The 144,179-nt window shown below is 39.3% G+C and overlaps 2 protein-coding genes across 4 annotated transcripts; one reads left to right on the top strand and one right to left on the bottom strand.

Annotated features, from left to right (window-relative positions):
* Positions 1-33,904: 33,904 nt before the first annotated feature.
* irf10 (interferon regulatory factor 10) lies at positions 33,905-51,393 on the top strand. Of its 3 annotated transcripts, XM_059527131.1 has the most exons (9): positions 33,905-34,022; positions 34,139-34,316; positions 34,555-34,744; positions 34,870-34,946; positions 35,092-35,137; positions 35,238-35,315; positions 35,464-35,850; positions 35,947-36,065; positions 50,600-51,391. In XM_059527131.1, exons 2-9 carry the CDS (start codon positions 34,143-34,145, stop codon positions 50,696-50,698), a joined length of 1,170 nt encoding a protein of 389 aa, XP_059383114.1. In that variant the 5' UTR covers positions 33,905-34,022; positions 34,139-34,142; the 3' UTR covers positions 50,699-51,391. The 3 variants fall into 3 exon arrangements, with proteins under 3 accessions (XP_059383114.1, XP_059383115.1, XP_059383113.1); XM_059527132.1 differs by lacking the exon at positions 33,905-34,022 and having other exon boundaries at positions 34,054-34,316; positions 35,095-35,137; positions 50,600-51,393; XM_059527130.1 differs by lacking the exon at positions 33,905-34,022 and having other exon boundaries at positions 34,054-34,316; positions 50,600-51,392.
* A 3,064-nt stretch (positions 51,394-54,457) lies between these two features.
* Positions 54,458-94,717, bottom strand: zmp:0000000926 (ataxin-1). Its single transcript, XM_059528622.1, has 5 exons — positions 94,334-94,717; positions 60,881-60,967; positions 58,788-58,852; positions 57,231-58,706; positions 54,458-54,817 (listed from the first exon to the last, which is right to left on the bottom strand). Exons 4-5 carry the CDS (start codon positions 58,560-58,562, stop codon positions 54,458-54,460), a joined length of 1,692 nt encoding a protein of 563 aa, XP_059384605.1. The 5' UTR covers positions 58,563-58,706; positions 58,788-58,852; positions 60,881-60,967; positions 94,334-94,717.
* Between the last annotated feature and the right edge of the window lie 49,462 nt (positions 94,718-144,179).

The raw sequence follows: 144,179 nt of genomic DNA, 5'->3' as shown, positions 1-144,179 counted from the left end.
AGGACGATTAAGTACAGCCCCACTACCCCTGCCTACTGGTAGCATGGCACTAGGTCTTTGTACAGGGCTAAAATTATCCTGACTGACAGTGTCCTCAAACATGACTCAGTTCGAATAGGGAAAAAAATAAATGCAATAACGGTTTCAAAAAATAAGGAAAAAAAAAAAAAAAAAAACACTGAAATCACTTAACTAATATGCAGATAAATGTAGTTTGCAGAAATACTCATTTAGACTCTCTCAAAACAGTCCAATGTTAGTTTCAGGGAGGAAAAAAAAAAATAATAAAAAATTTGTGTGACGATCACAAAAACACTGTCCTTCAGCTTGCAGCAACGCAAAGAACAGTTCAGTACAGCGTTGCACGAGGAGAAATAAAATAAAATGTGATCACAAAAATATCCCATCAGTGATGAGCGTGCAGCAGTGCAAAAGAAAAAAAAACGGATCAAAACGTCATTAACAAAAGTCAAAACAGTTTTTCATCGTACTTCATAAAAGGGCAACCGTTCAACCTTTACCGTCTGTGATATTAGCAACAGAAGATAGAACCCTGATGACGAGATCGGATGAGATGAAATGAGCTGCGGCCTCCGCGAACGGCGAAACACTCACATCCAGCGATCTTTCATGGCACACCGTAGTCTGTTGAAGCAGCAACTCCGGCGATCATCAGACGATCATGCGAATTTTGAAGAATCACGGCACCACGTGTAACCGGTGGCTCGTGACACCAGTTATAAAATCACATTTATCTGCGTTTTGAAAACAGACACGGGACAACAGGCGGCGGTTTCACTGGGTTTTACTCTGAGATCTGATGTAAAACAAATAAAAACAGCCTCCGAGTACAATCATCCTTATCTTGCTCTATAAAACAAATGTGACGTAGATTTAATTACCATGTGCTTTTCATCTCCACATATTAGGCCAAAGACACAAATATAACTTAAATTGGGCAAAATGACAAAAATAACCACACATGTAAGTAAAATAACATAATACACATAATTTGCAATGAAGATATAGAAATAAAAGCAACAATTAAAATAAAGATTAATAAGGATTAGCAGGAGCCAAAAATAACCCACCTCTTCCATGCAATTACAATGCCAAGAGGAAGAGGAGGGGACATAACAGGAAATTATGTAGGCTCATGATGACATCACAGCAATTAAAGGGGAAACGTACTCAACACACTTAGGCAATCATATCAGGTGCATGTGAAAAACAATTTTGTGAGAATTATAACAATCAATACATATGTTTTAACAAAACACTTTCTGTACCTGTTACATAGACCTGGTATGCTGAAGAGTTCTCTCCTCTTTCAGGAGGAGAGGGGAACATCCGTTAGCTGTGTTTGCTTCTTCGCCACTTCGAGACAGGCTCCAGTTCATTGCTTCTCTTTGTCAAGGCACTGTTCCAGAAGTCATCTGAAATTTTAACACACTATCAAATGAACCTTTGTAACTTCTGACCAAATTCCATCTGAGCAATCAACTCTTTATCTAATTTTCACGTTTCAACCTTCTCTTTCAGTGGTCCCTTAATAAAAACAATCTCATTTGGTTGAAAACAGCCGTTCTCTTATTCTATGTTAGTAAAGCAAGTTCTTCATTGCAGGAAAATAGCAAGCATTTTATTTTCTTTGCAAAATGCAGAAAGCAGCTTCCTTTATTATCTAAGTACACTGCAATAAAACAAAATAATCCTTCCTTTTATAACAGCATGACATGCGTATGGTAAAATAAAGACTTTAGTCATAATTTTTCTTTTAAATTTGCATACATGATTCAGAATAATCTGGTATTTGTTATGAGCCTGGCTCTTTCTATCCTTTTCCACCCTCTTCTGGCCACCGGCCTTTTAGTTCACTCAATCATTCACTCTGCTCTTCCCAGCTGTTCCCTATCTTCTCCTGCTTTACAGTAAGTACATCACACCTGTCCCCTTTTCCCTCTGATAACGTTTGCTACTTCTCCCCTCTCTTCCTCAGAGGGGTCTTTTTGTCAGATTGTTCGTTAACCACTGATTAAGAAGTCACTCGTTGAGCTCCTTTAGTCCTGTCCTGTCTTGTCGTGGTTTCATCTAGCAGCTAGTATTATTTGCTTTGCTCTAACCTATGTTCTGCTTTGTATCAGTGCTGCGCTTGATAGAACTACTGCTGTGCTTCTTCTGTATACGCCCCTGTGTTACCAGAGGCCTGCCACCATCTGTGCCCGAGCTTCCTCATTGAATTCTGCCTAAGTTTGAATCCAAGAAGAATTCTCCATTGCTGAGTACTGGACTGATTTTTTTGGCTGTTTTCATTGTGAACTGTTTCATTTTTCACAATCTTTTCAAGAAGATTTCTGTTTTTTACCCTACGAGTGGCTGCCTCATTTACCATTTATTAAAGAACCTATTGACTGTCATTTGGGTCCTCTCTCACCTTATAACAGTATTGGTGAATTAATGTTTCCCAACCAACATAAAATAATTCCTATTATTTTAAAAATAATAATTTCATTTAAATATTTAAGCAACTAGTTCCATTCTTATTGTAAAATGCCTATGGCTTTTGAATCAAAATGCCTATTAACTTGGTCAGCCCAAATCTCTGAATCTCTGTAATGGATTAACTTTCATACTATGTCCCAGGGATATCAAGATACACATTTTAGATGTCTTCACATATTAAATATAAAGTTTTAAGCACATGCAATCTTTTAAATTAATCTATTAATACAAGTTAATAAATAATAAATGCTTATATTATTTTAATTAATCTATTATTATTTCTATATTCTGCACAGCACATTTCTTGGATTTTTTTTTTATTTCTAAAACAACATTCATACAATTCACTTTATTGTTTTAGGGCTCATGCACTCATCCTTTCTTTTCCAGCGTAACACCAGCTCCGCCTGTCTCCGCAATCTAACCACACTCAAGTGATGGTCCAGGAGGGGAGAGCACCTCTTGCTCCACCAGATATAGAGTTTATTTTCTCATACAACCACAGCCAGTCACACAGACACTTACATTAAAACATATATTAAAAAAGATAACTCAGACTCGCTCTTTCACTGATGCACTTCCTCTCAGCAGATTCCACAAATACATACTCCTTCTGGCGTCACAACCAATCCTAAACAAATTAATGATCAGTTTAAACTGTTTTACTCCTCTTTATATACTTCTGAGGTTGGGCCTGATTTGTCAGCCATAGAGAGTTTTTTTTTTTACTCGCAGGAGTTGGTTAGGGTAGATGCTGATGTTGCTGAGCAGAGGTTGCTGAGGGCCCACTCACCATAGATGAACATAAAAGGGCAACATTTTCTGAGCAGTCTGGAAAATGTCCAGGCCCCTACGGTTTTCCGACCCAGTTTTACAAGACCTTTTATGACAAATTAGCACCAGTTTTGTTAGAATTGTTCAATGAATCTTTTACTCTTTCTAAATTACCTCACACTCTTAATCAGGCATCCATATCATTACTCTTAAAAAAGAATAAGGACCCTCTGTCATGCTGAAGTTACCGTCCAATTAGTCTTTTATCTGTAGATGTAAAACTTCTGTCCAAATTATTTGCTCTGCGACTGGAATCAGTTGCCTTTGATAATCGCTCCTGATCAGACAGGTTTTGACCAGAACAGACATGGGTTCTTTAGTCTCAGACGACTTCTCAATGTTGTTTATAATCCTTCTACTTCAATGGGGCCGGAAGCCGTAATCTCATTAGACACGGAAAAGGCTTTTGACAGAGTGGAGTGGAACTACCTTTTTTACACTTTGGAGAAATTTGGTTTTAGCCAGGAGTTCATTTCTTGGATTAAGTTGCTCTATTCATCCCCTGTGGCTTCTGTCAGAACTAATGACACCCATTCAGATTATTTCCCTTTGCACCGCTTCAGGTCAGGGCTGTCCTCTGAGTCCTCTTTTACTTGCTGTTGCTATTGAACCTCTGGTTATTGTGCTTCATTCAGAGCCACACATCACTGGAATAACAAGATATGGTCTTGAACAGAAGGTCTCCCTTGATGCAGATTACTTATTACTATATGTGTCCAATCTCTCTGTCTCAGTTCCAGCTGCTCTTGACATCCTTAAGTCATTTGGTCAGATTTCAGGCTATAAACTGAGTTTGGACAAGAGTAGGCTGTTTCCTTTAAATCAAGGTGCCCAAAATGCTGCTCAGGGTTTCCCATTCAAAATTGTCCCATTTGGGGACAATTAAATACCTTGGTATCCAGATTAGAGAATGATTTGAAGATTTGTTTGATTACAATTTTGCTCCTTTGTTAGATCAGATACGGATGGACTTTCAACGGTGGTCATTGTTGCCTCTTTCCCTTGTGGCCAGGGTGAATTCGGTTAAGATGAATATCCTCTCCTAATTGTCCTATCTCTTCCAGTGCATACATATCTTTCTGCCTCAGTCTTTTTTTCACAAATTAGACAAGTTAATCACTGAGTTTAGATGGAACTGGAAGGTCCCTCGTTTGCGAAAAGGAGCTGTTGCAGAGACCTAAGACCCTTGGGGGCTTGGCCCTTCCCAACTTGAGGTTTTATTACTGGACTTCCATCCTTAGAGTAATTCAGCTTTGGATTTCTCTGGAGGGGGCACCAGTTCCTCCAACATGGTTGAGTATGGAGATGTTTTCTGTTAAACCTGCTTCGTTGACTGCTCTCATTCACGCTCCTCTTAGCTTTACATCCTCCCTTTTTTGCAACAATATCTTAGTTAAATCCATTTTTAAAATCTGGAAGCAATTTCAACACTATTTTGGTCTACAGACCTTCTCTCTCCTAGCACCTTTATCAGCTAACCCTGTTTTTCATCCTTCCTTAATTGATGGGGCTTTTTCTTTGTGGTCTGACTATGTCATCAAGGCATTTAGGGATTTGTATATTGCTGGTACATTTGCATCCTTCCAGCAACTCTCAGAGAAATTCAATTTGCCTAAACAGCATTTTTTTTAAAAATATCTTTAAGTTCATGGTTTCATCGGCAATCTTAGCCCCAATTTCCCAAATCTCCCAGAGGCCTCTCTAATTGACTCCTTTTTAACCCCATTGCCTACCATTAAGGATGCAATTTCACATTTATATAATCTCATCTATTCTTTGCAGCTTACCCCGCAGCATAAACTTAAAACACAATGGGAGGAGGATCTAGGGGAGGGAATCTCGGAGGAGCTGTGGATTGCCATTTTGCGTCGGGTTCACTCCTCATCTATTTGTGCTAGACATGGTCTGATCCAGTGCAAGATTCTACATCATACCCATCTCACTCGAGTGAGGCTTTCCAAAATCTATAATGATGTTGATCCCATGTGCATTAGATGTTATCAGGCTCCAGCTATCTATGTCCATATGTTTTGGTCTTTCCCTTCACTATTTAATTTTTGGACGCAGATATTTGATTCTATTTCTGTTTGTACAGGGGTTCAGTTTGATCCAATAGCATGTACTGCTTTGTTTGGGGTTTTACCTTCTACTTTGCAGTTTCCTAAATATAAAGCTGACTTTGTAGCCTTTGTCTCCCTATTGGCTAGATGTTTGATTTTATTAAGGTGGAAGTCTCCTGCGCCGCCACCTCACTTGTCTTGGATCAGGGACATACTTCAGTTTGTGAAGTTGGAGAAAGTTAGGTGCTCGATACATGGTTCTCTTGCAAAGTTTAATAAAACTTGGGCTCCACGTGTTGAGGGATTGATTTTTACAGCTATTCCAGAGTAGTCACCCTGATTGTCTACTAATTCTGAGTTTTTTTACTGTGTGAATTTGTAGCATGCTGGGATGTTTTTTATTCATCTCTGTGTAAATGAACATATTGGGCTTTTATTTAGCAGTGGGTGACCATTTTGGTTTTTTGTTTTGTTCTGTTTATTTGTTCTTGGGGGTGTTTTTTTATTCTTTAATTTTTTTTTTTATAAAAAGAAAATTTTTCCTTCAGCCGTTTACAGCAATACGGCTCTTGTGTTTTTAATTATTCTCAATAGCTACTTAGAAAGTGTCTTAGAATTTAAGAGGTTATTCTATCTCTTACCAAAGGTTACCTCTGTCAATAGCTTCTTAAAAAAACACTCAAAAAACATCTTTTCATCCTAACATTCATTTTTTCCACCCTGACTTCAGCTGTTTACAGGAATATGGCCTGTAATAATCTCTAACATATCTGACAACAACTGTGTCATAATGTTGTTACTTCTGCTCAAATAGCGTTATTAAAATGGTGGTGCAGCTAACCACCATGGCGGCACCTCAGGTGGATGAGCTCGCAGCTAACAATAGCACCACCATGGCAGTGCCTCAGGTGGATGATCCCACAGCTAACAACAGCACTACCAAGCCAGCGCCTCAGGCGGGCGAGTCCACAGCTAACAGCACCACCACGGCAGCGCCTTAGCAGACAATCCCGCAGCTAACAGCACCACCACGGCAGCGCCTCAGCATTCCTTCTTCCACCCTTCCTTCAGCCTATTCTTCCCTCTCTTTACCTCCCAATCGCATTCCCTCCCTACCTCCCCCGTCCTATATCCTCTCATCCTCAACCTCCCACTCAAAGACATCCTTTCATCCAACATCCATTCTTCCACCATTCCTTCATTTCTTCCCACCTCCCTCTACCTCCTCCCCCTCCTATATCCTCTCATCCTCGAAATTCCTGCTCTCATAACCCTACGACACCAGCAGACTGACTTGTAAAGCACCTCCACACTCGTATCAAGAATCTGTCATAGTCGACAGGCCACTAGCAGAAGATGCTGAATTAAATCAACTTATCTTCTCTCAACAACACTCACATTCCAACCATTAACCATATCATCACAACCACATTTACTTAGCAAGCCATGGAGCTTGGCCGGCCAAAGCCGATACCACTAAATGCCAAGTCTTGCCTATCCATAGTGCGTGCCAGGGCCAGTCACATTTCCACTGTCACTTCCGGGGCTTGATCGTGCCTCGTCGGGGCTTCCTCTGGGCCAACGGCCAGGGTTTTTTGGCCCGACGAAAACCTTTGGCCAAAGCAGGCCAGCTGGGGCTAGAGGAGTGGTTATGAACAAAGGCTGGGTTTCTCCATGTCTGGAGAGCTCAGCGCTGCGGATCATTTCAGAAAGATAACAGCTTTAACACCAGCATTAAAGACTTTTTTAAATAAGTTGAGCTCAAAACTCACTCTTAGTCAGCAGCGAGTGTTTGAAATAACTCGATCCGATGTGGATTACAATCACTAAACAAGGCAGAAATATTTATAAACGATGCAAAAGACTGTGCACGCTAAACATTAACATTACCATACTAAACATGGTAAATATGACCGCTTGAAGAAATCAGATGTCAGCTTCTTATTCTCTATCACAATCGTGTAATTATTTAGTAATTTATATTATCTGTCATAAGTCTCGTCTCAAGAGTTTAGCTCCAAGTAGCCTATCATAGAAATATAATAATGTTTTATATGTTCGGGAGCTTTTATAAAAATAGAGATATTATCATTCATTCTAAATGTGACTACAAATAAACAGAAACAGACTCGACTGAATAAGCAGGCTATTTTCATAAGCGTTAAAAATAAATAAATAAAATATAAATACATTTATTTCTGTGTGATTAATTTTGAGTCCTGATAAATTAATTAATTATGATCAATGTATCAGGTATTCTATAGTAAAACATTGATACTTTTGAATTTAAGAATTTAAATATTTAAAAAAGCATGCAAACAAACGGCCACTTTTATCACGTTCGTTTTGTGATCGCGCTAGTTCCAGTGACTTAATTCTTAGTTTTCTTTTTTTTTTTTTTTTTTTTTTTTTATTATTATTTTTATTAATGGAATATACAAAAAGGTAAAGCAATATTAATAAATGTATACATTCCTTTTTTCTTTTTATCCAGCTACTAAGGGTGGACACAAACATGAACAATCCATAACCCTCAGTAAACCTTAACCCAAACCCACTCACCCACCCACTCCGAGGAGGAAAATAAAACAGAAGTATATTTCCAAATTACACACAAAAATTATAAAAAAAAAAAAAAAAAAAAAAAAAAAAAAAACATATATATAAATAAAATAATAATAATATATCTATACGAATATACATATACATACACACACATAAACATATATACACATATACACACAATAATAATAAAAACCAAAGTTTAGATAAAAATACATATTACAAATCAGCAAAGATAGAAGGTGTGTTCTTGACAAAGTTAAGTAGAGGGTCCCAGTTTTTATAAAATTTGTCAGAGGAACCTCTTAGAGCAAACTTAATTTTTTCAATATGTAGAAAAGACATCAAATCCTCTAACCATGAAAAAGTAGAGGGAGGTTTAGCAGATTTCCAGTGCAATAAAATTCGTCTGCGAGCTATCAAAGAGGCAAAGGCAAGAATATTAGCATATTTTTTTGTATACTCATCCAAAACAGCAGGGACACCAAAGATGGCAATCAGAGGGCATGGTGCAATGGAAATATTAAGGATGTTAGAGAAAGTATCAAAAAAGGAGTGCCAGAAATCTTCTAGTTTTGGACAAGTAAAAAACATGTGGGTATGATCGGCAGGAGCCAGAGAACACCTATTGCATGCAACATCCACGCCTGGAAATAGCTTGCTTAGTTTAACGTTTGTAAAATGAGTTCTATGGAAAACCTTAAATTGAACTAGACTCAGTTTGGCACAGGATGACGAAGAATTAACCCTGCCAGCAGCCACTGCCCACCATTCCTGATCCAAACTAAGACCGAGTTCCGTCTCCCATTGGCGTGTAAAACGAGCAGAAGAAGGCAAAACATAAGGAAGAATTAAATTATATAAAATGGATATAGAGCCATGTTTCTGTATTAAGCATTTCTCATATAAAGAAGATTCAGACAAGTCTGGAAAGGAAGGACAATGAGAATGAACAAAATTGCGTACTTGAAAAAAACGAAATAAATTAGACTGTGGTATATTGAATTTCTTTACAAGATCAGAAAAAGTTGTGAAAACTCCATCTATAAATAAATCAGAGAAATATGAGAGGCCTCTGTTTTTCCATAAAACATAAGCTGAATCTAAGGTTGAGGGCACAAATAAATGATTATTGCAAATAGGGCCATAAATAGAAGCAGCCGCAAGTTTAAAATGTTGTCTGAATTGACTCCAAATCCTAAGGGAAGAACAGACAACTGGACTTGTAGAGTATTTTGAGGGGCGATTAAACAAAGGAGCACACACCAGAGCAGAGAGCGAGGACGAAGAGCAAGACTGCGCTTCTAATACACACCAATCTAAATGAGGAGAATTATACCAACTGTGAATTTTGCTGATATTCGCTGCCCAGTAATAAATCAAAAAATTAGGCAGAGCAAGACCCCCATCTTTTTTATGTCTCTGAAGATATGTCTTGCTTAGCCTTGGAGGTCTACCCTGCCATATAAAATTAGAAACAGCCCCATCCAACAGTTTGAAAAAAGACTTTGGTAAAAACACTGGAAGGGTCTGAAAAAGGAACAAAAACCTAGGTAAAATATTCATTTTGATTGACTGAATTCTACCAAATAAAGTAAGAGGTAGCTTATCCCAACATTGCAAATCTAATTTGACTTGAGTAAGCAATTTGGAGAAATTATATTGATACAATAGATCAAATGAGTGCGAAATATTTACCCCCAAGTAATGAAACTTTGAGGAGGATATATGAAAAGGCAGGTCCTCTCCAGGGATTTGTTTAGCCATGCTATTTACTGGAAAACATTCAGTTTTGTCTATATTAAGCTTATAACCGGAAAAAGAGCCAAAATTGTTTAAAATATTCAAAAGATCTGGGACCGTGCCGACAGGGTTCGTAACAAAAAGCAAAAGGTCATCAGCGTAGAGCGAGACACGATGTTCTATCCCTCCTCTAACAATACCTGAAAAAAGAGGGGAATTTTTCAGGGCTATGGAAAGAGGTTCTATTGCTAAAGCGAACAATAGAGGGGAAAGAGGACAGCCTTGACGAGTACCTCTTGAGAGTGGGAAATATTTGGAGCACACAGAATTTGTTCTCACACTGGCAACAGGAGCAGTGTACAGAAGGCGTATCCATGACGTGAAAACGGGGCCAAAGCCAAATCTATCTAAAATATTGAATAAATAATTCCACTCAACCCGGTCAAAGGCCTTCTCTGCATCTATTGAAATGATTATCTCACTAGATAGAGAGGTGGATGGAGAAAAAATTATATTTAAGAGTCGTCGAATATTTGATGATAATTGTCGCCCCCTTATGAAGCCGGTCTGATCTTCAGAGATTATTTTAAGAAGACAGGGATCCAGACGGCAAGCCAGCGCCTTAGCCAATAGTTTGACATCCGAATTTAACAAACTTATGGGCCTCCAATTGCCACATTCTTCTGGGTTCTTATCCCGCTTGAGTATGAGTGAAATAGAGGCCTGAGTGAGAGTTAAGGGAAGAGAACCGTTTGCTAAAGAGTCATTATACATATCTAACAACAAAGGAGCCAGATTTTTGGCAAACATTTTGTAGAAATCAATCGGAAAGCCGTCTGGACCTGCTGCCCTACCGCTTTGCATAAGATGGAGACCTTTCAGAATCGCGTCCAACTCTAGGGGCTTGTCAAGATCATCTGCTACTGCTGCATCAATACGAGGAATATTTAAACTATCTAAGAAACTATCCATGCTGGAAACATCTTTAGGTGGCTCTGATTTATAAAGATTGGAATAGTAAGAGAAAAAAACATCATTGATATCTGATGAGTTTTTAGTTAAGGAACCAGAAGAGTCATATACCTGGGTAATTAGACGAGAGGCAGTTAATCCCTTAAGCTGGGAAGCCAGTAACCGACCAGCTTTATCTCCATGCTCATAATAAGTGGCTTTAGTTCTTCGCAGCATAAATTCCGCATTTTTTGTACTGAGCAAATCAAATTCCGTTTTTAATTCTAATTTTTTAGCACGCAACTCAGGGGTAGGATTATTAAGAAGCTGCCTATCAGTCTCGATGATGTGATTAACCAGGTCTTGTAACTTTTGTTTTCTTTGTTTGTACTTATAACCAGCGTATGAAATAATATGACCTCGAATTACCACTTTGAAAGTTTCCCACAATAATGAAGGAGAAACAGAATCTGATTTATTAGTCTCAATAAACGTATCAATATTATTACTTATGTACTTACAAAATTCTTTATCAGATAATAATCCTGAGTCAAACCTCCACTGATTTGCCCTACCTCTAATATTAGAAAAATTCAGATTTAGAGAGTGTGGTGCATGATCGGAAATGACTATAGCCGAATATTCAGAGGAACGGACTAATGGCAAAAGAGCTTTATCTAGGAAAAAATAGTCAATACGCGAGTAAGATTGGTGAACACTAGAAAAAAAAGAAAATTCCTTTTTTGACGGGTTCAGAACACGCCATGGGTCAGCACAACCAATCTGAGTCATGAATGCTGACACTGCTTTGGCCATAGCTGATTGTTCCAAGGTTTTAGGATTTGACCGATCATACCTTGGGTCCATCACACAATTGAAATCACCTCCCAAAATAAGATAATGCGAATTTAAGTTTGGAAAAGAAGAGAAAAGGGAAGAGAAAAAAGTGGGATTATCCCAATTTGGGGCATAAATATTTACAAACACAACTGACATATGAAAGAGAATGCCAACGACTATGACATAACGACCCTCACGATCTGCAATAATCTGTGATGGAGAGAAATTAACTCGTTTATGCATAACAATAGCTGTACCTCTGGCTCTGCTGTTAAAATTAGAATGAAACACCTGGCCTATCCAGGGTTTTCTTAATCTAACGTGGTCTTTGACTCGCAGGTGTGTTTCCTGAAGAAACATGATATCAGAATTCAAATTCTTAAGATGAGAAAACACTCGAGAACGTTTAATTGGCCCTCCCAAACCTCGAACATTCCAGCTAACTATGTTAACCGAGATACCTCTACTACTCAGCCCCGTGTTTAGTCCAGCCATTTCACTAAAGCATATGAGACAAAATCAGTAAAACGGACTGAAGAGAAAGAAAAAAAAAAAAAAAACCCACACACACACATTTAAGCTATAATTTCCCTCCCTATGAACGAAACCAACCCCAAAACAGATAAAACAACAAAAACAAAAGAACATACATCCTAAACTCGTCATTGAAACCCACACGAGTTGCAGGAACAAACTACTGTAGCACAACCGGAAAACCATGCAGTGATGACCGCTCCGAAACTGAATAATACTACTGATAGTGATGATGATAATAATAATAAAAATAATAATATTAATAGTAATAATAATAATAATAGTAACAGAAAAAATAAAAAGAAACTACAAACTAACAAAAATGACTTGTCAGGGAGACAATAAACATCAGTCCTTGGAAATAAGAGACAGCATGAACTTATGCAGCCTAATCCACGTAGTTCAAGCAACTGAAGAAGACATAGGCTACCGTACTCAGTTTATGAAACAGTCTAATCACTGGCGATTAATAGAAGGGCAGCACAATTGAAAATTTATCCATCTTGAATGTGTTCCTGGAAGTAGCGCTCAGCAGCCTCCGGAGTGTCAAAGACATGCTCACCGTTATGAGTGATGCGCAGGCGGGCTGGGTAAATCATGCCGAAGCGTATTCCTTTTTTGTACAAACTTGACTTGACTTTGTTGAAGGCTGCGCGCTTCCTGGCGACACCCACGCTGAAGTCCTCGTAGAACTTTATGGTGTGACCTTGATACGAGGTCTCCCTATGTTCCTTGGCCCATCGTAGCGCAGCATCTTTGTCCAAAAACCTGTGAAATTTAACTATGAACGGCCGCGGTCTATCGCCTTGACGGGGTTTAGGCGCCAGACTCCGATGAGCGCGATCAATTTCAGGGGGGGCTGACAGGACGTCTTTCATAGTTTCAAAGAAAAAGTCAGTCATGAATTTTCTTGGATTTCTGCCTTCAATCCCCTCTGGGAAGCCCACCACACGTAGATTCTGTCATTTCGATCTGGACACCAAATCCTCCACAGCAGAACCAAGCGCTGCATTTAAATCAGCCGCCGCCGTTAGATTGGCCTTGAGCGAGGTGACTTCGTTCTCCAGCTCAGTGATCCTGCCGCTGTGGTCAGTAAGAGCCGTCTCCATCTCAGAAATAGTGGCAGTGTGAGATGCCAAAGTGCTGTGGATGCTTTCCAGCGATGTTTGTAATGGAGATAAGGAAGAGTTCAGCAAAGCTGTGAATTCCTCTGTCAGACTTCGCCTCGACTTCTCAAGCTCGGACACGAGCACCGCTGCTGTTAATGGAACAGGCGCCGCCGCCATTTCGGATGCCTCGTGATCTTTGCCAGAGGATTCTTGGTCTTTAGCACTGCCAGCGCCAGGTTTAGTATTTTTGCCCATTTCTGTATTAGCTCCGCTCCCCGATCACCAAAGACACTTTATCACACGCAAATGATAAGAAAAGAAGGCTGTCGTAAACACTACTTAATAAAAAAATTCGGAGCACAGACACCGTGCGACCTCTCACTACATCGTGAAACCGGAAGTCCTAATTCTTAGTTTTCTGATAACTTCTCTTTGTTGCTGAAATGATGGGGTTTCGTGACATTGTTCTGAGAGGCGTATAAAGGGCGTTTTTTAGTGATGCAGTGTACGCAGTGTACTTCAGGCCCTGACTGTGGAAATGCTGCGCTATTCTATGAGCCCCGCCCGGCCTGTTTTAAGCACTGGCTCGTACTGGCCTGACAGAGGAAATGCGGCTATTCTTCACTTCCTCGAAGACTTCAGATAATTGCACCTTCATTTGCACCACCATAATGAGGATATCCACACAAATCTACACCAACTCTGCCTTCCATTATCAGAGTAGAAACCTCAAAGCCTCACACTTCATCTGAGCTAGACAGATGTACTAAGCATCAGCTACCAGGACATCTAGGCCACCTTAACAATGCCATCCATATAATACCTCCGGGGAAATCCTTCGTGTCAGACAATCTGTCAAAAGCACAAACCATCCCTTCCCATACGACAGAGTCGGATTAGATAAACACGCAATGGAAATGTGCCTCCGGCAGTAAATGGAACAAGATTTTGTTACATAATATCTACATCTCTCATCCCGGCAGCATCCAACTGTATACTGATGCAACACCCTAAATGGGCTTCAGCAGTTAATATGGTGGCTGCTGGGTTGATTCTGAACAGCCTCCAGAATTCAGTTTCGACAATCCACAGTCAAGAGCAGTCTCCACAGCATAATGAAACATATACCATAGTCATAACACCCATACTGGGGGGGGGGGATGGTCCGAATCTACTCATCCGTTCAGACTATGCAGCAGAAGTTGAAACCATAAACAAGGGATGATTATGTTTGGCAGTTATGCAATTCATGAATAGGCTCACTTAATCTACTCAACAACAATTCCTCCTCCGAGAAACTCCTATACCAAGACTCCTCAATCTCATAACCGACTCTTCGTCTCATTTCCCATTCCAGAAGTTAGACTTGGCTCAGGAATAAACATGCATCCCTCGCCGGTCATGCCTCAGTTCAAACATTAAATACTTAATTGCCTTGCTCCAAGCATGATCTCCAGGATACCTCTCCGGCTGGAACTGTCTCAAAGCTTCCTTTCCCATCAACCGACCCGCTGTCCATTTGCAACTTAATATCTTACGCTTATTCCTTCCTCAGATCCCCATGTGCATTTTTAAACCTACTTGCAAGGGATCAACTATTCCTGTGAATAACCACTGGCTATGATTGCCCAGCTTCTCTCATTCTCATACATTCGTACTTCTAAAGGCTTACAAAAACAAGAACCTACGTTAACCATCTAATGCCTGAACTATTCAGCCTCTGAATCCTCTCCGTATGATCAGGGATTCTGAGCTCACGTTTAACTCAGCTCTTCCCAACTTTGGGGATCCTCATTGTCTGATCTAAATATATGCTAGAGATGGCACCTCCACCTTGAGTCTCTCTGAGCCATCAATTCAAGATGCTCTAATCAACCTGACCATCATCCCATTCCCTCGATCCCTTCATCCCATTCCCTCGACCCCTTCATCCTCTTTCTACTCTTCCCCAACTCTCTGTTCAATTAACAGTTTCATAGCTTGTTTGTGGCATGGTCCTAGATAGTGAAATGGATGTTAATTGATTATCAGATGTTCAGGAGTAGGGGCACGCCCCAAACAATCACCTGACTTCTAAAAATCCTCCATATATACCGGGCCACCTCATACCGTACTGCTAGTCTCGTTCTCTCGAACCCACCCTTCCCTCCCTTTCTCATCCATTCAATCAACCTTATCCCACATTATATTTCTATCAGGTTGTAACGGGGGATCGTCATTGTCTGGCCTAAATATATGCAAGAGACGGTACCCCTACCCTGAGTCTCTCTGAGCCATCAATTCAAGATGCCCTGATCAACCTGACCATCATCCCATTCTCTCGACCCTTTCATCCCATTTCCTTTACCCCTTCACCCTCTTTCTACTCTTCCTCAACTCTCTATTCCGTTTATAGTTTCATAGCTTGTTTGTGGCATGGTTCTAGCTAGTGAAATGTACTTTTAATTAATACAGTAGTCAACATTTGAAGTGGATCAAAAAAATCCTAAAACAAGAACGGGTATTGATTTGGTTTTAGGACAACTTTGATGAAAGGTTTTGATCCACTTTAAATGTTGACTACTATAGTATATATTTATGTATAAATGTATTGTTTTTCATGAAAGAAATTTATAACAATACAAAGAGCAATGTGTAGGCCTACCAGATTTAATCCTACACTTATTCATTTTTGTTAGTGATAATCTTTTGTTAATTGCATGAGTTTATGGAAAGAAGTATGAACATGAAGCCATTTTGTCTGTTCACAAACTTCTTCAAAGTTTATTATTACATCCACACATTATACACTCACCTAAAGGATTATTAGGAACACCAGTTCAAATTCTCATTAATGCAATTATCTAATCAACCAATCACATGGCAGTTGCTTCAGCGCATTTAGGGGTGTGGTCCTGGTCAAGACAATCTCCTGAACTCCAAACGGAATGGCCAAATGGGAAAGAAAGGTGATTTAAGCAATCTTGAGCGTGGAATGGTTGTTGGTGCCAGACGGGCGGTCTGAGTATTTCACAATCTGCTCAGTTACTGGGATTTTCATGGACAACCATTTCTAGGATTTACACAGAATGGTGTGAAAAGGGAAAAACATCCAGTATGTGGCAGTCCTGTGGGCGAAAATGCCTTGTTGATGCTAGAGGTCAGAGGAGAATGGGCCAACTGATTCAAGCTGATAGAAGAGCAACTTTGACTAAAATAACCACTCGTTATAACCGAGGTATGCAGTAAAGCATTTGTGAAGCCACAACATGCACAACCTTGAGGCGGATGGGCTACAACAGCAGAAGACCCCACCGGGTACTACTCATGTGAGTGTTTTGCCCTCCCTCCCTGTTTAGTTTGGTCTACTCCATTGCGTATCTTGAAACACGCCCCTTTTACGTCATCTAATTTTATTTTACAGAGAGAGAGAGAGAGAGAGAGACAGATTTATCCGGTACAGCGAATTTCTCTGAGCAGCAGGCCATTGAATACATTCACTAAAAACATCACCGACTGTGTTTACAAGAATACTTGCAGAGACAATAATTTTGAGATAATTTTCTGTGTATGTGTTCATTCAGAAGTTACGATACACGAAAGATAAAGAATTAAATTCTGTGTACATGCATTGTCTGAAATTCTGCTCTTGGTGCATGCTTTCAACGTGTGCATGCAAGCTCCGAAGGCACGAAAATTGATTAAAACATTTGAATCGGAAAGATTTAGAAACAAGTGCAAATGATTAACTATGATCCTTTCACCCTTTAAGCGAGTGAGCAACATGAATCAAGTTAGGAATTTTACATCACTATTCACGATAAACCGTCGGTCAGCGCGGTGATATATTTTGGAGCACGACTGAAAAACACAATAGTCCAAGGACATTGGGCTAGCGATTTTACGAGCCCTGCACCTCAGATATATCCAGTTTGTGAACCATTGGTTTCCACACTGGTTTCGTTCAACAAAATAAATGATTATTTTAAAAGATTGACTCAAAAGAATCATCTGTTCACGAATCGGATCATGAACTTGTATTACTGAGCCAAAGACGATCTATTATTGAACATCTCGAATGAATAAAGACTTCAAGTTCATCTGTAAAGCACATAAAGCTTTCGTTTGAGTTTATAAACTTCTATCTCATGCATGATTCATATGGATCTGTTAACTGAATGCAAAGTGTGAGTTCTAGAAGAATGTTGTGTTGTGATGAGCATGTATCGCACACTAGGAGTTGCTAAATGAACAGCTGCTGCATGCAGGTTTTTTGTTGTTGTTGTTGTTGTTGTTTTGTTTCAGTGGAGGATCAGTTGCCCTATTGGTCAAAATCCCCAAACTGTCCCCACCCAGTCTGCCCCTGGTAAGAAGGGAGGAGAGATTGCAGAGAGGCAAACTCACACAAACATATGACAGAGAGCATGATATAATCTAACAGTTCCCCCATTTGTTTATATAATAAACACCATAAAGGCTCTCTGCCCAATCACCCTTCTCTTAAAATTAACTCAGCATTTTTCTCATTAAACTTTAGATCAGCACATTTAACAGTTCTATTCACCAAGGCACTTACGAGCAATCTTTACCAACTTGCTAACCAAGGCAAAAATCTTTCTTATTATTCACTACTTCCCTTGCCTTATAATTCCTGAGCATTCCTAGACATATTCAGTAAACCTTTATCAATCACCATCAATCAACCTTTATCAAACATTAACCATCCGCCTCATTATGAGGGTTATCTGTGCAACATAAGGCCATGGCCTCAGTCTTAACAATATGGTTGGTTAGTCACTACCAAATGTTCATAGCAAATGTATGGTGTATCTACATTATCTAGCCAATTTTCATCACCCATATTTACAAGGAAATACAAGTGCGTCTCAGTAAATTAGAATGTTGAGGAAAAGTTAATTCATTTCAGTAATTCAACTCAAAGGGTGAAACTTGTGGTTTCATAGTGTGACCGTGGCTGGGCGTGGACATTTCAGTTTAGGGTCGGCGATATCTTTATCTTATCTCATTTGCAAAAGATTTTAAATATTTTTTTATTTATTTATTTATTTTATTTATTATATAGCAATATCTGGCAACACTGCATCGCTGACTAAACTGACAGCAATCAAAAAAGCCCATTGGCATGTTATTGATGACAGGTAAAATCATGCAAAATCACACTGCTGTAACGCCGTCTGAAAACCTCTCTGTTTTATGGATGGACAGGACAGCCGAGGCCGGCAAATCCAAAGATGGAGGAGTGTGTTTCATGATTAACAAGAAATGGTGTGACCCCAGGAATATCTCCAATCTATCGCGTTATGCTTAGTTCTCATCAGTCAGAAATACAGATTTACATTTACATTTAATCATTTAGCAGATGCTTTTATCCAAAGCGACTTACAAATGAGAACAATAGAAGCAGTCAGGTCAACAAGAGAACAACAACAGTATACAAGTGCCATGACAAGTCTCAGTTAGTCTAGTATAGAACGCATAGGTAGGGTTTTTTTTTTTTTTTTTTTTTAAAGACAAGAAAAGGAAAAGTGCTAGTGTTAGTTGGTTAAGTGCAGGCAAAAAAGATGAGTCTTTAGCTGTTTCTTGAAAATGAGTAAAGACTCAGCTGTACGAATTGAGATTGGGAGGTCATTCCACCAGCTGGGCACAGTCCAGGAAAAGGTCCTTGAGAGTGATTTTGAACTTCTTTGGGATGGTACCACAAGGCGTCGATCACTTGCAGAGCGCAAACTTCTGGAGGGCACATAAGATTTAACCAATGAGTTTAGGTAAGTTGGTGCCGGAGCGGAGTAACGTGAGATTTTTTTGGCTCATTGAAGACAACCCTCGCTGCTGCATTCTGGATCAATTGCAGAGGCTTGACAGTACATGCAGGAAGGCCCGCCAGGAGAGCATTACAATAGTCCAGTCTGGAGAGAACAAGAGCTTGGACAAGAAGTTGGGTTGCTTGCTCTGACAGGAAGGGTCTAATCTTCCTAATGTTGTATAAGGCAAACCTGCAGGACCGGGTAGTTGTAGCAATGTGGTCTGTGAAGCTTAACTGATGATCCATCACAACTCCTAGGTTTCTAGCTGTCCTCGAAGGAGTAATGGTTGATGAGCCCAGCTGTATAGAGAAGTTGTGATGAAGCAATGGGTTAACTGGAATCACCAGGAGTTCTGTCTTCGTAAGGTTAAGCTGAAGGTGATGGTCATTCATCCAGCTAGAGATGTCACTCAGACAGGCTGAGATGCGAGCAGCTACCGTCGAGTCATTACTCGCTCAAGTGTCTTTGCAATGAATGGAAGAAGGGATACCGGTCTGTAGTTTTCAAGAAGCGCTGGATTTAGAGATGGTTTCTTGAGCAGTGGGCTTACCCGAGCCTGCTTGAATGCTGAGGGAAATGTTCCAGAGTGAAGAGAGGAGTTGATAACGTGAGTAAGCGAAGGTATGACTGAAGAAGAGATCGCTTGAAAGAGGTGAGTGGGGATCGGATCAAGTGGACAAGTAGTAGGATGATTGGACAGAAGTTCAGAGACGTCCATCTCTGAGAGTGGGGAGAAGGAGGAGAAAGAGTGTGCATCGGTCATTGTGAAGTTGTCCTCAGTCTGCGGTGTGGAGAATTGGCCGCTGATGGATCTCGTCTTATTTGTGAAGAAAACTGCAAAGTCGTCCGCTGTAAGAGTCGATGGAGGAGGTGGTGGCGGCGGATTAAGAAGAGAAGAGAAAGTCTTGAAGAGTGTCCGAGCGTCACAACAGCTGTTAATTTTGTTGTGGTAGTAGGATGTTTTAGCCGTGAAGACATTTGCAGAGAAGGAAGAGAGGAGAGACTGAAACACACTGAGGTCTGTAGAGTTTCTTGATTTCTGCCATTTCCTCTCTGCAGCCCTGAGTTTAGAGCGATGTTCACGGAGAACCTCAGACAGCCAGGGGGCAGATGGGGCAGTGCGTGCTGGTCTAGACAACAGTGGGCAAAAGTTGTCCAAGCAAGATGTTAAAGTGGAGCAAAGAGTGTCCGTAGTGCTGTTCGTGTCCAGAGCAGATAACTGAGAGAGTGCAGGAAGCGAGGATGAAACTACAGAAGATAGGAGAGATGGAGAGAGTGAGTGTAGGTTCCGTCGAAAGGTGACCTGCGTTGGAGTGAGAGGCACTTCAGGAGTAAGTGCTAGGTTAGCAGTAATGAGGAAGTGGTCTGAGGTGTGCAGTGGAGCAACTGAAGAGTTGTCCACAGAGCAACAGCGCGTGTAGATGAGGTCCAGTTGGTTGCCTGATTTGTGAGTCGCTGTAGTAGACACTAGCTTGAGATCAAATGAGGCGAGCAGAGTTTTGAAGTCAGCAGTCTGGGGTTTATCTAGGTGGATGTTGAAGTCACCAAGCAGTACCAGAGGAGTACCATCTTCAGGAAAGTTTGATAGCAGCACATCCAACTCCTCCAAGAAGTTTCCCAATTGACCTGGGGGACGATAAATGACCACAAAGTGGATTTTAACAGGGTGGGTTACAGTAATGGCATGTGATTCAAATGAACCAGTACCTGTAGGTGATGGCTGAAGATCAAATTTCCATTCTTTTGATATAAGGAGACCTGTCCCTCCACCCCTCCCAGTGGTACGAGGAGTGTGGGAACAAGTGAAATTAGTGGAGAGGGCTGCAGGGGTGGCAGTATCTTCAGGTTTGATCCAAGTCTCTGTCAGTGCCATGAGGTTGAGACCGGAATGAGTAGCAAGAGAAGAAATGAAGTCGGCTTTGTTAACTGCAGACTGGCAGTTCCAGAGACCAACTGGAATAGAGAGCGTAGTAGTAGAGGTCAGAGGGACAGGCCGTAGGTTTGTCAGACAGGCCTTCCTGCGACGTCCATAGCGTGCTCTCCGAGTGTTAGTAGTGATAGTAGAGATCTACGCTTTCATTTGTTGCATTTTTGATCCTGAAAGAAAACAGAACAACAAAAGAGCGAATCATACCACTGTCTGAGGTTGTGCTTCAAGTCGAACGGTTCACAGCTGAGCATCGCGAGAGGCGGATCTGCGCCAGAGCGCACATGTGAATGAACTGCACAAAGTCATTTTCAGATGCAATAATAAAAAAACAACAACCCTGGATAGCCTAGATTAGGCCCATATTCACAAATGTGTTAGCTATGGAATGAAATATCTGATATTCCGATTATCAAATACATGCAAGTGGAAGTGTATTGTTGTTTAAACACCTTTATAACGATCGCGTTAGTTGAGCTGTATGCGCGATATAATTTTATGGCACAAATTTTGAAATAGGCTTAAATCAAACACATTTCAATTCAGATTCTGTATATATATATATATATATATATATATATATATATTTATAAACATGTATTTATTGAATTTTAACAGTTTACAAAAACATATAACAGTCAAACTATAAAATAATCCACTCCCCCCACCCCAAACGAAACGAAAAAAAAAAAAAAAAAAAAACACTGGGTAACGACATTACATAATCATAAACAGCTTAGGAGGTATCAACTTTAGGGACATATCTCCTTCAGGTTTCCAGAGTATCCTCGACTTCACAGTTCTCCAAGAATGCAAGAAAGGGATTCCAAATCTCTCTGAATTCGGCTGATTTCTTTTTCACTTTGTATGTTAACTTCTCCAGGATAAGGCATGATGATAGTTCTTTCAGCCATCGACCAACAGAAGGGCTCTTGACATCTTTCCAACAGAGAGAAATCAAGCGTCTAGCTTGGACTAAACATAAGTCTGTAATTTTCTTTTCTTTGCGGTTTAACATGCAGTCCTTTGGATACAAATTAAGAATACAAAGTGCAGGATTGTCAGGCACTGGATTTAAGGTCATCTTAGAAATACATTTTATAACTTCATTCCAGAACTTTCGTATCTCTGAGCAGTCCCACAGACAATGAAATAAGGTACCCTTTTCGAAATTACATTTAACACAGATATCAGGAATATTAGGATTCATCTTATTCAGTCTTTCGGGAGTAACATAAGTCCTCATAATCCAATTATATTGAATCAATTTAAGATGGGTATTTATTGTTAAAAGTTGTGCTCTAGAGCACACCTCTATCCAGTCCTCTTCTGAGATATTTGTTTGTAAGTCATTTATCCATTGAGTTTTCTTATGCTCAGTAGAGTCTTTATGGTTTTTCACCAGGGTAGAGTAAAGATATCTGACCCTTGCCAGTACAGTTATTCACAGCTAGGTTTTCTAACGTGGACAAGCGGGGTTGTATATAGGAATGTGTCTGTGCATAAACAAAACTCCTTAACTGTAAATATTTAAAAAAGTGCGTCCGAGGTATATCATATTCATTTCTAAGTTCTTCAAATGAAGCTAGTTTACTTTCCTTATATAGATCCATAACTTTACAGATGCCCTTAGTTGCCCACATTTTAAAACCTTGGTCTTTTTTTCCAGGAGAAAAGTTATCATTCCCCCATATTGGTGAAAAGCCTGAAAACAAAGTAGATTCACCGAGAAATGACTGTACATTGTGCCAGACATTAATTGTGTTTCTCACAAAGGGGTTATCAGTGAGCCGCTTCAGTTTTTTGACAGATGCAGAGTATAAATAAGTGTCAAGTCGCTGGCCTTTAGTACAGATACTTTCAATTTGCACCCATGGTAAGTAAGGTTCAGGTGAAAACCAGTACATTGCAGCTCTAATTTGAGCAGCCCAAAAGTACCATTGTAAATTAGGTAATTGTAATCCTCCTCTCTCATAAGGCAGGTAAAGAAGTGACAGTCTCAACCTTGACCTCCTGTTATTCCAAATAAACTTAGTAAATAGTTGCTTCATTTTGGAAAAGAACTGTGGCGGCGGGGGTAAAGGAATGGATTGAAATAGGTATAAAAACTTTGGTAATATATTCATCTTGATTATATTTATACGCCCTATAAGAGAAATTGGCATTGATGACCAGCTATTCATGGATTCATTTACTGTAGAAATCATGGGATCATAGTTGCAGAATAATAAATCTTTAATGGTTGGGGTGATAGTGATACCGAGATATTTAAATCCATTTACCGCATTATTGAAAGGGTGTTTTATCACTGAATTTATTCGCTCCTACTTGTTCAGGAACATTATAGAGGATTTTGTATCGTTTACTTTAAAGCCTGAAAATTTTCCGAAGGTTTCAATTAAATTGGTCAGATTGAGAATTGAATTACTTAGGTCTGTTAGAAGCAAGAGGGTGTCATCAGCATACATTACAATGCGATGTTCCGTGTCTGATATTTTTATTCCTGAAATTGAGGGGTGCGATCTCACCGCTATTACAAGCGGTTCCATTGCCAAAACAAATAGCATTGGCGAGAGAGGGCACCCCTGACGAGTACCTCTTGTGAGTTTGAAAGGAGATGATATTATATGGTTGGTGGAGACCTCTGCCATTGGGTCAGTATAAAGTGTCTCAATCCATTTTCGAAAGTAGTTACCAAAGCCAAGGCGAAATAACACATCGAATAAATAGCTCCACTCCACTCTGTCGAATGCTTTTTCAGCATCTAAGGACAGAATAGCGGTGTCAGGGGTTCCCTCCCTCGCGTGTATCAGATTCAACACCCTTCTGACATTATGGAATGCTTGGCGGTTTTTCACAAAACCATTCTGATCCGGGTTGATCACTGTCGGGAGCACCGGTTCTAGTCTTCTAGCCATTACTTTAGCAATAATCTTAGCATCTGTGTTAAGCAGAGAAATAGGTCTATACGATGTGCAATTGGTAGGGGACGTATTGGGTTTCAATATAAGTATTATCAGCGCACACCTCAAAGAATCCGGAAGACAACCCTGTTGAAAGGCCTCATCATACATAGCTAAAAGGGGTTCAATTAATTGATCTTTAAATATCTTATAGATATCAACTGGAAGACCGTCAGGGCCTGCGGCCTTACCTCCTCTCATATTGGTAATGGCACCGGCAATTTCTGAGGCATCTAGTTTCCTATCCAATTGTTCTTTAAAATCGTCTGATATGGGAGGAATATAAAGATCATCCAGAAACTCAGATTGTGATTCCAGTCTCTCCGGGGATTCGGATGAATATAATATTTTATAGTAGATGGTGAAAGTATCATTAATTTCTTGTGGGTCTGTTGTTATTGCTCCGTTCTGAGTTTGAATAGCAGTAATTGCCCTATCTGTGTCTAATTTCTTTATTCGCCAGGCTAACAGTCTCCCCGGTTTTTCACCTTGATCATAGAAACTCTGTTTGAGCCGGATTAAACTGTTTTCTGCTTTTGATGTGGAAATTTCCTCGTATTGGGCTTTAAGTAGCTTTAATTCTTGTTTTATTTTTGTGGAGCTGTCCAAAAAGGCCTCATTTTCCAACTGTCTAATTTTGTGGTCAAGCTCATTCATTTTCAACTTGAGTTTGTTTGTTTTTGAGCTAGTGTAAGATATGATCATGCCTCTGATATATGCCTTAAAGGCCTCCCATCTGACAATAGCAGATGTCTCATCTGTATTTTTATTGAAGAACAACTCAATTTGGGCATCTAAAAATTGCAAGAAGTTCGAATCAGAAAGCCATCTGGGATGAAATCTCCATCTAGGAGTCCCTTTAACTACTCCTTGGGCTCTATATACAAGTGAAGTAGGGGAGTGGTCTGACAGCAGAATACTATTATAGTTACATTCTATCACAGAGGAGAACATAGAGTTGGAAATCAGGAAAAAATCTATTCGTGAGTATGACTTAAATCGGGGAGAATAACAGGAGAATTCTAATTTATCTGGGTTCAGTCTCCTCCAGGGGTCACACAAATTCAGATCTTTTATATACTGTAACAATTTCTTCCTACTTTGTATATGAGAGGAGTCCATCTCAGTTGACCGATCCAATTTAGGATCTAAAGTGCAGTTGAAATCACCTGCTATAATAGCCTTCCCTGGGAGAGAAGCAATTAATAAAAATAAATTTTCAAAGAATTTGGGATTGTCTTCGTTTGGGGCGTATACATTAATCATGTTTATCTTCTCATTTATCAATGTACCCTGGACAATCAGGTACCTACCCCCTATGTCACGGATGATGTTGTCCACTTTAAAGGGTATTAATTTATGGATCAGGATCAACACCCCTCGGGTGTGTGTTAAGTAGGAGGCTGATATTACTTGCCCTAGCCATCTCCTTTTTATCTTTATCACTTCATTTGACAATAAATGGGTTTCTTGGAGATATACAACTAACGATTTGAGTTGTTTAACCCTACTGAGGACTTGCTTAATTTTAGCCAACTTCCCCATACCTCTAACATTCCAGGATGTAAACTTCAAATTTAGATTAGAAGACATAAAATAAAATCAAGCATAAACAGTTTCAACCAGGTCACATAACAGGAATGAATAATGTAAACTGTAATTTCGTTCTTAAAGCAATTGGAGTGTATGTCGTTATCCCGAAATGCAAAATAAAATGTACATTTATAACCCCTAAACTTAATCCCAGCACTATCTCCCCGAACGAGACGGCTTACCTTCCCTGGTAACATTAAGAGCGAGCTAGACGCTCAACTGATCCACTAACAACGAGGAGCAGTAATAAACTAATAAATCACACGCTAAACCCCACCCCCGCTCACAATCGGCATAATAAAATAAGCGAACAGAATATACAATATATACATACGCGCATCTGTCTGTGTGGGATTAAAACCACGTCTGCGTATAGTGATAATTGGGTGCAGCCTGGCAAAGCATCGTTACAGTACCTTTTCTCAGTATCGTTAGGTGGAAAAACAAAGTTCAGGATAAATGATCACATCGTATGCTGCCGTTAAAAAGTCCCGTCACTGACAGAGGTCCTCCCGGTGTAATCCCGTTAGCCAGTCGTGGTCAACTTGCTAGGTGTCCAATTCTTTAATAAACGACTCCACACCTGCAGGATCATCAAATACGCGAGATTTCCCTCCGTGGAGCAGCTTGAGTTTGGCAGGATAAATGATGCCGTAGTCTATCTTCAGGTCCCGTAGTCTTTTTTTCACATCATCGAATCGCTTTCTTTTCCTGTGCAGATCAGTAGAGATGTCTTGGAAAAGCATGACATGGTGGCCTTCATACATGATCTTGCCCTTTTTTCTGGCTGCCTGCATGACTCGGATCTTATCTCTGAAGTTTAAAAACTTCAGTATCATGACTCGCGGAGCAGAGGATTGTGGCGCACCTGGTAGTCTATGAGCTCTTTCAATAATCAGTGGGGCAGGAAAAGTCTCGGGTCCAAAGACATCGGGTAGCCATTTTTCCAGGAAAGCAGCTGCGTCGCCCTTTTCAACTTTCTCCGGGAGGTTCACCAGTCTGAGATTTGAACGACGGCTCCTGTTTTCCAGGTCATCCACCTTAGAGGTGAGCTCAGACACCTGTTTTTCCAGTATCGTGATTCTGGTTTTCTCATTGGCAATGTCATCTTCCATGTCACCAATACGGTTCTCTGCTTGTTCCAGTCTCCCTGAAAAGTCTTTGAAGTCTGACTTAATCTCGTTGATTGCGGTCAGAACTCCGTCAAATTTGGAGCTGAAGTCATTTTTCAGAGATGCAATAGCTTCTAAAATCCCCGCGGCTCCGGGAACGTGCACATCAGTGGTTAGCGTGCTAGCATCTTCCCCTGTTTCTTCTAGCCGATCGGGTTTGTTTTGAGCCTTTTTTGGTGGCCCGAGTTGGATTTAGATTGTTTGGTCGACATGTCTTAGATTACAGATGTACTAAACTTAAGTTTGATGAAGGAGTGCGTTCGCTTTTAATTCAGGATAAGTAAATTTAGCCGATTCCTACGGAGAGATCGAGAATGCGACCGTTCAGCTCCGCGCCATAGCTCCTCCCCTATATATATATATATATATATAAACGGAAAACAAAAACAACGAAAAAAAAAAACAGCTGGCTGATCTTTTACGTCTGTTAACTAATGACTCATGCAGCCGTTCGTGCGGTTGTGATTTTTTTTTTAAGTGGAACGTAGGCCTATTTTTAAGTTTGCACGTGACTGTTTTGAACCCGTCTTTAGACCCGTGTTTCCCCTGTGTCCGACCCGACCCGCACCCGTATCCGACACAGTTGGATATTTTTCACCCGTTTCAGCCAAATTTGCGGGTCACCCGCAGGTACCCGAACCCGTGCAGGACTCTAGTCTGCTCTCCCCTCTCTGCAGGACATCTATCTCAAACGCTGCAAAAGCAGAGCTGTTAAAATCACCAAGGACTCCATCCACCCCAGTAACCATCTTTTCACTTTGCTGCCATCTGGTAAGCGCTTCCGTAGCCTGATGGCAAAATCAGAGAGACTCAGGAGGAGTTTCTTCCCCCAGGCCATCAGGCTCCTAAACTCAAAACCAGCCTCTTAACATCTTCATGTCTCCACTTAATGTTCACTTTATCAGTAAGATCTTCATCATTCACTACCTCAACCTGTGTCAACCTGTTTGCACATTTGCCTCTTGTACATTCCTGTGTATCTTAATATTTAAGACTACAGTATAATGCACATATGCACATTGTACATCCCTGTGTATCTTAATATTTAAAACTACAGTTTACTTTCATGCACATTATTTTGCGTTCTGTATTTAATTCTACAATATACATCTTTTTTTATTGTTTACTTTTATTTAATTCTTACATAGCTATATTTATGTATATTTTCATCTGTGTTGTTTTGTTTAATAATTGCACTGTCCATGGAGCGGACCTGACTCACATTTCACTGCTGGTTATATATGCTATATATAATAGTGTATGTGACGAATAAAAATCTTGAAATCTTGAATGATATTATCTGTCAGAAACATTCTCAACTTATGCTAAAAATGGTGCTAAAACATTCATAAGAGCACTAGACAATCATCTATACAGCAATGATTATTAATGAAAACTATAAAAGTAATATGTATTGTTGCATGAAAAATTAGAAACTGATATAATTATCCAACCCATAGTAAGGTATTAACCAATTTTTATGCAATAAATAGGGTATGATTTAAAAATGATCATCCCTCCATATCTTCCACAAACATCTACATGCCTATCTCTTTTAAAGGGTTTATAGTGTGTATAATGCATTGTATTTGTAGGAGTTGTTATAGCACAATTCTTTAACACCACACTTCCACCTTTCATTCAGTCCAGACAGAGGGGTGGAGCTGTGAGATTTTACTGCCAGTTTGATCGGATCCAACAAGATTTAGTCACAAGCTCTTTTTTTTAATACCCATCATTGGCTAAATATTTGTAAAGACAGACAGACATAAAGGGTGACCAATAGCATTATTTTACTGAAGAAGAAGAAAGGTATGGAATGCCAAAGCTGCCAATTTTAAAAATAAATAAATACGTAAATAAATATACAAATAAATGTAAATAAGAATAAATAAATACATAAATATATAAATAAATATACATAGAAAAGTCAAAAAACGAAAATAAATAATTATTTATACATTTATTTCCATATTTATGTATATATTTATTTTTTCCATATTTATTTATTTATTCTTTTATTTATTTATACATTTATTCATTTCTACATTTATTTATTTATGAATTTATTTATTTTTACATTTATTTATTTATTTATACATTTATTTATTTCTTCATTTATTTCTTCCTACATTTCTTCCTGCGTAGGGTAATGAGGAGGGCGTGGTTTACCTCAGACATAGCAATCGAGCTCAGAGTAAGCGAAGGCGAAGGGTTGAGGCCACAGTGACGCCTATTGTGTGGCGAAATACAATTAGTATAGCTCACTGACGTTGATACGGTCTGTGACTGCGAGGTATATGGTCAAAATCCTAAATCTTACTGTGTGACATGGATAGGCTACTCTTTATTCCGGACATGGCCGTAGAACATCGTTTGGTCTGGATTTGTAAAATGTCCTGGGCTAACAAACATGAAACAGGGACTCTGCAGTGCTTAATTTGTAAATTGCGAGGTCCCGTAACAAAGCGGGGTAACGGATGCCGGATACATGTGATTACAGGAGGGAGAGGTGACGGAGCACTCGCGCAATCACATTGGTCAGCAGTTTAAGTGATTGACTGCATGCATCAGTTGCTTTTAGGTTCTGTATGTTCATGAATAACATGGAAATGCCATGCAATTTTAAAACAACAATTTCCAGGCCTAAAAACGTTTTGGAAAAGTTGTGGGATTTTATTTTACAAATCCCTGTATAATAGAGTCCTAAATTTCGGTGGGGGACTGTGTAGCTATGTCGCATGGTTTTAATAATTCTTGCAGCTTTCAAGTTTATAATGAGGAAAATTCCTGCATTTATTCAACATAGCTTGTAGGTTTGAATAATAAAATTAATCCACGCAAAATTTAAGATTAAATAATTCATTCGAAACCAGTCTTCGAATCCATGAACTCTCTCGCGCGCTTCTCATCAGCTCATCTCGTCTGCACAGTGACCTGCAGCACGCTGCGACACAAGACTTCACTCGCATCTCGGGACAGCTGACAGAACAGTCACTTGACTAATCGGGTCATTGTTGCATTGTCACAAAAATGTATAATTTGCACACATTTTTCAGTATTTTAAGCCATATGGTACTCGCGCGCTCCGAAGGCTGTATTATGTGCCCTCACAGTCACATCCAAAGTTCACGCGTATAAAGTGCCTCGCGAGTAGCCTATTATATGAGTTATTTTTCGTAGTTTGTTGAGCTTAAGCAATCAAATACACACAATATGATGTCTGTTGTGGGTGTTGACAAACAAAACAATTTGATGGCACACTCTACTTAAACACATGGGGAAAAAATAAAGAAAAGGGGAAAAAAATCAATAATTAAGCAACACTGAGTCGTCAGTGTTGGTATTGTATCGGACACTTGCACTTAACATGAGGCTATATGAAAAACAAGCTCAAATGGAGTAAACAGGTTTTTGCTGGCGAATGAGGAGATCTGTGTCTGTCAACAGAACGCGCGCATCTGGGGCAAGTGCATCACATTATACGCTTTCATCAACTCTTACAGGTTACATAACGTTTATTGTTGCTGCCATAGTTTGACCAAACTCCCCGCCACAATCATTCCCTTTAAATAGACTCCATAATGGTTTGCAAGCTGATGATGATGATGATAAAAATAGCCTAATAATAATAATTATAATAATAATAAGAAGAAGAAAGAATAATAATAATAATACATATTAAAAAGTTATGTAGGCTACTAGCTATTTTTTAGTTTTGTTTTTGGCAGTTTTTGGCCTACAGAAATTTTTACAAACTTTTACAATAAATAGCTTCGATATTTGATCACTATGGTTGGTTACAAAGACTTTACTATTCTGAAAATAATAACGAGATACAAACCTGTAAATATTCAATCGACTTTTCTTAAATTCAAAACTAAATATTAATGCATTCATAATTTCCATTTCTGAATAGTTGCTATATGGTCACGCAGGTTTGCGCATTAAACTCATGTCCCCGAAAAATAGTCTATCAACAATTATGTTGTTTCCCTGAACATGACCCCTCTCTGCCAACTTTTTGAACATTTGGTCATTTATTTATTATTATTATTATTATTATTTAAATAACGCATAGGCCTAAATAGAAATGATCAGAAACAAATCCAAAGCGGATCCGCTTCACCACGTCGAGTTGTTTTTGATTCGGTGTATTTTAAGGAATCAAACGAGTGGATTGAACGCACGCATTAAGACAGTGTCTTTCTGCCGCCTGGTGTCTGTTTTAGTTTCATATTAAACGTAGGTCTATTACTTCATTGATTCCATCATGTCATATATATGTCTTCAAAATGTAAAACACTTCATAATATTTCTATGCACTTGTAGGCTAATTGCTGTGTAAATGCATTAAGATCTCTTCTGTATTGATGGCTCTGATGAAGCTCTGGTTGGATTTTAGTGGTAGGCTAACTGCCCTACAGTCTTATCCTCTAACTGAATTTATCGATGTGGATTAACGTGACGTTCATACATTTAATAAAGTTGCCCCTGGACATGAGTTTATGGAGGTAGGCTAAAGACTACCACTGCTTAATAGAATAATTTTTTTTTTCAAAAGCATTGGTCAGTATGCTTGCGTCGACTTCACTGTAGCCTAAATCTGCCCTGCTTCCTTTCCGTGAGTTCTGACCGAAAAATGGAAAATATCAAGCGCTTCAGTCTCAGAGTCCCAGGGCTTAATTTGTGCCTCAACACGCCTGATCCGGCACCTCCGAAATCCGATCCGGCACCTCATTTTGGCGGATCCCCCTCCTCCAGGGACGGCGTTTCCATATGGCAGACAGAGAATAGCCAGATGTGGTGTGAAAAACTATCCAAAATTCATATCTCTATTATTATTCGTTATTATTATTTATTTTCTTTACTCAAACACTATGTCTGTAAAGGCTAATGTTTCTGTGTGTTTGAAGACTGGTTTTTCGCAAGCCAATATAGCCTACTTTTGTACGTTTTAAATGTCCTGTGCATAAGCGCTTAATCGTTTATATCATGAGATTTTGGCCAAGTGAATTAAACAACAAGAAAAACAAATCGCCCATATAGCAACAATAAATGTTATATAACCTGTAAGAGTTGATGAAAGCGTATAATGCGATGCACTTGCCCCAGATGCGCGCGTTCTGTTGACAGACACAGATGTCAATGTCAATGTCACCTTTATTTATATAGCGCTTTAAACAAAATACATTGCGTCAAAGCAACTGAACAACATTCATTAGGAAAACAGTGTCAATAATGCAAAAATGATAGTTAAAGGCAGTTCATCATTGGATTCAGGGATGTCATCTCTGTTCAGTTAAATAGTGTCTGTGCATTTATTTGCAATCAAGTCAACGATATCGCTGTAGATCTCCTCATTCGCCAGCAAAAACCTGTTTACTCCATTTGAGCTTGTTTTTCATATAGCCTCATGTTAAGTGCAAGTGTCCGATACAATACCAACACTGACGACTCAGTGTTGCTTAATTATTGATTTTTTTCCCCTTTTCTTTATTTTTTCCCCATGTGTTTAAGTAGAGTGTGCCATCAAATTGTTTTGTTTGTCAACACCCACAACAGACATCATATTGTGTGTGTTTGATTGCTTAAGCTCAATAAACTACGAAAAATAACTCATATAATAGGCTACTCGCGAGGCTCTTTATACGCGTGAACTTTGGATGTGACTGTGAGGGCACATAATACAGCCTTCGGAGCGCGCGAGTACCATATGGCTTAAAATACTGAAAAATGTGTGCAAATTATACATTTTTGTGACAATGCAACAATGACCCGATTAGTCAAGTGACTGTTCTGTCAGCTGTCCCGAGATGCGAGTGAAGTCTTGTGTCGCAGCGTGCTGCAGGTCACTGTGCAGACGAGATGATTTATTTATTCTTATTTACATTTATTTGTATATTTATTTATGTATTTATTTATTTTTAAAATTGGCAGCTTCGGCATTCCATAGAAAGGAACTTCGGAGTGTAAGGGCAAAAAGGCCATGTGCTCAGCACAGGTTGAGCCCTACCTGTGCAAATTTTAATTGAGAAGTATATTGCCCAATCTTCTGTTATCCATGTAGAACGTCAGTTATTTGGTAATAACTGAGGGGCAAATTAATTGTAATTTTAATGTAAGAATAAAAGTATCTTCATAACAATAATAATAATAATAATAATAATAATAATAATAGACCTACTAATAAAACCTACATGAACTGGAAATGCCAAATATCTTAACATTGGCATCAACTGATGTTAGTTGTTTTAGACAATATCTCTGGCTATCATGGATACAAGATCCTCATCTTTTGGTGCAGCCCACAATGAGAGGTTATTATGGGGGCCATCCACTAACGTTACGCCACGGGGCAGGCACAAAACAAAACATAAAACAGTTTAATTATTCAAATGAAATAGGACTAGTCCAATGAATCAAATCTTTCGGTTTGTAATGTGTACCGAATCGTTATATGTTACTCCCCTAATGCATCTGTGTGCGTGTGGTACTTACCCAAAAAGGTTTTAACCCAGTTATTTATATCCTTTGCTGTAGTAGGCTATGTCAGTAGGACATTTACATTAAATGCTGAGATTTAAATCAGATTACATTTCAAAACATTTATTTTGCCTTTAACTGTAATAATCAAGTGAGATTTTCTGTCAAATAAACTTAACACCCTAATGAAAAGAATTCCTAATTCTTATAGTGAGAATTCTTCATTTTTTTCACAAGGCTGGCTGTTGTTCAGTGTAGCTGCTCAGAGACAGTCTGGTGGAGGAGAAGGGTGCTTTATTATTCCCATTGCAGAGAAAGAGCTCACACGTTGATCCAAAGCAAGCCTTCATGAGCCGATGTGTTGAAAGACTATAAATATTATTATTGTTTTTGTTGGCGTTATTATCATAATTAGGATATTATTGCTGTTAGAATCCACTCAATACCGCTCAAAACTGAGTTTTAATTCAGCGCTAGGGTTCACACACACCGAATCAAATAGTAAACACGATGTAAATAAGAGATGTGGCTTGCAGACACCTTCTTTGTGACGTGAGTTTTAGCAAGAGTGCGGAACTCCTTATATAATGACAGCTTCATACGTTAAATTCGGAACGCTCCTTGCGGGTTTATATTTATATATACAGAACACTCACAGTTTTGTTTTTCATGTTTGCATCGGCCACTTACACACTACAAAGCGTCAGGAGTGTCACCGCATTAAACGACGCACACAATCTTCATGTTTTCGTTTGGTTTCTGCAGGCAGAGGCGAGTAGTGCATGTGGACAGTTTGTGCTGCTTGCTTCTTACGCGAACATGTCACATTGTTAACAGGGCACATTCATTACATAGGAAACCGAAAGTGTTTCACTTCATACTTTTACTTTCACTTTTAAAGCTCGATCACTCACATGTCTGAATGCATGCAATTGTTTAACTGTGAGTTCATCTAGAATTTCATTTCTTTATGACCTTAGCACGAGCTTTATAGAGTAAACATGGGTCTTATAGTGTGTTAGAACTGCTGTTTGTATGTGACTGCTGTTATGTTGTAGATTGATGGAAGACAGGTCGAGGCACATGCGACTGAGAGAATGGCTCATAGCTCAGATAGACAGCGCTAAATACGCTGGACTGAGCTGGGAAAATGAGGAGAAAACCATGTTCAGGATTCCCTGGAAACACGCGGCCAAACAGGACTACAGACAGAACCAGGACGCCGCGCTGTTTAAGGTAAACACACGGTAGAGTTTTACCATCAAAGCTACTTTCAACTGAGGCTTTACATTTCTGTCCAAACGGACGAAGCTGATCATAGCGCACGGGCTTGATTGCTGGGAAGTTATAAGCTTATATCTGCACGTAGCTTTTCATTTGAATCATTCGAACTACATTTCATTGTATCTCCCATTTAAGTCCACTAAAAAAAATAAAAAAAAATAGAAATTTTAACACACACACTCTGTCTCAGGCATGGGCAATGTACAAGGGTAAGTTTCAAGAGGGCAGGGACAAAGCAGACCCCTCTACGTGGAAAACGCGTCTTCGCTGTGCCCTCAACAAGAGCACAGACTTCCAGGAGGTTCCTGAGCGCAGTCAGCTCGATATCTCTGAGCCGTACAAGGTCTACTGTATCCTGGACGACACGGGGAGAGCTGCAGGTACTATGACAGATCTAGACTTGTGTTCCTCAAACCTCACTTCCCCATTCATATAAACATATACACACAGACACAATCATGCTCGAAACCAGCTTCAAATATAAGCTACTCCTTGTGTCTTCCAGAACCTGCTGGAAATCCAGTCATATCACTGGACAGTGACTGCAGCAAAGCCTTGAGAGAGACACCTCTGCCCATGCAGGTACTGTTCAGTGACAACTCCTGTGGAAATCCCCACACGCACTACACTGACTGATCACTTGGATGACATTTCTTTTTCTGCCCCCTACTGGACGGATTGCGTATGTTTTGTGTGACATGAAATAATCGTTTATTTTCACATCCAGCAGGACAGTTTGCTTGGTGACTCAAACAGAGCTGCTGGATGGAGTGGTTAGTGTTTTACTTTCAATATCAATAACTGACTAAAAACAAACAGACCAACAAAAAGGTTTCTTTATGAGTTACACTAAGTGTATGTGTGTGTTTGCAGTGAATGGCAGGGCGTATGCTTGTCCCAGTACAGGCACTGACTCTATTCCTCTATACCCATCTCAGGTCTCCATAACTGGTGAGAGAATTCCTAGCAAGCTCATACTCTAATGTTCCTCTTTTTATGAAGTACCAACTTGAAACTAGATGTCATTTTACACCTACATTGGGAGGAAAACAATGTATAACATTAGGTCCGGGCTATTTTTTCATGTGCATGCCTGCAGACTTCCGCCTGGAGGTGACTTTGTTCTATCACGGGATCTTGGTGCAGAATCTCGTCACTACGTCTCCAGATGGCTGCTTCATTCTGCAGGGCTGCGCTCCAGTTGGGAATGAGCGCATCTATGGGCCCTGTGAAGCCAAGAAGGTCTTCTTCCCCCGTCCAGACATCGTACACCTGCCCCCGGGCATCGCCGAAGCCATGACTCGTCTTCTGCCGCACCTGGAGAAAGGTGTGCTGGTGTGGGTGGCCCCAGACGGTGTGTTCATCAAGCGCTTCTGCCAGGGCCGCGTGTACTGGGACGGCCCTCTGGCAGAGCACAGACAGAAAGCAAACAAACTGGAGAGAGAGAGGACCTGCAAACTCCTGGACATGACCATCTTCATGCAAGGTGAAGAAGGGAGGGGGATTAGCCTGGCCAAACCAGTGCTTTTTTTGCATTTCAGTGATACTTAAGTCCTCACGCTGTTTCCTGTGTTTTTGGCAGAGTTACAAAACCATCGGCAGGGCACTGGTCCTGAGCCACAGTACACAGTGGACCTGTGCTTCGGAGAGGAGTTCCCTGACCCCAGCCAGCCAAAGACCAAGAAGCTCATCACTGCACAAGTGAGTGTTCAGTAGCATTGTATACGCACCAGTTCTACTGCAGCAACTGGAGATGAACTGAGCGTTCGGATGGTAAGCGGTGACTTTCATCGCCTGTGCCACCCTTCACAAGCACGTGTATTGAAGCCTATACATTGGCAAATGATTTTGCCTAGTTTCGTTTAGTTTATTTCACAAATACAATACTCCATAACTTGTTTGTCAGTGGTAGTACAAGAAAAGACTGAAAATGAACAGCTATGGTAGCAAAACATAAACACAAATAACATCACAAAGAAACTTTTAAGGCTCAATCTAAAATATTTAACCCTTTGACGTGCATGATCACAGCAGCTTGATTAGAGTATTCAGCGTGTCAACTGCTGAGTTCAGATCTTCTTTTGTGCTTTGGCTGACAGTTTGGTGCTTTATCCTTTTCTGGAAATGGACACCTTTTTTCAGGATTCTTTCATAAAAAGTAGAAATCTTTTGTAATATTATAAATGTCTTTCCTGTCACTTTTGATTAATTAAATTCATATTAATTATTTATTTTCTAACTACCTAACTTATTTTCTTGACCTGCAGTATATAATTAGTAAAATATACACTGATGTCTATAGAAGAGTCTATAATGATCCCTTTAAAACAAATTTTATTCACATCATTGTGCATTTTGTAAGCAACTCACAAGTTCACTCTAATTTTTTTTTTCTCCCAGTCCACTAGTTACTAGGCCTGGGTGACAAACGGTATCAGTATTTATTGACAATACACCTTCATTGATAACAACAGAAAAAAAGGCTCAGTATAGCACACAATATAGGTGTGTGCTATCAGTAAATGGAATAAAAAAAATTTGAAGCTCTTTTAACTTTATATTGCTTTATTGCAAAACTGGGCAGAACATGCTTTCTGTGTGAATGGCTTGGTTTCGGTTTTAACCTAACCAAGATTAGCGCATCTCGTGGGTTCAACTTGACAGGCTAACAAAAACGATAAAGTACAACAACGACACTTACATCATCATCTCCACTGCGTCTCGTGCACCACTGATTACGCTGACCAGAAATGAAATTCAAATTTATTATAAATTTCACTAATATGAATTTTTCTCATTCACAATCTCTTAAACACAGACAGGCCACAGCGTTCATTTTAACATGTGCTTTTGTGTTGTGAATTAAATACAGTTTGGATGATCGGCGCTTTGGATTTTTGTATTAAGCTATGCATACATACATGATGGTGTTTTGTTTCTCAATAATTACGGATACCGACTGATATTAAACATAATATTGTGTTGTTGTTTTTTTGCTATATCACCCAGCCCTACCAATTCATGGGTTGTAAATCTGACTGCAGCGCAAACTAACACAGCAGCACCTATTACCCTTTAGAGCAGTGGTTTTCAACCTGTGGGCCGCTGCCCCCTAGTAAGTCGCGATGGTATAGCAGGTGGGCCGCCAATTACTATTAAAATAAAGAATATATTTCATATATATAATTAAATAACAAAAATAGTTTAAGAATAAACCGCCATTTATTGATATTTTTTCTGCAAATGCTACAGAACAACAAATTCAAAGATGCATAAATGGCTGTCAACATGTTCCCTCCTGACTGCTTGCTCCACTGACTGTTTCCCGTTTTGCTGAGCGCTGCCAGTCCGAGTTATTTTCTGTTCATTGGCAGTTCATTCTAGCGCTGTGTGATTAATAGAAATCGTCATAAAATCACGATTTGAGCGTGCGCGATTTCTAAATCACTTTATAGCACGATTTTTCGCGGCCCTGACCTCCCGTAGTATGATCTCCGATCCAATCAGAACGCAACAGAACAGACTGGGCATATGCCTGTAACTCCAGGTTCACACACTGTCTGTGATGCGCCTTTTTTCCAAGCCCATGTTAACGGATCAGAGCGTTCACACTGCACGTGGTAAAAGGCTAGAGATAAAAACATGCGAAAATAATTTAATATCTAGCACATGAGCATAGAGAGAGTTGTGAGTTTAAGTGAGAGGAGACACGTTTTAAGGGAGCACACTCTCCGCGCGAGAGCAGCGTGTATCTGAGCAAGCATGTCTGGTTTTGTGACAAAGGAAATCTGCGTGTAAGCTGAGAGATTCGCGCTCGCGCATTATTTTAATTCATCCTAAATGTATTTGACTGTAAAGCATATATTTGTGCGTCAAAATTGTGATTAAAATCGAAATAGCAAAATTGATAAAAAAATCGTGTTTTTATTTTTTGTATATCGCACAGCCCTAGTTCATTCAATAAATACAGTTAACAATCTAGCTTCTGAGTACTTAGTTATTAACCCAACAATAGCGGGGTCAGATATTTATTAATTTTTTTATTTTGCAGTGGGCCGCGCAAACATATATGTTTGGTTGTCTGGGCCGCGAGTTGAAAAAGGTTGGGAACCACTGCTTTAGAGAACAACTGACATTGTCATTATTAAGGAGTTTAAACAACAAAATGCATTTACTTTAATTCACATATTTGAGAATAGGAATATCAGATATTTCACTTTTTCTATGGATCTTGGAAGTTTTGGTTAACCAGACGTAAAAATCTCAGATTTCATTAAAAAACATTAAAACCACTTGCTCTAGAAAAGAAAAGCTGTGGACTTTTCTGAATGTGTCCTGTGGTATCTGGAATTAAGACATTAACAGCAGATCCTTCAAGTCAAGTCAAGTCACCTTTATTTATATAGCGCTTTAAACAAAATACATTGTGTCAAAGCAACTGAACAACATTCATTAGGAAAACAGTGTCAATAATGCAAAATGATAGTTAAAGGCAGTTCATCATTGGATTCAGTTATGTCATCTCTGTTCAGTTAAATAGTGTCTGTGCATTTATTTGCAATCAAGTCAATGATATCGCTGTAGATGAAGTGACCCCAACTAAGCAAGCCAGAGGCGACAGCGGCAAGGAACCGAAACTCCATCGGTGACAGAATGGACAAAAAAACCTTGGGAGAAACCAGGCTCAGTTGGGGGGCCAGTGCTCCTCTGACCAGACGAAACCAGTAGTTCAATTCTAGGCTGCAGCAAAGTCAGATTGTGCAGAAGAATCATCTGTTTCCTGTGGTCTTGTCCTGGTGCTCCTCTGAGACAAGGTCTTTACAGGGGATCTGTATCTGGGACTCTAGTTATCCTGGTCTCCGCTGTCTTTCAGGGATGTAGAGGTCCTTTCTAGGTGCTGATCCACCATCTGGTCTGGATACGTACTGGATCCGGGTGACTGCAGTGACCCTCTGATCTGGATACAGACTGGATCTGGTGGCCACGGTGACCTCGGAATAAGAGAGAAACAGACTTATATTAGCGTAGATGCCATTCTTCTAATGATGTAGCAAGTACATCAAGTCCTGCAAGTTGTGATGTCGGGCCTCCATGGATCACATTAACTGGTCCAGTACACCCCTTATATCAGAGCCGGTCTTAAGCTTCTGGGGGCCCTGAGCAAAACTTTGTCAGAAGGCCCATGTGTTCATAACCCTTATCCCCCCCGCCCCCACAAATGACCATAGCCCCTTTACTTTTACTTTAACTTGTCAACAAACAGCGAGAAGAAAAGATGACAAACAACATCATAAAAATACATGTACTACAACAGAGAAAGATAAAAAATGTTGCCTAATAAAAATAATAGCCTGCTACACAGAAACTGAATAAAGCAAACATTGAACACTGCTTAGTCTTCGCCATATTAATTAAATATACATCGATTCTTAGCAAAGTTATTCAGTGAAGAGCTGTGGTTCTCTCGTTTTCTTTTGTTTGATTAACATTAAGTAACTTTAAGACCAGCTGACAGATCTAATAAACATACAAGCATTCAATTATTTTCCACACTGTTTATGTTCACTTAAAGGTATGGTTCACTCAAAAATTATCATCAATTATGCATTAATAACTCACCCTCATGTCGTTCCAAAACTGTAAGACCTTCGTTCATCTTCAGAACACAAATTAACATATTTCTGATCAGATAAAAAGAGCCCTCTGACCCTCCTTAAATAGCAACACAACTGCTATGTTCCCAGGTCCAGGAAAGGACATCTGAAAAAGGTCTATGTAATTTTACAAAGCTCAGGGAATACTCTATGAGTGCGAAGAAAACGAAACGAAATAAAAAAAATTATTCAACAATTATTCTCATGTACTGAGGCATGCCACCGCAATTTTTGGGTGAACTATCCTTTATAAGACGTAACTGAGTTAAAGTGAAATCCACAAGACATAAAGACAGACATTTTGACATAAATTTGTGTGTATTTGTCCTTGGAAACTGCTACTTTTTCACAGCTCAATATGCTTTTAGTACTGAGCACAGAAGACCATATACTGTACTACAGGGTTCCTCAAATCTTGTCCTGGAGGGCCAATCTGCTGCAGAGTTTAGCTCCAACCTTGATCCAACTCACCTACCTGTGATTTTCTAACATCTAAAAATGTTGATTGGCATTGGTTAGCATGCGCAGGTGTGTTTGTCACTGTAAAGTGATTATTTCTTTAGTAACAGAGTAATCTAACGCGTTAATCTAGAGTATAGTTACAAGCCTACATTACTGCCGCATTATATTGCTGACAGAATGCAGTGTTTTAGAATCCAGAGATTGTAAAAAGGATGTAGCACACACACTGATGAGTCAAGTGCCAGTGGATTAGAGACCTGATGCAACAGAGAACAGTGCATGGGACAAGACTTGATAGAAGAGTGCAGAGACTCGTGTGTGTGTGCCGGATTCTGGAGAATAAAATGATTCACGGGACTCCAGTAAAATAGAAAATATCTAAACATAAAATATCTAAAACAAATAAATTGTTACTCATCTATTGCACAAAAGCAACATGAACTACACTGTAAAACCCGACAAGTAAACTTAACTCAAACCGTTTGAGTAAACAGATTGCCTTGATTTAAACCAGGGGTGACCAACCCTGCTCCTGGCGATCGACTGTCCTGCAAAGTTTAGCTCCAGTCCTAATCAAACACACCCGAAGCATCTAATTAAGGTCTTCAGGCTCACTTAAAAATTAGAGGCAGGTGTGTTTGATTAGGGTTGGAGCCAAACTTTGCAGGACACTCGATCACCAGGAGCAGGGTTGGGCACCCCTGGTTTAAACCATGTAAGTTTTAAAACTTTGCAATTAAGTTATTAAGTGATTAATTGAGTGATAATTGTGATTAAGTGATGAACAGCTGCTGTTAACAAACAGAATCACTGAAGAAAAGAGAAACACAAGAACTACTACAACTGACTTCAGACACAATTCCTCAAACGGTTTGAGTAAACCTAATTTGTCAGGTTTTTAAGGATATCTGTTTACTCAAACGGTTACAGTTAAGTTACTTGTCGAGTTTTACAGTGCAACGTGGCCACTCCTTTGGCCACCCAAATCAAAACAGTTTTTGTCCATTTTTTTCTTTACAAGAAATGCATTTATTTAGATGCGGAAAAGCCGTATCTCTTTAGGCTATGACCACATCAAACAGGAGAATTTTTAGACATACACTCGAGCTTCACCTCAGCGTCAGGCGCGAGTCAAACGAGCGCAGAAAATCTACAGCAGCCAAATGAGCTTCAGTAGAACAACTGTAAACTGCGGTCTGATGAGATATTGTTAGACTATTTGTCAGTAAAACACACTTTCCTGTCCCATGAGCCATTTTACTGTGCTCACAGCACACTCTTCAACAGTACGCAGATATGTGGCGCACACTCTATATCACTTCATCATAAATAACCCACACAAGAAACTTTGAGCATAGGCTACATACCTCGTTCTGTCATTAGCTAAGTCATGAAACCATCAAAAAGGTGATTAAAACTATAAACTGCATCAGAGACAATTTATAAGAGACATGCCAGTTCCTCAATCCTCAATACAACTATATAAGGAAAACCCATAAAGGCAAAGATGGCGGTTGTGTGCACATGTCCCGCCCCTCCCGCTGGAAAGCCAATCATCTGCTTTTAAACAGTCAAGCCGGGAAACGTCTGTTTCCACTGACGTATGTGCACAGTTGAGAAACCTTAGCGCATGCGTAGTAAAAGTTTAACCTGTGGGGAAAAAGGCGTTTTAAACCTTATTTTGGGGCAAAGTCCTAAAAATTTTCAGCGATTTTTATCATATACAGTATTACTGCTGTTTTTATACACGCAGTTTTTATGTCCCGGTGACCAGTGAAAGTGCAGTTCTGACTCTCTGCCCATTCATTTAGATAGGAGCCTGGTCTTGTTAGTCTGAAATAGCTGCCCGGAGGCATATATACTAGAAAATATTGAAATTTTTAATTTATGCATTTAAATGAAAACATTTAAATGCATAAATTAACTCATTTTATATTCTGGCATTTATGACTGTTGACTTCGGCCTTTTTTAAATCTTTATCACTATCTGCATGCCTCATCCAGGGCGCGGTTTTTCAAAAGTAATCCAGTAGGATTTTGGATAACGGATTGGATCAAATCTTGAAAATGTGTTTTTCAAAAGAAAAAATTGATTACATAATCGGATTAGATCACGTAATCCAATCTTGGTTTTGATCCGGATTAAAATCTGGATTAAACTGATCCCATCAGAAGGGTGGATTCAGCGTGGATTTCATGGCCAAAATGTAATGAAAACTTTAAAAATGTATCAAATAATACTATATTTGGATCATGCAGTATCTTACAAGATATCCTATTTATTCATAAGGTTTTAATTTTATTTGTTCATCCGTCAGGCTACAGTGATTAGGTAGGTTTTAACGTATTCAGCCTTTCAGTATAGGCCTACAGCAAAGTAGAAAGAGTTTGGCCTCATAAAATAATCCCCAAAACAGCTGTCAAAATTGACCAAAAACAATAAATTTTATTCTGTCACTAACTGATATATATATATATATTCATCACAACCGAAAATATTTTTGTTTTTAGAATATTTATTAGTGATGCATGCAATGATTACAGAATAACCCAACAAATGCAAAGAATGGCAATCACTGATTTTTGAAATCCAAAACAAATCCAAATCAGAAATGGTGTCTAACTATTGCGTCCCTTGTTGCACGTCCTGTTTGCTCGTTCTGGCAGAATGCAGGAGGTTGGTTAGGGTCTCCAAGGGGCTCAGGTGCATCATTGTCAGCACAGAAAGGGACATTGTGCTTAGTAGCGATGTTGTGCAGGACAATACAGGCAAGGGTTATGTTGCATGCATTCTGTGGTTCCGCTCTCAGGTAGTTAAGGCATGCAAAGCGCCTCTTAAGAACTACATTTAAACGCTCAATTGCACATCTTGCTCTGCAATGAGAAGTGTTGAAGCGTGCCTGCGCCGGTGTATTTGCTGTTAGAAAAGGAGTCATCAGCCATGGTAGGAGTGGTTTGGCACTGTCTCCTAATATTATGCCATCCGGTCGGTTGGTTTGGAGGTCTCTATATAGAGCGCTCTCCCTCAGGATGTGTGCATCATGGACAGACCCAGGCCACTTGACAACGCAGTTGGTGATGATGAGGTCAGCATCACACACAAGTTGGACATTGATGCTGTGCCTCCCCTTTCTGTTTATAAACTCCCATTCATTCTCATGAGGTGCTTGTATATGCACATGTGTGCAGTCGATTGCTCCAATAGTATTGGGCATATTCCCCAAAAGAAAAAAGCGCCAATCTGGTTGTTCTTTGGAAAAGAAACAAATTCATTGACCAGGCTGGCCAGTGCGATTGACGCATCTCTCACCACATCACACACAGCTGATTTCACCACTCCCATATAGTCACCAACAACTTGATAGAAAGTCCCATAAAGCTGAATAAACAATAAAGCTATAGTGAGCCCCTTTATTAAAATACCTGGAGGTGAGGATTAATACAAAAATTGTCATATTCACCCAGTATTACTTGATCTAATTTACAAATATCTCAATTACAGTTAAGTAGAAATTAATTGTACTCAGTTGTGTTTTAGGCAATAAGGGCCCTATAATAAATCTGGCAAAATGCGACGCAAGGCACAGCATAAGTGTGTTTGCTAGTTTCAGTCCGGCGCCGTTCGCATTTTCCTGTCCAGCGCCACGTCGTTTAATAAGCAAATGCAATTGCGCTTATTTTTGCGCCCATGGGCATGCTGGTCTAAAAAAAGGGTGTGTTCAGGCGCATTGCTGGCGCAATGCTATTTTAAGGAGTTGAAAATAGACTGCCCCATAGACCAACTCAAACCTGGTCTAAAGTCTGGCGCAATGTTTTTTCTTTGTTATTTAAAGAGTGTGTTAGTTTAGGCGTAACGTGCGTACAAGCTGCTTATTAAACACAGGGACGCACAGCAGCACACAAACATGCCAAATATTAAAAATTAAAGGACTGCAATGCATAAGATTTTTTTGTAGACTATGTATACACACACACACACATATATATATATATATTTTTTTTTTTTTTTTTTTTAATTAAATTTATTCATTTAGCAGACGCTTTTATCCTAAGCGACTTACAGATGAAGACAGTGGAAGCAATCAAAAACAACAAAAAGAGCAATGATATATAAGTGCTATAACAAGTCTCAGTTAGGTTAACACAGTACACATAGCATGGGATTTTAAATAATATAATATAAAGAAAACAGATAAAATAAAAAAAGAATAGAGCAAGCTAGTGTTAGAGATCTTTTCACACACACACACATACACACACACACACACACACACATGCAATTGCATAATAAATGAAAAGAAAATAGAATATAAAAAGATTAGAAAGGTAGTTAGATTTTTTTTAAGAATAGAATTAGAATAGTGAGTGTTAAAGTTAGAGTTGGGGAGGTCATTCCTCCAGGAGGGAACATTTAATTTAAAAGTCCGTTAAAGTGACTTTGTGCTTTTTTGCGATGAACAATCAAGCGACGTTCACTTCCAGAACACAAGCTTCTAGAGGCACATAAGTCTGAAGTAATGAATTTAGGTAAATGGGTGCAGAGCCAGTGGTAGTTTTATAGGCAAACATCAATGCCTTGAATTTTATGTGAGCAGCTACTGGAAGCCAGTGCAAATTGATAAACAGAGGTGTTACGTGTATTCTTTTTGGCTCATTAAAAATTAATCTTGCTGCCGCCTTCTGGATTAATTGTAAAGGTTTGATAGAATTGGCTGGAAAACCTGCCAAGAGGGCATTGCAATAGTCCAGCCTGGACAGAACAAGATATATATATATATATATATATATATATATATATATATATATATATATATATATATATATATATATATATATATATATATAAATGCCTACATGTCATAATGGATAGTCATCGCATGTATCAGAATAAGGCTATCTATTTGCTTGCACACAAAGAGCTCTGTTTCATATCGGAGACGCATTCTGTCTTTGCGCTTGCCATGTAATTAGCAAATCCGTCATGGCACGAGCGCAACTGGCTCTTAAAGGGAATGGAAGATGAGACTCTGATTGGTTTATTGCACGTTACGCCCAAAAAACACCCATTACTCATTAAGAGAATAGGGACAACCCATTTAGACCATAATAGCAAAATGGATTTGGACACGCCCTGAGTGCACCTGCGCTGTGCGTTTTACAGTTAGTGTTTAGATCGTTAAAATAGGGCCCTAAAACAGTCAGTACAATATAATCAAACATATTTTTATATTGAACTAATGAAGATTTCTGTGCCACCCCTGACTGTTTTTTTTTTAATGGGACATAATTTATATTTAACGCGATTATAATTTAATAATAACGTCAGAAATTTATAATTATATAATATTTCCTTTCCATGATTATTCAAACAGTGAATAAATTATATGTAGAGAGTGGCATTATCACTAACATTGATCTTGAGTTTAAAGGGTAACTAATCCCTAAGCCAACTTTTTTTAGTTAATGATCTGTAAGAATGGGGCTTTATTAGTGCTGTTCATTGATTTGAGTAACTTTTTTGACATTTGAGTATAAAGTGATTTAATTCTACAATATATGGTGTAAAAATGAGTGCTGCCCTCTTCAGGTTGAACGGTGGCTACTGCAGTTGATTTATCCTATTGGATGTTTGAGGTGGTACGTGACGTAAGCGGTGGCAGGTGACGTAAGCGGTTTCCAGCTCACCACGCCTCTTGGTACGAGCTACCACGCCCTTGGCAGTATAAAACCATCTTGTTCCGTAAAAATCACTGTAGTGAGTCAGGAGTTGTGATTGCGAGTATTGAAAACGATCAGGATAGAGTATTTTAGCATCTATTTAGCATAGCATTTATATAGTTATTTAGATTATTTTGTGTAGCCTATGTAGTTAATTAGCATAGTTGTTAGTGTAATGTTAGTATTGTTAGAAGCATAGTATTAGTTAGTAGCATAGTATTGCATCAGTTAGGATAGCTTCAAGTTAGCGTAGATTTATTTACAGTGGTCAGGATGGTACGTATGTGTAGTGTTGCTGGTTGCGACAGCACTGCTGGACTGCATAGTTTTCCAGCAGACTTTACAATTAGGCGCCAGTGGTTGCATGCACTTGGCCTGGAAGACCGTGAGTTCCCGCCTATTGCTTGAGTGTGCAAACTGCATTTTATGCGGGATTGCTTCTCCAATGCAATGGAGGTGAAAATGGGCTTCTCCACACAGCTCGCGCTGAAAAGCAACGCAGTGCCTTACTCAGAGACTGGCCCCATTCTCTCTTGTGTGGCTGCTTCGCTAGCATCGTCAGATGCCGATCGCGATGCTGGTTTTTAAGACCGCAGTTTGAGCCAGTGGCTTGAATTGATAGGCTCAGGCCCTGGCCCTGTGTCCACAGACACCTCGACATCCTCCACTTCAGGTAAAAGTGGGGGAGAAAAGTCCTCTAATCCTCCAAATGATCGCTCTGTTGCAAAGCTACTTGCGTCATTACAGTCACTCTCCATTTTAGCGACTCTGACAGCAGCTGTCAATCAATCCGTCACTGCGAGTCTCAGGATCCCGCCGCACTCGCTCAGCCCCGCCCTCGGTTCGTCCGCTCTATCTCCGCTGTGATCTGCCCACTTTTCAGCATTTTTCAAATATTGTCAGTGGGTGGAGTCAGGCTCTGAGCAGGGGTTTAGTTACACTTTAAACACTCTCAAGATTCAAGTTATTCTTATTGTTATTGTATCGGCTGATTTTCTCAAAAAACAAAACAAAACTTTAATCACTAAAGCTGTATAAACTGTTAAATGAATCTCTTACCTTGTTCATACATCTGCGCTTTGTTGTTTATGATGAGGGAATTCACAAGAATCCAGAATTCAGTCAGCGAACGCGCACACGCTCAACAAAACTGATGAGTTTCAGTGAGGACTCATCTGAATGCTTCTGTTTTACCATTGCATTCCTAAACTCAACAGAATTGTGTGTGATTGTTTAAAATGCGCAACACTGTAAAAATGCATAAAAATAAAATACACCGCAACATGAGATCTTAGCAACAGACATTGTTTGTGCAGGGGCATTTTTTTGTCCAATTAAGCGGCATTTTTGCCCCAACTTCCCATACGTGGCCGCAGGCTTACACACGCTCCGCCTATGACTGAGATGCCTTTTAAAGATTATAAATGCAGTGCTCTTTGCTTGTATCCTGCCAAACCATGCACACAGCAGCTGCTTGCTTTAGTTATTAATATCAGTGCTCTGTGAATATTGATGCTTTAATAACAAATATTTATTGGGAGCGTGTATGCTGGGAATTAATAAATTTCATTGAGAAAAAGTAATGTAACTAGTTACTTTTTAAATAAAGTAATCAGAACAGTAATGTGATTACTTTTAAAAGGAGTAATCAGTAATTTGATTACATTTTCAGAGTAACTTGCCTAACACTGGTAAACTAAACTCTGCACTAAACTCTGCACTAACGTGGATCTCGTAGGCTAGATTTGAGGATCTCTGATATACTATGACGGCCATGTTACTTAATTTAGACTGATTTGGATGATACGCAGGAAGGGTGACAGCATGCTACTTTAAAGGAAAGGAATGGAACGCGGTCACATGCTTTTATAAAAATAAAATAACGCTGGTATGTCAGTAATTAACAAAATTAAGATAAAAAAATAAATCTAAACTTATAAAATTACGACCAGGGATAATCTTTTGAAATACATGTGTACTTATTGAACTGCCACATGGGCATCTAAACCATGCCATTACATATGGATATTATCTTTCTGGCACCAGATGCCTCTAATTTGCCTCTTTGCATTGGAATTTAAAAAAATATATATTTCTCTGTTTTTAACCAGAAATACTACAAAAATCTACTCAAAATGTAGAACTGAATTAATAATTATTATTATTTAATTGATTAAAAGTTACACTTAAGGTGTTCGGCAACAATTAACTGCCCAGGAGTATGAGAACATTAATGCTGTCTCTTTTTCAGACCCCAGGATAAAATGTGATTGTAAGGCATAGTCAGTGAGGTTATCAATGCACAATCAATGCGCATTATGTATTAATAATTACTAGAAATGACTGCAAATACAGTAAAATTGCTGTCTGTCCTGATTAAACCCATTCAAAAATATTATCAGTGTGGAGTTGTTTTGAGAGTTCCTGTATTAATGACATAATATCTTATACTTGGTCATGGTCATAATAATGAGATATTTTCTCATTATGACATATATATATATATATATATATATATATATATATATATATATATATATATATATATATATATATATATATATATATATATATATATATATATATATATATATATTAGGGTTGGTAATTTAACACATTTATTAGATTAATTATGGAGAAAAATAACGCGTTAAAATTATTAATGCATTTGACGCACTTGCCCTGCCCCAGACCTATGTGGATCATCTGCCATTTCATACAGTTGATTGAGGGTTAATATGAGGCAGAGCAACAACTTACTGCGTGATGGAGCATAGAAAATGTCTCTAAAATTCAAGATATGGGGCAAAACGCCAGTTTGAGATTGTCTCATATTAATATATATTTTTTTTATGTTATACAATCTTATACAACAATTCATTAAGAAGTTAATATTGTGTTATTTAAGACACAATGTTGTCTCTTTTGCTTAATTTTGCCAACCAGAAGATAAAGACAAAGCAGAACTGTTCATCTACAAGCAATCCACAGCGACATTTCATTTCTTAATCAACGTTTTGAATGAATTTGGTGAACTATTTGGCATGTTGAACGATGCGTTTGGTTTGAAGTGGCGCTGCACAGACCGATCGGTGTTTGACATCACAGTACCGCGAGAGTGATTCTAAAGCACAAGGAGACGTCTGCGCTCTAAAGCTCTTGCGGTTCTATGATGTCACACACCGATCGATCTGATGGTGATGACCCGCTTCAAGTCGAACAAACCTAATGATTCAATGAACCATTCATAAAGAATCATTTACTTCACTCCTGAATGAATCAGCCTTTTGAACGAATCAAAAAATGAATAAATGACTCAATAACTTAATCATTAAGACATTTACATTACTAAATTTTATCAAACAAAATATTTCTTGCTGAACCTACTTTCTGTAATCTCTGTTTGATGCTTTTGCACAACAATGACTTTAAATGATCTTTCCAAATTTGATGTGCAATTAATTAGATTAATTAATCAACATTTTTTCACATCACATTTTATTTACTTATTTTAATTTTTTTGCTAACTCTAAGTAACTATACAACTACCTGTCAAGTAACTAATAAGAAGGTTAGGGTTAGTAATATAAGTTGGTCCCGCTTTATTTTAATGTCCAATTGTCACTATTAACAAACATTTAACTACGACTTTTACCTCAGTAAACTCCTAATTTGCTGCTTATTAATAGTCAGTCAGGTAGTTGTTAAGTTTAGGCATTTTGTAAGTTTAGGGATGCAGAATATGATCATGCACAATAAGTGCTTTGTTAGCTCTAATAAATAGCCAACGTTAATAATAGGCATTCTAATAAGTCTGAATAGTTAATAGTGAGAATCAGTCCCAATACTAAAGTGTTACCAATAAGTTGACATGCACTTACAAAGTTGCTTACAGTCAGTGAAATGTCTGTTGGGGAACCATAAAATAAATTGTTGGCAGATAATTAAGCAGCCAGTTTAATAATACTCTAAATAGTAGTAGTTGGCATGTAGTTGTAGAGTTACTTGTAGTAAGTATAATTTCTAAAGTGGACTATCAAAATAAAGTTTTACCATATATATATGTATATTCAGTTCAAAACCATTTAACAAAGTTATTCGCATTTTTTCTTATGAATTTGCATATTCATTATTATATTTTTTTTTTATCTATTTTATTGACCATGAAACACAATTTTGTCAAATCTAAACAAATGTGTGCTGAAGTATGCTAACAATGAACCCCTTTCAAACCATTGACTGATAAGATTTTGTTGTTGTTCCAGCCCCAGAAGTATTTTGATTCAGTATTTTTTTTTTTTTAAAGCATCAGTTGACTACCAGCAGAGGGCATTGTGGAATAATCACACAGTAAATAAATCTTTTCTTCCTTTCTCTCACTCACTCTGTCTCTGTGTGTAGGTGATTCCTCTGTTTGCTGTAGAGTGTCTCCGCAGGCATAATGCACCTAATAATGTGGAGATGAAGCAATCACCGCCACACAGGAAAACCAATGAATAAAAGTACCTTAATCAGAACAGCACATGTTTCACCATCCCTGTGTAGGAATTCACCAACAATGATATTAATTAATGACAATTATAATAATAAAAATAATAATTATTATAATACAAATGGAAATGTATGTATCTAACATCAGTAGAAAGAAGAAATCTACAATGTTAACTTGTTCATTGACTGTATTAAGCTTCATGTCCTTTATAGTCCTACTAATATTACTAACCATGATACTGATTCACTTAGATTATGATCTTTTTGTAAAATTTTGCTTCAAATATTACATTAAAATAAAGAGTTTGGTTAGTCTTCTGTATCACCTGGTTATTTCAGAAGTAAAATATGACTCATGCTAGACAATACAGCTTGTACTGAAGAGAACTCATATCACACTGAATGCAGCCCTTACACACAGGCAGTGTTAAATGCTGTGAAGAGCGACTTGATCCTTCAGACCCTTCAGAGACGGCAAATCGAAAATTAGGAATCTTTGTTTCACCCTTGAAATGATAAATAAATCAATTTAAAACGTCCTGCCCAAGGTTATCCCGATGGCTGCACCATCCCAGCTGTGGATTTATCATGTCATTGTATATTTAAATAAATAAATTCCAAGTGCACTGTATTTAAAAGAAAGTAATGATGATATTCACTGTGGCATGATTTCTGCACATCCTCAAGGCGAGCCAGCATTATGAGCTTAATTTACAATAAACATTGCCCAGGTGTAATGACTGCATGATTTTTTCCATACACTTGACATGTTGCCAGACTGCTTATAGGCCACGTTCACACCAGAGATGTTCACATGTCTTTAACCTGGAGTCAGAGTCATGTCTGAAGTCTTTACTACTAGAGTCTGAGTCAAGTCTTGAGTCTTTGGTCACGAGTCGAGTCTCAAGTCATTTAATGACTCGCTAAAAAAATCCCATTCTGAATCCTCATGTATTGAAGTCTTCCTATTTACCAAGCTGTTTTATAGGCTATAGACAACATATATGTTGTATTAGGGGTGTGCAGTGAAGCCACGAGTTGGTTCTGTATTTGTATCTGTAACAATCATTAAATTATTAATTTCTGTGTTCGGATAAAACCGGAAGTAGGCAGAGCTTGAACCGGAACTTTTTTACAGTTATACATGATAAGACCGCTATGTCTATGGTTTTATGACCTTTCTTTTTTCGTAGTTATCACTGAACAAATATGTTGTGTTTAACTAAAATATATTTTTTATAATTATAACATTTCTTCAAATTCCTTCTAACAGTCTGAGCCAATACCCTTGTATAGGCAGTGCTTCAGGTGACGTGAGTACGAGTCCCAGCTTGGGGACCTTTCGTGATCGGATAAATCAATATGCAGTTTAGAAATATGGAAATTCCAGGAAATGCATGGAAAAAGGCAAGTAAACCACTGCTATTTTAATTGCGATTATTTCATTCAAAGAGTGTACACTTATTTACTTCACACACTTGTTACTTCGTTGTAATTTTAGAGGTTTACAGGTATGTAAAACATGATTTCCTTTGGCTCACCGGTTCCTGCTCAGTTTAAAAAAGTATTTCACTCAAGTAATTTGCAGGTCTGGAAAAGTAGCTTTAAAAAAAAATTGAACAGAGTATGGAAAATAATTTAAAACAATTTATCATATCTAAAAATAAATGTATCATACAAGTAGATAATGAGATATCATGACAAACATTTAGTGAACACGACTAAATTAATTCAAAACGCACTTTTTCATTATGCAGAACTAAGTCTTATTTTAACTTCACTAAACAAATGTGCATGTGGCACGCAAACCACCAAAAGACAAAGAAGATATTTACCATAAACCACCCTGAGCACTTGTTATGTGTCCGCTCCGCTCACTTAAACTGGTGTTGTGTTACGGCTCGCGGTCCGGATGGATGACAGGGTGCGGATGCGGTCAAGTATCCCTATGTACTTAAGAATAGTATTTTAGGATAAATTACTTAAGTTGCTTTTAAAATTTTCACGAGTACTTTTCCTTGAGTCGAGTCAGGCCTGGAGTCATTTCAGGTCAGTCTGAAGTTTATAAAAATGCGACTTGAGTTCCCATCTCTGGTTCACACAGCAGCAGATTCCGTTGTGTTCACACACGTTTCGTTTGCTTACGGGGATGAGGACCAAATAAATGATAACTGTGGCTTCAGTAATTCACAGAGATGCAGATATGAGCTGTGTGTCATCTGAAGGTTTGGATCCAGTCGCTGTTCTCCACCGGACACAATTGCTCCGCTCTTTACTGAGAAAGAAAAGCTGCCATTTATTAAAGACTCAACAGATGAAATGTTACCACTATTGAATTTATGCTGAGCCAAATGCGAGACGACAGATGCATTTTTTGCACATCGCCATTATTGATATTTACTTAGCCACCTACGCTATGGTTACAGGTAATAGACACAAATAGAATACACAATGATACAGACAGCATTCTACTCTGGTAAGCTGCTGTGTGAACAGGACATTTCACACTAACAGTGTGAAAGTAGCCATAGTAACATCTCAAGGTTTGGTATTTCATACATCAGAAAATTGCGGCAATATCATTCTCATTTCTCATCTCATTAAGATGCTAAATATAGAATTTGATATAAATCTAGAAAGCTGTTCTTTTATTTCTAGCGAACATTGTATTACCGTCTCACAACTTTAAAAATATACATTTTTAGAGCAATTAGAACATTTATGAAGAAACAAAAAACTAACAGCGAACATTATTTGAGAAACCACAGAAAAAAGAGAGAAAAATAAAGTGATAGAGTGTGCTTAATCATGAGTAGATATACCCGTATATGATATCAAAACACTAGATTTCTGTCCTTTTTCACAAGCAAATGTCAAAGGGAAACCCACAATCAGCAGAGGACTTTTCTGATGTGTCATTAGCACCATCACTCTAAAAACACCAGGCCCAGGTTCGAGTGTGCTTTCATTCCCACATTAGTGTCTCTTCCCTTGGTAAGAACAGGCTGGAGCATAATGCTAAAGTGAACTAGCATATTGACCCCACACTGAAAGCCTGGCTGAAGGCTGCTTAATACATTCAGCTTGCCCGCTAGACTGAAGGTACGTACACAGTTCAATTACATCATTACAAATTTAACAGTAGACTATTTCCTGTAGCATATTCACAGAGCACTCATAATATGATATATTCTCATATATTTGTGTACTTTGTCTTTTTCTTCCAGTAGTATTGGTTTGTTTTAATACGGTAGGGCTGTCCAATTAATCGCATGCGATTGTCATGTGCATCTCGTCAGTAAAGCCGGTTCGATAATTAGTAGTTAATCGCCATAACCTGCTTTCAGATGGAGCAGCATTTAATACACCGAACTGTAGATCACTGACAAGCAAGTCAATATCACGTTCATAATCGCAGATGAATCACATATTGCCTTGTTTGTCAGTCAACTGAAGGTGATGGCGGTTTATTACCAATCACGGAACCGGCTTGACTGATGAGATGTGTTTGACAATTGCATGTGATTAACACATGCCCTGTAATATGGATTAAAAAGACATACCTGCAGAAAAACGCTTGAGATTAGAATAATTTAAAGGTGCGTGGCATCACAAAGAAGTGATTTTTGATTGTCTCACTGTGCTTTTTGGAACTGGTTATCATGTGTTTTTCTACATTCTGAAATCACATTTACTAGCTATTCCATGGTATCTGTGAGGTTACCAATAATCAGACTCTAGACCTTCCTGTGGTGTCAATTCGAAACCTTACTGCTGTCTCTCGTGCTTAGAGCCTTGAGGTAAATGGGTGCTTGTCTTGATTCCTGGCTGGAGCTCAGGGGCGGACCAGCGTCTCTTGCGGGCGCGGGGCCGTTCGCTTCGCAAACTGGAAGGAGAAGACTGTCCCGCTGTCCCGCTGACCATGTCCTCTGAGTGTATGTGTGGACGCTGCACCTGACTGCCCGAGTGAGGTGACGCAGGTGTGGGAGTCAGTGCCAGACACACATCCCCTGTGCTGAGCTGACGGCACTGCAGGCCATACAGCTGGGCGCTCCGCTGGGGACTGCAAGAAGACCAGCCGCGGTCCTGAACGAAAAATGGATACTCCGCTAAGACTGTGAGCAGCTCCTGCCAGAAATGGAATGCACATTTCGGTAAGGTCACACAAAAGGATTCACACTCAGAGAGAGAAATAGATCAAGATTTTGTATATGTGCATTGTATTTGAAAAACAGTAGCAGTACTTATCAGTTCACGGTTAGCTCAACAATCCTTTGTCAGAAAACAGAATTAGTTCACAATGCATTTCTTTTTGACCTATCAATGCTATGGAGTGTTATGACAGCCAAAACTATCTGACAAAACAATGTTGTGATTTTGTATTGTTAAAAATCCTTTATTTTGTTGCAAATTCCAAATATAGCTTACGCCAAAATGAATGTGGCAGAGGCTGTCAGTTCATAAAGTGACCTTCACAATTCCTCTCCTCAAATTGATATCCTTTATAAAAAGCCAACAGAATCTCACTTTCAAAGTATCCAATAATAAAAAATAATGTCTTGATGTCAAAATTATACCCCAGCGTACAAGTTGCAACAAAAACATCATACTCTAATAGTAGCTGTTGATCTGACATATTATTAACATATTACGACAATATTTTAATCTTCAGGATATAAGATCCAAACAATTGAAAAAAATCACAAGTTGTAAGCATTCACAATTTACACTTTTTCTCTATCACTAAAGCTCAAGGACTTTGATGACATCATTCGGAATCATCCCACCCCTTACATTATAAGCAAAAAGTAAAGCTTCCTCTGAAATCTGTAATTTCTCAAACATCTACTATGTTCTATAATTTGAATAGCACATATTGGAACTATATAGGGAGAAATCCATATGCGTTCCATTAGGGGGAATGAAGTCTAGATTTGTGCCAGTGTCACGCAAACCTCCACAGGGTGCACACAGTGTGATCTGGTCCAGAGACATGACAGCACAGAGCAGATCATATTCTACACGAATGCTGTGATCCAAACATTGCAAATGGTTAGACATCTTCTCCATTATAAACCGCACTGATGAGCACAAGACATAAAACCTGTGCTATGTGATGAGCCACTTAATATGCTCTCCTGTTTCAGTGGAACTTATGTCAACACACTCAATAACTCTACACATTTCAAGGCACTTCAGTGGGACTTTAAGTAACCTTTTCAGATGTCTGAAGGACATCGGATATTGGAAGGAAAATAACTTCCTTCAACGGAACAAGAAACCAGAATTTATTAGGCTTCTCTACAGCCCATGGAGAAAATGGAGACTTTTAAAAACGATTAAGCATGTTTATTTATGTGACATACAGTACAGACCAAAAGTTTGGACACACCTTCTCATTCAAAGAGTTTTCTTTATTTTCATGACTATGAAAATTGTAGATTCACACTGAAGGCATCAAAACTATGAATTAACACATGTGGAATTATATATGGAATTATATACATAACAAAAAAGTGTGAAACAACTGAAAATATGTCATATTGTAGGTTCTTCAAAGTAGCCACCTTTTGCTTTGATTACTGCTTTGCACACTCTTGGCATTCTCTTGATGAGCTTCAAGAGGTAGTCACCTGAAATGGTCTTCAACAGTCTTGAAGGAGTTCCCCGAGAGATGCTTAACACTTGTTGGCCCTTTTGCCTTCTGTCTGCGGTCCAGCTCACCCCTAAACCATCTCGATTGGGTTCAGGTCCGGTGACTGTGGAGGCCAGGTCATCTGGCGCAGCACCCCATCACTCTCCTTCTTGGTCAAATAGCCCTTGATGCCTTCAGTGTGACTCTACAATTTCCATAGTCATGAAAATAAAGAAAACTCTTTGAATGAGAAGGTGTGTCCAAACTTTTGGTCTGAACTGTATATTGTACCAATAGACATCTATGATGTCTGTAAGATGCATGTTATGTGCTATTCACTTTCACATTGTTGCAATTGATTACTATAGATGTTACTAGGTATATAACAGTCCTGGTTCCCTATAAAATTTACTTGCAATTGCTGTTTTGCTCCAAAACATGAGGGCAGTTACATTTTAGATCAGACATATAATTGTGAATAAAGGCGACATGGATGCGTCAGTGAATGGTGAGATATGTTCGCCAATAAAATGATCTTACCAGGAGAATTGCATGAAAACTTAAAGTTTTATGTCTGTCCAATCTGTATCGTCTCAGTGAGCTTTTTTAAGGCTTTATGCAAATATGTTTTCTGATATTTCAGTGTGGTTAAAAAACTTTTGGAAAAAAGCTTGAAAATGCTAGTGTGGATGGAGAGCATTCTAAAACAAAAACACTTTCAAAAACATTTTTAAATGAATCCAGATTAATGTAGACGTAGTGATAATTAAATTGTGTTAGTTTAACTGGCTGTATTTTATTATATCCTTCCTTATCATCACTTTGTGTATTAAAGCATTGACCTTGACTTGACTTGAATTTGCAGGAAATTTTGATTTATGTACATACTTCTTGGGCTAAACTCACCTGAGTGTTGCGGTCTGTGAGCAAGACCTGCAAGTGGTTGAAGCCGTACGTGGGTCCGGGTGAGATTAACAGAATAGTGCAGGTGCTCAGGTGAAACTCAGGCAAGGTGTCAGCACTTTGCACGAAATCCTCTGTCTTCAGCTCCTCCACCCTCTTCAGATGGCCACCAGCCAGCTCGATCAGGGAACCTTTGGCAAAATGAGGTAGGACTGCAGAAGGGGGTGGGTCAGGGCCAGTGAGCACAGCGACGGGAGAGTGGTAGGACCCAACTGAGGGATCCCATTCGGTCTCAACCCCATGGCTGTTGTGTTGGCTTTGCTGGAAGTGCTGGGACTTTCTCTGGGAGTAGGATACAGAAGGACTGAGCTGTGGGTACTTTGGAGGGTTATGGTGTGCAGATTGGCAAAGGGACCCCACAGCATAGTAGATTTGAGCTCCAGCCTGAGAGGAACTACCACCGAAATTATCCTGAGAAGTGACTGCCCTTCCTGTCTTTCCATCTGGTGATGGGGGTATTGGCGTTTTGGGTGTTCCCAGAGGGTCCCTGTCCCATGGTGAGGAATGTGCACTTGTGCTCTCTCGTGGCAGAAGGCCTCTTCCGGTGGTCTGTCTTGTTGTGTTCTCCTGTCTTCTCCTCCCATTGGCATGTGGACCATCTAACCTGGCCACATTTTCATTACCGCGGCCATCGCAAGAGGCCATCCTTCTGCTAGGCCCAGACCCACTGTCTGTTCCTTCAACACCATTGGGCCGTCTGCCTTGGTACCTGAGACTGCTGTCAGACAGGGTGTCGTGGGGATACACTGTAGGCTGTGAAAAGAGATGAGGGGAGAAAAGAGATGAGCTATAGTCTCGTCGACTGGGGCCGTAGGACCACATTTCTCTGGATTCGGCTGTGTAGACACTTTTGAACATGGGCATAGAGATGAGCGGTTGCACACTAATTGGGGGGATGTCACTGCTCAGCCAACGAGAGTGATGGGCAATAGTGTGCTCCAGTCCTCCGTCCATACCCCGTCCACACAATGTCTCTCTCCAGGATGCCAAAGCTGACCCTCGCCTCTCTCCCACCTGGACCGGTAGGAATGAAGGATGCATGGAGGGGGTATAGGACACCTGCCAAGGCAACGGCAGAGGAAGGGGTGGCAGCGTGGGTGGTAGAAGATCCCTGCTCTCTCGGTGACTCTCCGTGGAGTGGTGCTGCCTTCGGCTTCGAAAAGGGGCAGGAGGTTTGAAGTCATCCTCTGGGGCTGGCTGATCTGATGAGCCCTGTCGGGAGTCCCGCTTTTTGGGGGGGAGGCACTCCTTGCTGCGGTCTGGGCTTGGATTCATGGGACAATCCCCCGGGCCTTCTGGGCCACTCTAGGTTACATGGGCTGGGAAGAACAAAGGGCTAGGAGAAAGACATGTTCTTCTGCTGATCAGCATCACGCACACCACTTGTCACACACTGTCACGTTCAGAACCCCTGCTCACCTGAGAGAGAAAAGGGCAAATATGTATGTATATAAAATAAATAAATAAATATTTCAATAACTAAATAAAAATAGTACTGACCTATTACAGTAGCCCTAGAAACTTGATTCAAAGATCAAACTTATTTCTGAATGTCACTGCAGTACCTAAGCAGATTAACCATAGATTTAGTTCATCAAACATTTTAAAGAGTGTCCATAAACTTTCAGAGGCCACCTCTTTTTTTTTTCTTTTTTTTTTTTACATGTTCTTATTGTCTGTATGCACCATGGGTCTGGGAATCATTTGATTTCACTGTATGTGCTGTACAGATGTATGTGACAGATTTAAAAATAAAGCAGACTTTGACTATGACTTCATTGGTAAGTTGCAGACTGGAACATCTGAGAGCTTTATATTGGAAAAAAAAAAAATGGTCCAACTGTTCTAAATATAACTTTCAAACAATTGTCTCCATATTGCTGTTATGCTACCAACAAACACATAAAAACTTACACTAATAGAAAAACACAAGATTTTCTCACCCACACACAAGTATGGCAAGAGACTACATGGCAGTTCTTAAATAGGTTGCTTCTGTTTTCTAATCTGTGATGGGAATCTCCGGACTTATTCCAGAATTTACTGTAGTGATTGGGAAAGTTACCTAACAATTAAAGATCACTAATGCAGAGGCATTTAAAACAAACATGCACATGCAAAAGAAGGCTGAAAGGTTTAAAGCAGTGAAACTTGCTTGTTTCATTCACACCTTCCTGTGGGGAACTTTCTCTAATGTCAATCCAGCACTCTAAATTAAACACTTATATTTGACTGCAATACCCTGTCAGCACATCTGGTCTCTTTCTCAACGCCTCTGTCTACCACACTGTCTACATGGATTGAACTCAATACCCTGCTGTTGTCTCCATGGAAACTGAGTCCATACATCTATAGTGACCAAAGAGAGCTAAAAGAGGGTTATATATAGATTTTATCAGGAAATTTAGTCCGACAAACTGTACTCATCGCACAAGAGCAAGCTGCTAAAACAACTTTAAGCAAAGTTAGACAAAACGGAGACATTTCTGTTTATTCTCACAAGTTCCTTCTATTTATGTGAACTTAAAGTGCTAATGGGAATTTTATGGAGAACATATAAAAAATATGTAGCGAGCCGAGCATTAGCATCATAAAACACAATATGGTTTGTCAAATGCTTCCCAATGCTCTATTATTTCTGATAGTGTTTACACACTGTATTTGTATATCACAGGTTACATGCTGAAGTATGTAAAGTAATTAAATTGCACATAATGTGTATCTCTCAATGCTGCATAAATACATTTTCATGATGCAATACTTGACCCAAGTAAGGAAATCATAGAATAAACATAATCATGTTACTCAATGAATGAATGAATAAATATAAAAAATTTAATTTTTCATTCTAAACAGAAATGGAAATGTTGCAAAACAAAAGCTAGACATAGAAAGTAACTTAAATTATGCAAACAAATATTTATGTATCTTGAGTTGTTACTATCCCTAGGTAAAGAGTTTATAACTACAATTTAAAATGTACTTACCTCTTGACAGCTGTAAACATGCCACAATTATTTTGTTTTTGTAAGTTGTCTATAAATATATTCTACACCACAATCCCTATGCTTACTCCTAATCATTTTTACAGCCCTGCTTGTTTTGACAAATTAAACATCTAACGTGATGTTTCTGGATCATGTACTGAAAATGGGGGATAGTTTTATATGTGATCTTTGGAAAGCTTTGGCATTCCGTCATAAAAAGAAAAAAAAAAGAATCACAGTAGAAAAAAAACACTGACAGAATCAATCTGATAAACACAACTAGCCTCTAAGAGGTGCATTCCAGGCTCATTTAATTATTTCAGAAGTTTCAACATCTGTTCATTCTCACCAGGATTTTCTTTTAATACCAACTCAAGTTCAAGTGCAAATACTTTGTGCCATACACACTAGTGGAAAAACATCTTCGATGAATTTTACAAAAAAAAAAAAAAACTGTTCTTTCAGTGATAGTAAAAATTACACATTGAAAAACACAGATTACAGAAAAATAACATTTGTTTTCTGAATTACAGGCTTGTCTTAAGCACATGCACAGTAAGCAGTTGAATGAATGAATTTGAGATCAACATGAAAAGCACTGCTGACCTGATGCGACTGACCTTGATGGGGTGTGCTGAGCAGATATCCATGTGACGCCACTTACTTCTGCAGTCCATCACACCTGCAGCTCTTCTACACACACACAGACACACAGACACACCAGTAAGGCAATGGTGTGTGCAAATCTACGGGCAAAATGTGGTGTCACACCATGTTGAAAGGCTGTGAGGCTGACTGTGAAAAAGTGTGAGAGTTTGTGCGTGTGTGTGCATGTACACAAGGCTGAGGAAATGAGTAATATCGTGCAGTGTGAGGCATGTCTGCTGTGCAACAACACACAGGCAGACCAGTTGCTGCTGTCGCCCACTCGCCTTACTCACTGTGAAAGGGATAAACACACACACACATGCAGTAACAGACGGGTAATTACACACACTCCCACTCATGCTATTGCTCTCAAACACACACTCTCAGCCCTGAGCATATGCATTTACATACGTGATAAGCATGTAGATAGATAGTGATATATACTCCGATTTCAAACACATCATTACACTATAAACAACTTACAGGATTTTAGATGATTTTCTGACCATAAAGAAGAAGAAGAAGAAATAATATTATCAAGTCCTTTGGTGAAACAAGGCCATGTTCTGACATAAAAAAGTCCAACTTTATTGCTTTGCATTGTGGAATAATCAGCTGTTTCATATACATCAGTAATATGGTGGCAAGTGTCCATTCTGGCAGAACATTTTGACGTATTTACTTTTATTTTTATTATTATTATTTTATTTTGTGTTTTGATTTTAAAACATAGTTTTTTGTTGTGTAACATAGTTTAATGATTGTCTCTAACCAGTTGTGCAATGTTAAAGCATCTCTTCCATGTTCATTTCAAACTACATTAATTAGAGTTTGTGTATTAACCAGCTAAAACAAACCATGAGAGACATTTTGTCATGATAAGTTTCTGTGGCGTCATACTGGGTAGTGGACTGGGAAACCCACTGGATCAAACATAAAAAAAAAATTTGAAAAAAAAAATGGAGGATGTGGAGGAAAAACTTGTGGAAGTTGACAAATGTAACCCACTTCAGATGGTTGGAAGCCCAATGGAATCACACTAATTTATTGGTTGATGGCGCTAAAACAATGTTACCAAGGTGCTACGTGGTAGCTTTCATTTAACTTTCTGCTCGGAAGCATCAAACCTCCAATTTTCAGAAGTCAGACATGAGCCTAAGGAGCAAAAGAGAGTGTATAAGCTGCTTTGCAGAATCTTGTTCCCATTCATAGAAACAGAGTAACAGTAATTTAAATAGTTTTATATAAATAAAAATTAAGAATGAACATTATCTGTGCCATTGACTATTTTGGTTGTCAATAAACACATGAATAAGATGAAGATGAATGCAAATAGTCTTTAATAATCCACAAGAGGGTAGATACAGGATGGACATAGTAGACCATACTGAAAAAAAAATATATATAAAAATATAATAATAATAATAATTAATCACCCCAATAACTGACCATCAACTATGTTGTGTAGTGTAAGGCAAAAGGCAAAGCTAAATATAAAAAAATAAAAAATACAAATAGAACAAGTGATTTAACTGAAATTCTATTCAAGTAAATACTTCAACTTCTGCTGAAGCTTGCCATTCAGACAATGAAATAGGCCATCCATCCATATGTTCTCTAATAAATCAGTGCTTTTATATATAACATACAGAAATATTTATAATGCTGATATGTGAGGGTTAACATTTTATAACATTTTTAAACTGTTGTGAAAATTGTCAAGTTTGATCTATTTCTTGGATAACACTGTTGTCATAACCATACTTTAAAACTATTACTAATAATAATTATTTGCCATTGAGCCCCCGCCCCCACACACATATGTCAAAGGAGAATCATGTTTATGCATGAGCTAATGCTAAATGACCAGAATTATGAAAAAGAAATTAGAAAAAAATCCTGAAATTTACAAGAATCTCTTACATATTTTTATGAATTGAACCACAAATAAAAGGCTTTGAAATACTATTTTGGTGAGCTGACCTTTTAGTAGAAGAAGAAAAAGGCCCAGACAGGTCTGCAATAAATACAGAAAAGAATAGCCTACTGTAATGCAGTTACAGCTAATCGTTGTAATCCTACAACAACACACTATTACAGAACTGTCATTTCCTCTCCCTGTTCACTGCATACAGAACTACATATGTGGAAATGAATGAGTAATTGTAGAGTACAACAACTAGCAGACAGGAATCAACTAAATTCACACAAAAAGTTTTTTTGTTGTTGCTGTTTTGTTTTTTGTAACAGTGGTAACACACGAGTGGGAGAAACTGAGATATGAAGCTACAGAGTGAGAAAAAGTGCAAGAGTTTGAAGTTGAAAAAAAAAGTTGTGTCAAAAGAGCAGGGCAGAATAAGAAAGAGACGGGAGTAGGAGAGAAAATGTTAAAGAAGTCTCATCCTACACAAACCCTCTATCTCTGAGAGCCTGTGGTGTCACAGAAACCTCTGAGTCAAACCAAAACTCTACACTACATCGCTCTTTCTCACCATACACACACACACACACACATACATCACTCCTGTCCAGCAGATGCAGTGTCAGCGTTCTCTTTGAAGACGAGAACACTGGCACACTCTTTAAATAGATACTTGTTTGGATGGGACTAGATTGAATTGCAAATCACTGGAACAGAACTGCTGTGTTGCTTTCGATTACAATTATGGAATTTGAAATGTTTTAGAGAGTTTCAAACAATTTAGACAGGTGATGTTATATGGAATAAATCATTTATGACCTATTAGGGGCAGTATATGCATTAAAAGAAAGAAAGTAAGAAAAAGCTAATTATTTCTTTGTCATGTTGAAACCTAGGTTCATCTTTAATGCCATCCCTTTGTTCATGCATTTCCTTCTGAAACTGGAACACACTGAATCTGCTGTGCTAGATGGCTGTTGGTCCAATCAACATGTGAAAAGCTTAAAATTATAATGTTGTTAAGGAAGCATTTGTGATTTTCTATGTGATATTATTATTTAAAAATTAACAGAATGTTTTGTGTACTCCCAAAACGAATGAGAATACATTTTTCATTGCACATATGTTTACCACATAATACAGCTATCTAAAATTCAAGAAATAGCATACTATTATTAATAAGTTAAGTCATGTCTTATTAACTGAAATGTTTAATGGTGCAGCTACATTTCTGTGTGGTGTGCGAATCATTTTTCCTGTGTGCAGCACTTCTTTGGGCTGATCATGTTTCTGAGCTCTGAAATCTTTATGATGCAGCAGAACTCTCCGGAAGACCAGCGGAGGTGAAGGTGAGGAGAAGAGAGCGGGCCCTGTCCTTTCTCTACCTGCTCCACAACACTCATCACACACCACTTACTTAAAAATATAACACGATACAATTGTTTTTATTAAATAACAATTTATTAATTAGCAATTAATTAAAATTTTTATTTTAAAGTTATGGTTTGTCTTTCCTGGTAAACGTGGCAAATAGCTGAATACGTCATTGAATCATTTCAATACGTTTTCCCTGTGCCTTTCTACTTTACTACACAGAACTTATTTGTTTTGTTTTCTTTGTATGTATGGATCACTTGAGTTGTTACCGACATGTGATATCAACAGCACCTTTACAAATATATTTACTGAGAAAAATGCTGATGTGTTCAAAACTTCTTTTACCCACTGTACAAAGAAACAGGGCATCATTGTCCAGTAGCTCATTTGGAAAACTCCCGGTGCTTCAGATGGCAACACACATTTTATTTATTCATTTATATGTGACAGTAATACACATTACCAAATACAGTAAATGTAACAAGTCTACACGCCCCGTTTTGTTGTTATTATGTCTGTATCCAAAAAAAGTAGACCCTTTACAGATTCGATTGATGTATTGCTCTTATCTGTACGATTAAAACTGAAAGTGTAATTTAAGTTCTTTTCGGGGTTATCAGGAGAAAATGACTCAAAACGCGTATCCGCGTTAATCGACTTGATAGGGTTAAAGATATAAAAATAAAAACACATTTACACAAAAAACAAAAACAACAACATTGTTGTCTATTTATTATATCTATTATTAATATATCTATTATAAAAGTAAAAGTACTCCTTTTTCAATTAAGTGAAAGTATAAAATTACTAGATTTCTTATGTACTTAAGTTTCACGAGTTCACACTTACATATAATTAGCTGAAGTATTATAATGCATATTTGACGTCCTCTCAGGGGAAGGACTCCGAGCTCAGGAATGGCCTTAAACCTAGAGTACCACCCCCCCCCCCCACCCCCCCCCCCCCCAAGGGGGAAAGTGTAAAATGAACTCTAGTAGTGGAGATGGGGTGGAGGGGGGGGTGTTGATAAACCGTCAATGGACAGAGGTAAGTCAGCTGTATTTATACCCTAGGGTTGATTATCTAAAGTGTGCTCCTCCCGAATCTTGTTAATGAAACTACAATTCATGAGTTCACATTTACATATAATTAGCTGTATTATAAGTATTATAATGCATATTTGGCGTGCTGTCCGGGGAAAGGCTCCGAGCTCGGGAATGGTCCGAACCTAGAGTATCCCCCAAAAAGCAATAGCGGAAAGGACAGCCGCCAAACTAAGGACCCCCCCACAATAGCTTTGAGATCTGGGGGGGGCTGATATTTAGAAAGTCAGCTGGTTGGCCGGTCGGAAGAGCCTATGTACTCCAGTGGGAGCAACTTTATATATTTGGAGAGATAGGCCCTACCGGCTGCTTGTATCGAACTATGTGTTTTGGGGCACCTGGTCGGGAGGGCTCGAGCCGTTGCACAACCGGAGCACCTCACTGCATTGGAATGGATGAGCCCTACCGGCCGATAGAGGAGGAGCAACATGATTGGACAGCCCGACCAGGTGGGCCCTGAGTTGCCTCAACTGGAATAGGTCACGGTGTTGGCATACGGGCCCTACTGGCTGATGAGCCCCTGCTAATCAGTGGGCAACCAGGGCAGATAACTGACTGAGAGGACCCATGAAGCCTCCGACTGGAGATCAAGACTCAGGCCGACGGAAGTGTAGGTCCTCTCAGTTGAGCAGATAAACAGGCTTTGGGCCGCCGACAAAGAGGTCTCTTGCGACACCCGACGGGAGATCAATACTCACGGCATCATATGGATAAGACCTGTTTGTGGGCAGCAAGTAAAGAAAACCCAACTGGGAGCACTCTTGCCGACATCTGACCCAAGCACAATACTCAGCAGCAGCACAATACTCAGCAGTTGATGTGGAAGGTAGGATGAATTCTGTATTGTGGTGGCAATTGGAGTTGATAAGTGACTGGGTTGATCTGATTCACGATAGTGAAGGTGCCAATGAACCCGGGACTCAGCTTTCGGCAAGGTAGGCGTAACCTGATGTCACTGGTAGACAGCCAGACCTTCTGACCTGGTTGGTACGCGGTGATGGTGAGCCGAGTCCCAGACCCTCTCGCTCTCTTGGGACCAGTAATTGACAGCAAAAACATCCGATGGTTCCCCAGACCAGGGTAATAGTGGGGGTTGGTAACCGAGCATGCATTGGAAGGGAGTGAGTCCAGTGGTAGGTTGCTGCAGGGAGTTCTGTGCATACTCGGCCCAACCCAGGAACTGGTTCCAAGAGTTCTGGTGGCTGTGACAGAAGGTACGGAGGAACCGTCCGATCTCCTATATTTTCCTTTCTCTTTGCCCATTCGACTGCGGATGGTAACCAGAGGAGAGGCTGACAGTCACACCTAGGAGCGAGAAGAACGCCCTCCATACTCTGGAGATGAATTGAGGCCCTCTATCTGACACAATGTCATTGGGAATGCTGCAAATTATGAAGATATGGTTGAATATCAGCTTGGCAGTCTGAATGGCGGTGGAAAGTCCTTTCAGGGGAATTAGATGGCATGACTTGGACAATCTGTTGGTGATTTTCTGGAATGCAGTTACAGTTATCGGAAGCAGGTAAGTCTGTTATGAAATCAACTCCTAGGTGTGACCAGGGCTTTTTGGAAATGGGCAGAGGGTGAAGTTTTTCGGAAAGAAGATGACGAGGGCTCTTCGAGATGGCGCAGTCCTTGCAACCTCTTACATACCTTCTGACGTCCTCTGCCATGTTAGGCCACCAGAAGTGTTCCTTTAGCAGTGAGACGGTCTCATTGATACTTGGGTGGCCAGTGCCCAGTGACAAGTGGGAAGTGTGTATGAGGGTAGTGCGCCCTGTCCGAGTGATGTAGAGCAAACCTGGTGGACAACCCGGCGGAGCGTTGGTGGAGATGTTGGAGGAGGGCAGGGTTTCCTCTGACCAGGTAATGGGACTTACAATGAAGTTCTCAGGCAGGATATGTTCTCTCTCTTCTGTCTTCTCTTCAGGACTGTGGAGTAGAGCTGAAGATCTTTGCCCAAACCTGACGGGACCCAATATGTCATAATGTGTCATACCTGGCGGAGGTGTGAAAGACTCGTTTGGTGAGAACAATAGATTAATGAAACGGGGAGTTTTTCAAAGCCAACACACATACAGAGAGCACAGGAATGTTTACATGTGAGATCTTACAGAGATGACAAGTGCCATAAATCAATCTGATTAGCCTTCTCTAAAAACACACATGACATGGCCTTAGAAAATATTTCATAAAATTCACAGTTTTACAGATTGTATTAGGAAATTTCTAATGAAGTTCTGAAAGACTTGTGGCTTTAGCTACACTATATCTCTAAACTCATATCTTACATCAACATTTTTTAATACATTTAAAAAATATGTTTTTAATATTTTTATTTTTGTTTTTATGTTTGAGCTTATATATCTCTATTATCATAACAGTCTGAGTGATTCTGATTCCTGAACAGTAAACTTTGAAGTGTCAGCTTTGTGAAAAAATGTTGATTATGTATCTAGTTAGAAAGAATCATGAGCAGAAACCTTTTTATTTTGGGTATGTCATTTCTGTCTCCATGCCAAAAAAGGGGGGTGACTGGTAAGGGGTTTTAACACGTAGCAAGTTTTTCATTATTATATAATAAATAAAAAGAAAAGAATAGAAAAATAATAGAGCAAGCTAGTGTTAGAAGTCTTTTTACTTTTGTTAATTGTATAATAAATAAAAAGGAAACAGATAGATTACAAAAAGAATAGAGAAGCTAGTGTACAACCAGTTAGTAAATGAATAGAATGCAAGTCATTTTTTTTTTAAACGTTAGAGTGGTATAGCTAAAGGGTCAAATAAAAATGGAAGAGATGTGTTTTTAGCCAGTTCTTTTAGATGGCTAAGGACACCAGAAGGGAACATTTCATTTAAAAGGTCTGTGAAAGTAGTTTTGTGCCTCTTTGGGATACACAATAAAGTGATGTTCACTTGCAGAACGCAAGCTTCTAGAAGGCTCATAAGTTTGAAGTAATTAATTTAAGGGTGCAGAGTCAGTGGTGGTTTTGTAGGCAAACATCAATGCCTTGAATTTTATGCGAGCAGCTATTGGTAGCCAGTACAAACTGATAAACAGAGGTGTGAATGCATAACTTTTGGATTGTTAAAAATGTATCTTGCTGCCGCATTCTGGACTAATTTGAAAGGTTTGATAGAAATCGTGCATCGCGTTAGTTCAGTCAGGCCACGTTAGTCACGCATGCATCAGCTGACAGTCAGCTGTTCCTGACATGTACCAATCCAGTCTTGACACCTATTACCTGCGGTCTATTTAAATTCCCATTCTTCAGTGTCTCTTCCATCGCATCGCTGCTTGCAATTAACTCCCTCCTCCAACCCCAACTCCACCAACTGAACCTGTAATCCGATCTAACTCTGTTCTGTCTTTACAGTGTCTTCATTGGAAGCAGTCTCTATCACATTTTGTGAATTGTAATTATGTATGCTTATAATGGTTCTGTTCTGTACCCCAGGGGGGTTTGTCTTGCTGCTCTCCCCGCTCTGTCCAAGCATGGTTGCATGGACAGGCATGTGGAGTGTTGCCCAGAACATAACCATACCGCCAACACTAACTTTATGCAATTATATAATTGTCATAAATATACTTGACGGAAGTGGTCCTGATTGAACTGACTGGAAGACCTGCCAAGAGAGCATTGCAATAGTCCAGCCTGGACGGAACAAGAGCCTAAACAAGGAGTTGTGAAGCATGTTCTGAAAGAAAGGGCCTGATCTTCTTGATGTTGTATAAAGCAGATCTGCAGGACCGGGTAGTTTTAGCAATGTGGTCTAAGAAAAAGTCAGCTGACCATCAATCATAACACCAAGGTTACTGGCTGTTTTTGAAGGAGTTACGGTTGATGTGCCAAACTTGATGGTAAAATTGTGATGGAACAAGGGGTTTGCCGGAACCACAATCAGTTCTGTCTTGGCAAGGTTGAATTGAAGGTGATGGTCCTTCCAGCAAGAAATGTCTGTTAGACAAGCTGAGATGTGAGCAGCTATTGTCGGCTCATCAGGATGGAATGAGAGTAGAGTTTCATCAGCATAGCAGTGATATGAAACGCCTTACAGCAATCCGAACCTCTGTAGTCTTCTGATGTCTGATGGCCAACATGAACTAGAGAAAGCATTTATTTCATAATGAGATTTTCCCCCATTTTCAGTTGTTTTAGTTTAATGATAGGTTTGAATTTTGTGATTTATTTTTTTTATTTTTTTTTAATGAAAGATCAAAAGGATGAATAATGCAGATTTATTTTCACAGCCACGTTTGCTCATATTTACCAAGGGTGCCAATATTAGTGGAGGGCAACTGTGTGTTGAGAATGCACGGAAACAGAAGACAAGGAACGTACCAGGCTCAGACAATATGTCACCCACATGTATGAAAGTCTGTGCAATCCACCAGACACCTATTATCTACCAGATCTTCAAAAGATCACTGGAGCTGTGTGAAGTCACTTCCTACATCAAACGCTCCAAAATGCATGACTACAAACCTGTTTTTGATATTCTGAAGTCTCATATGATCTCATGACCACAGCCATGTCCAAAACTGTCCAAACTGACCAAACTCTCTGTACCCACCTTCAACTGCCAGTGGATCACCAACATCCTGACAGACAGGAAGCAGCTAGTGAGACTTGGAAAAATCACATCCAACCTGCACAATGAGCACAGTGAGCAATGAACATGTCCCTTATGGATGTGTGCTCTCCTAGTAGTCTTCTTCCTGTACACATCTGACTGCATGTCTACAGACCAATCAGTCAAGCTTCTTTAGTGAACAACAGACAAACTGGCATTCCATGGACCAGTTTATGGCAGGGCCCCTCTCTAACTGCCAGTGTGGAGGGAGATTTGCCCCACTGTGATTGGATCTTGGCAGAGGAACATAAACAAATGTTCAGAACCATCAGATAAGATGCCAAGACAACTGCCAGACACCTCTAGAAGGACAGAAAGGCAGACCTTCTGCCCCCACAACCACCTAAGCGAGGACTACTCATTGGACTATGGGTTGGCCCTCTCCATCACACCCAATCCAAAGTTTTAGGAAATGAAAAATTACTCCAGATCTCTGGATGCAACGGCAGTGGCCGAAACAAAGAAAGGCAACAAAGATCTATCCAAATCCATCCATACCCATTTTGGAGACCTTAAACAGATGCAAACTGCAAGGGATTCACTTCATCCTCAATTGAAGTACAGATTACATTGATGGCCAATGACGATGGCTTGTTAACATATTATGGAATGAATAGGTGATAATTCGACAGTTCCCTATCATGTATGGACTGTCTTTGCTCCCCCTGATGTTGGCAATAATTTGAATTTTAGGTTTGATAAAGAAATATTGCATGGGTGAAATCTTATCTTTGTACTCCACTGTATGCAAATGAGTTTCACACTAGGGTGGGCAACACCACGGCCACCTCGGACACAAGTGGCCAATCACATTCCTGGAATGGAGAGGCACCAGAGTCCTGTTACCAGAAAGACAGCAACAGAAACACTCCACATGTAGTCCAGTCTTTCATCCAGAGAGACACTAACAGAAACAACATTTTCTCCAGTACATCCAGAGAGACAGTAGCAGATATGGTGTTCTGAGTTTCTGGCCTGACGAGATAAGAGACTTCAAGACAGCTAAGGTTAAGCTCAACTCCTGAGTAAACCTTCCTTATCACATTTGGCTGCCCTTCAGTTGCAAATGACCCCGCAGTGACGGACCCAGTCTGACTGCAGTGCAGCCCAGTCTGCAAAGGACCTCCGCAGTGGCAGACACTGCCTGAAACACACGGCTCCTCAACAACAGCCAGGCTGACAAGGACCCCGTGAAGACCCATCTGACCCAGCGGCCCGGTCAATGTTCTTAGGACCCTCTTTGGCACAACAGAAGTTCAGCATCCACCAGGTCAGCGCATTGATGGCTACCGGAATGCAACTCTGTGCCCTCCCCACTACACACAGTCTGCATCACCAGTGCATCATTTACTTGGGGCCAGCATTACTAATAATAGTGATTAGTGGTTCCCATTAACAACATTACCATAGAAATTCATCCATTGCCACATTTAGCGCAACAGCATTGCATTCAGCCATTCTGTGTTAATTCTGTTTATTTGTTTCTGCGATTAATTCAATATCTTCATTTTTTTGTTGTCTATTATCTATTAGCAGTGCGTATTTATTTATTGATATCATTGCTAGTTTTTGTATTTACTCTTGCATATCTATTGCTAATACATTTCATTAATCTTATTACAATTGTGTCTTCTTTGTGTTGAAGATCCAATGCTCTACCAGCTAGCTTAACCACCAATCTTTCAGATAAATCAGTTGACCAGCTCCCTCCAGTGTGTGAAATTCAAATAGTTGAACAGCTTGTGGGAAACCCGCCCACATTGGCTTTGAATGGTACACTAAACTAAGTGAGGTGGGAATTGGTCATCTGATATACTCATAACTGCACCTTGAGTGATGTGTGATCCAAACATTACAATGTCCTTGTTGACATGAGTCTCACTTACTTCACTCCTGAAGTACATAGACAAAGTTAATTGGCCTCATCCAGGAAAGTGATGGGTCTGCATACATACAGGGTGTTGAATGTCAGGCTGTCTGTTGCAGTCGTAATAACCTGTAGCTGAACAGGCTGAAAATAGTGTAAATGGCCATTGAGTTTGTCCTGTGCTCATCTACTGTATATCTATATCATTCTGGATTCAAAGACCAAATTGTCATGTACGGGAACACAGGAGATGGAAGATCCAAGTGCAGTGTAGGTTTAATAGGATTATCCAAAATCAGAGTCAAAACATGCCGGGGTCATAATCAAAAATCAGTCCAAAACAGAAACAAACAAACAAGAACAGGAACAAGAACTCAAAGACTAGGAACGCGAGGACACTAGGTGACGGAAAGAAAGGACTCCATGCAGACAAACAGAAAAGGACTGGTTAATATAGGGAGGATAATGACTAACAAGTGAAGACACCTGAGTGCAATTAACAGGAGTACAATTACTGTGATGAAGGGACAAGGCTAGTGGGAATTGTAGTGCCTACGCTGAGGTGCCTATGGGGAAGTGAGACCACTAGTGGACACCCAGGGAAACAGAGACCAGACAGCGTGACACAAATAAGACATCAGAAGACTACAATGGACAGTCCAGACTGCTTAGACATCACAAGACTACAATCGACAGTTCAGAATTCTGAATGGATCACTGTGGCTCCACTGCTCACCCTCCAGGACCTGCATTCTTCCAAAAGTAGTAATAAAATGAAGCCTTTCAGTGATGACTAATCCTAATCATAAACTTAATCGTTTATGAGACGATTAATTTGTCAGGTTATTTCAAGTCAGGTTTTGGACTTTAATCCCCAGTTTTCTTAGCATTTTTTATGAAACAGCCACCAGGTGAGTGACAAATGGATGGGTTTAGTTTCAAATCAACCAATCAAGTTTAACATGAATGCTCGAAAGGGGAGGGCACATTGCCATGAAGGTATGAATTCCTCCTTCGTTTAGGGGATTACTTGCAATGGCAACAAATGGCTGTTGCAACCTCAGAAAACAGACATCCCAATTGGTACATTTATGGCAGTATACAGACCATGGTATTTCCATGTCTGGGCAGTAATACTCCCAGATTTCTACAAAAATCTGTGGTGTGTACAGGAGTTTACTGGTCCATATACAGCTCTTTTCATGCAGTGATCGAAAACAAATATTATCTGATAAAATAATCAATTTAAAACCAACGCGAGTTACAGGCTTTCCCATCTGAGCTCAACTATAATGCGAGGATGCCAATACACATTGCGTGCTATATGATAATCACCCATGCGAAACCAAGCTTGAGACACAAAGACTTTTAATGTCCACATAAACAACGACAGATTCAAGTTCATCTAGGATACTTTTTGTTTTTTGGAAGAAGACATGCTGTGATGAATGAGCTGTGAGGAATAAGAATAAATCTGTCATTTGTTTTTAATGTAACATAAACTTGTACACATTAACTTGTTGAACATTTCCAAAACTATAATACCAGACTAAGATATGTAGAGTGCAACATTTTGAAATATGATAGGCAGCCTTGACTTATCTGCATTTTAGCTTGCATCCTGTGGTTATTTACTAAAGGGCATACTGACACACAAAACAGGATTTTTACTTCATATTTTTTTACCACTGCATTTGTAACTTAATAAATGTAATTTTATTGACATTAGTAACTGTAATCAAATTACATAAATTTAAAATGTAACACATTACTTTACTGTGTTACCAGGAAAAGTAATTAGAATACAGTAACACATTATACCCAACTCTGCATGTGACCCTTTTAATGGTTAGCACTCGTTAGCTTGTCATTAGCGTTTTCATTCGAACCTATCGCTGTTTTCTTTTCTCCTCTCGCTCCAGTTTTTCACAAGTTCATCAAACAACCGCAGTAAGAATTTTCATCAAGCACGGTGAGTAATGGCTTCTCCTGCTATTGTTACTTGCACCTCTTGCCACATGTACAGTTTATCTATCTCTGTCGCTGATGAGGGATTCACATGTGATAAATGCAGGGAAATAGTTAGGCTGACAGAGAAGATTTCAGAATTAGAGACATGCATCCAAACTTTAATTGAGGACAGTAAGAATGTTAGGGCTCTAGATACGGCTTTGGATGCGTCTAGCTCAGGGATTCCTGTACATTGTTCGGTTCCGGAAACAGAGCCCTTGCAGCAGGGCAACTGGGTGACAGTGAGGCAGCGTAGTCGTGGGTCAAAACACCGCTCTTCTGTTCCAATCAAAACATTAAACAGGTTCTCCCCACTCAGTGATGCACCCACTGAGAAACCTGATGAAAGTGCTCTAGTTATTGGTGATTCTATTGTATGGAACGTGAATATAGAGACACCAGCCACCATAGTCAAATGTTTACCGGGAGCCAGAACGCCTGACATCTTGGCAAATTTAAAAGTGCTGGCTAATGCTAAACGTAAATACAGTAAGATTGTTATTCATGCCGGCGCTAATGATGTTCGACTTCGCCAGTCGGAGATCACTAAAAATAACATTAAAGAGGTGTGTGAACTTGCAAGCACGATGTCAGACACTGTAATATGCTCTGGTCCCCTCCCTGCTTACCGTGGTGATGAGATGAATAGCAGATTGTCATCACTCAATGGCTGGAAGTGGTGCCCACAGAATAACATAGGTTTCATAGACAATTGGACGAGCTTTTGGGGCAGACCTGACCTGTTGAAAAGAGATGGTCTTCATCCCTCCTGGGGTGGCGCCACTCTTCTCTCTAGAAATATGGCAAATAGTCTTAGTCTTTATACTTGACTAACTGGGGCCCAGGTCAGGAAGCAGACAGACTGGCTAAACCGACCGTCTGCTAGCTGCCTCCCGTCACAGAGGTCAGTTAATTCTCAGCACATAGAGACTTTTTCACCTAGATATCACACTATAGAGACTGTGTCTGTTCCCCGAACTAGAAAAAACAAAAAACGTCCAAACCAAGTTAAGATTAACAATTTAATTGAAGTTCAACAAATAAAAAACAGAAGCAGTATGGATAAACAAATGATAAAGCTTGGCTTATTGAATATCAGATCCCTTTCTACGAAAACACTTTTTGTAAATAATATGATCACTGATCATAATATAGATGTACTCTGTTTGACAGAAACCTGGCTAAAACCTGATGATTACATTATTTTAAATGAGTCCACCCCCCAAGATTACTGTTATAAACATGAGCCACGTCTAAAAGGCAAAGGTGGAGGTGTTGCTTCAATTTATAACAACGTTTTCAGGATTTCTCAGAGGGCAGGCTTCAAGTATAACTCGTTTGAAGTAATGGTGCTTCATATAACATTATCCAGAGAAACAAATGTAAATGATAAATCCCCTGTTATGTTTGTACTGGCTACTGTATACAGGCCACCAGGGCACCATACAGACTTTATTAAAGAGTTTGGTGATTTTACATCCGAGTTAGTTCTGGCTGCAGATAAAGTTTTAATAGTTGGTGATTTTAATATCCATGTTGATAATGAAAACGATGCATTGGGATCAGCATTTATAGACATTCTGAACTCTATTGGTGTTAGACAACACGTTTCAGGACCTACTCATTGTCGGAATCATACTCTAGATTTAATACTGTCACATGGAATTGATGTTGATGGTGTTGAAATTATTCAGCCAAGTGATGATATCTCAGATCATTATTTAGTTCTGTGCAAACTTCATATAGCCCAAATTGTAAATTCTACTTCTTGTTACAAGTATGGAAGAACCATCACTTCTAACACAAAAGACTGCTTTTTAAGTTATCTTCCTGATGTAACCAAATTCCTTAGCATATCCAAAACCTCAGAACAACTTGATGATGTAACAGAAACTATGGACTCTCTCTTTTCTAGCACTTTAAATAAAGTTGCTCCTTTACGCTTAAGAAAGGTTAAGGAAAACAGTTTGACACCATGGTATAATGAGCATACTCGCACCCTAAAGAGAGCAGCCCGAAAAATGGAGAGCAGCTGGATGAAAACAAAACTAGAGGTATTTCGTATTGCTTGGCGGGAAAGTAACATATCCTACAGAAAAGCATTAAAAACTGCTAGATCCGATTACTTTTCCTCTCTTTTAAAAGGAAACAAACATAACCCCAGGTATTTATTCAATACAGTGGCTAAATTAACGAAAAATAAAGCCTCAACAAGTGTTGACATTTCCCAACACCACAGCAGTAATGACTTTATGAACTACTTTACTTCTAAAATTGATACTATTAGAGATTAAATTGCAACCATTCAGCCGTCAGCTACAGTATCACATCAGACAGTGCACTATAGACCCCCTGAGGAACAGTTCCACTCATTCTCTACTATAGAAGAGGAAGAATTGTATAAACTTGTTAAATCATCTAAACCAACAACATGTATGTTAGACCATATACCATCTAAGCTCCTTAAAGAGGTGCTTCCAGAAGTCATAGATCCTCTTCTGACTATTATTAATTCCACATTGTCATTAGGATATGTCCCCAAAACCTTCAAACTGGCTGTTATTAAGCCTCTCATCAAAAAACCACAACTTGACCCCAAAGAACTAGTTAATTATAGACCAATCTCGAATCTCCCTTTTCTGTCCAAGATACTAGAAAAGGTGGTATCCTCACAATTATATTCCTTCTTAGAGAAAAATGGTATATGTGAGGATTTCCAGTCAGGATTTAGACCGTATCATAGTACTGAGACTGCTCTCCTTAGAGTTACAAATGATCTGCTCTTATCATCTGATCGTGGGTGTATCTCTCTATTAGTTTTATTGGATCTTAGTGCTGCGTTTGACACAATTGACCACAACATTCTTTTGCATAGACTTGAACACTTTGATGGCATCAGTGGAAGTGCATTAGCATGGTTTAAACCGTACTTATATGACCGCCATCAGTTCGTAGCAGTGAATGAAGATGTATCCTATCGATCACAAGTGCAGTATGGAGTACCTCAAGGCTCAGTACTAGGGCCGCTACTCTTCACGCTTTATATGTTACCCTTGGGAGATATCATCAGGAAACATGGTGTTAGCTTTCACTGTTATGCTGATGATACTCAGCTCTATATTTCTTCACAGCTCGGTGAAACACACCAATTTGAAAAACTAATGGATTGCATAGTCGATATTAAAAAACTGGATGACGAGTAATTTCTTACTGCTAAATTCTGAAAAAACAGAGGTGTTAATTATAGGACCTAAAAACTCTGCTTGTAATAACCTAGAACACTGTCTAAGACTTGATGGTTGCTCTGTCAATTCTTCGTCGATCAGTTAGGAACCTAGGTGTGCTATTTGATCGCAATCTTTCCTTAGAAGCCACGTTTCTAGCATTTGTAAAACTGCATTTTTCCATCTCAAAAATATATCTAAATTACGGCCTATGCTCTCAATGTCAAATGCAGAAATGTTAATCCATGCATTCATGACCTCAAGGTTAGATTATTGTAATGCTTTATTGGGTGGTTGTTCTGCACGCTTAGTAAACAAACTACAGCTACTCCAAAATGCAGCAGCAAGAGTTCTTACTAGAACCAGGAAGTATGACCATATTAGCCCGGTCCTGTCAACACTGCACTGGCTCCCTATCAAGCATCGTATAGATTTTAAAATATTGCTTATTACTTATAAAGCCCTGAATGGTTTAGCACCGCAGTATTTCAATGAGCTCCTTTTACATTATAATCCTCTACGTCCGCTACGTTCTCAAAACTCAGGCAATTTGATAATACCTAGAATATCAAAATCAACTGCAGGCGGCAGATCCTATTCCTATTTGGCGCCCAAACTCTGGAATAACCTACCTAACATTGTTCGGGAGGCAGACACACTCTTGCAGTTTAAATCCAGATTAAAGACCCATCTCTTTAACCTGGCATACACATAACATATTAATATGCTTTTATTATCCAAATCCGTTAAAGGATTTTTAGGCTGCATTAATTAGGTAAACCGGAACCGGAAACACTTCCCATAACACCCTATGTACTTGCTACATCATTAGAAGAATGGCATCTACGCTAATATTTGTCTGTTTCTCTCTTATGCCGAGGTCACCATAGCCACCAGATCCAGTCTGTGTCCAGATCAGAGGGTCACTGCAGTCACCCGGATCCAGTACGTATCCAGACCAGATGCTGGATCAGCACCTAGAAAGGACCTCTACATCCCTGAAAGACAGCGGAGACCAGGACAAGTAGAGCCCCAGATACAGATCCCCTGTAAAGACCTTGTCTCAGAGGAGCACCAGGACAAGACCACAGGAAACAGATGATTCTTCTGCACAATCTGACTTTGCTGCAGCCTGGAATTGAACTACTGGTTTCTTCTGGTCAGAGGAGAACTGGCCCCCCAACTGAGCCTGGTTTCTCCCAAGGTTTTTTTCTCCATTCTGTCACCGATGGAGTTTCGGTTCCTTGCCGCTGTCGCCTCTGGCTTGCTTAGTTGGGGACACTTCATCTACAGCGATATCGTTGACTTGATTGCAAATAAATGCACAGACACTATTTAACTGAACAGAGATGACATAACTGAATCCAATGATGAACTGCCTTTAACTATCATTTTTGCATTATTGACACTGTTTTCCTAATGAATGTTGTTCAGTTGCTTTGACGCAATGTATTTTGTTTAAAGCGCTATATAAATAAAGGTGACTTTGACTTTTGACTTTGACCCTTTTGCCATCGTCTCTTGTTGTGTATTGAATGTATGTGACCCTGCTCTCTGTGAGTGTTCAAGTCAAGTCAAGTCAAGTCTTTGTTTTGTGTTTATGTTGAATACATAAACCACAATTGGGTTCTTAAACATTGAATGGACCGTTTGTTACAGAATACACGACTGTTACAATGGACCAAGCAGTTTCTTTGCTTCACCTACGTCAAAGTAATCATTGCATTGTGGATTTTTTGGCTGACTTTTGTGGACTGTGCCATTTGGTGTATTTTAATGTGGCTTTAAAGGAAATTTTTCTTCATGAACATGCTCGCCATACCCCTCACTGGACTCTTGAGCAATATATTGACTTTGAATTATTGCTGAGTGGTTTCTGCTTTCACTGTGGGTGCCGTGAAGGAGGAACACGGTACTTTTCTATGTCTCATCACATTATGTCTTCTACACTGGAGCAATTTCACGATCTTAACAGTAATGTTTGGAGTTGTTCACTTCATGCCTGCCAAGTCAAAGCTTGTTCACGTCATGTCTGCTACACCAGGGCCTGCTCACATCACGCTTGCCAAGCCAGAGCCTGCTCACCTCATGACATGTCTGCTACCCCAACACCTGCTTACAGAATGTCTGCTACGCCAAAGACTCTGCTGATATGGAACTTAGGCCAGGACTGAAAGGACTAATTGCAAGTGTGATGGACCCAATGGTCATGTGCCGCCCGTTCTATTTGCTTCGTTAATTTACAGCAGTCATCGGCATGGCTGTTTACATTCCACTTCAAGCGGACACGGAGATGTGCTTAGTGTCTGCTTAAACAACCACCTGGACGTTGCCATCAATGTTACTGGGGACCTTAATAAAGCCAGTCTTAGACATGTAATGCCAAACTTTTACCAGCACATTTCCTGTCCAACCAGAGGGAGGAATACACTGGACCACTGCTATTCTCAATTCAGGAATGGCTATAAAGCTAGCTCGCTGCCTGCTTTTGGAAAATCTGACCATACCGCCATCTTCTTCATACCGGAATATGAAAAAAAGCTTGTGCAGGCAGCTCCAAAGAGGCAGGTAGTGAAACGCTGGTCCACTCAATCAGAAGCAGCATTACAGGACGCGCTCGATGACATGGACTGGGACATGTTTCGGTCTAGTTCCACTGATGTCAGTGAGTTTGCAGATGTAGCTGTCAACTTTGTGGGCACGCTGATTTAGGAGTTTACACAAACCATAACAGTAAATACTTTCTCAAACCAGAAATCATGGGTTGATAAATCAATCTGGGCAGTGGTGAATGCGCAGATGGCTGCGTATAATGTGGCGCTCATATTGGGAGACATGAGCAGACACAAATCTGCCTGTTATGCTCTCTGATGCACTGTGATAACCTCTAAACAACAGTACAGAGAACGAATGGAGTCTCATTTACAAACGAATGATTCCAGGCGCAAGTTACTATCAGTTCTTTTAAAAGTAAACCCTCTGTCATTGTGAGGGCTGACTGTTAACTAACCAATGAGCTGAACCTCTTTTATGCACGTTATGAAGCAAACTGCTCTGGCGATATGAACAGTCTGCCAACGTGCAGAGAGGAAAAGAATAGCTACGTCAGTGATGTATGCGCAATCAGTGTATCGAAGGGTGAGGTTCGTCGAGCTCTGAAGTGTGTGAACAACAGGAAAGCGGCTGGCCCAGACAGAATTTCCAATCGTGTATTGAGATCATGCGATGATCAGCTGCCTGGATTGTTTACGTCCATCTTTAACGAGTCCCTTGCGCAATCTGTTGTCCCTACATGCTTTAAAAAATCTATCATCGTTTATGTACCAAAAAAAACTTACATCACTAATTATGAAGGTTTTTATGTATAAAATATAAATTTAATGTAGTGTGGCAGGTTAATTATTCTATCTGCTGTTGGCCCCGGTTGGAGTGTGATTGGCAGACCAATGAGGTGAAGGCCATGCTATTTTAAGATTCTTATTTTGATTTGGTGTGAATTTAGGTGGTTTCAGACGATCTCCCGAAGAGGGAATTTTATTGATGTTCGTATAATATTTTTTTTTTTTTGTATTGTTACTCAATTGGTAATTGACTTACAATTGGTAAGACACACCAGGGTGGCATAGTCGGATGAAACTAGTTGTGATTTAGGGTCTCCTTAGACCTATGTGAGTGCCACGTTTTTGGCATAGTCGGCAGGATTACCTGGTTGGGCAGGGATTTTTGAGTGAGACAGGAGCATACTTTTGTGTTTTATTTAATATTTTTATTTATTTTATTTTATTTTTTCCCTTCAGAAGCTGAACAACAGCGTGTGTTCCAACCTTTTGGGCAGGTTGTATTCCCTTTATTAGTGGCCATGACAAGTATAGAGGATGAGATACAGGAGTTGCGAGAATTAGTGGCACAGTTGAAAGCAGACAATGACCGTTTGTGTCGTGTAAATTACCTGGCCCTAGTACTGTTCCTGTTACCACAGCAACTGCATCTGGCCCACCCCAGCCAGTTGAGGCTGATTTATACGTACCAGAATGGTTTGTTTTTGTACCCAGAGATAGAAGGTCTCCAAAATTCACTTGCAAATCCGGTATAGGTATTGATGATTGGGTGGAGGAGGCTGAGACTTGCATGTGGGCCCGGTATTTGTCTAAAGCTGACAATGCATTTTTTCTCTTTGAACACTTAGAATGTGAAGCGAGGGAGGAGATCAGACATCGCCCCAGTTGGGAACAGGTAGATCCAGATACGATTACTATGATTTTACGTGAGCTGTATCGCTGCTCTCATTCATATGTAGCACTCCAAGAAGCACTTTTCTCCAGGAGACAACAAGATGGGGGATCTCTGTTAGAGTTTTCCCTGGCTTGATGACTCTCCTGGAGAGGGTTAAACAGCAATCACCTAATGCTATCCCTAATGCCGAAATTGTGTTGCTTGATCGGTTTGTTGAGTATGTCGCTGATAGTGCCCTCCGCCGGGCACTGAAGCAATTAGTTCACCACCAGCCTGCTTCTACTTTATTAGAGATACGTGGGGAAGTGATAAGATGGGAACAGGAGAGGATGCCAGTGGGAGCGAGGGGTAGGAGTCAGTTCCAATGGGTTATGGCATCCAGTATGGGGTGCACGGGTATTCTCAGTCGGAGTTGAGGGAGCTGCAGGAGATATTAAAATCACAGCAGCAGCAGTTGTCATGACTCCGTGATGTCTGGTCCCCTGCCATATTAAATGGTGTCATGTCCTCAAAAAACATTTATTGTCATTATTATTATCATTATTATTATTAATGTTGAAAAGAGCTAAGAATATTTTTCAGGTTTATTAGGGGGGATAAATTGAAAGAACAGCATTGTTTTTACATTTGTTAGTAATCTTTATTTGTTAAATTTATATTATTTACATCAAGCTTTTGAATCGTATAGTAGTGTATATTGTTATTGAAACTTCATAATATTTCACTTGATTATACATTTAGTCAGGAATTATAGTTTGGAAAAAGTATTTGGAAAAAGTCTAACTAGTAAAATGTTTACAGGTAATGTAAAAACTAGTACAAGTATATAAATAAATAAAAAGAGACTTACTCATGTTTATGATCTCTGCTGAATAAAGTGCTTCATTCTTTTTTCTGAGGAAATCCATTTCTCAAATCCTCAACCACATAACATCTTTTTGGGGTGAATTATGTCTTATTCCTCTCATCGCGAAGCAAACAGTAAAATAAAAAGAACTTGAAGAACAGTCTAGCTGCTTTTTCTTCTGTGTGGGCGTATTCAAGCCGCGCGCTTCAGTTTGAATCTGAATAGCGCGTTCAGCGCGGGGGCGTGGTCACATTAGATATAATGAAGGGAGACGTGAAAAACGAACATCGCGTTTTTTCATATGGATTACTTTATCACAGAATATTTGTTTTCGGCGGCACTTGTTTAGTTTAAAAAAGTAAACATGTCAAGCTTTCTATAGATATCTCTCTCATGTCTCTTCATTGAGTATTCACAGAATTACAGTCCATTTTAATGACGTGTTTGTAAATGAAGATCAGCGCAGACAAAGGCTGCAGACAGCACACCTTGTTTGTTATCTTTATTTTATAAGTTCACAAAGTTTTTTTGTTATTATGTCTGTATCCAAAAAGTAGACCCTTTACAGATTCGATTGATGTATTGATCTTATCTGTACGATTAAAACTGAAAGTGTTATTTAGGTTATTTTCGGGGTTATCAGAAGAAAAAGACTCATAACGCGTATACGTGTTAATCGACTCCAGAGGGTTAATGTGAGTGACCTGTCATTAATGTAGGTACGACTGATCTAATGCTTTTTCGGAACTCTGTTTTGGGCACCTTGCACGGTGTATTTATTGTGAGCTTGCCCTGTGGCATCTACAAATGTAAATCTGTTTCAGCTTCAGTAAGTCCCCAGATTCCCACAGTTCTTCCTTCAGTACTGGAACAAATCAAGAATCTTGACTTGTCTGTGTTGTCAGAGACTGAAAAGGAACAGGTGAAGTCACTGCTGTTGAGATTTCATATGGCTTTCTCAGAGTACGAAGGTGATTTGGGATGTACCCGGCTCCTTTCTCATGAAATCCCTTTGACTGATTCAGTCCCAGTGCAACAACAGTACCCATGGATACCTCCATCGAAGTATGACATGGTAAAAACGCATATAAACCAGTTGCTGGAAATGAACATTATTAGGGAGAGCTGTAGTCCTTGCACCTGCCCCATTGTGTTGGCCAAAAAGATGGATGGTACGTTGTGTATGTGCGTAGACCGTCGTCAGCTGAATGCAAAAACTCGAAAAGACGCTTTCCCCCTGCCACATATTGAGGAACCTCTGGACTCACTGACAAGGGCTCGGTGGTTTTCCACCATGGACCTCGCCAGTGGGTACAACCTGGTTCCTGTCACAGAGGGGGATAATGTGTAATGCCCTAAGCATCTTTCAGAGGCTGATGGAGAGGGTGTTTGGGGATCAGCAATGTCAGTCTCTTCTTTTATACTTGGACAGCATAGTGGTGTTTTCCTCCTCCGTGACACAACATTTAGAGAGGTTACAGGTGGTTTTGAGTAAGTTGGAGCAAGAGGGGTTGAAGGCTAAATTAGCTAAGTGTAGGTTTTTCCAGCAAGAGGTAAGTTATCTGGGACACGTAATTTCTGTCAAAGTAGTGTCAACGGATCCAAGCAAGAAAGAGACAGTAAAGCAATGACTGCGACCTACAGGGGTGGCAGAGCTCTGGTCATTCCTGGGATTTGCTAGCTACTATAGACAGTTTGTGGAAGGTTTTGCCAAGTTGGCTGCCCCCCTCCACCGTCTGGTAGCTGAATTTGCTGGTCATAATGTAAGTCCAGGGTTTGAGCAGAGTTGAATTTTGGTATGCCGTGGACTAAACAGTGTCAGGTGAGCTTTGACGAGTTGAAGAGTAGGCTCACCTCTGCCCCTGTATTGGCTTATGCTGACTTCTCCCTTCCCTTTATCTTGGAAGTAGACACTAGCCATGGAGGGTTGGGAGCAGTGTTGTCTCAGGAACAGGGAGGGAAAGTACGGCCCATAGCCTATGCTAGCCGCAGTCTTAGCCGCAATATGTCAAATTAAAGCTCTGTGAAGCTGGAATTTTTGGCGCTTAAGTGGGCCATGAGAGAGAGAATATCTGCTGGGGCAGAGGTGTGTTATCTTCACTGATAACAACCCCCTCAGTCACCTGACTACCGCCAAGCTTGAGGCCACAGAGCAGCGGTGGGCTGCACAATTGGTGACCTTTGAGCTAAGGTATCGCTCTGGAAAGAGCAACCAGAATGCGAATGCACTCTCCTGACAGGGTCCTTCCAGTCAGGGAATGTTGGAAGAAGTACTGCCTGGTACAGCTCTCCCAGCCATTGTAAGGCAGGCTGGAGAGATGAGAGTGATGTCTCAAGCAGCAGTCACTGCGCTGCCTGGCCTGGCTGTAGACATGCAGGCCTTGAAGGAGGAGGACCCTGCTATTGGTGAGGTATTGAGGTTTTGGAGGCGTAGGGTTCCCCCTAGTTTTGAGGAGCATTGGCAGCTCTTTAGGGATGCAGGACAGGAAAAGGCCAAGGGTATGTTTCGGTGGGTCATCGTCGGGACATTGATCCAAAAAAAAAGGGGGTAGAATGTGGCAGGTTAATTATTCTTTCTGCTGTTGGCCCGGGTTGGGGTGTGATTGGCAGATCAATGAGATGAAAGGTTTAGAAACGTGTTTTAGAATCTGAATTTATTTGAATTTGAGCAACGTGTTTTTGATTGATGTAGGCTGTTATGCACGATAACTATGCGCTAGAAGCTGCTAAAGACCTGAGACTAGAGCGCAGCATTCAAGACGTTGGGTAGCCCATTTAGATTGAAATACAATGGAAAAGAGCAGCAGTGGAATGAAAAATGCGTTCTGAGTGAATTAACCTATTAAAAGCTACTTAGCAAATAACAGATGGCAGAGTATTAAATAAAACAGAAACAAGCTCATTGCAATCGATTCCCTGACGTAATACATTAATGGAGACCCATTTAATAAATGCATAATTTTAAATTAGGACAACTTGAAAAGCAACAAACAATAACAATACAGTGAAATAATTAAACTACGATCATCTAGCCCTCTAATAAACATGAAATATGAAAATATTCATCATAGCTTACTCAACAGTGCTGCTTTCTTACTTAATCTCAGCACCGCTTTCGCGGGAATTTGTGTCAGAGTAACGATTAAAATGCGACTTTGTGAAACGGACTGTCCTAAATTGTTGCTATAGTATCATATTAATGCTAGAAAGCTTATGCATTTGGCTATAACTATAACTAAATATTCTTTAACCTCTTAGCCTGCACCCAGACATGGGCGTCCTCAACTCCCCGTGTTCGCACGTGTCAATATTTACAAATAGATTCAATGAAACGGGACACATTTAATCTTGACAAACTATATATTTTGTTATAAATATTTAAGCCTCAGGCATCGAAGACAGATCGCTGTTTTCAATGGAAAGCTTATAAAGAATATTTCCTAAATTTGTGTAAGCAGTACACATCAAAACATGAAGAATAAAAATGCAGTACATTCTGGATTCGTAGTCATAAACACATCCACAGCTGTAAATCCCGGTTTAGTTAGAAAGGTAAGGGTCCACTGAACGACATCTCATGGAGCATGTTTAGTCCAACGAAGCAATAACATTGTAAAATGGATGATAATTCTTTTGTTTACATTTCAGTTCTTCAGGCACAGAATTGTCTGTGTCTGTTATGGAATAACTCACGCTCAGAAACTGCGTCTTGGTAGTAAAACAACGGCATGGTTTTGTAGCGTACAGTGTCACAAACAGAATGAGACAATCCACAACAACAAAAAAGTGAAAGAAAGGCGGAAGATAGTTTATTTGAATTCTGGCTCTCTCTCGTGATGGCTCGTGATACGCGCTCTGACGCACCTGTCATCTGACATTATTTGTTTTATTTTTCAACAGTTTTTATATATATGTGTGAGTGTGTTTTATGTTGAATGTGCCTGTATCTGCATGATTACTATCTGTTTGAGCACAAATCAGCTCGCTATTACTGTGTAATCACAGCTATCAATATAAAGGCCATCTATATGAATGGAGAGTCGATTATTGACTTTATGGCGCATTTATATGATTACCATCTCTATAACTGGCCATAAGCACATCAGCATGTATTTTCATTGTAATTCATTGTAAATGCTGCATTTCTAGCAATCTCAGGATGTTCTGTAATTGGCATACAAAGTTAAATATTTTTTTATTTTTCTTACTCAAATTATTCGTATTGTATTTTTCTACTGCTCAAATAAATCACTTATATGATGTCTGAGTTTCTGTTTAGTGTTTTATAATTGAAAAAATGACTAAAATAGTTTGTAGAACCCTTCAATACAGTTGAATAAAAAAATATGTAAATATTTTTTTATATTTGAGGGGAGGTGGGGGGGGGGACTAGACATAGTATCAGAAAAATGGTTGCAGGAATCAGGCATCGCCCCTCACCCAAGATGAGTATGAAAATATATTTTAATTATAAAATATAATGGTTTATTTAGAAAATATAGTTAACGTTTGGGCTCATAAACATTAGTTCACTCACACCCAAAGCAGTTGTTGTAAATGAAATGATCACAGATAATAGTTTTGATGTACTCCGCGTGACTGAAACCAAATGATTATATTGGTCTAAATGAGTCTACTCCACCAAACTACTGTTATAAGCATGAGTCCCGTCAGACTGGTCGTGGAGGAGGAGTTGCAACAATATATAGTGATATTCTCAATGCTACCCAGAGAACAGGATACAGGATTAACTCATTCTAAATACTTCTTAATGTTACACTGACAGATATGCAAAAGAAATCTATTGTATATCTTGCTCTGGCTACTGTGTATAGACCACCAGGGCTGTATACAGAATTCCTAAAAGAATTTGCAGATTTCCTCTCAGACCTTTTGGTTACAGTTGATAAAGCGCTAATTGTCGAGATTTTAATATTCACGTTGATAATACAAATTATGCATTAGGACATGCGTTTACTGACCTAATAAACTCTTTTGGAGTCAAGCAAAATGTCACCGGGCCCACTCATCATTTTAATCAAACACTAGATTTAATTATATTGCATTTAATCGATCTTACTGATAAAGATATTGTACCTCAAAGTAATGATGTTACAGACCATTTCCTTGTATCGTGCATGCTGCATATCACTGATATCAACTATATGGCTCAGTATTACAGTCTGTGCAGAACTATTGTTCAAGCCATCAAAGACAGATTCACAAATAACCTGCCTGATTTATCTCAACTGCTGTGTGTACCCAAAAATACACATGGACTAGACAAAATGACTGACAACATGGGCACTATCTTTTCTATTACATTAGAACCTGTTGCCCCCATCAAATTGAAAAAGGTTAGAGAAAAACATACTCTGCCATGGTATAACAGTAATACCCACGCTCTTAAGAAAGAAGCTTGTAGTCTTGAGCACAAATGGAGAAAAACTAAACTTGGCAGTTTTTAGAATTGTGTAGAAAGACAGAATGTCCAGCTACAGGCTATAAAAACTGCCAGGGCTTTTTATTTAGCACAGTGGCTAGATTAACAAATAACCAGATGCCACCCAAATTAAATATTCCATCAATGTTTAATAGTAATGACTTTATGAATTTCTTCATTGATAAAATAGATAACATCAGAAATACAATAAGAAATGTAGATTCTACAGCGTCTAATACTTCAGCTTCATTCATCGCACCCAAAGATAAACTGCAGTTTTTTACAACTAGCACTAAATAAACTTTTTAGACAGAAAGCACTAAATAAACTTATCACTGCTTCTAAATCAACAACATGTTTATTAGATCCTGTGCCCACTAAATTACTGAAAGAGTTGTTACTTGTTGCAGAAGAACTGCTTCCCATCCCAAAACCATTCAAGCTGGCGGTTATTAAGCCTCTAATTAAGAAACCACAACTAGATCCTAGTGAACTTGGAAATTATAGTCCTATTTCAAATCTTTCATTTATGTCGAATTTTTTTTTTTTTCAGTTTTATCTGTTCAATTGTGCTCCTTCCTACAAAAAAAAAAAATGTTGAAGGATCTGTATGAAGATTTTCAGTCAGGTTTCACCCCCCACCATAAAACAAACTGATCTTGTTAAAATTACAAATGACTTGCTCCTTGCGTCAGATCAAGGCTGCATCTCATTTCTAGTCTTACTTGATCTTAGTGCTGGTACGACACCATAGATCATGACATACTCATAGATCGATTACAAAACTATACAGGTATTCAAGGACAGGCTTTAAGATCATTTAGATCCTACCTGTCTGATCACTACCACTTTGTTTATTTAAATGGGGAGTCATCTCATTTATCACCAGTAAAATATGGAGTGCCACAAGGATCTGTCCTAGGTCCTCTGCTATTTTTCAATATAAATGTTGCCCCTTGGTAATATTATTAGAAAATACGGAATTAGTTTCCACTGTCATGCTAATAATACTCAACTATATATCTCAACGAGACCAGATGAAGAGTCTGTTAAAAATTTAAAAGATTGGATTACCAATAGTTTTCTCCTATTAAATTCAGATAAGACAGAGATATTATTGATTGGACCAAAAAACAGTACACAGAATCTCATAGATTACAGTTTGCAAATAGAAAGATGTACTGTTACTTCCTCTACAGTCAATCTGGGTGTTATATTAGACAGAAACTTGTCTTTTGAAAGGCATATTTCCCATATTACAAAAACAGCATTCTTCAATCTTAGAAATATTGCCAAGCTACTAAACATGTTACATTTTTCTGATGCTGAAAAGCTAGTTCATGCATTCATGACCTCTAGACTGGACTATTGGAATGCATTTCTATGTGGTTGTCCTGCATCTTCAATAAATAAGCTACAGATAGTCCATACCAGTCCTTACCAGGTCAAGAAAATATGATCCCTACGACCCCAATTTTACAGTCTCTGCACTGGCTACCTATTAAGTTCCGAAACAGTTAAAAAATATTATTACTTACCTATAAGGCCCTAAATGGTTTAGCTCCTGAGTACCTAACTTCAAATAATGCATCTCATAATTTTGGAATGCAGTTTTATCTTATCAAATGCACATTATTATTCTTTAGCTTGGGTTAAACTAATTAATTTTACTTAGTTGAAACAGCAGCTATGCTAATTATGTCTTTATTTGTTTCTCAGTTTTGCCACAGGATTTACATCCCGTGGTAACCAGGATTTACACAAGCTTCAGTCTGGATCCAGAACAACTGAGAAGAGATGACGCCAACCCCTCAGAGGACCTCATATGATTACCCTGAAACAACATACAGAACTACCAAATATTGCTACAAGTGTGATTGCATCATATAATAATTGTGTTCATCGTCTGTTTGACTACGTCTTTTATTAATTTTTCTGAAAATTTCTGCTATATGCACATAAACAGACAGATAAGCTACTACTAGATATTGTAGAAACTTAATTTTCTGTAAAGCTGCTTTGCAATGATTTGTATCATAAAAAGCGCTATACAAAAAACTTGAATTGAAACTTGAATTGAATTTATGAGAGGCTTATCAAGAACACCATCTGCTCCTTTATCCCTAACAGCACATATATATATATATGAGGGATTGAATGGGCCAAACATAAAATGACAATCTGCAAATGGCAAAGATGTTAAGATGGCCTAGGAAGATTCTGATGTGGAAGCCAAACTCCAGAGTGCCCCAATATGGGCTGCATGCCTCTTGTTGCACATTTGCTGAAGAACAGGTAAAAAGTGTAAAAGTTACTACCACCCAAGGATAGAGAGATTTTATCTTGGTGTGCCTTCCAAATGCTTACACAAATTTAGCAAGAGAGAAAAGAATTTGGAGATAGTGACTGAATCCTTCAAGGTAACTAAGAATGTCTCACCGTCCAGAGAAAGTTGCAACTATTTTTAAGGGAATGGAATTAACAGGCAGGCCATGTCTTTGATCATACCTGATAATATTTCGCAGCAAGATGTGTTTCAGACAGGTGAGGACTACGTTGCAAAGCACTGGTTGAAGTTGCTACAGGTGTAGCTATGTATACTGTAAGTAATAGGATGGAGGCCAAACTGCAGAAGCCAGTGAACAGTTGGTAGAGGGAAATGCTGGGGTAATTTATTAATTAGGGTAAAGATTGTAGATCTGAGCTGTTGTTTATCCTCTGGAAATGAAAATGGCCACAAACCATTTACTGACTCTTTTGACTAGGCCAGTCACTGACTGCTCCTTATATATTCTACACTTGTGATGTTCCATGGCCAGAATGATCAAGCTTTGTTGCTGAGGTGTTTTTCCTGTTCTCACACTGTACTCCCAAAGGAGCATACTCTGGGTGTTGTTTTTTTCTCCTTGCTTCCCTAATGGTATGCTGTATTTCTTCCTCAATTCACTGTCTTCCTGTTCTGTCTTCCCCCTTGTCATGTTGTATGTATGTATGTATGGACAGGTTGATGGCCAATTTCACTGGTACTTGTGACTAGTGACAAAAAAGGGCTACTACTGGTACTATTTTGGACTATACAGTATTCGGCAGGTGGATTTAATGTTGTGGCTGACCAGTGTAGCATTTTATATATATATATATATATAATTTTTTTGGTTGTTGTTTTTCTTATGATAATTTTTATCAGGGTCCTATGTGTAGGTTCAGTAATTTCACTTTACCTGGATAACTGAACATTAACATAGGAGGCTGATAAAAATGCAAATTTTAGAAGAAAATTTCAAATGGCACTTAGAGGCTTTTTTTCATGGGCCATAGGCTGATGTCATGTGGTGAGTTTTCTTGTGTTGTAGACATCATTTTGTTGACTGGTGCTCATAGGTACATTCTGGGTCACACTTTAAGGTCCAGTTCTTGCCATTAACTACAACATTTGTCTCAATAAACTCCTAATTTGCAGGTATAAAGTAGGATTAGGAATGTATAATATAGTCATCCAAAATATGTGCTTAATAAGCACTAATAAATAGTCAGTATGCTAATAAAATGCATTCTTATAAGCAACTAGTTAATAGTGAGAACTGGTTCCTATACTAAAGTGTTAAAGAGGTCTGGTGAAAACACATCACATCTGTTTTTGCGAGCTCATAAAATTGCATAAGTGTTCAATTTTGTATATTCTTCATGATATACGCATATACTGCATGATTTGAGGCTTAAGTCATGTCTGTAACACAAACAGTGCAGGAAAAGTTATGTGCCAAATTGAATGATTAGTGTCAGGAGTTTGTCTCAAATCCTTAACTTCTTAATTGCCTTAAGAAGAACCACTATTAATTAGAATAATGTTTTAGAAGCAGAATATTTTGATATATTACTAATAAGTTTAAACAAGTTAGGTATCAAACAGATTGACTTGCACTGAAATAATCGATGATCCATTGATAGAAGCAGAGATATTGAAAGAGATAGCATTGCTAATCCTCTGACAGTTGAAAGGCCAAAGCCGGATTAGTTGAGTTCTGTGTGTAAAGCTGTCTTCAAAGCACAGGGCAAGCCATGTTGGTATAAATAGGGGTGCAGCATCTAAGCCATCTTTCACGAGTCGGTTAATTTCGTCCTGGACTGCTGCTGATTAAGGTTGAGGAATGACTTTTTTATGACATAAGTCTTTATATGTTATTTAATTAAACTTCATGCTGTGCCCTGATCCCAGAAAATGTCACTTTTCACCGAAAGAAAACAGTAAGATGAGTTAATGTCCTAAAAATCCACATAACTTCATTTATTTTAAAACTCATCTGTGTGATATTCTCTCTCTATTCTGATGTTTTTAATCAAGTGATGATTTGCAGAAATAAGAAAGCTCTAAACATCATCTCGTTTCAACTCCATCTTCCCATACAGGATTAGGGGAAATAGTGCTTTGGCACATGCACAGCCGATCTACGCTCGTGATCTGAGGTCATTGTGGGTATGAAGGAGGGGATGAATGTGGCGAACAAAGCTGTTAGCTCAGAATCCAGACACCACTATAAAATATGCTCACACCCTATAGTGCTTGAAAATGTATGTATTCATCATGATTTCTTCTGTTTTTCTGTTTATGTAATACCAAATAAAATATAGGGAGAAATTTCGGACACTATAGCAATAATAGGTGGTTATTGCTGATGGGTTTAAATCAAGTGTGCGATACATACATAGCATGAGAATTGATTACACACATGAGTGGAATCATACATATGGTTGGGCAAGCTTTTCAGTTCACACTTTCAGTGCTCAGTACTCACAATACCGTCACTTCTCAGAGATTACTACGATGTTTAAGGCCAAAAAACAAATTAACAGCAGAGTGATAACAGACAGATGTATGGGACACAAGCAAGTGTAATTGTCTATTTAGTAAATAAAAACAAAACATTTTTATTTGTATGCCAATAAATTGTCTGAAGACTTTTGTAATACAGCTTCTGACTAGCTGAGGACATGCTGATGAACAGAATCCGGTAAGACAGCATGTCAGCAGCTGAAGATGAGTGACATGAATCTGATTTGCTGATGATACTAAGCCAGAATATGAATGGTTAAAGATGCATAACAAGCATCGAATTGCTTGCAAATGTGTAAGAAAGCATAAAGAAAACTGAAGTATTTTACATGGAACAACTGGGGAAAAGTTAACAACTTTAATTGCAAAAGAAATTCAATAGGCTCTAAGAATGATTGAATAAGAGTGATTTTGATTACTCTCTTAATGACATGGTAGCCCAACATATGTTTCTTTATTTACAGTTTTATTTATAAAACTGTGTTTTATAAAAATATTTATATATTCTGTGATTATATTGTGTTTTAAGAAGTGTTTAATAATGTATGTGCAATGTATGAATGAATGAATGAATGAACGAACAAACAAATGAGTAAGTTAGTAGTAGTTGAATGAGTAATTAAACAAAATGGAGGATCTACATTGGTGATAAAAGATTCATTCTTCTAAAACAAAAAACTAGACTGTACAAATGAATGGTAACACTTTATTTTTAAGGACCAAATCTTACTATCAACTAGTAGCTTATTAACATGCATATTACTAGCAATGGTGTCTCTTTATCTGAAAAAATAAGACTATAATCTTAAAATTAAAATGCTTTACTACTTACAGGATTTCATAATATTATGCAGTGTTACATTGTGCACATCTAAAACATATTCTTCTTTTTAAACTCTAGTTACAGTCCCCCCTGAGTGTGTATACACAGAGAGAGAGAGAGAGAGGAAAACAAGACAAATCACTGATTCAAATAACATTAAGTAGTCTTTTATGAGTGAGTCATGAGTCATGAGACTGGACTAACCTGCAGAATGAACGATTGACTAACCAGCAGACACTTGACAGCCTAAGTCTGTAATAGAGAAGCACAAACCAGAATAATTACTCTATTCACACACCCACAGACTCACTCCTGCTCCCTCCACCTCACTCTCTCTCTCTCTCTCTCAAACACACACACACTCACACGTGTGTGAACGCTACTGTAAAAATAGACATCTTAAAGAGGCAGCAGCTGCCTGAAAATCACTGACAGTTAACCGACAGTTATAATATGTTATATTTTTTTAAAAACTAAGAAAACAAATCTATAAGATATCCCAATATAAAAATATTGAGATTCTTGATACAAATTTGATTAGAAGTTTTGATGATTCAAAAAACAAATCACTATGCAAAAATGGCATTTACATTATATACAGTGCATCTGAAAAATATAAAAGGCTATCAAGTGTAAAGTATAATAATAACAACAACATATATACACATATTGTACATTTTTTCTCAATGGCGTGTTCTTGAATGCCTGACGATGGTCAGATTTAGGTTATAAATCTAAAATATGCCTTAATTCATTTAAAAGGGTCAGAGCAATTTGAAATAGATCATACGATAACAAGTGTGTGTTTCACTCTGACTGTGCAGAACTGTAAAACAAAACACACTGATCAGTCATGCCTTGTTTGAGAGCGGCTGAGGCCATCAGCTTGCTTGTTTCTAACAGTTTCAGTGCTATCCTCTAAATGCGGTAAATCACAAACGCTGCCTCTGTGCTTTTTATGTAAAGCTGGTGACTTTGAAGAACATACTCACACACTGCTCGAATACCCACACTACATGCCTCACACACTCCCGTATGTCTTGAAGACACTCAGTAACACTTATCAACATGAGCACACACATTCAAAAGTGTCCTACCTCTTTGGGTGTCTTTTTATGGTGAGTGATCATGGGAAAGCAGCTGAAGCACAGCAGGCAGAAATATCCAGCATAATGCTGTAAACTGTCTTTTTCCATATCTTGTCTTCACCTATTCACTCATTTGCTGTATCTTCTGTATTCTCACCCGCTGCGAGCATTCATTTTCTCTCTCTACAGCTCGCTCTGCTTTCTGTTGGTTTCATGCGCACACACACACACACACACACACACACACACATACACACACTTCAGCTCCTTCACCCTTTGTGACCCCCTCCTGTTTCTCCCTCTTTCTGTGGGTGTATAATTAGACTCAGTCCTGTTGTGATACAGCTTTCACTCATTGTGGGAAAGGCTCTGAGCTGCTGGACGTGCTGGCAGGAAGCCGAGAAGCTTTGCTCATTAACCTCTTAAGAGCTGGGGAATGTACCGGCACTGCATGCCCACCATTGGCCACTTCCTCCTCCTAGCCCAGCCAAGGGCTGCTTTGATTGGCTGCTGCACTGCATGTTTCAGTACAGCAACTCATACCATTGGCTTAAAGTGCCACATGCACCGGCTTGCAGCTTGTCTACATGCCCTGCTTTTCATTTAACCACCAACTTTTTAAATACTTTTCGGACAATGATTAGTAGTAAAATGCCTTCTAGTTTTGTTGTCAATCGCTGCTTGCAAACTACTATACTAGAATGTTGTCACCCTTAAAGCCATTTTATTCCTCATGATTGATGCTGATTTAAAATGTAAAGTTAAAAAGCAAAGGTCTCCTGTGCATGAAGGTTCCCTTTGTTTTTCCCATTTGCTGTACAACTACACCGTCACCTATGCAGTCATCAAACCAAACAAACAAATTATATATATATATATATATATATATATATATATTCTTATCATGTTGAAAATCATAACAATCAAGTTTATTTATTTATTACTAATATTATTTATTTATTTATTTTAGATTTGTTTTATTTTTTTAGTGTGAGTTGTGTTGCCACCACAATGATAGAGTGTATTCTGAGTTAACTTGTGTTTTGAGTAGTTTATAATTTATAGCTTTATGGCTGCTTCTTTAAGATGCAGTGTATTTTATATATATATAACAATAACAATAACATTTAAAGTAGAATCCCATAAATAATTTTACCCCATCAATTATCTTTTTTTTTTTTTTTTTACTTTTTAAACTTGATTAATGGGGTAGGAATGATTATATTAATAATAATAAAAATATATAAACAAACTAATTCTTAATTTACAGAACTGTAATAAATTGATTTTATGTGTTCCAATATTACCATTGGAAGACAAAACTGTCCTTAAGTGTTTATTTATTGTGTACTAAAAATTTGCAAGAGCAAAGTACCACACAATTCTGAAATGGAAGTAGTTTAACAAAAAATGTCTGGTGGCAACATCCTGCTGTGATCAAAGCCTGGACATCCCTGGAGAGACCTGAAAATTACAGTCCACTGACAGAACAACTTCCAACCGGTCAGAGCTTAAAAGGCTCTGCAGAGAAGAATAACAAAATCACTGCCAAAGATGCTTCAACAAAGTATACCCGATTTAGGTGTCTAAATACTTATGCAGTTGTATTTATTTATTTAGAGGTATGGTTGTGGCAAACAAACAGTATATTTGTGTGTACACACACACATTGAAAATAACACTAAGTTTTCAGTGATTTATGCAATGTCACTGTGTGACTGTGTCATGTTTAGTGGAACTAGAACATGGTCACCAAGTCACATGCTATTTGTGTGTGTTCTCTTGTGAGCATTGGGGCCTATTCTCATTTCCTCTCTGTCTCTAACACTCTCACTTCTGTCACACTGTGACATTATCTGACTGCTCACATGCACACACGCTCCTTGTCAGCAGCCAGACAATCACAAAGGCTCCCAGCTTGTATTTATGCATACACACACTTTCTGAGGAAGTGGTCAATGCAAGCAGAACAGAGGGCATGACTGCTGTGTCTCTGACCCATCAATAGCTGTTCCTTAAGGATGTTCTCTAGTCAACTAATTGAGAAAGCATGAGAAAAGATCCATTTCACACACTAGAGAACTGCTCACTGTCTGCTTTCTACAAAAGGCAGCTATGCTTGTATGTAGCATCCTAACTGAAAAGGAAAAGTTGATTTGACTGATTTAGGCAGCAACTCATGAGCTACAATAATAGCCATGGCTTGTAAAAATCTAATGTAACATAATTATTTGCATTTTTTATTTATCGGTTATACAATATTATCCATTATCCTTTGTGCATTGTACACATTGCTTCACATATTGTTTTCATGACATTTCCATTAGATTACATTACATTAGAGAGCTAACAGGAAGTTGTGATTTGCTTAGTATGATTTTAAATTTCATAATGATAAGAAAAACTGGCAACATTATTGCATGGAGGCAGCACAAACTACGCATTTCAAAATGATGACAGGGCTCGATGATGATAGTTATGTGTGATGATGGTGTAACGATGATAGTGTTGTGGGGATCAGTAAAACACAGTATACACTTTACAGTTTCTCTGAGTTTGGATTGATTAAAAAATGCTTTTATAATAGTTCTGTGCTCATGTTTTAATGTATGGACTTTTACTTTATAGACCTGTTCCGTTCCTGTTTTCTTAAAGGGGACCTATTATGCCCCTTTTTTTACAAAAGGCTTGTTTGAGATGCATGTCACCTCGCCCGAAATGAAAGTGAGAGCATGTGGCTGCAGAGAGGGTAGGAGTAAAATAAGTGCAATTCTGACCTTTCAAAGTGGAGCAGATACCTACTAGAGCAAAGAAGGATATTGTGTTATTCTCACTCACGCTCTGTGCTGTGATAAACATGATATAATGTCAGTTCTGTTGCTTTTATATTAAAATACATAGATATGATAAACAAGACACCCAAATAGCTTGCTATTTAGTTTCATATGAAAGGTGTATTTATCATCCGTTTTTTTTTACTTTAATGCAAACATGTATTTTATGTTTTTATATAAATATGATAAATATCACACTGTTATATTGTTTGGGAATATTCATGCATAATTTAAACACATTATACACAATAAAATATTTTGGAGGGCAATTAAACATAGCCACTTCACGGTCGTGAGAGTTTTTTGGCAGTTGGATGTAACTTGGACACTTTTCTAACTGGCATTAATGTATAGATGTTCACTCGTGGTTGTTGGATAGATGATGTGATTACTGATAGTGAATTGGCCAGGTTGATTATTTGTGCATGCGCCTCCCTAAATTTCTTAATAAGACATCACTTCACGAGTTCGACTTGCAAATAATAAAGTGTTAAGAATAGTATGTGTATTTGGGGTGCTGTCCGAGGAGAGGGCTCCGAGCTTGGCATTTACTTGAACGCAGAAAGCTCACACCCAAAGATGCAATTAGCGTGAAACAGCAACCGGAGTGGGGCTTGATAATGCCCCAAACCTTGCAGGGCTTAGGGGCTGATGGGATGTTGGACATTACTTGTATTAGCAGCACTGTTGTAGCCTTAGAGGAAAAGCTAGAGGCTCCTGGGGGAGCAGACACTGCTGCGACAGTGGGAAAGCGAGATGAAAGCTCATGCAGGAGCAAACACTGCTTCGGCAGTGGGGAAATAAAGATAAGGCTCTTGCAGGAGCAGTCACTGCTGTGTCACCTTTTATTTATATAGCGCTTTAAACAACTGTGTCAGTGGGGAAACACAAATAGGCTCTTCCAGGAGTGCGGTGTTGCTGGAGTGATTGAAGTAGAGATGAGCCACTATGGTTGGATTTGGTGGTGTTAAAATTGATGGCTATGGTGGGTCTGGAGTTTGAGTGAACAGGGATGGACTGGTGTTAAAGGGGTCGGTTGATGAGGGTTCAGTGAGATCCAATGCTTAAGGAGAGGAGAGCCTGGTGCTGGTCGAGTGAGGTGAGTTCAGGGCCTTGCGAGCTTGCTCAAAAAATTGGCCACGATGATTGAGTGGATTTAGGAGTGAGGCTGACTGATTTCAGGGTGATCAATAGATTATACAGATCCGCATTGTTTACCCTCCATGAGAACGGTGCGTCAAAATTAATCCGCCTCAGACTTAAATACTGTCCACTTTCCGATCGGAGGAATTGTTGGCATGGCCGAATGATATGAGGATGCCATAGAAGATGAAAGTCTTGTTAGTGGAGGTTAAGCCTTGGTGTCGTGGAGAGTGTGTGGCTAGTCGAGCAGAGCTGTGGCCACGATGAATCCTGGTGCTGAAAGCGAACCAAATACTGAAAGTATTACTAGAGAGTACTAGAGAGAATAAGGTAAGGTAGGTAAGGCTGCTATGATTATTTATAGTTGTTCTCTCTTGTGGTGGTTGGGTAGATGATGTGAATACTGATAGTGAATTGGCTGGGTAGATTATCTTTACGTGCTCCTCCCGAAATTCATTAATAAAACATAACTTTTTTTTATTTTTAACAGAAGCAAAAAACATGATGTTTTCGTGCATGCATATTTAAATGCAAATAAGCCGCTGCTCCCCGCCCCCTTTCCAGAAGAGAGGCTGTGCCTTTACAGCTTGTGCCTTGGATACTCTGCAAAAACAAAAGCTTTTGTTTAGTTTTGATTATCATGTTTATCTGGCTCACGTGATATTATAGTTCTTTGACATCATGAAAGTTTATTATATGCATGTGTTTTAAAGCCATATCATTTCAAATTTTTGTTACACTGTTTTCTAAGTTCACATATCCACACAGAAAACAGGTTGTCAGATTATGCTTTGTGTTAGTACCAAACTAAGTTCTTTTTTTGCATCTTAAACTGTCAAAACATAAAAAGTTAATTTGTGTGACAGCAGCATAATGTAAATACTGCCATCTATACTATTCATTTAAATCAAACAAAAATAATGTATTCCTCCTGAGTTATTATCTTCAGGAGCATTGTAGGAATACATTTCTTTCTTGAATGCTTATTTTAAAATGCTCAACTGAGGAGATAAACTTGAAAGACTGTGTACAGCTCCCTCAAGGGAAGAAAACAATCACTTTGCTGCAGAGTTTAGCTCCACATTTGATCAAACTTGCCTGCCAGTAACTTTCCAGTAATCTTGAAGACCTTGATTAGCTTGTTCGGGTTGTCATTTACTCCCTGTGTCTGTATCTTGGACTTTTAGTTTGGAGTTATGTGTTTCATTGTTGCCTTGCTCCCCTCAAGTTTCCCTGCTGCTCTGTTAACCTTGTTTGTTGTCATGGACACTAATTGAACCACACCCATCACCTTATTAGTTCACACAATTACTTACCAATTCATTTCTTCAGCTCTGTATGCGTTTTCCTTGAAAACTAACTGCAAATAGATCCTTACCTCTGCCTGTTTCCTCAAGTCCGGTAACAGAGCAATTGATCGTAACTATGGATCTAGCAAGATCTCAGTGTTTGCCTGAGGACTAAACCTCAGACATTTTTGGACTTGGCTTTCACACCGATTTTTTTGACAACTTGTTTATAATTTATTTTTGCCATTTTTTGCCTTCATTGTGATAAGACAGATCAGAGTGGACGGGAAGGGAAGTAGGAGAGAGATCGGAGGTGGGATTGGGAAAGGTCATCTAGTCGAAATTCTAATTCTGGACACCCATAGTATGTCACAAGGCTATCTGCAGCACCTTTGGACAATTGTTAAATCTATTTTTATCGTTATGGACTTAAAGAACATCTTAAAATACAACTTTCCATAGTTGGTCCTTAAGGGAGTTATTGAGATTTAGTGGAGCAGGCTCTGCAGTTCAGTGCACTCAAGCCCACCGGACTCAGCCGTTTCAAGTCGTTACTTTGTTCACAGTGCTACCTTTCATTTCAATTTCAAGCTTTTATGGTCATTGTATCGGAATGCAATGGAATTTCAGAGAGTACACAGAGGTGCTACAATAGGATAACCACATACACCACAATAACATAATCAAAGTCTGTGTAAAAAAAAAAAAAAAAAACACCTGATTGATGCAGGTAAGTACAGAAATGATTGCACAGAATTAGAAAGTACAAACCTAGGATTTGTAGAGACAAATGGAGGAGACTGGTTTTCCTTTGCTAAAGTAATTATAAACTAGCAAGACTAGCATATCTCAGAGGAGCACACGCTGCACATATGTGCTGCATCATCTGCCGGAATGGCTTCACTGTATGACAGATAACGAAAGTGAGAGAAAAGTGTTTATTACGTTTGAAATATGTGTAAGGGAAACAGGTCAATTTAGCTTAAAGGGAATCATTTAAGATTTTAAAGGGAATTTGAACAGAATCACTGTTTCACGGCTGATCACTGAGACGCCCTGTGATTCACTGAACGAGCCGTTTAACATCAAATCTGAGCTGGTTATTAATATTCAAACTATAGTAAAAACACTATCAATTAGCACAGTCTTATTCAATATGAATAAGACTTTATTAGATAAATCTAAGACATATAAACTAATCTAACACATAAACGCACGCACTCACACATTCACACAAGTTGCAGGAAGATCGAAAGTTAGGGAAAGATGAGTTTAAGAGAATGGAAATGTGGAATCCCAAGTTCACAGCAATACGTTAAATTGCATAGACATGAACAACCATCAATCACTTAATTAACCATTAATTAAGTTAATTAATTAATTAACCACAAGTTCCTCAATGAGGTTAAAATTATATTAGATACACCAGTACAAATGTCTGAAGGTACATTGCCTGTGTAAAGTTGTCGTTGAAATGGGGTTCCCCCGATGTCGCTGATTGGCTGGAAGTTCAGTAGTCATTGAAGTGACGTCTTGAGAAGCCCCGTGGTTGGGCGTTGGCTGAAGATGCAGAGTTGTGTGGCTGGTTGAAGTTGAATGGGCAGTCGAGGTCAGACGGCGTTACAAAACTTAACTCAGAACACAAAACTCTCAAACGGAAAACAAAAGAAATAAAGTTTGACGAGACTAGGTGGTGTTTCTTCTCATCGTGGCTAAGTAGCAGCAGGCGTGCAGGCTGAAGCACGCTGGAACCGCGCTCAAAGAACAGTGATGACAAACATCATGGCTAAAAGCTAAAGCTAAGAAGCAAAGCTAAAAGCAAACTAAAAGCATACTAAAAGCTGGCATGACTGATAGCAAAAGCAGAGCTAAAACTAAAAGCACACATGACTAATAGCAGAGCAAAGCTAGAAGCTAAAAGCAGGCATGACTAGTAGCAGAAGCAACGCTAATAACTAAAAGCAAGATTTTATGGTGTCCTGAGTATTTAAACTGGCCTGTTGGCCACACCTCAAATGTTGTCTTGACCAATCAGATATTGTCTTGGCTCGGGCGTATCATAAATCATATGTTATCTTACCAAGCATGTGGTCCGAATTTTCCCGCTCTTGCAGGGTCTGATTTTGGACATGATTCCTATAACAAGAATATGATACATTTGACAAATATCTGATGGTCAGGACTATTTCAAGCAAGCAGATTCGATTACATAGATACTAGACATGAATATGTATCCTTAAGCTATCCCATAGTTATTAAAAGACATACACAATAAGTGATTATAACATGATAGTCATATGTGTGGGTTACATATAAATGAATATGGAGTGAAGCGATGGACTGATATTCATTTATAAGTCTTTTTGAGTTCATTTTGGTCCATATATATGTAGAAAAGACAGTTTCTTTGCCATTCTCTTGACAAAGATTTATGTGGAGACCAGAGGTTCAAAGGCCTCAGCCACAGCCCTGATCGACTCTTTAATTTGTCTGGTTCGAGTCATTTCTGCTACATATGGATATTTTTCTTACAAAAACAGGAGGCCTTTATCACCCCCCAGGGCCATGCTTTATTTGATGTCTTGTGGACTGTTCAACTGTAACAGCAGCTGAGTGCAATGACAGAGCTTGGAATAGCTAAGACAATTTTTTTATATAACTCTGCATAGATTCGTCTGAAAGAAGAAAGTCATATACACATAGGATACTTTGCGGGTGAGTAAAACACAACCTAATTTTCATTTTTGGGTGGACTAACCTTCTTTTGCATAGACTTGAACACTTTGTTGGCATTAATGGAAGTGCATAAGCATGGTTTAAATCGTACTTACAAGACCGCCATCAGTTCGTAGCAGTGAATGAACATGTATCATATCGATCACAAGTGCAGTATGGAGTACCCCAAGGCTCAGTACTCTCAGTACTAGGGCCGCTACTCTTCACGCTTTATATGTTACCCTTGGGAGATATCATCAGGAAACATGGTGTTAGCTTTCACTGTTATGCTGATGATACTCAGCTCTATATTTCTTTGTGGCCCGGTGAAACACACCAATTTGAAAAACTACTGGAATGCATAGTCGATGTAAAAAACTGGATGACGAGTAATTTCTTACTGCTAAATTCTGAAAAAACAGAGGTGTTAATTATAGGACCTACAAAATTTGCATGTAATAACCTAGAACACTATCTAAGACTTGATGGCTGCTCTGTCAATTCTTCGTCATCAGTTAGGAACCTAAGTGTGCTATTTGATCACAATCTTTCCTTAGATAGCCACGTTTCTAGTATTTGTAAACTGCATTTTTCCATCTCAAAAATATATCTAAATTACGGCCTATGCTCTCAATGTCAAATGCAGGAATGTTAATCCATGCATTTATGACCTCAAGGTTAGATTATTTTAATGCTTTATTGGGTGGTTGTTCTGAACGCTTAGTAAACAAACTACAACTAGTCCAAAATGCAGCAGCAAGAGTTCTTACTAGAACCAGGAAGTATGACCATATTAGCCCGGTCCTGTCATAACTGCACTGGCTCCATATCAAACATCGTATAGATTTTAAAATATTGCTTATTACTTATAAAGCCCTGAATGGTTTAGCACCTCAGTATTTGAATGAGCTCCTTTTACATTATAATCCTCTACGTCCGCTACGTTCTCAAAACTCAGGCAATTTGATAATACCTAGAATATCAAAATCAACTGCGGGCGGCAGATCTTTTTCCTATTTGGCGCCTAAACTCTGGAATAACCTACCTAACATTGTTCGGGAGGCAGACACACTCTTGCAGTTTAAATCTAGATTAAAGACCCATCTCTTTAACCTGGCTTAAATATAACATACTAATATGCTTTTAATATCCAAATCCGTTAAAGGATTGTTAGGCTGCATTAATTAGGTCAACCGGAACCGGGAACACTTCCCATACCACCCGATGTACTTGCTACATCATTAGAAGAATGGCATCTACGCTAATATTAGTCTGTTTCTCTCTTATTCCGAGGTCACCGTAGCCACCAGATCCAGTCTGTATCCAGATCAGATGGTCACTGCAGTCACCCGGATCCAGTACGTATCCAGACCAGATGGTGGATCAGCACCTAGAAAAGACCTCTACAATCCTGAAAGACAGCGGAGACCAGGACAACTAGAGTCCCAGATACAGATCCTCTGTAAAGACCTTGTCTCAGAGGAGCACCAGGACAAGACCACAGGAAACAGATGATTCTTCTGCACAATCTGACTTTGCTGCAGCCTGGAATTGAACTACTGGTTTCGCCTGGTCAGAGGAGAACTGGCCCCCCAACAGAGCCTGGTTTCTCCCAAGGTTTTTTTCTCCATTCTGTCACCGATGGAGTTTCGGTTCCTTGTCGCTGTCGCCTCTGGCTTGCTTAGTTGGGGTCACTTCATCTACAGCGATATCATTGACTTGATTGCAAATAAATGCACAGACACTATTTAAACTGAACAGAGATGACATCACTGAATTCAATGATGAACTGCCTTTAACTGTCATTTTGCATTATTGACACACTGTTTTGCTAATTAATGTTGTTCAGTTGCTTTGACGCAATGTATTTTGTTTAAAGTGCTATATAAATAAAGGTGACTTGACTTGACTTCACTTGACTAACTCTTTAATGTGTTCTTTCTCGTATGTCACAATGTTCAGATTTGACCGGGAACAGCAAAAGTGTTACTTTGTGCTCTTTTCAAGAAAATAAAAGCATTTTAAAATAAAAGCCCTGTTTTTTGTGATCTTTCCCATTCATTCTAAATGGACAGTCATATTTGACTGGGAACACCACAAGTGTGACTTTGTGCCATTTTGTACAAAATAAAAGCCTTTCAAAACAAACCCCCTTAAACATCAAAGTACACTATTGTGATAAACAGTGAACATTTTCATCAGTTTTTATTTCATTGTGAAAATTATTAATAAATAATGCTTTTTCACTCATAAAATTAGGTGCCTACTGTCAGATAAACAAGGCTTAGGATTAATCAGATGCAAATATAAATACAAAACCACTCCTAATTGAAAGAAAACAAGTTGACAAAAAGATTGAATCCAATATTTGGTGATAATATAGCATAGAGTGATTAATAAAAAAAAATGTAAGGGCCGGGTCATTCCTCCTAAGTTCTCTCTGAAACATACTGCTATAAAATTGACTCTTCTCTAATTAATTCATGGAAAAAGCTTTCTTTGAATGAACACGCATATACTTCAGGTCGTTGTTACTGTTCTTGTTTATTGCAATTTTTTATTGTATCCTGTTTTATGCATGGTTATGATATGAACCACTCGTTAATGTTAACATTACCATGTTTAGTATATATTAATTCATCTTCTAGTATATATTAATTCATCAAGATCTAAATGAGAGTGTATATTATATGTTGAAACCTATGCAACATATTAGTGTTCTAAGAATCCTTACTAATTTGTATATCTACTTCTGATCTAGTTATATATGCAAATTACCAGGCTTTCACGCAAAGGGTTGTATAATGTTATGACCCTGTCTTCCTTTTCTTTCATAGATATATACACTAGATGTCGCCTTGGGGTTCTAAGCATGCGTCAAAACCGCCGCCATCTTGGAACACGGGTCTTGTCATAGGAGGTAGCTAGGTAACACTGCGATCTCCGCCTGTACTTTGAATTCATGGACAATGTCGGACTTTTGTGCTGCATATGGATGTTCAAACGAAAGAAATATAAAATCCAGACAGCAAGGATGTTGAATCATAAAACATATTTACATTTATATACACACACATGTATTTATCTAACACACATACTTAGTGTACACTTTAATTTTTGCAGATAATATACCTGTACATACAAAACTGCCTATATACCTGCACACACAATTGTCAATTTGTATATTGTCATTCCTTACCTACTTATTTGTATGTTTTGTTTTTTCATTATGAGTCATTCCTTACCTTTTTTTATGTGATTTTTTGTTCTGTCGCCATCATTCTGTTGCGCAGAGCTTCTGTCACGAAAAAAAAAAATTCTCGCATGTATAAATATACTTGACAATAAAGCTCATTCTGATTATGAATGTTACGAAATTATATTTTTTAGTTTGTTTCAGTCCTTGGTTAATGACCACAGCTAAATCCATGCTAGTTACCCATTAGTTCGAGTGTAAACACGAGTTTAGTGTTTAATGTCGCCCCGAGCCTGGAACATCCTTAAAGGCTAGATAGGAAGTAGTTAGTTTTCTTTCAGATAGGAGCTGGAGTCTCTCAGTTCATGGAGGTGAACCTATTCATCACAATTTGTGAATAAGACACGTTTGTGTTTCTTTGTTTGAGTGCGTTTTTTTTTTTTTTTTACGAACCTACAATGTGTTTTGACTTGTGGTAAGTATTTGATGTTTTTTGTGAATGAGTAGGTTACGTAACTGATGGTTGTAGTTCCTTTTTGAAGTAGTGGCTTATGGGAGGTATAGTTTTAGTAAACGCGACCCTCTCGCTTGTGTCAGTTGTTTGTTTGTGTTGTTGCAAAGGTGTGTGTGTTATGCCGCGTTTACACCGAAATTACCCGGAACATTTGTACCAGAAACTCTGTTTCCCAGGAACTTTTTTCCCCCCAGACCTGTTGCTTTCTGCGTTTCCACCACGGTGTAAAGTACCGGGAAGATTAGGCTAATAGACTGGTGATGTAGGTCTGCGCGCGTTTCTCAATACAAAGTACACTGATTTTGGACGTGCATCCTCGGTAGTTCAGACTTTGCTCATTTGACTCGGAGTGTGATGTCCGCAATGACGCAAATCCGGTAAATCTGCAATAAGCAGCGTACTTCATAACTTCAGTCAGCTCGCTTTGGCTACTGCAATTTTCCTCTCTGTATATTTACAATAAAAAATAGGATATCAAATACCACTGCCTCCTTTCGTTTTCATTTAAGCATAATAACAGCTGCAGAAATGTACTTAGTTCAGGGATATGTATATATACAGCCATTACAATGAAAATAAATATTATATAGATTTGCCGTTTTTATTTTAATTTTAACATATAGATAAATTGAATAAAGACTAAAGATAACCTGTTAGATTTACCCAAAACGAATTATATCTTATGTTTAACCACTAAAGAGACATCAGAGCCAGCGGCACATATCAGAAGGTCTAGCCGAGGTGAGGCTGCTCTCGGTAGATACATGAGGACTGAGCTCTCGCTGATCGCGTGGAGCTGACCGTCTCTGAGATCGGCGAAACACATTTTTAAATAGGCGCTGTCTTTATAAATAAACCACAGAGTTGAGTTTTAAACAACTACATTCTCGCCTGAAATACTTTTAAAATTACATTTCATGACACAATAATAGTAATATTTTGAAAATGTTGATCCGTATAAATGGTGGTTGAATTCACCAATGCTGCGTGAACTCAACCAATCAGCATGTTTAGCGCCCAAGTCCGGCCCCCGAAAGTTCAGGAACTTTGAAAAAGTACCACCTCGCCAGCAGGGACTTTCTGAGGGGCATTTTTTTTAAATGTTCAGGAACATTTATTTAGTTCCTGGTTCCTGCGGTGGAAACACACCGAGTACCAGGCCAAAGTCCCTAGTTCCTGGGTAAAGTTCCTGCGGTGGAAACGTGGCATTAGAAGAATTTCTTCGCTTGCATCTCGGACTCTTTACTTGAGAGGTGTACAAAGGAGAAATTGTTACAAATTGCCGAACGCTTTAGTATTGATTTTACTACTCAAGATAAGAGACTGAAGGAAACACTCGTGACAACTTTGAAATGATCACTCATGGATAGGAGTTTTAGAGGTAGGAACTGAGTCTATTGCTCCAAGCAAATCTTTTGTGTTTTCTCCCTGTGATGTGGATGTTGAAAATGAGCTGAAATTTCGAACTATGTCACTGCAAGAGAAACAGCAGTATTTGGATGCGGCGAAAATCTGTGTAAGTCTGCCTTTTCAAAAGATATGGTATGTTTCTATTGTATAAAAACTGGCCATAAGATCTCAGATTGTCTTGTTCTTAAGAAGAAAGAAAGACTTTCTAAACCTGTTGCTTTGGTGTTACATCCTCATTCACAAGTGACAATCTTGAGAAAAGAGGCAAGGCAAGGCAAGGCAAGTTTATTTATATAGCACATTTCGTACACAATGGTAATTCAAAGTGCTTTACATAAAAGAAAGTAAAATAGTAATGAAGAAAAATAATAAAACAAGCAATTTTAAAACTTTTAAAATGATTAAAACTGTACTTATTTAAAATGAATTTAAAACAGTTAGAAAATGATTTTACATAAAATTAAATAAAAAAAAACAGTGAAAATATATATTGCAATCGGTTCGGACATTGCACAGTGCTCATTCAATAAATGCACAGCTAAACAGATGAGTTTTAAGTCTAGATTTAAATGTGACCAGTGTTTTAGCACATCTGATCTCTTCTGGAAGCTGATTCCAACTGCGGGCGGCATAGTAACTAAAGGAGGACTCCCCTTGTTTTGTGTGAACCCTTGGTATTTCTAACTGACTCGATCCTAATGATCTGAGTGCTCTGTTAGGTTTATATTCAGTGAGGATATCTGCAATATATTCCGGTCCTAGGTCATTTAGTGACTTATATACGAGTAAAAGTACTTTAAAATCAATCCTAAATGTAACTGGAAGCCAGTGTAAGGACCTGAGGACTGGTGTGATATGCTCAGATTTTCTGGTTCTAGTCAGAATCCTGGCAGCAGCGTTCTGGATGAGCTGCAGCTGTCTAATGGTCTTTTTGGGAAGGCCGGTGAGGAGCCCATTACAATAGTCCACCCTGCTGGTGATGAAGTCATGAACAAGTTTCTCCAAGTCTTGGCTGGAAACAAAAGATCTAATTCTTGCAATGTTTCTTAAATGATAATATGCTGATTTAGTTACTGCTTTGACATGACTATTGAAACTAAGGTCTGTCTCCAGAATCACACCAAGATTCCTGACTTGATTTTTAGTTGTTTGACCCCTAGAGTTAAGGTATGCATTCACCTTGAACACTTCATCTTTGTTTCCAAATGCAATGACTTCAGTTTTTTCCTTGTTTAACTGAAGAAAGTTCTGGCACATCCAACTATTAATTTCATCAATGCAGAGGGAGTTAATTGGGCTGTAGTCATTTGGAGATAAGGCTAGGTAAATCTGGGTATCATCAGCATAGCTGTGATAGGCAATTTGGTTCTTTCTCATTATTTGACTTAGGGGAAGCATATACAGGCTAAACAAGAGCGGTGCAAGAATTGACCCTTGTGGGACTCCGCATGTCATGGACGTCCACTTAGACTTATGCTCTCCTAGACTCACATAATAACCTCTCCCTTGTAAGTATGACCTGAACCATTTGAGTACCATCCCAGAAAGCCCGACCCAGTTTTCCAGTCTCTCTAGTAGTATGTTATGATCGACAGTGTCAAACGCAGCAGTGAGATCTAGCAATACCAGTACCGATATTTTGCCAGAGTCACAATTTAAGCGAATATCATTTATTATCTTAATGAGTGCTGTCTCTGTGCTGTGATGCGGTCGAAAACCAGATTGAAAATTGTCCAGGTATCCATTTGAGTTTAAGTATTTGTTCAGCTGATTAAAAACAACCTTTTCTATAATTTTACCTATAAAAGGAAGATTAGATATTGGTTTAAAATTGCTCAAAATGGTGTTATCAAGATTGCTCTTTTTCAGGAGGGGCTTAACAACTGCATTTTTTAAGGAGTTTGGAAATGTCCCAGAAAGAAGTGAGGCGTTCACCACTTCTAAAAGATCTGCTTCTAAGCAGTTAAACACATTTTTGAAAAAAGATGTGGGAAGTGTGTCAAGATAGCAGGTTGACGATTTTAGGTGCTGCACTATGTCTTCCAGAATTTTGCTATCAATTGCTTCAAAAATCGACATAGTATCTTTTTTATATTGTGGCCTAATCTGTCTGACCTCTGCATTACTTGAGGGTGTGCTAATCGCCTTCCTGATATTGATGATCTTCTCAGAAAAGAGAAAAGAGATAACCTTTTGTATCGTTCCTGTGGTAAACCTGCTATGCAGAGTGTTCATCACTCTGTTGATTATGCACCCTTTATCACTGAAGGAACTGTGTCTTTATCTAGTTCGAAGAAAGTTGTGTCAGTGCGTATTCTTAGAGATACGGGGGCTGAGATGGGGTTTATTGAAGTGCCTTTGCATCAAATTCATCTTTCTTCTGCCATAGTATCTGGTGACGTTGTTGTTGGTGTCTGATCTGCACTTCCAGTTTCTGGGATTACATTTATTCTTGGAAATGATTTAGCTGGGGGAAATTTTTGGGGAGAGCGTAATGTGGCAGCTCCACCCATAGTAACATATGTACCTAGAAAATCTGATACTGAAGATCATAAAGTATTCTCTGATTTGTTCCCAGCTTGTGCAGTCACTGGATCGATGGCTAAACTATTTGAAAATCAGGATGACGAGATTTCACTTAATGACACTTTCTTTCCTGCTGTTGTTGCCCATGAAGTAAAATCTGATGTCTCTAAATGTTCCGAACAGGAAGACTCAATGGTCTATTCTTTGCACATTTCTGATCAGGAAGAATTTACAGAACTGAAAAATGAATCTGTTGTTTCATCTGAGGTTATACCCAGTATTGAGAGTGTTAATACAGAGTTTTTTAATTTTGATGATTGTTCTTTGACTTCTCTTTTACAGATCTAATTCGAGCACAACAGACCGATGACACCCTTAAGTCTTTATTTTTTTCAGCAAGGTCTAGCAGGGGTTCTGATGATCTTTCTTCCTTGTATTTTATTGAAGATTGTCTTCTTTGTAGGAAGGGGATTATGTGCAGAAATAATGTGGAATTTAAAACTCAGATTGTAGTTTCTCTGCTGTTTAGAGTTCCTGTGCTGACATTGGCTCACCAAGGACTTGCTGGTCATACCGGAGTCCGTAAAACATATGATTGTGTTATGCAACAGATTTATTAGCCTAAATTAAAAAGAGATGTGGCCAAATATATAAAATCCGGTCAAAGGTGTCAGATTACTGGTAAGCCCAATCAGAAAATACCAGCTGCTCCTTTCCTTTGGTATTCCCAAGATTATTAAATCAGATCAGGGTTAAAATTTTATGTCCCACAATGTCTCTAGTGCTTACCATCCGCAGAGTCAGGGGGCTCTTGAAAGGTTCCATCAAACCTTGAAGTCTCTTTTAAGATCAAATTGTGTGGAACTCAATGCCGACTGGGAAGAGGGTCTGTCGTGGATGTTACTGGCTATATGTGAAGTAACCCAAGAAAGTATGGGCTTTAGTCCAAATGAATTGGTGTTTGGTCATGCAGTACGAGGACATTATGCTGTTTTAGCTGGTGAATGGCATACTACTAAGCCTCCAGAGAGTGTTGCAGACTATGTTGGTGGGTTTTGTCACAAACTTTGAGGCACGGGCTATAGCTATAAAGAAACTGGGTAAGTCTCAAACAAAAATGCAACAACTTTTTGATAGGAAGGCTAAGTTTAGGAGTTTTCAGGTGGTTGATCAGGTATTGGATTTGTTGCCTCTACCTACTAACCCATTCCAAGCCAAATTTACTGGACCTTATAGTATAGCTAAGCATCTTTCGGATAATAATTATCTGTTGAACACTCCTGATTGTCAGAAAAAAGTTCAGGTCTGTCACATTAACTTGTTAAAATTCTGTGTTGCTCCGGGTAGTTCTGCTTCTGTTGGTATTGTGACACCATGTAATCCCTCTAATCTAGAACAACAGTCAGGGGTTCCCTATCCTCTTTGCAGTATAGGTGGTGATGCTTCCAGGAATCTTGATGAGGATGGGAATCTTCTTTCTCAGGAAAAAGTAGATGGACGTCTGAACAACTCAAAAATTCTGGCTGATTTGTCCTGTCGTTTGTCTTATCTAGCCGAGAAGGAAATACATTTCATTGAGTTGGTAATGTCTTTTCCTTCACTTTCTCTTGATGTTCCTGGTCGTACCTCTATCTCTGAACATGATATTGATGTAGGAATTTCCTCTCCTATTAAGCAAAGTGCTTATAGAGTCAGTCCAGTAAAACGAGATTTGTTACAGAGAGAGGTGAACTATTTACTTAGTCACAAATTGGCTCCCCTTGTGTTTTAGTGAACAAAGCAGATGGATCACATCGATTCTGTACCGATTATCAGAAACTTTAACCAAACCTGATTGCTTTCCTTTATCTCGTATTGATGACTGTGTTGATCATGTTGGCTCTGTCCAATTTGTGAGTAAGTTCGACCTTCTAAAGTGGTATTGGCAGGTTCCTTTAACCGACCGAGCAAAAGAGTTATCTGCATTTTTTACCCCTGATGCCTTCCTGCAGTATACGCTAATGCCTTTTGGGGTCTGAAATGCCCCTGCTACTTTTCAACGTTTGGTGAATCGTATATTGTATGGAATGTCCGGTTGTGAGTCATATCTGGACGATGTTGTCTTGTATAGTAACTCTTGGTCTGATCATCTTAACCCATTTTGAATGCTCCAAACTTTAGAAAAGTTTTTTGCCATTGATGCCAGCGCTTGTGGTGGAGGTGCTGTTCTAAATGGAGTTGAACATCCTGTTAGTAATTTTTCAAATAAGTTCAACCGTTATCATCAAGTTTACTCCACTATTGAAAAGGAAGCTCTTGCCCTTGTGCTAGCTGTACAACATTTTGAGGTATATTTGGGTTCAGTTGCTGCCCCAATTATTGTTTATACAGATCATAACCCTCTGGTTTTTCTAAATCGGATGAGGAATCGAAATCAACGACTTATGCAGTGGAGTCTTATTTTACAGCCATTCCACCTGGAGATTAAGCATGTACGAGGGAAGGATAACATAATAGCCGACACTCTCTCTAGAATGTAACCTCATGATTTCACTGTCGCTTGTTTCCTCCTTTCTTCTTTTTGCACTTCTAGGGCCCAGAGGTGCTGAGAGATGAGGTAGAGTGAGATGATTCATGGATAGAGGGACCATATCTTTGATATTTTTGTATTGTTACTTCATATGTTTCTTTTGTTTTTCTCTTTTGATTCTTTTCCAGAATCTTTTTGAGGAGGGAGGTGTTATGACCCTGTCTTCCTTTTCTTTTACCTGATGGCGGTAGGATAACCATTATCCTCCTCATCATGTGACGTCCAAGCTAATTGGATAATTCATGGGCGGAGAGTATAAATGTTTGGCTGAACTGCTCCACTGGACTTCCTCTCTGAGAACCTGGTTCTTCAGAGGAGTAATTTGCTCCAACCTGTTTTCCTTTTGACTTATTATTTATCAGCATTCCTTGCCCATTGGATTGTTATTTTCTTTGGTTTATTTAATCCCTAGACATTATTGTTATTTTCTTTGTAACAGGTTATGTTATATTGAATAAATAATCCTGCTAATCAAACAAGTATGTGCAAATCTTTTTATGTGACGGTCGGGAACAAGCTGGTTCCCAAGCTAGGCCCTTCCTAAGAGGCGTGAACCGTCTTAGACTTTAAGAAAAGCCCACACACAGTTCCGCCCTCTCTCTTGATCTCTCTTTGATCAGCTTTCCTTTCTTCTGCTAAGAGTATGTGAGCTAGAATTCTCTTGGACCCCTAAGTCTGCGCCAGGCTTTGTGCCTTGAATTTTCCATTCACCAATGATCTTAGGATCTCAGCTGATGTCTCTTTTAGCTCTTGTCAATTTCCACTGGGAAGAAACTCCCAATCACCATTGAGTCAGGACACCTTTGGAATTCATCACTCTTCAAGACCGGAAGAACGTAATCGCAACTCCTACACCACCAAACCTCCAAAAACATCAAGACTTTGCATCTAGACGCTCATTCCAGGACAAGGAAATGCATGTATCATACATTTAACTAAACGAAACCGAGGTTTAGTATAAGCTATAAACCCTGTTATAAACGGTGCTGATGATTTTACTCAAGTGGTTAACTGACTCTTTTCATAGCTTCATTCTCTGTTTTTTTCTGATGGTATAATCCATCAAATCTCATTTCTGTGGCCACAGAAATATCCTTTCTTAGAGTTAATTTGAAATTGCGCTGAGTATTCACTGCAAAAACAGATGAGATGATTGTAATTTGGTCACATGGAATTGATTTTGATGGTGTTGAAATTATGCAAGTGATGATATCTCAGATCATTATTTAGTTTTGTGCAAACCTCATATAGCTAAAGCTATAAATTCTACTTCTTGTTACAAGAATTGTAGAACCATCACTTCTACCACAAAAGACTATCCTCTGCATATCCAAAACCTCAGAACAACTTGATTATGTAACAGAAACTATGGACTCTCTCTTTTCTAGCATTTTAAAAACAATTGCTCCTTTACGCTTAAGGAAGGTTAAGGAAAACAGTCTGACACCATGGTATAATGAGCACGCTTGCACCCTAAAGAGAGCAGCCCGGAAAATGGAGTGCAGCTGGAGGAAAACAAGACTAGAGGTATTTTGTATTGCTTGGCGGGAAAGTAACCTACAGTATCCTACAGAAAAGCATTAAAAACTGCTAGATCTGATTACTTTTTGTCTCTTTTAGAAGAAAACAAACATAACCCCAGATATTCAATACAGTGGCTAAATTATCGAAAAATAAAGCATCTATAAGTGTTGACATTGCCCAACATCACAGCAGTAATGACTTCATAAACTACTTTACTTCTAAAATCGATACTATTAGAGATAAAATTGTAACCATTCAGCAATCAGCTACAGTATCACATCAGGCAGTGCACTATAGATCCCGTGAGGAACAGTTCCACTCATTCTCTACTATAGGAGAGGCAGAATTGTATAAAATTGTTAAATCATCTAAACCAACATGTATGTTAGACCCTATTCCATCTAAGCTCCTAAAAGATGTGCTTCCAGAAGTCATAGATCCTCTTCTGACTATTATTAATTCCTCACTGTCATTAGGATATGTACCAAAAACCTTCAAACTGGCTGTTATTAAGCCTTTCATCAAAAAAAACACAACTTGACCCCAAATAACTAGTTAATTATAGACAAATCTTGAATCTCCCTTTTCTGTCCAAGATACTAGAAAAGGTAGTATGCTCACAATTATATTCTTTCTTGGAGAAAAATGGTATCTGTGAGGATTTCCAGTCAGGATTTAGACCGTATCACAGTACTGAGACTGCTCTCCTTACAGTAACAAATAACCTGCTCTTATCATCTGATCATGGTTGTATCTCTTTATTAGTGCTATTGGATCTTAGTGCTGCGTTCGACACTATTGACCACAACATTCTTTTGCATAGACTAGAACACTTTGTTGGTTATATGACCGCCATCAATTCATAGCAATGAATGAAGAGGTATCATATCGATCAGAAGTGCAGTATGGAGTACCTCAAGGCTCAGTACTAGGGCCATTACTCTTCATGCTTTACATGTTACCCTAACGAGATATCATTAGGAAACATGGTGTTAGCTTTTACTGTTATGCTGATGATACTCAGCTCTATATTTTTCGCGGCCTGGCGAAGCATACCAATTAGAAAAATTAATGGAATGCATAGTTGATATAAAAACTGGATGACAAGTAAGTTCTTACTGCTAAATTCAGAAAAAACAGAGGTGTTAATTATAGGACCTAAAAAAAAACTTGATGGGTGCTCTGTCAATTCTTCGTCATCAGTTAGGCACTTCATCAGCAAAAATCATCGGGTGTTGATTATTATGTTTTAATGTAATCGTTGCTTGACCTTAATCACTGAGCTCATTTACAGTCTCTTCTCTAAGATTATCGATTATCGTTATATATTGTAACAGCTTTGATTCCACAATGAAAGAGTTTGTATTTTCTATCCATTTTGTAGGCATCTCTTACAAACGATTCTGATATTTTTTTTTTATTAAAGAGTTTTAATTTTAGGCACCAACAGATAACAAGAATCAGCGTATGAATCTCAACAACGGTGACAAACAGCATATTCAGATAAACAGATATTCTCTGAACATCACAAAACTAGATATAAAAAAATTCACATAAAAACAGCAAAAATAAAATATAGTTAGAATAAAATGTAAAAAAAAAAACAGTTCAGCTCATAATTTATTCATGCCGCAATGCATGATGGGAGCCATGGATGAGTTTTTATTGGCTACAACATGCTTTTTTGATGGTCACGGTTGTTGTGATGCTCACGATGATTCTTGATGTCTGTGTGTCTAAACTAAAGAATTTTTTCTTTATGTAGAACTAACTTTTAAAAACATGTCATATTATGGCAAAAATGCTGGATTTTTTTCTACCTAATTTATGTACACAGTAAAGAAACCTGAACTCAGGCATTCAGGTCACTCCATGAGAATTAGTCCAAAACACAATCAAATCCATAAGATTGCATTGGTTCTGGTCTGTCTGTATGTTATAACTCAATTACCACAGCCACACAAAATCTAAAGTTAATAACTGAAGGGTCAAGATCCCAACTAAAGCAAACACTGACCACTATAATGGTGACACACAAATTGTGATTTTCTCGTTTGGTGATTCTGCTAGTTAACATCAGGTGTCTTCAATAATGGTCAATCATAACTCAATTAACTTCTTAATTATCTCTTTAACTTCAACTCTGCTTCAGTGTTACTTTTAACACTGCTTCAGTGTTTATATGTGTCCACACTCAGAGTGTTAAATTAACACTGGGGATTTTGCTGTGTAGCATGGGATTTTAAATAATATAATATAAAGAAAACAGATAGAATGAAAAAAGAATAGAGCAAGCTAGTGTTAGAGGCCTTTACACATATACACACACACATACAATTGCATAATTAATGAAAAGAAAATAGAATATAAAAAGATTAGAAAGGTAGTTAGATTTTTTTTAAAGAATAGATTTAGATTAGTAAGTGTTAAAGTTTGGGGGTCAAATAAAGATGGAAGAGATGTGTTTTAAGCCGATTCTTGAAGATGGCTAAGGACTCAGCTGTCCGGATAGAGTTGGGGAGGTCATTCCACCAGGAGGGAACATTTAATTTAAAAGTCTGTAAAAGTGACTTTGTGCTTCTTTGGGATGGCACAATCAAGCGACGTTCACTTGCAGAACGCAAGCTTCTAGAGGGCAAATTAGTTAAATTAATAATTTAATTAGTTAAACCGGAACCGGGAACACTTCCCATAACACCCAATGTACTTGCTACATCATTAGAAGAATGGCATCTATGCTAATAATAGTCTGTTTCTCTCTTATCCCGAGGTCACCGTAGCCAACAGATCCAGTCTGTATCCAAGTCAGAGGGTCACTGTAGCCACCCGGATCCACTATGTGTCCAGACCAGATGGTGGATCAGCACCCAGAAAGGACATCTACAGCCCTGAAAGACAGCAGAGTCCAGGACAACTAGAGCCCCAGATACAGATCCCCTGTAAAGACCTAGTCTCAGACGACCACCGGGACAACAGGAAACAGATTCTTCTGCCAATATGACTTTGCTGCAACCTGAAATTGAACTGTTGGTTTCATCTGGTCAGAGGAGAACTGGCCCCCCAACTAAGCCTGGTTTCTCCCAAGGTTTTTTCTCCATTCTGTCACCGATGGAGTTTTGGTTCCTTGCCGCTGTTGCCTCTGGCTTGCTTAGTTGGGGTCACTTCATTTACAGCAATATCGTTGACTTGATTGCAAATGATTGCACAGATGCTATTTAAACTGAACTGAGATGATGATATCACTGAGTTCACAAATGAACTGCTTTTAACTGTCATTTTGCATTATGACAGTTTGCATTACAAAAGCACTGTTTTCCTAATTAATGTTGTTCAGTTGCTTTGACGAAATCCTTTTTGTTTAAAGCGCTATATAAATAAACTTTATAAGTGACTTTATTAAGTGACTTGACTTAATTTAATTCTGCTCCAATTACTACTGGCAGCTCATATAAATAATTGTAATTAATCATAATTGTTATCTATATACATTTCCCTTTCAAGCTTAATTTACTACATACATGGTGGAGAATGCGGGCAATCGCTTAAACATTATTTGCAAGCGGACTCCGTATCAAACGCGTGTTTGTCTCATAAATGTTATTAATATTTTAAACATGCAGTTTCTGATAAACTCCGTTAAACTATAGCTTGAATGTGCCTTCCTAGGAGCAGTATAACGTTTTCAGTGCTATAATGTGTTTAAATTTTACGATAAGAAACTAACCTGATTTTAGCGAAGAAACCCAAATTTCTGTTGTTAGTAGAGCGTTAGTAAGCCTTGTCTGTCAAAGAAACCTCAGATTAGCGGCATGAATTAAACTTTGTGGTTAAGAAAACACCACTAGAGACACTATAGAGACTGTGTCTGTTCCCCGAACTAGAAAATACAAAAAACGTCCAAACCAAGTTAAGATTAACAATTTAATTGAGGTTCAACAAATAAAAAACAGAAGCAATATGGATAAACAAATGATAAAGCTTGGCTTATTGAATATCAGATCCCTTTCTACGAAAACACTTTTTGTAAATAATATGATCACTGATCATAATATAGATGTACTCTGTTTGACAGAAACCTGGCTAAAACCTGATGATTACATTATTTTAAATGAGTCCACCCCCCAAGATTACTGTTATAAACATGAGCCCCGTCTAAAAGGCAAAGGTGGAGGTGTTGCTTCAATTTATAACAACGTTTTCAGGATTTCTCAGAGGGCAGGCTACAAGTATAACTCGTTTGTTTATTTGTTTATTTGTTAACATTATCCAAAGAAACAAATGTTAATGATAAATCCCCTGTTATGTTTGTACTGGCTACTGTATACAGGCCACCAGGGCACCATATAGACTTTATCAAAGAGTTTGGTGATTTTACATCCGAGTTAGTTCTGGCTGCAGATAAAGTTTTAATAGTTGGTGATTTTAATATCCATGTTGATAATGAAAACGATGCATTGGGGTCAGCATTTATAGACATTCTGAACTCTATTGGTGTTAGACAACACGTTTCAGGACCTACTCATTGTCGAAATCATACTCTAGATTTAATACTGTCACATGGAATTGATGTTGATGGTGTTGAAATTATTCAGCCAAGTGATGATATCTCAGATCATTATTTAGTTCTTTGCAAAATTCATATAGCCAAAATTGTAAATTCTACTTCTTGTTACAAGTATGGAAGAACCATCACTTCTAACACAAAAGACTGCTTTTTAAGTTATCTTCCTGATGTATCCAAATTCCTTAGCATATCCAAAACCTCAGAACAACTTGATGATGTAACAGAAACTATGGACTCTCTCTTTTCTAGCACTTTAAATAAAGTTGCTCCTTTACGCTTAAGGAAGGTTAAGGAAAACAGTTTGACACCATGGTATAATGAGCATACTCGCACCCTAAAGAGAGCAGCCCGAAAAATGGAGAGCAGCTGGATGAAAACAAAACTAGAGGTATTTCGTATTGCTTGGCGGCAAAGTAACATATCCTACAGAAAAGCATTAAAAACTGCTAGATCCGATTACTTTTCTTCTCTTTTAGAAGAAAACAAACATAACCCCAGGTATTTATTCAATACAGTGGCTAAATTAACGAAAAATAAAGCCTCAACAAGTGTTGACATTTCCCAACACCACAGCAGTAATGACTTTATGAACTACTTTACTTCTAAAATCGATACTATTAGAGATAAAATTGCAACCATTCAGCCGTCAGCTACAGTATCACATCACAGTGCACTATAGACCCCCTGAGGAACAGTTCCACTTATTCTCTACCATAGGAGAGGAAGAATTGTATAAACTTGTTAAATCATCTAATCCAACAACATGTATGTTAGACCCTATACCATCTAAGCTCCTGAAAGAGGTGCTTCCAGAAGTCATAGATCCTCTTCTGACTATTATTAATTCCTCATTGTCATTAGGACATGTCCCCAAAACCTTCAAACTGGCTGTTATTAAGCCTCTCATCAAAAAACCACAACTTGACCCCAAAGAACTAGTTAATTATAGACCAATCTCGAATCTCCCTTTTCTGTCCAAGATACTAGAAAAGGTGGTATCCACACAATTATATTCCTTCTTAGAGAAAAATGGTATATGTGAGGATTTCCAGTCAGGATTTAGACCGTATCATAGTACTGAGACTGCTCTTCTTAGAGTTACAAATGATCTGCTCTTATCATCTGATCGTGGGTGTATCTCTCTATTAGTTTTATTGGATCTTAGTGCTGCGTTTGACACAATTGACCACAACATTCTTTTGCATAGACTTGAATACTTTGTTGGCATCAGTGGAAGTGCATTAGCATGGTTTAAATCGTACTTATATGTTACCCTTGGGAGATATCATCAGGAAACATGGTGTTAGCTTTCACTGTTATGCTGATGATACTCAGCTCTATATTTCTTCGCAGCCCGGTGAAACACACCAATTTGAAAAACTAATGGATTTCATAGTCGATATAAAAAACTGGATGACGAGTAATTTCTTACTGCTAAATTCTGAAAAAAACAGAGGTGTTAATTATAGGGCCTAAAAACTCTGCTTGTAATAACCTAGAACACTGTCTAAGACTTGATGGTTGCTCTGTCAATTCTTCGTCATCAGTTAGGAACCTAGGTGTGCTACTTGATCGCAATCTTTCCTTAGAAAGCCACGTTTCTAGCATTTGTAAAACTGCATTTTTCCATCTCAAAAATATATCTAAATTACGGCCTATGCTCTCAATGTCAAATGCAGAAATGTTAATCCACGCATTTATGACCTCAAGGTTAGATTATTGTAATGCTTTATTGGGTGGTTGTTCTGCACGCTTAGTAAACAAACTACAGCTAGTCCAAAATGCAGCAGCAAGAGTTCTTACTAGAACCAGGAAGTATGACCATATTAGCCCGGTCCTGTCAACACTGCACTGGCTCCCTATCAAGCATCGCATAGATTTTAAAATATTGCTTATTACTTATAAAGCCCTGAATGGTTTAGCACCTCAGTATTTGAATGAGCTACTTTTACATTATAACCCTCTACGTCCGCTACGTTCTCAAAACTCAGGCAATTTGATAATACCTAGAATATCAAAATCAACTGCAGGCGGCAGATCCTTTTCCTATTTGGCGCCCAAACTCTGGAATAACCTACCTAACATTGTTCGGGAGGCAGACACACTCTTGCAGTTTAAATCTAGATTAAAGACCCATCTCTTTAACCTGGCATACACATAACATACGAATATGCTTTTATTATCCAAATCCGTTAAAGGATTTTTAGGCTGCATTAATTAGGTAAACCGGAACCGGAAACACTTCCCATAACAACCTATGTACTTGCTACATCATTAGAAGAATGGCATCTACGCTAATATTTGTCTGTTTCTCTCTTGTTCCGAGGTCACCGTGGCCACCAGATCCAGTCTGTGTCCAGATCAGAGGGTCACTGCAGTCACCCGGATCCAGTACGTATCCAGACCAGATGGTGGATCAGCACCTAGAAAGGACCTCTACATCCATGAAAGACAGCGGAGACCAGGACAACTAGAGCCCCAGATACAGATCCCCTGTGAAGACCTCGTCTCAGAGGAGCACCAGGACAAGACCACAGGAAACAGATGATTCTTCTGCACAATCTGACTTTGCTGCAGTCTGGAATTGAACTACTGGTTTCGTCTGGTCAGAGGAGAACTGGCCCCCCAACTGAGCCTGGTTTCTCCCAAGGTTTTTTTCTCCATTCTGTCACCGATGGAGTTTCGGTTCCTTGCCGCTGTCGCCTCTGGCTTGCTTAGTTGGGGACACTTCATCTACAGCGATATCGTTGACTTGATTGCAAATAAATGCTCAGACACTATTTAACTGAACAGAGATGACATAACTGAATCCAATGATGAACTGCCTTTAACTATCATTTTTGCATTATTGACACTGTTTTCCTAATGAATGTTGTTCAGTTGCTTTGACGCAATGTATTTTGTTTAAAGCGCTATATAAATAAAGGTGACATTGACTAGCAGTGATATTAAATCTGGGCAACGAAGAAATCTTGCTACAGGATATTTACTTTCAATAGTGAGTTGAGCACTGTTCCTCATCTCCATAAATTAAGGCCTTTTATCCATTGCGTATCATTGTAGTCACTGAAGTGATGCAGTTGAATAGCGAAGTCTTCTGCCCTCAGCTATGTTTTCCTTATTTCGCTTCAGCAGTGAGCTAAACAGAGTCCCAATAACTATTTACTGAAGACCAATTTGTGAAACTGTAACAAAAATAAACAATGATATTGAGGAAATACTATTTTTACAAAGTTACAGTCACTTCACATATCTCAAAACAATATACAACATACACTCAAATGTAAGATGCATATAAATCACCTTTACATAACCTAGAACATAGAAATGTTGAGATGAATAAACAATCTAGCATCTTAATTATGTGCCTCAAGTTACTTTTAGCATAGTTGTCACACTATAGAGACTGTGTCTTTTCCCCAAACTAGAAAATACAAAAAACGTCCAAACCAAGTTAAGAGTAACAATTTAATTGAGGTTCAACAAACAAAATACAAATGCAATACAGATAAACAAATGATAAAGCTTGGCTTATTGAATATCATTCTACGAAAACACTTTTTGTAAATAATATGGTCACTGACCATAATCTAGATGTGCTCTGTTTGACAGAAACCTTGCTAAAACCTGATGATTACATTATTTTAAATGAGTCCACCACCCAAGATTACTGTTATAAACATGAGCTACATTTAAAAGGCAAAGGAGGAGGTGGTGCTTCAATTTATTACAATGTTTTCAGGATTTCTCAGAGGGCAGGCTTCAAGTATAACTCATTTGAAGTAATGGTGCTTCATATAACATTATCCAGAGAAAAAAAATGTTAATGATAAATCCCCTGTGATGTTTGTACTGGCTACTGTATACAGGCCACCAGGGCACCATACAGACTTTATTAAAGAGTTTGGTGATTTTACATCCGAGTTGGTTCTGGCTGCAGATAAAGTTTTAATAGTTTTAGGGGGGATAAATTGAAAGAACAGCATTGTTTGTAACATTTGTTACAGTTACATTTATTTGTTACATTTCTATTATTTACATCAAGGTTTTGTATGGTATAGTATTGCATATTGTTAGTGAAACTTCATAATATTTCACTTGATTATACATTTAGTCAGGAATTATAGTTTGGAAAGAGTCTTTGGAAAAAGTCTAACTAGTAAAATGTTTACAGGTTATGTGAAAGCTAGTACAAGTATATAAATAAATAAAAAGAGACTTACTCATGTTTATGATCTCTGCTGAATAAAGTGTGTAAATAAAGAGTTACAGTTCATTTTAATGACGTGTTTGTAAATGAAGATCAGCGCAGACAAAGGCTGCAGACGGCACACCTTGTTTGTTATCTTTATTTTATAAGTGCACAAAGTTTTGTTGTTACTATGTCTGTATACAAAAAAAGTAGACCCTTTACAGATTCGATTGATGTATTGCTCTTATCTGTACGATTAAAACGTACTCGGTTACTAAACGTAACCTCGGTTCTCTCTAGAAGAGCGAATGAGTACTGCGTCTTAGCTAAGACGCTACGGGAAAAGTCTCTTTTCACGAAATACTGAAGCAAAAAATTATCCTTAATTTTGTATTTTTGTAAAGCGCATTTGCAGCAGTACACAGCCATAGGCGAGACGGCTCGTTCGCTCATTGGCTTGTTCTGCGGCAACTGCACAGCCTATTGAGTGCAGGCTGATGCAACATCAGACCATCTCGTACTGCGTCTTAGCTAAGACGCTAAGGGAACCCAATGTAAAACGCTGTGCGTGCAGGGATCACACACCAATAAACCTAAAGCAACGCCCAGGATTTACAGTGGACAGTCACCTGAGGGACTCACAGAGAGTCCAGGACAGGAAGGGGGGAAGCCCTCCGTTCCATATCTAGCAGCATCCGTAGATGCGGCAATATGACATCACACAGCCGAGGCAAGGCCTGACCAATGTGGCAATGCGGGTCTTACGCAATACTGCCCATATAACAGTCGGCAGCGCATAGCGCTCATGAACTCAGAATTCCCCTCAGGGCCCTGATTCGACTATACTGACAGCAGCCTTGCTTACAAGGCGGGAACCTCCAGGTTATAGAACCTGATAAATGTAGACGACGAGGCCCAACCTGCCGCCATACATATATCCTGCAAGGAGATCCCAGTAGACCACGCCCACGACGAGGCGACGCCCCTTGTGGAGTGTGCTCTGACGCCCAGCGGGCACTGAAGGCCCCTGGAAGCGTAAGCTAACGCTATAGCGTCAACTATCCATCTGGATAGAGTCTGTCTCGAAACAGCCATTCCCTTGGAACGTCCACCGGACGAGACAAACAGCTGCTCAGTCTGTCGAAAGGCAGCAGAGCGAGACACACAAGCTCTTAAAACCCTGACAGGGCAAAGAAGACTCGAGTCTCTATCCTCTCCTGACACCGGCAGGGCAGACAGGGCAATAACCTGAGCCCGAAACGGCGTGTTGAGGGATTTCGGCACATAACCGTGCCTAGGTTTGAGTATGACCTTTGAGTCATTAGGCCCAAACTCCAAGCACGACTGGCTCACCGAGAGCGCGTGCAGATCACCCACACGCTTCACTGAAGCGAGAGCCAACAAGAATACTGTCTTGAACGACAGATGCTGAAGGCTAATCGATTGGATAGGCTCAAAAGGGGGACCCTTCATGGCCTCCAAAACCGCCGCGAGGTCCCACATAGGGACTGACGGAGGTCTGGGAGGATTCAGCCTCCTAGCTCCTCTAAGGAAGCGGATGACCAAATCATTCCTTCCTATTGACTGACCGAGCGCTGTTTCAGAAAACGCTGCGATGGCCGCCACATAAACTTTGAGCGTGGATGGGGCTCTGCCCTTATCCAACAGCTCCTGTAGGAAGGAGAGAACCTCCGTCACCTCACAACTAAGGGGTGAACATCCTCGAGCTGTGCACCAGCTGGAGAACACCGACCACTTCGAGGCATACAGACGTCATGTCGACGGAGCTCTAGCCTGAGTGATGGTTTTTAGCAATCCCACTGCGAGATCAGCGGGTAACCGTTGAGCGCCCACATATGGAGGAACCACCACTCCGGTTGAGGGTGCCAAATCGAACCCCTGGCCTGCAAGAGGAGGTCCCTCCTCAACGGTACTGGCCACGGGGCGTCATCTGCTAACTGCATCAAATCTGGGAACCATGGTTGGTTCTTCCAAAGAGGTGCTACAAGCAGTATTGAACATCTCGTTTCTCTCACCCGTTCTATCACCTGCGGAAGGAGGGAGACGGGAGGGAAAGCATAAAGCGGGCAGCACGACCATTTCCGTGACAGCGCGCTTTCGTTCTTGGAAAAGAACGCGGGGCAGTGAGCGTTTTCTTGGGACGCGAAGAGGTCCACCTCCGCCCTGCCAAATCTCTCCCACAACAGCCGGACTGTTTGCGGGTGTAGAGACCATTCGCCCGTAGGAACATTGCCTCTGAACAGCCTGTCTGGACCCAGATTCTGTAGCCCAGGCACATGCACTGCCCTCAGCGAACGCACGTTGCGCTGAGCCCAAACCAGGAGGCGTTCCGCCAGCCTGTACAGGTTTCGGGACCCGAGACCGCCCTGGCGATTTATGTAGGACACCACAGACATGTTGTCCGAACGGACTAAGACGTGGTGGTCCTTGATTTGGGGACAAAAGCGCATCAGCATGTTCTCCACTGCCAGCATTTCCAGACAGTTGATATGTTGGAGCTTTTCCCGTTCTGACCACAGGCCAAAGGACGGTCTGCCCTCGAGCAGCGCTCCCCATCCCGAAGTGGAGGCGTCCATCGACACCATCTTCACATTCGGGGAAGTCCCCAGGCTTACACCTGATTGGTACCAGCCGTTTGCTGTCCAGGGTTACAGGGCTGTGACACAGCTCTGATTGACCTTGAGACGCAGTCGGCCAGACACCCACGCTCTGCGCGGCACCCGCGCCTTCAGCCAGAGCTGCAGGGGGCGCATGCGGAGCAGGCCCAGCTGCAGAAGCGGAGATGCTGAGGCCATGAGGCCCAGCACCTTCTGACAGTGTTTGAGCGAAACGGTCGCGCCGCAGCGGAAAGAACTCGCTGCGCGCTGAATGCCCAACGCGCGCTGTAGTTACAGCCGCGCCATCATGGAACACGAGTTCAGAACTATACCCAAAAACAGAATCGTCTGACTGGGGTTCAGCGAACTCTTCGCCCAATTGACACTGAGACCGAGCTTCTCAAGGTGATCGAGCCAGAATCAGCCAGTCGTCCAAATAATTCAGCACTCGCATGCCTCTGAGTCTGAGAGGAGCGAGCGCTGCATCCATGCACCTCGTAAACGTACGAGGAGCCCGGACAAGCCGAACGGCAGGACTGTAAACTGGTATGCCTGGCCCTCGAAGGAGAATCTCAAATATCGCCTGTGACTTGACGCTATCTGTATTTGAAAATACGCGTCCTTCAGATCTATTGACATGAACCAGTCCCCTCTGCGAATCTGCGCGAGGAGCTTCCTGGTCGTAAGCATTCTGAAACTGCGTTTCATCAATGCCTTGTTCAGCTGTCTTAGATCTAGTATGGGCCTGAGACCCCCGTCTCTCTTGGGCACCAGAAAGTATCTGCTGTACAGCCCCCCCTCGCTTTGAGCTCGAGACACAGGCTCTACAGCCCCTTTGCTCAACAGTTTTGATATTTCGGCCCAAAGTATGTGTGCTACCTCTGTTTTGACCATAGTTTCGACGCGCGCTAAAAAGCGCGGAGGGCGTCGAAAAAACTGTAGCGAGTAGCCTCTCTTTATAATGCCTAGCACCCAATCCGAAACCCCTGGAAGCGCTGACCATGCATCTGCATGAATGGCTAAAGGCTGGATGCGAAGCGCGCTCTGTCGTGCTCTGCACCATGGGCGTTACGCCTGTGGCATTTGAGGCGGGGAGCGCGCTGATCACAGCGGGCAGATCGCTCGTCCTCGACCCCATCCCGGTGCTTAACCGATTGGGGGAGGGCTGAGCGTGTCCCGTGGGACTCGTGATGTCCGAGAGTAACTGTGGGCTGCAAGCGTGCACATTTACCACTTTCGACTCGCTGTCTGCCTGGGCAGAGCGTACGTGCATGGGTTTCGCTTTTACAGAAACCACGCGCCATGTGTGACATAGTGTATGTGGGCACTGAGGAGTGGGCACGTTTACTATGTGGCGCGTGACCGATCTGAGTCGATCTTATGTGCGCGAGCCCTGTGTGCAGGGCTGTGCTTACATGTGGAGATGGGCACTGAGGAGTGGGCATCGTCACTACATTTATAGCACCATCGGCCGTGGCCGGACGAACGTGCACGGGTTTCGTTTTTACAGAAAACACATGATGCGTGTGACATAGTGATTGTGGGCACTGAGGAGTGGGCACGTTTACTATGTAGTGCGCGTGATCGACTTGAGTCGCTTTTATGGGCGCGAGCCCTGTGTGAAGGGCTGTGTTTATATGTGGAGATGGGCTCTGAGCAGTGGGCATCGTCACTACATTTATAACACCATCGGCCGTGGCTGGGACACCAGAAATTACACCTTTTTCAGGAAATATCTGGGTAGCCGTGATAACGGTTTTTGTGTGCAGGCAAGCGGGCAACCGTACAGTCTTGCGCATTGCAAAAGACGCTGAAACAGTCACAATCCCTGGAACTGAAACAGCGGCACTCTTAGGTGAGAGCTCGGCCACAGAGGAACTCGTACACCGGCGCTTCGATGAAGCAGCCATCGTGTGTAGTGCAGACGCAGCGTCATGCAGCAGGCTTTAGATGGCATAGATGGCTTTCCTAGGATGGCTTCGGGGCTCCCGGCCTCACCGTAATCCTCTGCCGCGGTCCCCGCGGCGCGGGGCGACGGCCGGTAGAGCGAGAACGGGGGTCTCGAGCTGCGTTGCTGAAGCTGTTGTGATAACGGCTTTTGTGTGCAGGCAAGCGGGCAACTGTGCAGGCTTGCACGTTGCAGAAAACGCTGAGACAGTCACAATTCCTGGAACTGAAACAGGCGGCGCGCTTGGGTGAGAGCTCAGCCACAGCGGAACTCGTACACCTGCGCTTCGATGAAAGTAGTGCAGACGCAGCGTCATGCAGCAGGCTTTAGATGGCAACACCACTTTCGTCCGCCGTCCAGCAGAGGGCGGACAAAGGTGCGTCACTATCCCCTGTTCCACCGGCGGAAGTGACTGGTAGTTCCTGTTTTTAGCATCATCCAGTGTGGAGAATGCTAGTGAGACAGACGAACGAGTTCGTGCTGAATATGGAGAGTTCCAAGCCTTCGCCACCTCTTCGTGAAGCTCAGGAAGAAATGAGGCGCGCTTTGAGAAGTACGCTCATCCGAAAGGAAAATACCATCCAGCCGGGAATGAGAGGGGGGGCGCTGGTGCAGACCACTCGAGGCCGAGACTCGTCTTGGCCAGCGTGAGCACTCGCCCCGGCTCCTTCTCGATGTCAGCTCGTCTGCTGGGCTTCTGAGCAGAAGGCGCGAGATCCACGGAGCTTGCCCAGCCCTCACTGCCCGAAGCTAGCAGAGAGCGCGTGTCCTCTTCCCCCGACGCGGCCCTGAGATCGACTTCCTCGGACAACGCGGCGGCAAACAGCGGCCGCTGCCCATCGGGAAGCAATGCAGGGGAGGCCGGTGAAGCAGGGCGAACCGGCGAGCTCGGTTGAGCTGAAGACGGTTCCAGAATCCACTGGAAGCGGCGCTTTTAAGGCGCCCCAGCGCAGCGGAGAATGCAGGCTCAGAGAAAAAGGCCAGGCGAGTCCTCAGAGTCACCATGGCAACAGCTCGCAGTGAGGGCATCCGCCGTCAGCGAGCGCGAGCGCTGCATGATCTTCACCCAGGCAGGAGACACAGATGACGTACCGGTCTCCCTCGCTGAGTGGGGCTCTGACGAGCCGCAGGAAGGCATCTTAAAAAAGACACAAGCTCTTTTACGAGTGTGTGTCGCAGGGCGAACACACACACACACATAAAGAACAGTTGGATATAACAGAATTGAAAGGATATAGGCGCCGGACAGCGCAGCAGGAACGGCAGTGGAAGGCGGCGTAGGCCAGCAGCTTCAGAATGGCTCGTCCCACTGATATGCTTCTCAGACGGCGCTTGCTTCCTTCATGATCCAGCGATGCGTGAGCTTCGCTGAAGAGATGAAAAATCAGGTGAGTCATCCTTTTCGAGCTCCTTTTATAGGTTGGGCCACACCCGTTTCGGCGGGAAGTGGCAAGAAGGCCGCGATGCGCCCTTATTGGTCTGATGTTGCATCAGCCTGTGTTCGATAGGCTGTGCAGTTGCCGCAGAACAAGCCAATGAGCGAACGAGCCGTCTCGCCTATGGCTGTGTACTGCTGCAAATGCGCTTTACAAAAATAAAAAATTAAGGATAAAGAGAGCTCTCGTAAGAGAACCGAAAGTGTAATTTAAGTTCTTTTCGGGGTTATCAGAAGAAAATGACTCATAACGCGTATACGCGTTAATCGACTCCAGGGGGTTAATATCCATGTTGATAATGAAAAAGATGGGTAACATATAAAGCGTGAAGAGTAGTGGCCCAAGTCCTGAGCCTTGAGGTACTCCATACTGCACTTGTGATCAATATGATACCTCTTCATTCACTGCTACGAATTGATGGCGGTCATATAAGTACGATTTAAACAATGCTAATGCACTTCCATTAATGCCAACAAAGTGTTCAAGTCTATGCAAAAGAATGTTGTGCATTCTATATATCGATTTTAGATAATAGTATCGATTTTAGAAGTAAAGTAGTTCATAAAGTCATTACTGCTGTGATGTTGGGCAATGTCAAAACTTATAGATGCTTTATTTTTCGTTAATTTAGCCACTGTATTGAATATCTGGGGTTATGTTTGTTTTTTTCTAAAAGAGAAGAAAAGTAATCAGATCTAACAGTTTTTAATGCTTTTCTGTAGGATAGGTTACTTTCCCGCCAAGCAATACGAAATACCTCTAGTTTTGTTTTCATCCAGCTGCGCTCCATTTTTCGGGCTGCTCTCTTTAGGGTGCGAGTATGCTCATTATACCATGGTGTCAGACTGTTTTCCTTAACCTTCCTTAAGCGTAAAGGAGCAACTGTATTTAAAATGCTAGAAAAGAGATAGTCCATAGTTTGTTACATCATCAAGTTGTTCTGAGGTTTTGGATATGCTAAGGAATTTGGATACACGAGGAAGATAACTTAAAAAGTCTTTTGTGGGAGAAGTGATGGTTCTACCATACTTGTAACAAGAAAGACATCAATTTGAAAAACTAATGGAATGGATAATCGATATAAAAAACTGGATGACGAGCAATTTCTTACTGCTAAATTCTGAAAAAAACAGAGGTGTTAATTATAGGACCTAAAAACTCTGCATGTATTTTAGAGCTGAAACAACGAATCGATTTAATCGATAAAAATCGATTATTAAAATAGTTGTCAACTAATTTAGTCATCGATTCGTTGCTAAATAACTTTTATTTGCCGTAAGCGGCTCATTTCGTGCATATTTCAAATCTGCAGTGACCAAAGTGTGGCAGTAATGAGCCATCGGAGGTTTTACTCAGCCAGTACATACGGAGAAGTAGCGAATAGCCAATAGCTGGCCTTGTTTTATGTCACGTGCTTCCCGAACAGCGTCTCTGCAGCATTTAGCGGGATGTGGGAGACTGGGAGTACTTTACTTTGAGCCTTCAAAAAAGAAGAGTAACCTGTAAACTCTGCACTACTGAACTGTTTAAGGGGACGTTCACATATCGCGTCTTTTGCGCGCTCAAGTTCGTTATTTCCAACACCGCACCGCATCGAGTTAAAAACATTTCAACTTTTCAGAATGCTGCAAGCGCATCGCGGGTCATGTGACAAGAACTAACCAATCAGCTTCATCCTTTCCCGTAACAACGTTAAAAGCTCAGTCAAGATGAAAGGAACAGCTGATCATAGTTGTATATGGATTTCCATTTTGAAATAAATTTAGTAGCAGAGCTACTGCAAGTGATTTTTTGAGCTGCAAATCCATTTATCCTTTGTTGAAATTTCCGCGTCTTCAAGGAGAGAGCACGTCATGGTTGCTTATCAAAGGCAGACGCCTCAGGGGCGCTTCTGCCCGAGCGCTTTGGAAAAAAGGAGAAAGCGGCGCGCCTAGCGTTTTCCACGCGTTTTTAGGCACGATATGTGATCGGCCCCTAAGACTTTTATTTGTGCAGATTCTCCAGTACAATGTTGTTTGCAAATGTTTAGTCGTAAAAGCTGATAACATTACTTTTTAACAGTTAACATTTAAAGCTTTACAAACATGTTCTGTGGTCAGTTTGTCGTTTACCAGTTCAAAATTCAGTCGTGCAGCCTAATTATGACTGAATGAGAGAGGTAAATGTTTAAAGATATTTGAAATGCACTTTTTTTCTAAGTATTCACTGCTCTTTTTCACACAACAGGTTTTTTGTGTGACTGTCCAATTTTTTTTTTTTTCTGGACAACCTTCTGATGGATTTTACTTTAAATTGTGAGTTCCATTCAGGTTTCATGCCATTGGCACTTTATTCGAAGGATTGTTTACAATTTCACAGCATAAGCTATAAAGCTGTTTCCCAGTAAATAATAAAATACAATGCACTGCAATTTTATTCTGTTTTATCCTTATTCTTCGTGAAAATATGTTCTGAAAGATTCCTTAATAAGCTTCGTTCGGGATGTTAAACTACTTTAGGAGCTCTAAGGACTGCCATGGTGAAAACATTATTTTAAATCTCCTTGTGAAATTTGCTCGAGTATGGGTCAGTGTTCTGATTGCAGAAGAGTTCGACAAAGGATTACTAACACAATAAAACAACTCCAGGTATATTTTTGATTAGGATATGACAGTGCAAAATGGTTAAAATCTCTTAAAAATCTATGCTGAAGGATAAAGACCATTTACTAATAATTTACTTGGGGAAAAAATGGGAAAAACTAAAATATAAGTACATAAACCGATTAATCGATTAATCGTAAAAATAATCGACAGATTAATCGATTATCAAAATAATCGTTAGTTGCAGCCCTAATGTATTTACCTAGAACACTGTTTAAGACTTGATGGCTGCTCTGTGAACTTCTGTGCATCAGTTAGGAACCTAGGTGTGCTATTTGATTGCAATCTTTTCTTAGAAAGCCAAGTTTCTAGCATTTGTAAAACTGCATTTTTTCCATCTCAAAAATATATCTAAATTACGGCCTATGCTCTCAATGTCATATGCAGAAATGTTAATCCATGCATTTATGACCTCAGGGTTAGATTATTGTAATGCTTTACTGGGTGGTTGTTCTGCACGCTTAGTAAACAAACTACAGCTAGTCCAAAATGCAGCAGCAAGAGTTCTTACTAGAACCAGGAAGTATGACCATATTAGCCCGGTCCTGTCAACACTGCACTGGCTTCCTATCAAACATTGTATAGATTTTAAAATATTGCTTATTACTAAAGCCCTGAATGGTTTAGCACCTCAGTATTTGAATGAGCTCCTTTTACATTATAATCCTCTATGTCCGCTACGTTCTCAAAACTCAGGCAATTTGATAATACCTAGAATATCAAAATCAACTGCGGGCGGCAGACCCTTTTCCTATTTGGCGCCTAAACTCTGGAATAACCTAACTAACATTGTTCGGGAGGCAGACACACTCTTACAGTTTAAATCTAGATTAAAGACCCATCTCTTTAACCTGGCTTACACATAACACACTAATATGCTTTTAACCTTCTGGAGTCTAAGGGTATTTTTGGGGCCTGGAGAAGTTTTGTCATGCCCTGACATTTGTGCTTTTTTCAGTTTCTTATAAATATCTAAATGGGTAAAGTCTAATCTTACTGTAATCAGCACAAACTGGGCTATAATAATATGTGAAATGCATGTATGTACATGATTGTGTTTTTGAGAAAAAAAATGTTATGCGTGGTTAGTGAAAAACTGAAAATGTTAAAACACTTGAATAAGGCAAAAAACACATAAAGAACAATGGTTCCCGGGATTTTTGAGAACTGCAGCTTGTAGCCTAGAATTTTTCTTTCTAAATTATGTGAAAATCATCTTGTTTAGTCACTTACAGAAAACAATATATTGATTTAAATTTTCTAAGACACTTTTTGTTGGTAAAAGTCATATGCGAGTAGGCGTCAACTATCATGAATATCATTGTGATTTACACCTGAGAAGACAAAGGCCTGCATAATGGAATGCATAATGAGCTGCATAATGAGCTGTTTAATGAGCTGCATAATGAGCCTTTCAGTCAGCTGTACCACTGAGAGGGAAGAGTTACAAGAAAGAATGTGAGAATAAAATAAATCTAGATAATTTTATGTTTGTAGTTTATTTAGAATATATTTAATTATCCCACAACATAATTTAATATCCACTTGGGGGAGCAGTTAAACAGTTTATTAACAATCAAAGCTGACTTTCAAACAAATTTTTTTGCATCATTACTCTAGTCACACAATCCTTCAGAAATCCTTTCAACAATCTTTTTTTCTACCAAAAAAAAAAAAAACATTTATTGTTATTATTATTATCATTATTATTATTATTAGTGTTGAAAAGAGCTGAGAATATTTTTCAGGTTTTTTAGGGGGAATAAATAGAAAGAACAGCATTGTTTTTACATTTGTTACAGTTATCTATTTGTTACATTTATATTATTTACATCAAGCTTTTGAATAGTATACTATTGCATATTGTTATTGAAACTTCATAATATTTCACTTAATTATACATTTAGTCAGGAATTATAGTTTGGAAAAAGTCTAACTAGTAAAATGTTTACACGTTATGTGAAAACTAGTACAAGTATATAAATAAATAAAAAGAGACTTACTCATGTTTATGATCTCTGCTGAATAAAGTGCTTCATTCTTTTTTTTCTGAGGAAATCGATTTCTGAAATCATCAACCACATCACATCTTTTTGGGGTGAATTATGTCTTATTTCTCTCATCGTGAAGCAAACAGTAAAATAAAAGAACTTGAAGAACAGTCTCGCTGCGTTTTCTTCTGTGTGGGCGCATTCAAGTCGCGCGCTTCAGTTTGAATCTGAATAGCGCGGGGGCGTGGTCACATTAGATATAATGAAGGGAGACGTGAAAAACGGACATCGCATTGTTTTCATATGGATTACTTTATCACAGAATATTTGTTTTCGGCAGCACTTATTTAGTTTAAAAGTAGACATGTCAAGCTTTCTAAAGATATCTGTCTCATGTCTCTTCGTTGAGTATTCACGGAGCTACAGTTCATTTTAATGACGTGTTTGTAAATGAAGATCAGCGCAGACAAAGGCTGCAGACAGCACACCTTGTTTGTTATCTTTATTTTATAAGTGGACAAAGTTTTGTTGTTATTATGTCTGTATCAAAAAAAGTAAACCCTTTACAGATTCGATTGATGTATTGCTCTTATCTGTACGATTAAAACTGAAAGTGTAATTTAAGTTCTTTTCGGGGTTATCAGGAGAAAATGACTCATAACGTGTATCCGCGTTAATCGACTCCAGAGGGTTAATATCCAAATCCGTTAAAGGATTTTTAGGCTGCATTAATTAGGTAAACCGGAACCGGGAACACTACCCATAACACCCAATATACTTGCTACATCATTAGAAGAATGGCATCTACGCTAATATTAGTCTGTTTCTCTCTTATTCTGAGGTCACCGTAGCCACCAGATCCAGTCTGTATCCAGATCAGAGGGTCACTGCAGTCACCCGGATCCAGTATGTATCCAGACCAGATGGTGGATCAGCACCTAGAAAGGACCTCTACATCCCTGAAAGACAGCGGAGACCAGGACAACTAGAGCCCCAGATACAGATCCCCTGTAAAGACCTTGTCTCAGATGACCACCAGGATAAGACCACAAGAAACAGATGATTCTTCTGCACAATCTGACTTTGCTGCAGCCTGGAATTGAACTACTGGTTTCGTCTGGTCAGAGGAGAACTGGCCCCCCAACTGAGCCTGGATTCTCCCAAGGTTTTTTTCTCCATTCTGTCACCGATGGAGTTTCGGTTCCTTGTCGCTGTCGCCTCTGGCTTGCTTAGTTGGGGTCACTTCATCTACAGCGATATCGTTGACTTGATTGCAAATAAATGCACAGACAATATTTAAACTGAACAGATGACAGCACTGAATTCAATGATGAACTGCCTTTAACTATCATTTTGCATTATTGATACACTGTTTTCCTAATGAATGTTGTTCAGTTGCTTTGACGTAATGTATTTTGTTTAAAGCGCTATATAAATAAAGGTGACTTGACATGACCACAACTTATCAAAATACACAAAATCATATGTTACGACACAGACTTACCTTTTGAACTTACAGATTGTGCCCTTTCAAGAGCAAAACAACAAGGATAGACATAGATGCACCTCTATATTCTGTATCATAAGCTCTCAAAATCCCTTAGGATTAACTAACAGCACACACACCACAGACCTTTGTGTAAACAAAGAACTGCGTGTAGCCAAAGATAACTCTTTAGCAGCCATACAGGCTAAGCTTAGCCCTTTAACTGCTAGCTGTTAACATTCGACTAACTGACACTGTAGCCCCTTTCACACTGCCATTCCGGCAAATACACGGGTAAAGAGTTCCGGCAATTGTTCCCAGGTTCGCTAGATTTTGCACTTTCACACTGCCAGTGATTACCCGGGATATGTGCGTGCGTTCACACACAACCCGTAAAGGTCCCTTAACGACACATGACATCAGGGCGTGACGTGTAATGTACGAGTCGAAAACGGTTGGCACGTTATACTTTCACTGAAGCTGGTGAACGATCTCAGCTTCAGCGTGGAAAGTGAAGAACTAACTGATCTCTGCTTCATTACAGTATGCACATTTTTTTTGTTGCAAACGTTGATCTTCCTTCAGAACAGCCGGTAAAAGAGTCGTGCGATAACATGCATCATTACTACGACACGGCATTAGATCTGGCTTTTGTTCACACAGTGCTCGTCCCGGGATTTAACCCGACAATGTTACTAGGTCCCCGACCCGGGTTCAATGCCGGAATCAATCCCGTGATGTGTTTGCTTTCACACAGAAGGCAATGTTCCGGCAATTTGCCGGGTCCGACGTGCAGTGTGAAAGGGGCTAGTGTGAATGCAAATTTTGAACCACTCCTCCTTACTCTCTCTCTCTCTCTTCCTCTCCCTCTTGGTTTCACTTTCTGTTTGTATTATCACCTGTTTAGACTCAGGTTTGCCCCTCCTCACATATGTTGGTTCTATTTGTGTCATTTTTATTTTTGACTTTATTCTATCTCTCTATGATTCCATTTCATTTATTACTTTTTAGCTTGAAGGTACAGATTCAGCTAAGTTGATTCTAATTAAATCTGAGATTTAAAGCTGCAGTAGGTAACTTTTGTAAACAAATTTTTTTTTTTTTACATGTTTGTTAAACCTGTCATTATGTCCTGACAGTAGAAATGAGACAGATAATCTGAGAAATACACCGCTACCGGTAAGAAACAACCAATCAGAGTTGCGGTCCGTAACTTTTTTTGTGTTCAAAATTTACAAAATGTATATAATAAGTGAGTAGACCATGAATCCATTGACCAAACCACTTATCATATCTGATAAGCCACTTATCATATCATAAGTCATATCTCATCGAGCGCAGCATTAGTTCAGTCAGGCCACGGAGGCATAGGCTGCGACCAGCTGATGAGGTCAGCTGTCAAATAGCTCCAATCACTACCATTCTCCTATTAGACACAGGACATATACAGTAGGTGGAAAACCTAAATGGGGATTACCGCCGCAGCGTTAACTGTAATTCAGTCGCGTAACTACCGCCAGGTGGCGCAAAGGGATGGATTGCGAAATGAAATTGCGGTCTGTTGTTGGTTATCTGGCTCGGCTCGGTGTTTATCTTCAGTTCTCTTTTCACAGCAGTTCAGTCAGTGTACTGTTTGAGTAAATGAATTACTCCGGGAAATTGGTTTGTTTGAACTCAGAGGGAGTGTCAGTCACATTAAAAAAGTTAACAGCTTAAGTCATTTGTGGATTAATGCGTATTGGAGACGCGAACCATATTAAACGATTCAGTTCGATTTGGTGAACTGGTTCAAAAAGATCCGGTTACATCGAATGATTCGTTCGTGAACCGGATATCACAAACTGCTTTGTTTTGAACTGTCTTACAACAGACACGTTTTTTTTTGCTAGTTTTTGCCAAAATGTATTTTCGATGCTTCAAAATATTCTAACTTACCCTCTGATGTCACATGGACTACTTTGATGATGTTTTTCTTACCTTTCTGGACATGGACAGTAGACCGTTCACACAGCTTCAATGGAGGGACTGAGAGCTCTCGGACTAAATCTAAAATATCTTAAACTGTGTTCCAAAGATAAACGGAGGTCTCACTGGTTTGGAACGACATGAGGGCGAGTTATTAATGACACAATTTTGCAAATTGGGCGAACTAACCCTTTAATGTTTTTATTAAATATCTGTATTGACTGCATGGCCATATTATCGAATTATTTACTGCCATGCGACCTACAAAAGTAAAGCTCGGCGAGTCGATCAACGAGCATTGCTGCAGGTTGATTTTTTGGCGGATTTGCTGTGCTTGTGTTCCCGTGGTCGTCTTCATTTCGTCAGGTGAAACGTCTCTCTCACTCGCAGCAGAGTCTGTTGAGCGGCATTCATTCAATTCCAGGGGTTTCATTCCCACGACGTAAAATCCGAGCGCACAACTGATGCTGGCGCGCACGCTAAATCGCTTCCGCGAGAGGAAAACTAAATCGGACGCGAGGAAACGGGAGCCCGCGAGCTCATTTCACGTGTTAAATACGCGTTAAATACATGTGAAATACACGTGAAGTACGCAGTATATATATATTTGGATATTCTCCTGCTGAGAAATAACTGATAAAAATGTAAGAAAAAATTTAGTGCTCAAGAGAAATTATTTATATCCGTCTTATTTGATATTCAATATCTCAGGACATAAATAAGGTAAGTTAAAGTGTATCTGTTTCAAATGTTTTGGTGATAGTATAAGACTTAAGTTAGCATCAAGCATTAACATTTGTGTGGGGGATATAGTTACAATGGAGGTAAGCAATCAATTCAGGTTTAAGATACAAACCATTGAAATCAATATCTGTCTTTAGAAAACAATCATCTTAGTAATCAACAGCTTTTATTGTGCTTACATTTACAGCTATGGCCAGCAGGTGGCACTTATTGAAACCTTTTTGTTCAGCAATTCTGCACTCATCAGACAATCAGTAATTAGGTACACAGGTGATGTTATAAGACATAAGCATTCAAGACTTTCAGGATTAGAATGAGAGCTTGTACTAAGGTCAGGACAATAGAAGTATTCTACTAGTAGCTACCACCATACCACTGTGAACCCCCCCCCCCCAACCCCCCCATCGCATCAATATTACTAATCATATTTTTCAAACTGCTGAATTAAAATCAAGAAAAAATAGATATCATTTGAAAGCTTAAGAGTCTGAGCATTACAATGCATTTAGCATGTTGATCAACTCCAAAATAGTGCCAAGTTATTTGCTGAGGAAAAAAATAAAATAATAATTTTGCCATGTACTCTAATATTTATAAAAATATCACACAACTCGGATACTCATGTGCCATATGTCATCTGAAAGGTCTCATGAAGTAGAATAAAACAACAGGGTTCTAGGCTAATTTTTTGCTCTTGTTACACTAGTGCGCCTAAATTTTTTCTTATAAAACCACTTTTTTTAAATTGCTGTCCATATAAACAATATTGACTTGTAGCCTAAAAGATTAACTAACAATCTGGAACATAATGTTCTTTATTTGAAGCACAATTCTACAAGAAAGGTAACTTACTGAAAAAAGTTTTGGTGCTTAAAGTGTTTCACTGAGGTGAAATTTAAACGTAAAACATCTCAAGATATATTAAATAAAAATAAAATCTAAATTAAGGGTTTTAAGGGCTTCAAACTGAACAGCTAGAATAGAAAAGAGTAGAACAAGCTAGTGTGAGAGGTCCTTTTTGCATTTTGTCATCAGAGCAGTTGTTCGAGAATGTTAATTCTCTAGGAGTGTGGATGGGTTGAAGGACACTCAAACACCTGCTGAATTCAACTGGTGCTAATTGTCCTGTCAAAGAACTGGATTTGCTTTGTTAGGTTTTTTTCTACAAATATGGGGTAAAAAAAAAATTTATTAAAAAAATAAATCACTGCTATGACCCAGTTTAGATATGGCTCTTTGATGTCCTAAAGATTTAGCAGTTAAATACATAATTAAAAACCCACTTAGATTAACACATAAACAGCAGTGTGCTGAAAGGGTAACTAAAACAGGGTCACCGTACATCATATCTATTTACCTTTTGTGGCGAGTGGGGCGGGGCCGAGGGACGTGGGAACAAGGAGTGAGGCCGGCAATGATTGGGCAAATCAGTGGCACCTGCGACCCACCGCCAGTCTCGAGTCCCACGTAGGAGATGGAAGGATATAAAACTGGAGCGACGACAGTGAAGGACGAGAGAGGACCAGGCCTGGGCTTTTAGTTGTGTTTTGGTTTTTATTTGAGCGCACCAGTCGTCCGTGAGGGGCTGGTGCGCTGTTTTGTGTTTATTTTTGTAATTAAAACGTTATTTGATTGTCCGCCGGTTCCCGCCTCCTTCTTCTGGATGAATATGAAGGTGTCACTGATTTGCCCAATCATTGCCGGCCTCACTCCTTGTTCCCACGTCCCTCGGCCCCGCCCCACTCGCCACACTTTTGATTATGGACGCTTTTACCAGATATGAAACTATGTTGGTCCGTGCCTCTTGAAGAAAACATGAACCTGGCGATCAGTACATTCTCCAGTCCTTGGTCTCCCTTGACCCTGGTTGAAAGAAAATTTAAATGCTTTTTTCTTTACAGTACTTGCCTTGACAGTATGCCAAATTTCTGGACTGTTTCTGAGAATAATTGGTAGGATGTCATGGCCCAGTTATTTGCTGCATTCATGTACACATCCTGCAATTACAAAGGAAAAAAAAAATAATGCAACAAAAAAAAACATAAGTAAATACATTGGGATTTAATGTATTACAAGTTTCATTTCAATAAACAGGAATCAATTTTCATAAACATCATAGTGAATGGACTGATCTTGATAGTAGATGACTAGTAACACTGTAAATCAAATGCAATCATGATGAAACATTTTTTATAGGAACACAGACTAAACTAACCTTCAAATATTACGATGTATCTATTTAAAAGATTAAAGATAAATCACTTTTTAAACACTTCACTGTCATTCATTTAGCTTTATATATATATATATATATATATATATATATATATATATATATATATATGTGTGTGTGTGTGTCTGTGCGCATCATTACAGTCTGTAAAATATGTGTATCTCTTATTACAAGACTGCAATCACTAGCAATCAGAAGAATTCCAGTTAATCAAATATCTAGAAACGATCTACTCTATAAACAATGCATTAAATTACATTAAAGACAAAAATAAATTAAACAAGCAAATGAAATAATAACTCACATGTATCTGGTCCACTAATGAAGTCATGTGTCAAGTCAAGTGAATTATTAATCATTTTCTAACAGGCGTCCAATACTGACTTCAGGAAAAGGCAAAGTCCTTTCAGGCAAGTCGTGCCACTCGGCTATGGAAGCAGATTAGTCTCAAATATAATTAACGCAAAAAACACGATTCACACATGCGTAGACAATTTCACATGCATGAAACCTAATTCACGTACACACAAAAAAAATTACGTGCATGAAAAAAAATCTATATTCACAAAAAGCAATTCACATGCGCAAAATAAAATTATATATTTATAAAATACATTTCACAAATGCAAAAAACAATTTGTAGATATACAACTGTGCACAAAAACCTTTGAATGTTTAAAATGTACGAGTGTCTGAATGTACAAATCGTCATTTACTACGAATCCACTCGGATTTGTGTGTGTGTGTTTTTGAGACTTTCCTGGCAGAGCTCTCTTCCCAAGTGGGTCTATCGTACTCTTTAGCAAATCAGATGCGAGCTTACCATTCAAACCAATCATATATTTTTTGCGCTGCACTCGAAAAGTTCCAGATGCATCCTCTTTCATTTTATTTTATGTTTGAGCCTATGCTCTTTGCAACTTAATTATGTTGTGGATCGTGTGATCGTGTGATCCTCGTTTTTATTTATTTGATATATTTCGGAGCTTATTCTCTTTAATGATGTGGATCGTTTGTAAATTCATTGCAATTTAATTCAATGTACTGTCGTTCTAATTTCCATAACCGTTATGTTATAGTGCAGCGGTTCCCAAACTTTTTTTCCTGTGCACCCCCTTCTATGTCCCAACCGGGTTGGCGCACCTCCAATCCCCACTTAAAAAAAACGCAACAAAGCTGTCTTTTATCGCCATATAAAGAGTCATGAACAAAGAACATCAACAAAGTTTCAATAACAAAGCTATGCACAAGCTTCCACTTTTAAGAGGATGAGTGACAGACACAGGCTCAGTAACAGAAAGCACGGTTATTTTCAGCCGCGTAAAAGAAACAATAGGCTAGTCCTATTAAATGACCATGGAGCTAGCAGCAGCATCATCTCAACCCGCGGCCCGTCACGAATTCAAATGCGTCCCACCATGCTGAACACAATTATTATTTTTTTTCAGTTTTACAATTATTATTATTTTTTACATTAATTTAAACATTTATATTAAGAAATATAAGCTATAGCCTAATGTTTTTTTATGTTAAATTATTTTGTGTTTCATATATTATTTTCAGACATGAGCAGACCTACTCATATAACATTACTCATTTAACGAACACATACAAGCGCCCACTTTGGCAGAATTCAATCAACAGCCATTAGTTCGGTAAAATTGAGCATCATAATGGACAAATTTGTTTTTAAGGGAGAAGAAAAAGAAATGTGAAAAATGCCAGCGAATGAACACGTAGAAAAAATAATAGTCGCAGTATCAGTAGTGAAGGAGAGTACTGGATTTTCGGTTTGCCCCGCATTTTACTTGAAGAAGTCCAGGCAAATGGGAACACCATATATTACATAGCAATCATCCTTAATTGAAGAAATGTGGCAAAACATCTCTGGAGAGAACCTTATATTATTAAATTCGAATGTGCTTTCCATATTTGGATCAACATAGGCTACATTTGTGAACGCACATTTTCTGCAATGTCGCGTCAAGTCATGCTCCCGTGCACGTCTTACAGACTGCATCTTAAGCCATATGTTAAACTTTCCGCGTCCACGGGGAGTCCGTTATGGACCGCTAGGTAGGCGTGACGTAATCATCGTCATGGGAGAGTGTGTGCGGAGGCTCTGAGAGGACAAACGCGTACCTCCCATTTTTTATGACCGCGCGGACAGGTGCGCGTGGTCAGTAGGCTTCAAAAGCACAATTGCACATGTGGAGGCAGTGTGAAGAAGCCCATTGCTACATTGAATTAAATTGCAATGAAGTTACAAACGATCCACATCATTAAAGAGAATAAGCTCCGAAATATATAAAATAAATAAAAACGAGGATCAATCTGAAACATTTCAAGTGCGACAATAAAATTAGCCTACACACGATCCACAACATAATTAAGTTGCAAAGAGCATAGGCTCAAACATAAAATAAAATGAAAGAGGATGCATCTAGAACTTTTCGAGTGCAGGCAAAAGTCGCTCAGACTGCAGCGAGAGAGAGATTTCCTCAAGATTTTTTATTTGCTCATTTTCTTTCTCTATTCTCTTCGTCTCTGTTGCCTCCAAATCCTCACTCTCTCTTGGCCCCTCTACTCCTGACTAACAACTTTATCATAAGATGTCCCACTTGACAGTTTCCCTGATTTCAGCCAGTTAAGCATATTTATAATATATATTATGTAATGAATGAAACGAGTTGGCACGCATATTAGCCTGCAGTACATAAAAGAAGAACAGTGCCTTGAACAGCATCTGTCTTCTATGTTTCCATTGAAAACTAATAAATTATAGTTTTTTTTTAATAAAAGCGATTACAAAGGAAATGTTTACTGTTCATGTTTTTTTATTGTATGGTAAAATCCCATTAAAAAAAAACACAGACCGCCATTACATTTTTCCTCTCGCGCACCAACACACTTTGGGAATCCCTGAACTAAACGATCATGAAGTCGCTGAAGAATATACTGCTTTAGATATTTCTAAATTATAAGAAGAGAAAGATGCATTACAATGTACAGACAATATATTTACAAATTAAACAACGTTTCTAAATATCTGATGTTGTTTATCTTGATCGAACTACATTGCTTTAACGTAGTGGTTAACAATGACTAGGCTACATGTTTTAAAATGTATTACTGTAAGTAAGTACACACTGACCTAACAGACATCAATTTATAAAACAAGATTATTTAGAATTATAATTTCACAACTCTCAAAATGTTACTTTTGTCTTTACAGGTCTTTCTTTTTACTATCCTGATTGCAGTTTAATTGAGACAGGGGTAGCTGCAGCCTGGAGCAATGGGAGCGCCGAAAGGTAGGGGCGTGGCAAAAGGTTTCTCATTGGTGAAAGGAGTTTTACTGTGCTGGCAAATCAGCAGTAAATATACATTTACGTCATTTCCTTAGACAAGGTGGCAGCGATAAGACGTGAGGTAATTATTCATCGTTTATACGTTTATCTATACTTTATATACCACAAATATGTATATTAAGATAAGTTTGTTACAATACGATCATAATTTTTCCTTTGCGTTATATCTTGCAGCTTTAGTAATTAGTTTATTGTTGTTGACAGACATATGTACAGTGAGACAAAACGATGACCGCATCGACGGCGAATCCTTCAGAGATGATAGTTTATATCTGCGTCCTTTTTGTACAATAGAGTACAGAATACATCCTGTAAGTATAATAATTATTACCGCCTCTGCTATTACAACTGTGTAACCAGAATGAGTATGCTATGCCTTTAAGTGGGCAGGTGAGGTGATTGGGTCGGCCGCATTTAAAGTCTCGCAGGTGTCAATGAAAGAGCGTTGTTCTCATTCTCCGCTTAATGCACGAGTGTGTGTGGTCTCTCCTTTTACTGGCGCGTTGGAAGAACTGCTTGTGTGTTAATGCTGTACTTGAATTCAATGTGAGTAAACAAGTTTTTTTATGAGTTGATCTTAATAGGAGATATGTTAGTATAATGTGCCCGCAAATGTGTCTTAGGATTATTCCTGCGCTGAAGACCTGTTGTTCGGAGAATGCAGTGTGAGTGCCACTCTGTGTCTGGGCTTAGCTACCTGTGAATGTATTTTAGGATCATTCCTGTGCCGATGACTTGTTGATCTGAGAACGCTCGGCGTGAGTGCATGGTTAAGTTTATTTATGATTTATGTAAAGGGTGGTGCTAAAGACCTAGAAGATGTATTTTTAGGATCATTGGTGTCTATACTCAGCTGAGTTACGAATGCCAGCATTGACGGACGTTTGTAAGGAATAGACTGCGTTACAACTCACTTTTGCCTCTCATTGAGACTCTTACGTCTCA

Source organism: Carassius carassius, chromosome 37, assembly GCF_963082965.1.
Source record: "Carassius carassius chromosome 37, fCarCar2.1, whole genome shotgun sequence".
In the NCBI taxonomy this organism is placed as follows: domain Eukaryota; kingdom Metazoa; phylum Chordata; class Actinopteri; order Cypriniformes; family Cyprinidae; genus Carassius; species Carassius carassius.
The sequence above is the reverse complement of the archived record's forward strand: the minus strand, read 5'-3'. Positions and strand labels throughout refer to the sequence as shown.

Coding starts and splice junctions, on each gene's coding strand:
- zmp:0000000926 (XM_059528622.1), bottom strand. CDS start 58,562: ATGAATCCAAGCCCAGACCGCAGCAAGGAGTGCCTCCCCCCCAAAAAG. Junction 54,818..57,230: donor TCACAGACCGCAACACTCAG/GTGAGTTTAGCC, acceptor CATTTCTGGCAG/GAGCTGCTCACAGTCTTAGC.
- irf10 (XM_059527130.1), top strand. CDS start 34,143: ATGGAAGACAGGTCGAGGCACATGCGACTGAGAGAATGGCTCATAGCT. Junction 35,138..35,237: donor CAGAGCTGCTGGATGGAGTG/GTTAGTGTTTTA, acceptor GTGTGTTTGCAG/TGAATGGCAGGGCGTATGCT. Junction 35,851..35,946: donor CATGACCATCTTCATGCAAG/GTGAAGAAGGGA, acceptor TGTTTTTGGCAG/AGTTACAAAACCATCGGCAG.